The sequence below is a fragment of the Clarias gariepinus genome, chromosome 3 (genome assembly GCF_024256425.1).
Source record: "Clarias gariepinus isolate MV-2021 ecotype Netherlands chromosome 3, CGAR_prim_01v2, whole genome shotgun sequence".
Classification (NCBI taxonomy): Eukaryota; Metazoa; Chordata; class Actinopteri; order Siluriformes; family Clariidae; genus Clarias; species Clarias gariepinus.
Window position 1 is genome coordinate 24,699,527 of NC_071102.1, and position 130,474 is coordinate 24,830,000.

At 39.9% G+C, this 130,474-nt stretch overlaps 3 protein-coding genes across 3 annotated transcripts in view; 1 reads left to right on the top strand and 2 right to left on the bottom strand.

Annotated features, from left to right (window-relative positions):
- The window catches only part of tinagl1 (tubulointerstitial nephritis antigen-like 1), a 26,104-nt gene extending 1,873 nt beyond the window's left edge, over positions 1 to 24,231 (bottom strand). Inside the window, exons 1-12 of the mRNA XM_053492350.1 lie at positions 24,070 to 24,231; positions 20,096 to 20,422; positions 16,620 to 16,686; positions 11,600 to 11,692; positions 11,409 to 11,523; positions 8,114 to 8,237; positions 7,240 to 7,390; positions 6,943 to 7,129; positions 6,359 to 6,404; positions 5,322 to 5,439; positions 1,578 to 1,623; positions 1 to 1,470 (exon numbers count right to left, since the gene is read on the bottom strand). The exon at positions 1 to 1,470 is cut by the window's left edge and continues 1,873 nt beyond it. Of these exons, the coding sequence (XP_053348325.1) occupies positions 1,297 to 1,470; positions 1,578 to 1,623; positions 5,322 to 5,439; positions 6,359 to 6,404; positions 6,943 to 7,129; positions 7,240 to 7,390; positions 8,114 to 8,237; positions 11,409 to 11,523; positions 11,600 to 11,692; positions 16,620 to 16,686; positions 20,096 to 20,414 (1,440 nt within the window). The 5' untranslated portion in view covers positions 20,415 to 20,422; positions 24,070 to 24,231 and the 3' untranslated portion in view covers positions 1 to 1,296. The remainder of the gene's footprint in view (positions 1,471 to 1,577; positions 1,624 to 5,321; positions 5,440 to 6,358; positions 6,405 to 6,942; positions 7,130 to 7,239; positions 7,391 to 8,113; positions 8,238 to 11,408; positions 11,524 to 11,599; positions 11,693 to 16,619; positions 16,687 to 20,095; positions 20,423 to 24,069) is intronic.
- A 23,944-nt stretch (positions 24,232 to 48,175) lies between these two features.
- Positions 48,176 to 97,356, bottom strand: gatad2b (GATA zinc finger domain containing 2B). Its single transcript, XM_053492681.1, has 11 exons — positions 96,964 to 97,356; positions 65,576 to 65,926; positions 63,621 to 63,750; positions 62,052 to 62,183; positions 59,653 to 59,781; positions 59,165 to 59,335; positions 56,367 to 56,736; positions 55,942 to 56,144; positions 55,738 to 55,848; positions 53,566 to 53,728; positions 48,176 to 53,452 (listed from the first exon to the last, which is right to left on the bottom strand). Exons 2-11 carry the CDS (start codon positions 65,923 to 65,925, stop codon positions 53,325 to 53,327), a joined length of 1,887 nt encoding a protein of 628 aa, XP_053348656.1. The 5' UTR covers position 65,926; positions 96,964 to 97,356; the 3' UTR covers positions 48,176 to 53,324.
- A 7,296-nt stretch (positions 97,357 to 104,652) lies between these two features.
- Positions 104,653 to 121,059, top strand: gnrhr1 (gonadotropin releasing hormone receptor 1). The gene is made up of 4 exons (XM_053492492.1): positions 104,653 to 104,811; positions 108,851 to 109,382; positions 119,923 to 120,130; positions 120,213 to 121,059. The coding sequence occupies exons 2-4, from the start codon at positions 108,852 to 108,854 to the stop codon at positions 120,611 to 120,613; spliced, it is 1,140 nt and encodes a 379-aa protein (XP_053348467.1). The 5' UTR covers positions 104,653 to 104,811; position 108,851; the 3' UTR covers positions 120,614 to 121,059.
- Positions 121,060 to 130,474: the final 9,415 nt, after the last annotated feature.

The following is a 130,474-nucleotide window of genomic DNA, read 5'->3' on the forward strand; positions in this document are numbered from 1 at the left end:
ATTTTAAGATAAATACTGTATGATGTAACTTTCTGCATCACTACAAATGTGTTGAACAAAATGTATAAATGTTTGTCTTTTATAACTATGACTTTATAATCCATTAAGAAAACAAAATGTTGTGTGTATTGCTTAAGTTTCTATGTCCAAGGGCCCCAGGGGCCCGTATAGTCAGGGAGCCTGTAAGTTTAACAATTAAGTTTTAGAAGTTTAAGAAAATGTGATCAAAATTTGATTATAACAAGCTGTAACTTTTTTTTTATTAATATTATTATTTTCCCCTGATTTTCTCCCTAATTTAGTCGCGTCCAACTCCTCCTCGTCACTAGGGGGCTCCCACATTAAGCTACTTCGACCACGTCACTAAGTACCTGTCATCCCTCCCCTCTGAGAGAGCTCGGCCAATCAGCTCTCTCTAGACCTCCGGCTGCTACAGTAGCTAATTCTTCCAAGGTTGTATCCCAGATAGCAAAAAAAAAGCTAGTGCACTATGTAGGGTGTACAATCCCTTGTTCACCACCCGAAGTAATGCCTTCTGAGTTCAACGGTTATTAAAGCACCTGTGAAGTGGCAGAGTGATGTTATGCTCTTTATCAGCACTCATGGGATGCCTCTCGTCCAATAAAATTGCTTTGTTGGAATGTTAAAGAACTGATCCTGAATATGCAGTGCTAATACGCAACCCTAAATATTATTATTATTATTATTATTATTATTATAAAACTAGCTGTTATAGTTTTTTTTAAAGAAATAATTAAATCTTTTAATTAAACCTTATACTGACTCATATTGCGTTCTCTAGTGTGTTAATCGTGGTGCTACTGCAGGACGTACTGTTTGAAATAAGTTACGGAGTACGGAGTAAGTTTGAGTGTCACAGACTCTGTCACTTACACTTCTAAACTACTTACTTAGAGATAGCTAATAAAACAAATTAACAAGAGGATTAATGGTAATGTCAATAACAGACCACTTAGACCATGTGAGCTTATTATTTCTTTGAGATTGTAATTATGCTGTTTGGCCACCAGGGGGTTTATTGAGCTCACAATGATAGGCAAGTCTCCAGGAAGCATTTTTCTGAACTGACTTGCACAGAGAATGGGAAGCATTAAAACTACCACAAGGCTCATTCTGATTCGAAGCTGCCCACATTCAATAGAAGTTTGATGGCTTTAATAGAAACCATAATGCTGTCTCCTGATATAGGCCTGACTGAGTCTTTGTTTGTGTCTGTTTGATCTGGTGATCTCAGGAGGAGGCCTGAGGATCAGAGACACACGTGACCGGGCATCTCTATTTGCGTCTTCCATGCTGAAGATGATGATGGTGATTGCTGTGCATGTCCTCCATGGTTATCCGGCCCCACGCGCCGATCACAAAAGCCTCGATTTCGCATTCGTTTTCTCCGCGTGCAATGCGGAAGTAGCCATCTTCACCCCAGTTCTTGCCCCATGAGTTGGCAGCCAGCTGCAGAAGAAGATGTGCAGTATATCATTAACAATTTAACATTTAAACTGATGTCCCTTTTTTTGAACTGATAAGTCTTGAGTATTTATGAGTGAGTCATTTCTTACCCAGTACTTGCGTGTTCTCCCAGTGTAATCTCTTTCCTCACCCCATCTATACAAAAACAAAGCCACAAATACAGTATGGAGATTTTTTTGTTTAAAAGAAATGCGGCCATGTCACAATAGATTGGACATATAACTTGATCCTTTGTTAAAACTGTTATGTAAAGATATTACATTTGGCATGGAGAATTTATCACTGTGATGTTGGTGTGAAATTCTCTATTTAAAAAATACTATAAAGCAATAAACAGCAATTAGTGTAACAAAGTTAATAATTAGGCGGCACGATGGTGTAGTGGTTAGCACTGTCGCCCTGCACCTCCAGGGTGTGGATTCGATTCCCAGCCAGGCTCAATTCTCATCCCTGTGTGCATGGAGTTAGCATGTTCTCCCCATGCTTAGTGGGTTTCCTCTGGGTACTCCAGTTTCCTCCCACAGTCCAAAGATATGCAGATTAGGCTAATTGGCGTTCCCAAATTGCTCGTGGTGTGTAAATGAGTCTGTGAGTGTGTGTGTGTGTGTGTGCCCTGCGATGGATTGGCGCCCTGTCCATCCCCCTCCATAAACATCCCCCAGAACCAGGGTCAGGGGTAGCTCAGTGGTTAAGGCATTGGACTACAGCTCGGAAGGTTTCAGGTTCAAACCCCATAACCACCAGGTTGCCACTGTTGGGCCCTTGAGCAAGGCCCCTAACCCTAAACTGCTCAGATGTATAATGTCACTCTGGATAAGGGCGTAGGCCAAATGCCTAGATGTAAACCAGACAGCAGATTTTAATGGACCTGCTTCTTTTTTCATGCATGCAAAAAAAATCTTTAGAAGTTTTTTTCTTTTTTCTTCGATTAAATTTTTGCCTAAAAAGATGGAAAAAAAACAAAACAAATATTTTTGTACTGATTTAACTTAATAATGAAGCCATTCAATAAAGTTGCATAACACTTTTTTTTTTATAATAATAATAATAACAAAACCACACAGGGTGTTTAGACTTTTGCAAAGTACTGTATATTTGATCTGAACTCTCAGATCAAGTGTGAACCCTAGTGCCCTTGAAAGCAACAATGACGGGACTGTTCTCCCAAGAACTACGCACATCCAGAAAACAGCGCTACAAGGACGCCAACGTTCCAGACAGAGTGAGCAATTCTCACTTAATATGGAAGAATTCCCAAACTGTCAGGAAGGATGCGTGTATAAGGAAGCAGCACACGCCTGCTGTCTGCTCTCTAGGTGCATTAATATCAACATGTCTGAGAGGTACAGTATGGGAGTCAACACATCTTGTTCTCAGAGAGGAAAAGGGAGATGCTTTTCCTTAGATGTTCAAGCATTCCTTACAACGGGCTGCTGCGCGGACGTTCCCAAAGGTCAGGTCGGAATATTTTATTTCTAGCACAGATCAGTCTGTCTGTCATCTGTCTCTGTGGGGGTACTCGCATATTGACTTTTATATGAGAATAGCTCGGAACAACAAAAAAAAGATATATCTGGGAAGGAGTCAAATCTTTGGTTCAAACCAGAAATAGAACAAAAACAATCTGAACTAATAAAGAAAACAGAATAAGAAGACTTTCAAGGGAAAACTATGATGACTTACAACAGTATATTGGATAAAGTGTAAGGGTGTCTTTATCGCCCTTGTGCCAGATATACTGTAGCATGGTTCATCCCTATACTGGATCCTTATAGGTTTACACCCACTCTCTGGATTATAGAGTCAGGATCAGCGGGTCAGATTGGGTCAACACCATTTCATCACACTAGACATCAAAACAAGCTTTCTAAAAACTTTCCCAGACTTTCAGCTTAACAAAACACAGCATGGCAGGATTTACCCCATAAAAACATTCTCGCTCCACGCTCTTCTGCAAATCCAAACGACTCGAGTCCCTTTCATCAAAAGAATCGCAACGTCAGCGAATGTTACAGACAGGAGAGAAGCCCGGGTTCAGACATCCACTCATCCGCCATCAAGCTCACCACTACCGTAGATCACTGGAGTGAAATCAAACACAACCTGTTGGCCTGGCCGACAATCAGATATCTGATTACTCACACACAGTATAGCAGACAGTAGTATCACTGTGGCTACACTTAGTATTGTCCGTAAGATGGGAAATTAAAAATGAACAAGCTATTTCCTGGAGATACTCCTGGGTCATTCCTTAGTCGTGTCCTAGTGTCATGTTAAAGGAACGCCTCTCGCGTTTGTAATTAACACCAAGAACAATTCCAGGAGTTCCTCATAAGGTTAACTGAAAACGAACAAATCCTTTGGGTCTTATTGGGGAATAAATTTTGTCGCTTGATTTAAATTATTATTATTATTATTTTTTTTTATTTAAGATTCAAAGAACGTTAATAATCCCAAAGGGAAATTGCTTATACTTGGTTACAGTTGCTTACAGTCATTTACAGGAGGAAAAGAAGGAAAAAAGTAATAAATAAAAATAAATAAATTGCATTAATGAAAAAAAAATTAAGTTTAATTTATATAAATTGCTATTTGCTTGTTGCTTGTTTTTTTTTTTTTACCATATCAATACCTAAATTAACTAAAACCAAGTCATGATTTTTCTTTTTTTTTTTCAAAAACCAAAAATATAAGGGGTGTTCGAGTCAAGCCGGGACCTGCGATAAAATTTCTTGTGAATAAACACATAAAACCGACTTCTATAGCGTGCAGTACGATGACGAGACTCTTAGCCGCAGTAAAACATTTGAATGATGCAAAAGTTTTAAAAAGTGATGTACTGTTTGTTAGTAAATGGCATTCCTGGCCGAGGTGGAGTCGTTCCTGTGAACAGTGATTTAAACGCTTTATCCTTGAAAAATCACTTAACTTGTTGCCAACCTGCAGAAGAAAAGGATTTGTCTGTTGGAGCTGTACACACAATCATTCAGGAACTCCACTTGCACGTTACAAGAACTCGGTTGGGAGTTATTGTCACATCCTCCATACAGCCCTGACCTCGCTCCAAGCCATCTTTACACGTTTGGCCATTAAAGGAGTTCCTGGGAGGCCAGTGTTTCTGATATGAAATCTGAATATGAAAGTGTTCTGTTATTCTGCGCAAAAGTCCTGGTTTGACTTGAACACTCCTTGTAATTCAAACCACACACACACACACACATTAAGTTTGTGACCATATACAGTAGAAGCTGCATAAGAAGCTGTTCAAAGCTAAGAGCTACAAAAGTAAGCTTTCATAAAACAAATATGAAGTGTTTGTCTGAGCCAGTGCAGACGAGCGAAACCCTGATTAAACCCCGGCGTCTGATTTCACAAAGTCTATAATCAGGAGCCTGGTGTCTCAGGCAGTGGTTGGATGGGATGAGGGTGTGGGCGGCTCAGCCAGGGGGATTTGAGGCAGGGTGTTAAGTGAAGGTGGTGTAGATACATCATGAGGGTCGGGAAATAACTGAGGAGATAAAGTGTTGTGTCTACATTTTCGTAGTAATGCGGAACACAACGGGACGTCTGTCTCGGCTCTGTGGACTCGACTTTTGTTCTATATAAAACTAATACATGATCATCCGGGCTGCTGGACATTTTTAAACCAAAGTGAGACCTAACGGTCATCTCACCCTGGTGGAGGCCTGTTTTGACCTTATCTACAGTAGGTGTGATCACTTCCTCCTGCCTTAATAAGTATATTATTTACTCCCCTTCTTTCTGCCTTCTTCCACCACATGAAGGTAAAGGTCACTTTGTTCTCGAGTGCTGTGGGAAAGGGCAACTCTTACCCGGTGATCCTCACGGAGTGTGTGCCATGCTTGCGGTCCTGCGACGGCGCGTTTACGCCGGTGTGTCGGTAGATTCCACTCTTGTACACAAAGAAGTCCCCGTACACCTTCAGGATGGCTAAAGAAGACACACACACACACACACACATTACATAAAGCACTGCCACGTCCGGGTTCGTTCCTATAGAATAGGTTTCCATGGAGTCTCTATTTATAGCCCTGATGTCACAGATCCACCTACAGCTGACCTTTGAGACTACTGGCAAAGTTTTCAGAATTGATTTTTTTTTTTAATGATTGCAATACAGTTTCAATTACTACAACAGATAATGAAACAAATATTGATAGTAAAATTGGTGTAAGCTTCTAGAAGCATATGACCTGTAAAAATTGTTGCTTAAATAGTTTAGCTTAAGAAGCCAAAAAAACTGTACTGTAGTGTCCGTAACCATGTCAAATTTATGCTGCAATATTTTAACAGTTTTACATTTTAGAATAATACACTTTTCTCAGGTTTAAATGTTTTCATGTAGAATCTAACTTGTCTGAGTTTCATCTGAATGACAGTTAAGTACGTTGAAAGATTTGGAATCTAAAAAGTTCCGACACTACAGACATAAAAGGGCGTAAAATTGTATTTAGCAATGTGTTTCTTTTTATCTGATAAAAATATAAATGTGTATGTGTATTTACCTGGATTGTGAGATATGAAGCATTAAGTACTGTATTATAAAATATGGTGTTACAGTATATGATCCTATCTACTGTATAAAAAAATTCGGGCAAAACTGTGGCCTAAGGCCAAAATTTCCTGCTGTGTGAAACAATATAATAGAAGATTATTATTAGACTCAAGATACTGTAACTCTGCATGGTATAGGAACTCATGCAGTGCCTCTCATTACTATATAATACTCTGTATCTTTGGTATTAAATAAAGGAACTGAGGCATTTCTGGAATATTCAGCACACTTTACTGTCCATCTCCACCTTACAGTATCATCCTTACGATCTCACACCCCTACCCCATACTGTACCTTGCACCGGGCCATTCTCCATGATCTCCTTCATTATCTCATGCTCCTGTGGGTGAAAAAGAACATGGTTCAGTGTACTGATAAACTGGGGGACTAAACAATTCCAATCAGGCAGATGTAAAGAGGGGAGCAAAACATGATGGAGCATGCCAGAAAATAAATCAATAAAAAATCAACAGAGCAACATCAACAATAATGTCTGCTTACACATAGAGGGGAAACCAACCATTTATTTTAATGAACAAGCTCATTAATGATGATGTGATTATGTGAGCATATACAATATGGGATGTACAGCGATGGTCAAAAAAGTGTTGAGACAAATGTGGAAATGCAAAGTTTTTAAGACATTCTCACTCACTCACTCACTCACATGTTGTTTTAATACTTTCGACCACATTTTTATTAGCAAAATAAAAATGCTGATTTAACTTCTATTTCCATTAACATAAAAAAAAAACCCTGAACAGATTATGTTGTGTTATCAAGCATTTGTAAAGCAACTTGTTAGATAAGAGCAGGGAGTGTGTTTTCAGTATCCTGGGTGTGACTATGTTGCATGCTCCGGGAGTGTGTTTTCTTACATTGGAGGACAGTCTGTAAGGCGGGGTGGACTGGTAAATTTCGTTGTGGTAGCTGTAGACGTTGGGACAGCGGGTTGTGGCCTGTCTCTTCCCTCGGCCCACTGAGCGACTCTGCATCATACAGCGCGTCACTTCAGCAGGGGTCTGCTGGGGCGGATTATACGGATAACATTCCTCCGTTACCACCCTGAAAAAAACAGAGGATTAGAACAGAGGTGAAGCAATATGCTAGGTGCAGCAGTAATTATAGATGAAAGGTTTTCCCCTGTCCCGGATCATTTTGCAAAGGGAATTTACCCTCGTCTCCTCAAGAACCACCAGGCACCATCAATGCGTCCCCCAGCACAGCCGTCTTGGTTTCGTCTGTCACAGGAAATCAGATTCTGGGGCGACAATTGAGGGGTCTTGTGTCCCATGGACTGAATAGAGATTCGGTCTGATGCGACAGCTGTGGAGAGGAAAGGAAAAACATTATGTACAGGTCGTCCTCGACTTATGAACGCGTTACGTTTCGGGAGCATGTTCTTAAGTCTGATTTGTTCTTAAGTCTGATGAAATTAGTCTTATACGCCTTTGACACGGATATACAATGTAAGGCATATTGATCGACTTGACTAAATCTCTGTCCCTTTTTCCCACACCGCCATCATATGGCCAAAAACTGCTATTGTGCCCAAGGAAATGAATGTATCAGTGTTGTCTCTGCGCCTTTAAATCTTGAGGGGAATCCCAGACGCTATTTTGTCTCAGAGCTGTTTTCCACTGTATTGGACTTTAAACTCTGTTTTGTTGAGGATTTTCCGAAATTAGGATTATTCACCATCAAGGTAGCTGATTTTCTATGATCGTGCTCCTGGACTGATTCATTAAAACCAGTTAGGCCAACTCATTTCTCCTGCACACGATCACAAACGCATACAATATACCAGACTTTAGACATATTATACACTCACTTGCACACTGAAAATATGGTGTATTATTGTAAATATTGGTATCTGGTGCACTGCAGTGTCTATTATTTGTACAATACACGTGAGCTACTTCCGTGATTGAACCAGAGGTATTTTTGATTGAACCGTTTGTATCTGCGCAAATTCGTAACTCGAATGTTTGTAATGTGTGTAAGGTTGTGTTGCAGTACACTCCTGTACCATACAGTCCAGTGCCTTACCTGCTGTGGAGAATGCCCATGAGGCAGCACAGTTACCCTGGTCCAGTGGCTCGTGGATTTTTCCAGGCCACTTCTCAGCAGCATTGAAATAACTGGGCAGAGTGGGGTTGTTATCCATGTTCATCTAAGGGATGTATGTTAATCAGCTGTTAGCAAAGGTTGTAATAATGAAAAAACTAAATTCATTTTATAAACTTTATATATTTTTAAAGAATGAGTCTAATGATTTGTAGTAACTTATGTTGATTACTTTATGAGAAGAAAAGCTTTCCTGTTGTTTAATGACCTTCCTTTGTGGAATTGTCAAGCAGGTTATAACTGCCAGTCCGCCTGTGACTACATAACTTTAATATTAGTTGCACTGATTTTGAATATAATGAAGCTGATGTAAAAATATTCTTCAGAGTAATTACGAAGAGGAAATTATAATAAGAAATGTACAGTATGATGATACAGTAAGCATGGCCATAAGTAGCTGTGGGAGCAGCGTGGTTTTTAACTATGTAGTGCTGAACTTAAATACAGGATTTTGGAAGTACATTACAGTATATAAAAGATTTTATGGTAACCACAAACCAGGTGCTTGGTGTCACACATCTATTTTAGTTATAATGTACACACTAGAAACGTTTTTGTACAGTTTCTTATTAAGTAGTTCGTACAATAATTATTTTCCTATAATAGTAAGTTCATTTCCGTTACATTTGTGCAACAACAAAAAAAGTCAATATTTTTGTAAAGCATGCAAAAATATACAAAGGCACAAGTCAGGGTACACCCTGGATAGAGTGCCAATCCATCGGAGGGCACACACATTATGGGGCAGTTTGGAAACGCCAGTTCATTTAATTTACATGACTTTGGATTGTAGGAGGAAACCCACCAAATTACATGTACACAGACCTGATTCGGGAATCGAACCTGAACCCTGGAGGTGCAAGGCAACAGTGCTTCTCAGTTTTAAGGCTGATAAAAATTCAAAAAGCAGACAAAATAAATCAAATGTCCCTGCAAACGAGTCTTGTTTTAAACACTTGTTTAATCTACAGTTTTACTCATGTTCAAGAAATATTAAAGCAAAGATAAAAATCTCTAAGCTGTTGTGAAATGATGTTTTGTATATTAAAATAAAATCTGCTGTCAATCAAAGGGAATGTCTCAAACAGAGTCGGAGTTAATGGAAGGATGACATAAAGCGGTTCTTGCTGTCAGGGTTAGAGGGATGGCGTACTCTCTGCCCTGTCTATTACAGTGACATTGTCCAGTTGTGGACTACCCTCAGCTCATGATTGTAGAGGACGGAAGACAACACTTTCCTGAGAGATGTCTCAGAGGAAGCACGTGTTCACGCCTTCACTTTCCCTGGTGCTTCGCTGTTGTGTGATTGTGGCGAGCTGGCGAGTGGTGGATGATCGAATTGGTTAGAACCTGGGGAACGTGTTGATGAACAGTTGATAGCAATGAAACTATAATCCTGGTCATGTCCCTTTGAGAAGTGATCTTTTACTGTTGTGGTGTACTGTATGACTGAATGTGAACCTGTCACACTCTTAACTGCTTATCTCTCAGTTTTTTTAGCATTCGAAAACTTTCAATCAATCTGTTCGCTGACCCAACGTTCTCACCTGTGCCTGTAGCGTTAATCATTAACGTCTTGTTATGTAAAACTATTCCGCTGTCTCGAGTCATGTCACTGAGTAACTGAATCAAAGACACGTCGATACGAAGCGGCAGCGACGTTAGCTTTCGAAACTGCTGGACTTTGCTTCCACTACTGTGGCAATCTCACAGCCGTGCATTCCTGCATTCCTTTTGTTAATATCTTAATGAGTCACGCTGACGTTTATTAGCTATAAACCTCTGGAATGCATCAGAGTTCAAAGGTTAAAGGTGCCGGAAAATAAGTTTTGGTCCTCGTGTGTGTGTATAGTAAGAATGCTGATCCTTCCTGAGTGTGTGCAGAGAGAGAGACATGCTGCAGGTGGAGACATGTTGGACAAGACGGGTGCGAAGAGGTTTTGTAGTGTCTGGGCAGGCTATTGCGTTTTCCCTCTCATCTTGTTCCAATTCATTTCCCCTCTCGTCTGGAGCGCTCTCTCTCTCTCTCTCTCTCTCTCATGTTGGATTTACAGAGAACGCTCAGGCTGCTCTATAGCGGGAGACTGAAGGCCTCACTGAGTACGATCAAAAACAGTGGGAGACAGGATATGGAGTCGCCCAACCACCCGTACCGATAAAGCTCTCATACAGTCTCTAGCAGACGGGATAAAGTCAGTAAAGGAGACATCTTACAGAGATCTGACAAATAGAGAAACTTTGGATGTTTTTACATGAATGATTTCCACTGAACATGCTACATTACTCGAATCACTCAGGGTAAGGACTTGAGGTATTCGGGGGGTTAGACAGACATTTCAAAGGTGCCATGAATTTAAAATTAATTTGATTTGACATTATTTTTCTTTTCACTTTCCACTAGCTGATATTTTCCTCCCAGACTTGAAAGATACCGATGCTGAAATGCTATTCATGCAATTTCATAGCGCTAACTAGCGGCTAACACGTGTCAGTATTTGGAGAGACAAGAAAAGCAGAAATACCATCCTGATGATTAATGAATAAAAAATATACATATAAAATCACAAAAAACTAAGCACTTTTAGTATTTTCAGAGGAAAAAAAACAACACATTTAAACGAGTGTTCTGCAATGCAAAGTGTAATATGAATTATATCAGCTGGAAAATTGTATTTTGTAAAAATAACAGTTAGCTACTGTGGATGCAACCATTCCTACAGGTTTATCTTGAAAGTTGTAATATGTTTCAGTTTTGGTTTTCTTTTTTACTGATCCTGTTAATTGTGCTGGATGCGGAGCGTTTCCTTTCTCCTTTTCTGTGTTTAAATAAGTCGCTTATCTGTGTCGCTTCAGTGACATCACATAAAATATTGATGCTCACTTTCTAGAATATGGAAATAAAATTAATTTAATTCTAATAATAATAATAATAATAATAATAATACATTATATCATATCCACTATTAAATCCGTTTTATTATATAGTGTTATACACACTGAATAACTTGTGGAAATATACACACACACACGCACATATATACATTACAAGGGGGTTTAAGTCAAACATAACACAGTTATGACAATAAAAACTCCCTTTATTTTTCTATATAAACCCTGTGCTACACTAAAGCACTCATCCCTGCATTTCACTAGTGCTTGGATACCATCAGGATAGAAAGATTGGCCATGGCAATAACTTACTGTCTACACCACTCACCTGTATCTCATTCATGCTCATGATGGAATGGGAGGGCCACTGAGTGCCCAGACGGTACCGCAAACCCTCATCCAGGCTCATACCCCAAAATTGACTGTAATTAGCAGCCGTCCAGCTGAAACAGACAAGACACAACCCATCTGTTAAGCAGGAAAGGACAGTTTTTGGGTTAGTAAAGGCACGGCACTTACCCATAGTTTCCCCTGTTCACGGTGTCGATCATGGACTTTTCTATCAGACAGACATACTGCTCACAGGCCCACTGGCCATTTTCACTGCAGGTACTAAAAAGAGAGACATCGGGACATGGTTAGTGTATAATCTCTGTCATTGCTTTGCAAATTTAGATGACCTGTAGATACACACAAAGATAAAGGCTCATAGAAATAGAAACAGGAGAAAAAGTCAATACTGTATTTGGACAACCACCATTGTCCAACCCCATCTCCTCCTCTCTTTAAGGCAGCTAGGATTGAAATGGTCAACCTTTTATGGCTGTAGTGCTCAAATAAAGCCTATTTTTAGACAGTCTGTGTGTGTGTGTGTATGAGAGAGAGAGAGAGCGATGAGAAAGATGGGGGCAACACAATTAAGTGTGGTACTTGTGAATGTAACGAGAAATACTTCACATCATCCAGAGGCGTACAGTAATAAGTCACCAGGGAATTTCTCCTTCAACTAAAACGTATTCTGATAAAATCGAATAATTACGAACCCTGAAAATAAATCTCAATAAATGTTGCTCGAACATGTACAGTTACTGACATGGGACTGGAGAAATATTTGCTCAGTTAAAAGTTATTCCCCTGTCAAGGCCTGTACGCAATCAAGAACTGACCCCTTCCAGGAATTTTGGCTAAATTTGATTTAGGGGAAGCACACAGTTTCCTGCCCCCTTTATTTGTTGGTGGGTGCCAATGTCTGCCCAAAACATTTACACAGGAACATGCAAAGGCAGCTGGTCTTTAGAATGTGAGGCGTCAGCTGGCCTTAAGTCAATAAAAAAAAAAAACAGGTTTGACATTCCTCATCAGGTCAAGACAAAAAAAAAAAAAATAATACAATGTTTAGTGTCTTGACCCATGTGCGGAGCCCAGGGTAATTGTTTGTTGTATAACAGAATGGGTAAAAAGTAACTAGCCATTAAAAACGTCCATATTTCTAATATAAATTTATTGAAACCAATGGAATTTATTGTCCAAAGGGACGACTGTTTTTGGACATGGATTAAACTTATGAATGCATGGGGAATTATAAGTTGATGAAAGGAGTATTGATAAAGGGTCCAACCAGGGACTGTACTGTAGGTGCCAATAGTAACCACTGGAAGCCAATCAGGACCATTGTGTTTATTCCCATTTGTAGGGTCTCCAGTCAATATTCACACACTACGGGCAATTTAAGAACGTCAGTTAGCGTACTCTGCATGTTTTTGGACTGTGGGAGGAAACTGGTGAACCCAAAAAACCCACCAAGTACAGGGAAAACATGCAATCTGTTAAACATGCACACAGACTTAATATGGGAATCAAACCCATGACCTGTAAGTGCAAGGCGACAGTGCAAACCACTACACCACTGTGCCACCACATGTACTTTAGGAAAATTAAAGCAAATCTTTGATAGTGGTGTCAATCAAGTTCCTCAAACAGTCAAGGATGGGATGCACAGTCTTCTGAAGGATGTCGATTGGGATATTCCTAAAAACCTCCTGAATCTGTGCCTCAAACTCCTCCAGTGTGCGAGGCTTTGTCCTGTACACCTGCTCCTCTGCGTAGCACACATGGAGTGAGACCTGGACTTTTTGGAGGTCATTCCTGAGGTCCGCGTTGTCTCAGCCAAAATCCTGGAACATGCTGGTCTAACCATGCGGCATTTTCCAATGGCAAAACATATAAAAACATGTCCACATACAGTACAGACCTGATTACAGTGTATATAGTACACAGAGCTTGGCGTGATCTTGTAATTCGAGTGTGTGGGAATGAGCGAGAGGAGCTTTAATCATGATACAGGGAACCCACCAAACATGGAGGGACCATGCAAACGCCATGTACATGCTAACCACTAAGCCACCGTACCGTGTCACCCCACATGTAGCATGTGGGATTTATTTTACATAAAGTTCATTCATATAAACATGCTTGTTTATTGTTTGATTGTACAGTACATGATGGACTTGCACTTCATTTCCACTTTTGTCTTTTTTAACCAACTGATAATTTCCATCCACCAGCCGCTGGACTCAAACACCTGCAGTCAAGTTCCTCCAGGATGTGACATACAGTATAAATACTTAAACCAGCCGATAGGACGCATTCATTTAACTGTTAATCATTTTGTATGACAAATTACATCAAAACAGCATAATGGGTGTTTTAGAAATCATGGACTGTATGACAAACAAGACTCTAATGAGAAGGAGAGAGGGACGTAGACCGAGAGGGACGGTGTTGAGTGTGTGTATGAGATAAGAACAGAGGAGGAGAGATTCGGGCCAGCTGGAGGAGCGAGCGGAGGAGAGCCAGCAGAATAAGAACAGCCGGACGTCCTGCTCTCCACCCTGAGCTTCAGCCTGTGTACGGGACTTTAGGCCAGAGAGGGGGGTGGGTGAGGGGTGTGTGTGTGTGTGTGCGTGCATGAACAATGCAGGGGAGAGTTTAGATCAGGTTGGTTTTAACTATGACTTGATATTGTTAAGCTTGTAAGTACTGTTAGATTATTTTTATTGAGCCAAAAGGTGAATTATGAATTGTGCCCTACTATGGGACTCAACCCTGGAAAAGTTGGTTAGCTGACGTTATTCTATGAGATTTATGAGATATAGAGAACGGTCCAGGCCTACAGAGTGGAAGGTCCCAGGAGCAAGGCCATTAACCCTTTTGGTTACAGAGTATCGGTCAAAATTTAAAACTACTTTCACCCTGATTATTACCCATTAGAAATTAATGATTTTCTTATAATATTTTGTCTTGTTGGACTTTATGATTGATAATAAATAGATAACAGCTTGACTTATAATATGTAGTTCAATTTCCTTTTATATGACCACACCACAGGCTTAAGCACAACTTTTAGTTTTACGTTATTTATTTATTTATTTATTTATTAATTTTTTAAAGTTTGTGTTATGACATAAGAGCTGTGTTACCCAGCAGGGTTCTATGAAGTTTATATAAGGTGAATTTCTGTAGGGAAATCTTTTATAATCAATTAGTAAGTTGTGTGTGTTATGGGTAGGTGTAAGGTTATGTGTGTTAATGGTTGTTGGCTGGTACTGTATGTGTGTATACAGTTTACACACACACACACACACACACACACACACACACACACACACACACACACACACAAAAGTGTTATGTGATAGACCGACACAAAGTGGTACTAAGTGGAAGGAAAATGATTTTCTTCCAAATAAAAATCTGAAAAGTTTTAAACATCTCCACAGCTTTATCCCTGACCTGTCTGGTGTGTTCCTTGGACTTCATGGACCTGAAGCTGTTTTTTTTACTAACATTCTTTAACAAACCTCAGAGAGCTTCACAGAACAGCTGTGTTTATACTGAGATTAGATTACACACAGGTAAACTCTATTTACTAATTAGGTGACCTCTAAAGGAAAATTAGTTCCACTGGATTTCAGTTAGGGGTACCAGAGTAAAGGGGTGCATGCCAAATATACAGTACACTTCTCATATATTTATTTGTAAAGAATTTTGGCGACCATTTACAATATAGGGTGCCAAAAGTTTTGTATAATTTTCATTCCACTTCACAATTATATGCCACTTTTTTGTTGGTCTATTACATAAAATCCTGATAAAATACCTTTACGTTTGTGGTTTTAGCGAGACAAAACATGGAAAAGTTCAAGGGGTATAAATACTTTTGCAAGCACTATACTGTACTTTGTTCCCCTTTCTTAACCGGTTGGATATCTGGATAAAAAATTGTCTTCAGTTTCAACATTTTTTACTATTTTCTCATATTTAACTATAATAATTCCAATTTGTCACTCGTTTGAGAAAGTTGATCGTTAAGTAAAGAAATTCTTGTTAAATGATATTTTCCTTACTGATTTGTGCTAGCAACACATTTCAACTATAAATCCTTATGAATCATACAAAAAACCCATCTATTTAATATAGGGTGCCAAAACTTTTGACTCATAGTGTACTTAATCTTGTCCCCCCCCCCCCCCCCCACTTGGGATTTAATAGTATTTTGGATGTGCATTTTCTAGATATTTTGATACCACTCACTCTTCTGTCTCTGGACCCCCTGCCAGATGTGCCGGGATCTCCAGCATCTGAAGCGTAGTAATGAAAAGCTCTATCTGACATGACAGACGTGCACGGACACTCAGATTCCAGACAGATGCTGAAATCAGCCACAAGCGCACACTTGTTCAAGGAAACATGATTCATAGCACTGAGGAGCCAGAGAGACTTCTTAGCACATAAGTAAGGAATTCCTACAGCTCATTGTTTGCCCAGTAACCCTTTCTCTTATGCTTTAGCACACCTTAGATCCTACAGTACACCCATACAAAACATCAGCAGGCCGATAAACAGATACGTCCCTATTCACAATACACAAATTCAAAATACAGGACTGAATTAAAAGCCTAGATCTCTACCGTAAATACTCCCGTTATGAGAATGCTACTCTTTCACCTCTACATAACACCTTTTCGACCACGTGGGGTCACTTTACCATGAGAATAAAGAGACTGTTGTAAAAGAACAAAGAGGTGCAGTCATGGAAATATTATGTAATCGTCTTCAAAAGATTGTTTACAGGGCCCATTTGTAGTCCAGTAAAGGAAGGACTGACATTAAAGACGAATACTATAAATAAATCTGTTCTCATTAGCAAAGGCATGTTAGAGATAAAAGCTGAAAAGTAAACACGCTGTACAGTGCAGGAACATGTCGTGCAGCTCCTGTTAATGGAATATGGGCTCTGCTTTTTAAAGAAAGAAATCACAGTAGGATAGACAAGGAGAAGACGAAGAAGAAGGAATGTACGTCTCACTAAGGTTGTGGTCTGGGAATAAATCCTACCAAAAATACCCAGCAATGGACAGAACAATGTGCACGGCTTCACGGCTCCTGATATTAGAGCTCGGGCCATGCACTAGAGTATGTTACCTGGGGAACAAAAAAAGAAGGTGTGTGTGTGTGTACGTGTGTAGTTTAGTCTTACCATAAATTGCAGTTCTCTTTGTAGGTCGCACCCGAGTGGAACCAGTGGCCATCTCTTTTACAAGACCCTGTAACACATACAGTACATTTACTGTACCGCAAATCACTATCATATTTTTCGGCAAACAAGAACGGAAGGCAAACAGCTTTAAGCTTTCTGTAGAAATGCCTCTGACATTCCTGGAGAGCAGAAGATGTTATGAGCGACACGATATGAGTCTCCTGGTTTGCTTTAAAGGTTAAAACAGACTTGGCACTGAAATGTTGGCACTGGCTTTGCTCTAGTTTCCCGCAGCGTCAGCTCCCTTCATGGCATTATGCGCTAAATGAGAGCTACAGTACATTTCTTGCCTCGGTGCAAGTAAACAGTCCTCTTGACTTGCTGTAATGAAGTCTCTGAAGCACTCTGTAGCACATACATTGATAGCCATGACATTACAACACAAAGTATTATGACCAGTATTGTGTAGGTTCCCCATGTGCCACCCTGACAGCTGTGGGCATCCCATGGTTTAGCGGCCTTGAGCTCTGCCTGCTGAGCATCGTACATGATAGGCTGTGGTGTACTGGGTGATATCTTTCTATCATGGCCAGTATTGACTTTTTACAAAAAATTTTTTTTTTAACAAAAATCCTTTTAGTAGGATTGGATCAGGCCGGCTGATCCTTGGTTCTTGTGGGCAAGGGTGAGCCTTGGGTGCCCATGATCATGTCACCAGTCTACTGGTATATATAGTGGTAACTCGGCATATAACCACCCGCGTCACAAACTTCCGCCCTAAAGATTTTGCAAGAAATTTGCCTTGGAATACGAAGCATTTCTGACATACGAGCAAACAAACCGTTCAAAACTTGTTTGTGTCAGTAGAAAGCCAAGCAAACCAAGGTTACAATTTTTTTTTGTGTGTTTTTTTTTATTTTTTTAGATTTAGTAAATACATAGCACCATTAGTTTAAAAAATGTTAGCAAGGACGATGGCAAGAAGAAAACAAAGCCGCTTTTAGTTCGTTTTTTAAAGCAGACGAATCCAAGAGGAACCATATTAGGGTTAAGTGAGGGTTACTGTCTATTTATTTCATATTTTATTTTATTAACATGTCTTTTATAAATGTTTTGATTGTTTTTATATGCCAAAATATGATTATAGTGTTGGAAATTGGTAATATCAGTAATATTTTTGGGTGTCTGGAACGAATTATCAAAATTTAGATCTCCAAAGGGGAAAATGCGCTGAAATTTCGCCATAAGAACTCGCCTCCCGAACGGATTAAAACCATATGTAAAGGTGCTGCTGTATTAGGGATATTGATGCTCAAACTTGTTAACGTGTTAATGTTATATAGTGTTAATACAGTATTATAGCTGACCGGTATCCAATAACAACATTAAAGGTGCATTCAGTGATTTTTAGATCATGACATTATGTGTTTAATATTTTAATTTAAAAATTCTTATTGAAATGTTGGTTTTCCTTGTGTTTCAGGCACCCAAATGGAATTAAAAAACCATACAGACAGGCCATCTTTACTCACTGGCCCTCTTGCACCTTTGTAATTGTGAGTGTATTTTGGAGACTTGGCTTGGCAGGGAATGCTAAAAGATTGGTCTCTACAGTATATCTTACAAAGTTTTAGTTTCAAAACAGCAAGTTTCATTTGTTATCTGTCACAAAACAACTTTACAGAATTCTGGAAATAGATTTAGATTGATCTCTGTTGCTTTACCCATCACTGCCCACACACTGTTAAAACATATGACATCATATCGTCAAATCCGAAAACAAATAAAGGTAGATTGGGGATAAATAAATGTCTCTACCAAAACAATTTGGTGGTTTTTACTGTACATTATTAAAGTTCTTGCCTTTATATAATATTAGATTTATGTACAGTATTGTCAGAAGGTATACATGTATAGCAAGAACATGATGTAACGGTGACTGGATTGTGTTCAGGGATCATTAGGACAGATCAGATTGTGTGTCTGCTACTGTAGTCGTTAATCTTAATGTAGCTGAGTCACACTCCTTAGAAGACATGTTCAGTCTGTGTGTGTTTGTGTCGGGTGCATGAGTAATCAGGGAAACCAGAGGTCGTGTAGTATCACGCATGTGGATGTGACCGTCCCGCCTTCGACAAACACACGTCTAACATTCCTCACTGCTCAGATCTCATTTGGCCGTTTCCTGCTGCTTGTCCGCCTCTCAAATCACTCCCTCTGCATTACAGGCATTCCTTTCTGACCCCCATACACCGCTCCCTTGTGTGTGTCCCGCACTGTTAATAAGAAGGCCAGTGTTCTCCTGATTCTCAGGTGACACCCAGTGAGTTTTTACACCTCGCACCCAGAACTTCAACGACAAAAATGGGTCATGTGGGAAAGCACTAACAGGTTAAATTATATATATAAATAATATATATATATATATATATGAAGATATTAACTTGCGTAGTGTTTTTTTTTTTTTTTTTAAAGAAAGTGACTAAGGTACAGAGCCTTTAAATGAACACTTCTATAGGGATATATATTTTTTAAACACGTGTTCCTTTAGGGACTCTGAGGACTACTAAGGTACTGGTTGGCATCACACTGTAGCTGATGCCAATGTCATATGAGCATAGCGAGCATTTGGGCCCGCCCCTGATTGGTGTGTCAATTGTGTCTCACTGATATTACAATTTCAAATATATATATACTGTATACTCAAAGAAAAGGCATGCATCCTTCATGACAACCTACAGTATGTGCATGCTTCTGATAACTAAAGTTATCCTCAAGATTTGAAAAAGTGCATTTTGCCTTTCCCAGTCATCTTCATATATATATATATATATATATATATATATATATATATATATATAATTTTTTTTTTTTTTTTTATTACTGGGTGAACCCACGTACATCTTATGCTTGAAAGTTTTTTTTTTTGCTTGTTTTTTACAACGACAAATGTGAGTTTTTTCTGATCCAACAAAAGTGCACTCATCCGTGATGTACAGCATATTCACCCCTATGAAATATTAAAAGGAATAAGTAATATTCCACAGTCACATGTTCAACATAAGCTGCATCATTTACATGGACTAACGAGGTAACTAATTATAAATTGTCCTCATTCCACTTACATCGAGGCTAGTTCACCACGTTTTTGATAAAAAAACAAAACAAAAAAAACAACAACAACATGCAGATATGGTTAACTGGCGTTTTCTAAAATTGTCTGTAGTGTGCGAATGTGCGTGTGAATGTTGCCTCCGGTCCTACCACGGTCGTAAAATTTAATAAATACAATGATGATCACCACTGGCCTCCACGGTCCATAGTTGGACTACAGAGGTTCCTAGTTGCATGTTTTCTTAGATTTAATAATGTTTATCATTTTTTTTAAGAGTTACAAGGGTTCAATAGCACTGCAAACATATAATCACCCATTGAAGAATGTGTCTCTACTAGGGTGCCATTACTGCTTCACTGACCTTTAATTGGAGCTGGGATTCCCAAGCAATGGTTCCAGAAATCCGGGCAACAATCGCTCACTGTGCGGTTGCAAAACTGGTCACAGTAGCAGATGGTATCCAGGTACGCCACGGTGCACCCATCATTCCTGCCATGACAGCACTTCAATCTCTCTTGACTTTTTTGACAATATGAGCCGGATGCGTCCCGGATACCCCGTGTGTGCAGCGGGCTGGCCAGCTCTCTTCTACTGCGAGACAGAATTCTCTCCATCATGCTGCTGTCCACCATCAGGAGAAGAACCGCACTAACCACCACAACCAGCCTCATCATTTTCATTTTTTCACCTATAAAGGATATTTATACATCAGTCTTATTAGATAAAAAAATAAGAATCATCATCCTTCCTCTTACTGCACCAGTAAACAAGTTTTTTTAATACATTTTATTTTGATAAACAAGCAAGGTCTTGATATACGAGTATTATGCATGCGCTTTGTCTGCTGAGCATCACGTGATCACAACTGAGCCAATAGTTCTTCTCTTTTGCTCATACCGTGGGATTGTGGGTAATCGCCTTCCATGCTCGGGCTCAGTGCGTGTGCGTCACTCGTATAGTCAACATCCATGTGCATGTGTACTGTTACCTATAACATTGTGACCACGTGTGTGTGTGTGTGTGTGTGTTCGTGTAAAGCATTTTTTTGTTTGTGTCCCTGTGTAGGGACTGTTCTTTAGTAACTGTCCTGCAGCAACAGCTGAGCCAGGTTGATTACACTGTAAATTAGCTGTTATGAAAAAGAAATTGTTTCAGCAAAGATGGAAATTCATCACTAGTCTAAATAGCAGTTAAGCGTTGGGGCGTATTGCCGCTGTCAACATAATGCAGTCGTTTTTTTTAGTGCAGCAGAAACAGCTATTTCCTTTTGTTAAACTCTGTCAAACACAGAACTTTGTGGATTATCAGAACCAGAATCAGAACAGTTCTCAGCACTATGAAAGTTATAAATATATACAGGTGCTGCTTACTCTCCTGCGTGCTCTTTCTATAGAAGCAGTAAAATCATCTCGGGTTTCACGTTTAATATGTGTTCAATTGATGGCTTTTATGGCCCCTCCGGGCCTCTCTGGATGGAGCATTGTGCCGTCACCGCTCAAGCTTTGGTTGTTTGTAGCCCAACCTGTTGGCCCTCATGTTCTCTCGCAGCCCTGCGACTGGGAACAATAGCTTAAGACCACACATGACTGCTTTTGAAGTGCTTGCTCTGGAGTCAGGTTGCAAGCACAGAGTCCTGACAAAGACACACTGAGGTACAAACCAAGTAAATAGCATAAATAATTAAATCTAAGTCTAATCGAATAAACAGTACGCACAGTTTCTGCACTGAGAGGAGCTCTGGAATTAAGCCATCGCTTTACAGTTTTCTGCATGACTGTGCCTTTAGTCAGCCAACACACAGTTTTTCTCATATACACTCATACACACAGCAGGATCATAGTGGTTTTCTGACCAAAGCTCCTTTCATTGACTTTCATGAAGCAGCGAGGCATAAAAAACCTCCAGAGGGACTAAGAGAGGATAAAGTCGGTTTGTCAATTCACTGCCGTCAGCAGTAGAGCGGCAGAACAGGGTGGCATTTTGACCCCGCTGATAAAACCTAGTGTAGGAGTGACTAACCGAGGTCTGACCTCTAATCAGAGACAATACACGGGCTACTGGACGTGTCAACAAGCAGAAAGACAAGCTATTCACCAGAGCTCGGTGACATGATATTAATACTGTGATGAACTCAGTAATTATTTTATATAATACCATATTTTATAAAAATAATCTATACCATATTAATGTGGGGTATTTTAGACCTTAGGTTTGGCATTTTTTTTGGCAGTAACCTAAGGGGTTGAGTTGCCAGCTCGACACCCGATGTCATTCACACACACACATTCACACAATTTGGGAATGCCAAGTAGCCAAACCTGCATGTCTTTGGATTATGGGAGGAAACTGGAGTACCTGGAGGAAACCCACCAAGCACATGGGGGAACATTAACACAGATCCTGAGGTGGGAATCGAACCCCAACCCTGGAGGTGCAATGTGAGAGTGCTAACCACTAAGCCACCATGAGTGCCACCATACACCATATTACTTGGCACTAAACTTCGATGTGCATCAAAAACAGCAGTTAGATAAAATTATTCATTTTAATTATTTGGAAATTTGCAATAATAAAAAAAAATACTGCAGAACCTTATAGCATTCTTTAGTTTGTGTGTGTTTTCTTTGTAATTCTGTAAAAAAAAAGGTCAAAAAGGAATCAGAAAGGAATCTTTTTTTTTTTTAACTAAATATGCACATCCATCTCATCTACAGTAGGAACCTCAGTAGTTCAATTAGGGAGGGCTGTGGGGGCCAATGGTGACCATTGTATTTATTCCCATCTTCCCCTCCTTGGTAGGACCTCCGGTCAACATTCACGCATTAGCGGCAATTTGTAGACACCAATTAGCCTAATCTGCATGTTTTTGGACTGTGGGAGGAAAGCCACCAAGCATGGGCAGAACATGCAAACTCCATGCACACAGACCCTGAGGTGGGAATCGAACCCACACCATGGCGACACTAACTGCTAACCACTAAGCCACCGTGCCACTATATATGCACATAAAACTATAAAAGTGACATAAAACTGTCAAAGTGTACAAAGCAGTCTACAACCGTGCTTCTTTTTCAAAGCTTCCATAAAGTGCCTGAAAGCACTCAAGGATCACAGAGCAGCTGCTCCAAGCCCAAACTGAGCTACTGAACCATAAGCAAATCCTCTTTACATCGGAGAAGATGGACAGATGGGCTACAAGATGCTGCTGCCGATGAGATGAGGGTCTGCTCATCAACTCATCACCCCAAGTTCTGATCACCTCTGATTAAATTCCTATGAACTCTTCTCATTAAAATCGTATTAGTGATAATGTTACAAGAATCAGAGCATAGAAAAACATAAATGTCTAATACTGGATGCATTTGAAGATTACATAATCATGCGAAGTAGCCTAAGGGATTAGAGATTTAAGGAGAAGGGTCGACTTTCCAGGGTCTCTCGGTGATTCTAGAGTGTTCCGTGCATGTAAACAATGACGCCACAGCGAGCAGAAATCCCTGGCTTATTGGTTCTTATAATACCAAGTAAATTAAACGAGCCTTCTCTGGGATGCAGGCAGTATTTAATAATAATAATGAATAATAATAATAATAGTAATAATAATAATACTAGGCATGTCAAGGGGTTTATACAGGTTTAACTCAACTGAGTGCCCTTTTGTAATCCTGATTAATTAATTTATTTAATTGTTCTTCTTGCCATTTTTCATGTTTATACACAAAACATTTGAGCTTTTGAGAAATTGTAAATATTTGTATTACAGTATAAATAAACTAATAAAAAGTTCGTAAAGATGTAATGATATGTTTAAAAAATAATGCAATACTTTTATTTATACTTGCATATATATTAAATTATAACAAGACAATACACTTTGCTTTTTTATAACATGAAAGTGAAATATAGATTTTTTTTTCTTTTGTGTGTGTGTGTGTGTGTGTGTGTGTGTGATTTTACCACTGAATAAGAAACATCCCACTAAGACGAGTTTGCTTCTATAATGATGTGCTGACATTAAATTGCATAAGGAGCAATACTGGAAGAACAGCTGATCAAGGCGTGTTATTAAAGAGCGGCCACGCCCTCAGGTGAGTCGAGGGTCTGGGGTAAAGACACTCTGCATGTGTTTGATTTCAGAACAAGCCAAGTGTCTTTACACACTTATCCTTATTCAACACTGAGCTTGTTAAACCGCCTACACTTGGTCTGAGAGGGTTAGATAGTCATTATGAGTATCTGCACACCTGTCTGCGGTCTGGAGAAGAGGAACAACACACACACACACACACACACACACACACACATGAAAGAATCAAGAAGAAAGGCTGCTCCTACCTTGTCACTGTATGAAATAAATCCTCTTTGGAGGTTTTATTCCGGATGGCGAACAGACAGAACAGGATAAAGTTCAGACAGACGAGTGTTTGTAGTCTTGCAGATCTTTTCTTCTCTCTCTCTCTCTCTCTCTCTCTGAAACTCAGTGCTGGTCTTATATTGAGACAAGGTGGGAGGACCTCCTCCTTTCACTTACTTACTCTGTCTCACTCACTCCTACTGTCTCATTAGCCAATCTCTCTCTCTCTCTCTCTCTCTCTCTCTCTCACACACACACACACACACACACACACATACATACACACACATGACTTGATTCACCTCCTGGTGGTTAGTGAGACAACTGCACCTAAAGCTCTGAACCTGGATTATGTACCAGATTTTAAAGAATGTACACATTTCTTATTCCCTTTATCCAACAGCCATCACATTATGACATATACAAAGATATAAAGTATAATGATCTATAGAATAACTTTTTAATATAAGCCTGTATTTTAACTTTTTTTTTTTTAACAACCCTTACTTAATTCTGATATCTGCATAATAAAAATTATTCTCAGGGCAAAATAAGTGATTCCAGCCGCACGATGGTACTGATACAGTTTTCTGTGCTTCAACATATTTGATGAAATCTTCTTGAGATGAAACTTTTAGTGACGCATGATTAAAGAGGTTATGATCATTACATAACGATAAGGTCAACTTCATGCTGATGCGATGGAAAAAGCATTTTTTTTTTTCTTTTCCCCTGATTTTCTTCCTAATTTAGTCGTATCCAATTCCCACCCGTCACTAGGGGGCTCCCACATTGCGGCTACTACTACCAGTCACGTAGGCCAAAGACTATCACGTGATCCCTGCCAACCACACCACACCAAAACAGTAATGACCTGAGTGTTCTGACTTCTTTCTATTGGAACCAGCATTAACCCTTTTCTTAATATTCAGCTTTAGTAGCCCTTCTATGGTTCAGTCTACACAGACCAGCCTCACTCCCCATGTGCATCAGTGACCCCGTCCTCTAGCCATCACAATCTGGCCCTTCTCACAGTAGATACGTTTTCTATATCTCATTACAATGGCGGATGGAAATGGGTGGGATAAACTCTATTACGCAGCAAGTGAACCTCTTTTCCTGAAGTTGATATGTTGAAAGCAGAAAAAAATGGACAAGCATAAAAATCTGAGTGACTTTGACAAGGATGATGTGATGACTGGAAGACAAGGTCAGAGCAACTCCAAAACTGCAGATCTTCTTGGATGTCTCTGGTCTGCATTGGTCAGGACATATAAAAAGTGGTCCAAGGAGGGACCAAGGCACACTGATGCACATGGGGAGTGAAGGCTGGCCTGTGTGGTCCGATCTAATAGAAGTGCTACTGTAGATCAGATTGCTGAAAAGGTTGTGATAGAAAGGTGTCAGAACACACATTGCATCACTGTTATAATTATAATAATAATAATAAGCATGTCAAGGGGTTTATACAGGTTTATATATTATAATATAATATATAAATATATAATAATATAATACACACATATATATATATATATATATATATATATATATATATATATATATATATATATATATATATATTATTCATAATATTTACAAAAGAAGGTTTTGGATCAGATGTGTTTGGATATGTTTATGCCAAAGGTTGCTAGTAGCTCCAAAAATGGTCAAACTGTTCCAAATTTGGAAGCAATGAAAGAGAAGAAAACTAAAGCATCAGGTTCAGGCACCAGTGTTGTCTCTGGCAGGTTGGAGGAGGAGGATAAACCGCAGTTGGAGAAGTGTATTAGAAGCATGCATTTCTTGAACTTTAAATCTCTAAAGGCATCATAAGGAACCCTGGCTGTAGTGATATAGCGAAGTCTCTAGAACTGTTTGTTCAAAAAACAAGAAAGAAAAATCCCAGGGCATGTAGTGACAGATTTTTCCTTAGAGGAGTGCCATGGTCAACAAATCAACGGGGCAACAATTTGTGCACAGGCAAGCAATGAGACAAGATGGATAAAAATATTTCGAGCAAAATATAGAATTAAATTCATATTAAATACATCATACAGTACGTATCAGTGGATTATGTGTTACCGTAAATATCAGCACATTATTTACTGTAAACTCCTAGAAAGCACTCTAGACTTACTCGTACCCACACATCATTCCTGCTTTATTTTTTTTTTGTCCTATTTGTCCTTACCGATTAATGTATTGAAGCTACTGAATGCTGAGTATTAAGATGAATAACTGACTAATTAGGGATTCAGTGAGTTAAACCTTTTTTCTGAAGGCAGGTAAGTAAACACATTACAACACTCCTCTTTTTCCATGTTGCAATGATTATTTCAACACGAAGTAACTTGCACTGATCTAGCCTTTTCACATACGTGCTTACAGGCATTGCAAACTCTTTTTTTTTTTTTTAGTGCACCATCCACATACTATATTGACTAAGATAACTGAAGAAAGTGCAGACCATCGACTTTTAAGGAATTTCAGGAATTAAACGTTAGTATAAGGTTTTCCTCCTATTTTATTTATTTTAATTATTTTATATTCCTCCTATTTTAACAGTAATTATACAGTATGTTTGCTTATATGCTTGTATGTCAGTTTGTTTCAGCTAGGGTGCATTTCTAAAACAAACATACAAACAAACAAAAAAAAAACACTTGCTTAACCTAGTTACTTAGATTATATTATAGCACATAAGCTTGAAAGAGTTTTTTTTTTAAATATATAATAAATAATGAAATAATGCATGGTTAATCATCAACTCGTTATAGGACAATCACTTTCTTCAGTCTTCAGCAGCCAGACTGCAGATGGAATATCTGTGTGTGTGTGTGTGTGTGTGTGTGTGTGTGTGTGTGTGTGTGTGTGTGTGTGTGTGTGTGTGTGTGTGTCAACTTTAAGTCATGCATATGAAAGCAATGTCTAGAGTTCATGCAGGCACATGCTCAAAAAAGTACAGGCTCCCAGCTTTATGTATGGTTCAAATCATCCATCAGAAGAGGGAAAATCCTCCCTGATCTTCTGATCTTTGTGGTTTTGACCACGGCCTGATTATTGGGCTAGTTTTTACCCCATTTTTGAGAAATTTCATCACAAGTCCCAGTTTGACTTGAACGCCCCTCATACTTACTGGTATGTTTTTAGAGGAACCAGAGGAACTCACAAAGACACATAAAGAACAAGCCAAACTCTACCCCAAGCTCATAGGTGAACAGGCAAATCTGGAACTTTACTTATTTTCCTGAAAAAAAAAAAATGCTGACTATGATCGTCTTAACCAAGCGTCTTTCTTATCGAAAAGTTTAACGTATTTTCTAAAAATGAATACTCTGGGTGTTGTATGCTGTTGAAACTGACAATTCATCAAGATTACGCACCAAATCTCAGTGTTGTGACATCGCAAATCCTCCGGGAAGCACAAGATCCCACACTCGGGGCTTTATTCTAACACCTACACTGAGAGATTTATGGTAAATGTGTATCATGTTACTGTAAAGCCACGAGAGAGAGAGAGAGAGTTGTCAGAATGTGTAGGCTGAGATCAATTGTCAAGCACTCTCCAATCCCTTCCTTTATCACAATCCCACAGTCACAATGCGGTGATTCAGTTATTAAGCAACTACGTATTGTATGTGTCAAGGATGATGAGTCAGGGAAACGAGAAAATATGATCATGTTTTATACTATACTGATTTCACAAGCGGATTTTCAGGAACTCAGGTCAGGAATGAATCAACGGGTTGACCTTCCATCTTTAAAAAAAAAGAAGAAGAAGGAGAATAAAGGAACCATGTGACATGTAGCAGATAGAGTGAAAAAAAGGGAGAGTGGGAGAAAGAGGTGCATGGAATAAAGCAAAGCTGGGAGATTAGAGATTAGAAGTAATGCACCGGACATTATCAACACATTCTTGAACAATCGAGCTCTTTCTCTTCCATCAGACCACAGCAGCCTGTGACACACAGCAGTGCACATCAGCACATCAGTCCAGCACAGCACATGGAGTGTATCAGCATGGAAAAAACACGCTCTCTTCTTCCATAGTGGATCCGCTTGTGTCAGATTGAACTCTTCACATTAAACATTTTCTCTCTAGAGTTGTAACAACATGGATTTAAAATGATACGTTTCATATCGACCAGCTATGCCTCTTCTGTATCACCCATACTATCAAGAGGAATAAAACCCTGCTTTATTACTGTGATTACTCCTCTGAGCTTCAAGTCAAACCGGGACGTTTAAAAAAAAAAAAAAAACTCCCTTTATTTCTCTATGTAATCCCCTGCTACACTAATGCACTTATCCAAGCATTTCACTCGTGCCTGGATACCATCAAGATTTCCCAGTATTCCGGAGCCATGACTAGACTGCCTGGTTCATGTCTGAAACCCTGGCCTCCCAGGAACTCCTTTAATGGCCCAAATATGTGGAAATCGCTTGGAGTGATCTCAGGACTGTACAGGGATGTAACAATATCTCCCAGCCGAGTTCCTGTGATGTGCTTGTGAATGAGTGTGTGTACAGTTTCTACAGACAGAGGCATCTCTTCTGCAAGTTGGTAACAAGTTCAGGTGTTTCAATTGCTAAATGTTCGCTGCAGTGGGCCCGGTCGAGATCATCATTCGCGGCCTTTTTTAAAACATTTGCACCAATCTGTGGCTAAAAGTCTCATCACTGTATTTTGCTCTGTAAATTTCGATCAGGTTTTATTTGAAAGCAATTTATTCTTAAGTCCCAGTTTGACCTGAATAACCCTCGCAGAAGGTTTAGAACAAAAGATAATTTACTGAAAAGATTTTAGCTTCTATACTTTAAGTGCTCCAAATCTATGTTAATCTGCTATTAATGTTTTTAATTTATCACGTGTCCTGGTTGTTTCAGCAGCATAACTGAATATTCAAGATGATGAATGATGATAAATCAAAAAGATGATCCTCATGGATGCTGGAATAAAAAAATAAAAAAATAAGGTTAACAAACGAACAATTGACCAGTGAAAAATGTGCCATTAACTACACTAAATAAGCAAATTTACCCCGTACATTTACATGAGGTTTATAGTTTACATTTAAGGTAACAGACTCTACAAATTAAGTGTTGAAGTGAATTGCATCCCTAAACAGGTCACATGTGAGCCTTTATTATTGTACACTAGTATAGTATAGAATTTGGCAATAAATACATTGGAAAATAAAAGTACTGTACAAATCTGACAAAAGAGTTTTTAAACTTTTTATATGGAGGAGTCAAAGATGTGGACTCTCAACACAAGTGTAGATTAATGTTATTAGACATTACAGGAAGAAGCTCAGCACTATTTTCCCTTACTACGGAGAGCTTTATGACCTGTCTGTACAGTGATCTGGGAAAACCCAGTGGATACAGAGGCTGATTTCTGTGAGACATTGCTTGTTTGTTTGTTTATTTTTTCTTTACCAGCTCACCTTTAAGAAATTATAAATAGATTTTAGAAAAAAATATTTTAAAATTCATTTTTTTATGTTTATTTTTAAATGCCTTGCTACAAAGATGCTAAAATGTAATGGAAAAAAAGCATTTACTTTGCCAATAGATGTCCAAAATCTTGCTTCAGTTCGTTTGAAGTTTGTTTTAGAGCAAATTGTTTGATCAATGTTTACTGTAGAAAAACAAACATAAGATCAAACAGTTTATAATCAGATACTGAATCTCAAATTATTTGATGTCCAGCACTGCACTCATGGGTTTAAATTATTATTATTATTATTATTATTTATAAATAAAATAACCGTATAAAGAAGATTATGTCTATATGGTATCTTTATACTGTATGTAAAATCTCAAAATTATTATTTTGTGCTCATGATTCCTTTTAAATATTCAGATTGTCTCATTTTGCATGCCATGAAAAGTGTCGGTTCTAGATTGAACTGTTGATGGAAATACTGATTCATAATCCAAGCTGTCACGGCTTAAAAGTGAAAGGTTTCATCAGAGAATTCTTCCCTAAATTCCTAAAATAACCTTTCTTAGCTCATACTGAGTCACTTGTCACGCTTGTCAAAATGATGTTGCCGTAAGACAACGTCAGAGAGGACAAAAGACGATGACTCGCCATGTTCAGTGCTGCTCAGGCAAAATGAGACATGGAAAGCGTGACATGGATCACATGCACCGTGCTGAGTTATACTGTACATTTCCATGACCCTAACACAAAGTAGCTTAATTACTCATTCTCTCTATAATTAACGCTTCCTGGACACACACCTGGCCAGTGGGTTTGAGTCTGTGGTATGCACTTGTTGTACTCTTCTTCTTAACACTTACTGCAAGTCTATTCATGTCATTTCTCCCACTTTTATCTTGTTTTTAACAGAAGTGCATGTCTGGCATTCTCAGCTGCACTGTTGTACCAGGGACTCAATGAATTTCATCTACAGTGACTGGCATTGTATACAGCCTTAAATGCTTGTTCACTGAAAGACTTTTCTGTTATTTATTATCTGCTTGTTTTCTTTATCTCTACAAGATGCGAATATGCTATTAAAAAGCCACTGCAGTGAGTGTGGTTAAAGCGACACATGCAAGGGCTTGCTTAGGTTTCCTCACTCATGCACCATTATTTTGCATTAAAACACATCTAATATTTGACACTCGCATTAATTATAATTATACAACACGTTGTTGTACAAGTTCTGACCGAATAATCTGATTGGATGAGAGGCATTCCACAAGTGGTGATAATAAACAATAACAGCACTGGGGCATGTAAGTGTATATATATATATATATATATATATATATATATATATATATATATATATATATCACAGATGTTCTCGCAATTGTTAATTACACAAACAATCAGTTACAGTATGGGTGAAAGTAGGTCTGTATTGAGGAGAGAGCAGCTGCCTGTCAAAACTCACATTCAAAACCAGTCAGAGAAGCACTTTCACTAAGACGTAATGTCTACTAAAACAACACTTTATATCCTTAATAACTGCTTCTAAGTCGTTCCGCATCGCCTCTGAACCGCCCGTGTTGTTTTATTTACATCAAAGGCAAACTACAAAGCCGACTAGCTTCTATAACAAGGTTGCCTTCCAAATCCTTCCCCAACCTCTAATCAAGGGCACTCCTTGATGTATGGAACAAGTAATACGCACTACTGTAGCTTTCCATTTAGCACTCTTTGGTCTTTAATCCTGGAACCCAGAAGATAAAGTAGCTGATAATCTAGCGGAATCAGAATCAGAATCGGGTTTTAATCGGTTTTAAAATGTGTTGACACATACACACAAGAAATTCTTAATAAATAATTGTGGCTCTCAAAGTACAGACCAACACAAAACACAACAAAAACATTTGTTATAGACGAGACACTATACACAGCAAGTGCTAAACATTTAATAAGTATACAGACTAAATAACAATAATAATTAAAAAAATTAATTACCAGGAAAAAAAACTTGGGTATGTAGCAGATATGCATACAGTGAGTGGTGCCAGTAACCATAGTGTGCATCACATATAATAAGCAGTGCAAATATGTAGTAGGGTTTAAGAAGTTTGTTAGAAGCATGTTAATGCTTTTATACAGTACATTCTGATTGCATATAGTCAATTTCACCTGCTTATGAGAGTGATAAGAAAGAGAAACATACAGTATGAGCTTTACAGGACCGTCCACCACCTCCATGCTTTATTCTCGTCACCTTTTGGCTAAAACAATATACAGTACTGGGGTGAAAACTACTTTCATGCCTATTAATTATACTGTAGCCTTGCGCCATGGGCCGCATCACAGCCATGCTAGTACCCAGCAAACAACACTCCCTCTCGTGTAATATTACTTAATTATATCAAAGTAGTGCACAAGGCTACATAATGATGCATGAAGGAACTTAAATCAGGCACAAGGGTCCTCTCTGATTAAGATATGCATTAAATTTCAGGCTCAACTGAAAAAAAAAAGCAAGCTTGCTTTGTGGTTCATAGAGAACACGCCTCAGGAGGGGGAGCAACTCACACACTCAATACCTGTCGGACAATGACCCTTCACTCACACACACACACACACACACACACACACACACACACACACACACACACACACACACACACAAATCATGATTTATATATGTTTATTAAGGCATTAAAGTGTTGATGCATCAAATGTATGTTTTTATATTTATTTAAAATTCTAATTGTGCAGCAACTGCAAAGCTTTTTTTTTTTCTTTTTCTTGAAACAGTTCAGTATTGAACTGTAATCTGTATTGAACCTTACATTTGTAAAAACTGCTGATGTGCTAAAAGTTTGCAAAACTACCGGATATACATTATGTAAATATGAAATAATATTGTATTTTGAGTAGAGTTAGCCACACTGTTGGGTTTCTGTTCTCATAAATACCATTTTATCACCAAGACACATCAGCTATTATGTTAAAACTATTTGGCTCATTTGATTTTTACATTAAATTTAAATACTACAGTCTTCTTCTTTGTCTTTCGGCTGTTCATCATCTGCCACCATCTAACCCTATGCAGAGGAATCCTCTTATCTCACACCAACTAACTTCATGTCCTCTCTCACTGCATCCATAAATCTCCTCTTTGGTCTTCCTCTTAACCTCCTGCCTGGGAGTTCCAACCTCAGCATCCTTCTACCGATATGCTCACAATCTCTCCTCTGAACATGCCCAAACCACCTTAATCTGGCCTCTCTGACTTTATCTCCAAAACATCTCACATGGGTTGTCCCTCTGATGAACTGATTCTCCAATCCATACTTCTCAACATCTTCAGAATAAGAAGTCTATAAGAGAATAAAAGTGACCACACAACTGTGTGGTTTAGTTTTTTTAAATTGGATTCTTCTCCACTGGTAAGGTAGGTTTTTAACTTTTGTCCTATTTTTGAAACGCGATTGGTTCTTACTGTATACTGTACCTAGTTTTTGCTGTTTGGTAGTGTTGATTGCAGTTGATCTCAGGTAATTAATCAAGAGTAGTTTCAGACTTCCTTAAGGTGTGAATTGTGGGCAGGGCTTAGCTACATATATTGAAGGTGTCTCCGCTACACAAGTGTCTGTAGCAGTTAATAAGCATATCCTGCAACAAAGTTAGTTAAGAATCTATATAGCAAGTGCACAGAGAATTGACTCAAACCCTGTTAACCAAGAAATTACAAGTTTTATAGCCAACTACCTCAGTCTAGCATGTGTCTTCAACCTATCTCTGTCAGTTTTCACAGACCAAGATGCTCTTACTCACACAGCAGAGGCAGATCTCCCAGAAACCTCATCTACCCTCCAGTACTGTCTCATTGCCCTGCACTGGTGGTAGGTGGGCTCTAAAACTGCCAATCTGCTGTAAAGAAAGCAGACTTTATCTCTGCCCTAGCTACCCATTACTCTTTTGACTTTCTGGCACTAACTGAGACCTGGATATATCCTCAGACCTCAGCTACACCGGCTGCCCTATCCTTTGCCTATGTATTCTCTCACACTCCACGAGAAACTGGCAGAGGTGGTGGTACGGGTCTCCTGTTGTCCGAAAGATGGTCCTTCTCGCTTATTCCCCTGTCTCATCTCAGTTTTTCATCATTTGAATTTCATGAAGGTAAGGTAACCTCTCCAGTTAACTTCCACATCTTGGTTATTTACCGTCCTCCTGACTCTCTAGGAAACTTTCTAGATGGACATGCTTCTTAGTCTTTTTCCTTCTGCTAACACTCCTCTCACTGTTCTAGGAGATTTCAACCTTCCATCTGACGAACTCAAATCCTCTTTTCTTCTCCATCTTCTTAACTCCTTCTCTTTACTCTTTACTTCTTCCTTTCTCTAAACAGTTGCCCTCCCACACACAAGGCAGAAAATTCTCTCGACCTTGTTTTTTTGCCGCCCTTCCCCAGTCACAGATATTACTATTATTCCTCTTCATAAATCTGATCATTATCTAGTATCCTTTACCATAACCCTTCCTATTCTATGAAAACCTAACCACCAAAATGTCTCTTTTACCCGCAGAAACCTTCACTCTGTCTCCCTGAAACTTTCCTCTCCTCTCTCTCCTCATCCATAGACCTCCTTGCCCGCTGTCATCTAAACCAAGGAAGACGTCTTGTCCTGCTCCTTGGCTATCTGATGTACTGCGCAACAACAGGAGAGAATTAAGAACTGCAGAGAGAAGATGGAAGAAATCGCAACTTGATGCAGATCTCATCTCTTACCAGACTCTTCTCTCCAAATTCTCATGTGACGTGACTTGTGCCAAAACTACCTTCTTCAGAGAAAAGCTGGAAGTCTCTGCATATGATCCTGGCAAACCCCACAACATCTTCTCCTCACTACTCAACCCACCGACTTCTCCTGCCCCTTCCTCTCTGACTGCTGACGATTTTGCCAATCCTTTGCTCGCAACCAAACTTCTACGGCAGAACCTCAGGACCTTCGCTTTCCTCCCTTAGCAGAATTCTTCAACCTGTCATCTGATGAGATTCAGCAGATCATCTCGTCATCTAACCCCACCACCTGTTTATTAGACCAATCCCTTCCACAATGCTCCAGGCTATCTCACGAGACCTCCTTTCTTTTTACCACAACCATCATCAACCATTCCATATCATCTGGTCATGCCTGCTTTTAAGAAGGCAAGGGTTGTTCCCATCCTCAAGAAACCCTGCCTTGACCCATAAGAAGTTAACAACTATCGCCCGGTATCACTGCTCTCTTTTATTTCCAAAATTCTTGAAAGAACTGTTTATAACCACATGTCTCGTTATCTCTCAAAGAACAACCTTAATGAGGTCCATAATGATCTGGATTCAAAGTGGCACATTCTACAGAGACTGCCAGTCAGTCACTGAGAACCTCCATGCTGCTAGATCTGCTAAACTGTTATCTGTCCTTATCCTCCTGGACCTGTCAGCTGCATTTGATACGGTGAACCACAAGATTCTATTATCTATTCTTACAAGCCTTGGAATTTGTGCAACAGCGTGGCAATGGTTTGCTTCTTACCTAAAAAATAGGTCATATGAGGTAACATGGAGGGGATCTACATCTGCCCCACGCAGACTCTCTACTGGTGTCCCACAGGGCTGAGTACTTGGTCCTCTTCTGTTCTCCCTCTTTACCCGGTCTCTTGGTAAGGTCATATCATCGCATGGATTTTCATACCATTGTTATGCAGATGACACCCAACTTACTTTCTCCCTTCTTCCCTCTGACACTTCTCGTCTTGTTTTTAATCTTCCCAAGTTCTTCCACACCACCCCACTCCTCCGCTCCCTGCACTGGCTTCCTGTAGCTGCCCGCATCAAATTCAAAACACTGATGCTTGCCTACAAAGCTAAAAATGGCCCAGCACCCACTTACCTCTCTGCTCCAATCACATCACGCACTGCACCACGTTCCCTCCGATCCTACATCACTGCTCGCCTCATCCCACCATCTCTCAGAGATCGAGGGCGGCATTCATCCAGGATCTTTTCTGTTCTGGTACCTAGGTGGTGGAATGAACTTTCTCTAGATGTCTGTACAGCTGAGACTTTGGCTATCTTTAAACGACGACTCAAGACGCATCTGTTTCTCGAGTACTTGGACTTCTCCCCCCTCCCCCAACTCTTCCCAGTTGTGTTAGACTAATGGTACTTAGTTATTAACCTAGTTAACCCAGTGTAAGTATGTATCCAATGATGTAAACTTTAAAGCACTTTTTGTAAGTTGCTCTGGATAAGAGCGTCTGCCAAATGCCTAATGGTAAATGTAAATGTAACAAAATATAAAATTTTCAATTTTAAAGTCAAGACCAGCTCCCTGACACTTAAGCCTGTAAGTGTACAGTACTGTGTATGACTATACGCTTGTGTACAGTACTACGGTCTACTGTATTATTGTTCCTTTGTGGTTGACAGTCACATGAGTAGCTCGTGTTTAACCACATACAGTAGCATAACCACATACTTCACTTTTAAACCACTTGTGTTCTTTATGTGAAATAAGTACAGTATAATGTATTCATTGTACAGTAGAAGTGTCCCTTGCCTTTTAAACTGCGCAACATGGAGAAGCTCAAGTCACACCGAGTCAAGTCAAGCGGCTATTGCCATTTTAACCAAATACAGCTGTCACAGTATGCATTTAAACGAAACAACGTTCTCCCAGGACCATAAAGCTACATAAAACAACACAGAGACTAGACATGAGAAAACTAGACTACATCACAGGATGACACAAAGTGTAAGTTCTCCTATGCGGAGACACAGCTCATGTACTATATATTTAAGTCCCCTTTTTATGACAAAAATCTTTAATGTCTGCATTTTCATTGGGTGCAATGTTTAAAGTTCAAGCCGTCATGGATGGTTGAAAGAGATTCAGTAAAATTTAGACAATATATAAAATAAGTAAGCCCAAAATAACTCCTTCTACTTCACAAGTCCTGCTATACGATGTGAAACAGTCAGGTCTGAGAATAAAGATTGGAATTAATTAAAGCACTGTGATATTTATTTTTGAAGAGTTTCTCCAATAACAGTGTGGTTCTGTCTTAATGGCTTTTACATTCCATTTATTTTGTATTTTTTGTATTTAAGAAGATGCTCTTCTTAGTATCAAACTGATTCTTCGTCTGGTTGTCCTGTATAGATTTGTAATATTACTTCTCTGATACAGTACTGTGCAAAAGTCCTAGCTGCAGAGCAAGTATATTTCTACAATCAATATGAATTTAGATCAAATCCAATAATTCATGTGATGACCCTTTGCTTAGAATATAGTCTCAGGTACAATTTGTGAAATTTTATAAGAAAATCAGCTGCTTAGTTTTACTGAACATCCTGCAAAACCATTCTCCTTCCTTCTGTCGCACCTGCTTTTTTTTTTCATGGCACTGAACCTGGTCGTCTTGCGCCTCCAGGTTTTGGGTTCAATTCTTGCCATGGGTCTGTGTGCATGGAGTTTGCATGTTCTTCCCATGCTTGGTGGGTTTCCTTTGGGTACTCCGGTTTCCTTCCACAGTCCAAAGGCATGGAGATTAGGCTAATCGGTGTTCCTAATGATGGATTGGCACCCTATTCAGTGTAAACCCCAAATTTTTTTTCCAACATAGTTTGTATAAAAAAAAAAGAAAAAATACATAGAGTGCCTAAGACGCAGATTGCGCTGTACTGTACATCTACATATGATGCAGAAAAAGCACTCTGCTTATTCTAAACTAAAAGCATGTTTGAGGCAAATATGGGAAAAATTGTTAGTGATAAGCTGTTTATTCAGCTGTACGCATTGTTACTTATGTTTACTGGAAGTGTGTCTTTACTGACCTCCAATTTGTGTTACCCTTTGATACTCTACAGATTGACAGGAAGTGATGCGTTGGCCCATGTGTGGGACTGTGCTATGGTCGTTTCTGTGTAAAGCCATTGTTCAGCGTTACGGCTGCAGATCATTAGGGTTGGGTCATCCTGGGACTTGTGGAGGAAAATACTGCGCATCTTTGTTTTCAGTCACCATAGTGATGGACAGAAAATCCAATTCAGGAACTTGCCATTGGGTCAAAACTGTAATGTATTGGAGAGTCTGATATAATTATCGGCCGGGTCGTGGTAATGGTTGCTATTTACACCCAACACGATGCCTAAATGTTTCTCAGAAACCCTTCAAACAACTATATACACTATATCATAAAAAGTATTCGCTCGCCTGCTTTCACATGCATTTGAACTTGAGTAACTTCCCATTCTTAATCCATAGAGTTTAATATGATGTTGGCCCTGCCCCCTTTGCAACTATAACAGCCTCCACTCTTTCTACAAGGCTTTCCACAGGGTTTAGGAGTGTGTTTATGGGAATTTTTGTCCATTCTTTCAGAAGCACATTTGTGAGGTCAGACACTATTGTTGCTGCTAAGTGTGGCCCAACCAATTATTAGGTTTAGGGGGCAAACACTTTTTCACACAGGGCTATGTACAGTAGTTTTGAATTTAGTTTTCTCTTAATAACACTGTAAAAACCTTCATCTAATATATATATGTATATACATACATACATACATACAGTATATACATATATACATCCATATACATACATATATATATAGTATATTTTTATATATAGTATATTTTTATGTATGAGTTTTTTTTCTTTAACGCGATTTAAATTTAAAGTGCTCAGTGACCTCCTTTACAGTGATCAGCCTTAACATCGTTTACATCATTTGTCAGTGATCATAATGCTATAGCAGAAAGGTGTACTTACGTACATTTTGATATGCCACCCCAGCTGGCATGATGATTATTGCTTTCAGGTATTTTATTATACTATGGCTAAGCTACTGCACTGGATCTACTCAAGCCACAGGAATGGACATGTACTGTACTGTATCAGTAGTGTTCTCAGTCAGTGCCAAAGTATGTGATACCCAAAATATTTTATTAATGCAGCTATGTCCAGCATCTGCAGTGACTGCAAAATGGAAGAAGGCTTTATGATAGATAGCCATGGTAAGGCTAAACAAGCACAGAAAGCACCTGTGATGCAGCAAGATAAGTGCTCCTGATATTAGCTCCAGATCCACAATGACACTTATGGTTATTGAAGATGTGTAAAAGAAAAGCATACTAAGAGTAACAAGCACCAAATGTATTTAAAGGCAATTTGTATACCACCTGATGAAAACAGAGTGAATCCCCTACTCCTTCATATCATCGTACCTTTGGTCAACAACTATTTGTCCGCTTTTTCCCATGCTCAGGTCATATTGACATCCAGAATGTTCCTGCATAACTTAGATATGCTTATCTGTGGGAGCAATGGAAACATGAAAGAACTAAAGAAAACAATGGAGAGACGAGAGCCAAGAAGAAGAAAGAGAAACACAGTCTTAGTATTCCCAGGTTTGATTGTACTGGAGCCTGAAAAGGGCCTGATATTCACTTGTAAAACAAAGCAAAAACAAAATAAATGAAAATTTGTATGATAAAAATGAGAAAAATTTGCAATATTGCGTACAAGGTAAATCCTAATACGCCTGCAAGTGACGAGTTTGACGTTAAAAGGAAAAGTTGTATAGGATTTTTATATGGAGTGACCCGAGTGAACTCCAGTGAAAGGCGTCTTGGTTTGGGGACTTCGCCAAGTAGCCATGCTCAACCTAATTGTGCCGGAGGCAGCGCCGTATGAATAAACGAAACAGTACTACCAGCCAGACCAATGTATTGGGAATAATCACGAGCATCTTGGTACTTATCTATTATAACACATGCACTAATTTGATAAGCAAGGTGCATGTTTCCTTTGTTCCCTAGCACATTGGAAACTGTTTCACAATGTTGATTATACAATAATAGAAAGACTTAATGAATGACCTGTATGAACTCTACTAAAAGTTTATGAGTCTGTGCATGAGTCTTCACCAAATAGGAGACAAAATTGTCTTATAGAGAAGCTTATACATCAACAACTCACTGATTGTATTAAATGGCAATTCAATAAAATAATTATGTTTAAATTCTTGATGTTAATCTTGTCATCTATGAAATGATCCTGGCAGAAGAGCAGTCTAATGGACATGTCACAGAGCTAAATGATAGCACTCAACACTAAGTACAACACAATAAAAAGCATTTTGTTTCTTCAAATGGAAGGAAATCAATAAAAGCCTCTGCGAGGTCTCCTCGACAAATGACCAAGTGGAGTTTCCAAATGTCCCCATAGCCTTATGATCATCCTGACCCCTGAGACTGCTATGTGATACGATCTAAAGGCAAATTTTCAATACTGTAATCGTATTCGGGTGAGTCAATTTTAATGCAATCCAATGAAATAAAGGTTGTGTAAATATTTAAAAAAAAGAACCCGGCACTGGTTTACTAGAGTGACAGCTCAAACAACTTATTGCCTCTTTAGAAACGTAACTGAAGAATCTTTAATACGCCAATGAGTCCATCATCTGAGCTTCTACTGTACTGCAAACAACATGGATTTTTTTCTCCATAAAATAAAATTTCATCTTACATGGACAATTGTAACAATCTTACATGGAAATTCTGACTTCCCAACCACTTTTTGTACCACCCAGTCTATCCTGAACACCTTTATGGTTCTCTATGACTTCTATGCTAGTGTTCCCTTACCTTGAACACAAGACCCAGATGTTCAGGTAAATAAAACATTGCTTCTCTCAACAGGTTCTCAGCAAAGAATTTGTAAAATGATTCCATGAAGGAGAGAGGAGGACATTTATGACTAGACACTCAAACTAGGAACAGCTTGTTGACACCCCGGAATGAGACAACCTAAAGAATGTGAAATATGAATAGTCTTTGCATGCTCTGGCACCTTTGCAGCTTCTAATGCCATGCAACCTTCCACAAAATAGACTTCTACTCCAGTGATGGATAGAATGATATACTGTTCCGTTGGCTTAGAATTAGAAATGCATGTGAGGATATCTGTAAGTGCCTGTCAATAACCATAGCTAATGCACTGCTGCATTACATTATGACATCAGAAGCATTTAAAAAGATCTGGATATTTAGAATCGAATACTTGTATTATGGAATGCTTTGTAAAGTCAGATGAATATGAGTGAGTATTATAAAAAACGACCATAATCAACCCAGAAACTTTTAGATAAGAAAAATGACAAGTAAAAGTAAATCATAAGAGAAATGTCAGACTATGTAGTGTCTCAGAATTGCCAAGGCCAGTTTTTATTTTTGGCAGCACGGTGGATTAATGGTTGGCACCGTCGCCTTGCACCTCCAGGGTCCGGGTTCAATTTCCGCCTCTGTGTGCATGGAGTTTGCATGTTCTCCCTGTGCTTCGTGGGTTTCCTTCCACAGTCCAGAGACATGCAGATTAGACTAATTGGCGTTCTCAAGTAGGCCATAGTGTGTGAATGTGTGTGTGTGCCCTAAGATGAATTGGCACCCTATCCAGAGTGTACCCCACCTTGTGCCCCAAGTCTCCTAGGATAGGTTTCAGGTCCCCTGCAACCCTGTACACAGGGTAAAGCAGTAAAGAAAATGAGTGAGTGATTGAGTGAGTTTTAATTTTACACTATTGATCACCATCATTTAATAATCTCTGATTTGTTAGGAAGCAATATGGGTTTCTGCAATGGAATAAGCCGAATTATAGCACACTATCAGAAAACAAGGAATTTAAACTGGGATATTTAAAAATTTGTAAAGCCCTAGTTACATAAGATTGTACAGTTGTCTGGATAAGCAACCAACATGACTGGATGATGACGAAAGATAACCGCCTGATCTGTGAAAAATCGACAAATAACTTGTCACCAATTTGTGGAAGAGATGCATCAATGGGTCTGTGGGAACCATTCACAAACACCACTTGCGCATCACAAGAACTCCACTGGGAGTTTTTGCCACGTCCCCCGTACAGCTCTGACCTCCACATGTTGGAGCGATTAGAAGAGTTCCTAGGAGTTCAGCATTGCAGATATTAAACAGGCAGTCTGATCATGGCTCCGGGATGTTAAGAAAACTTTCCATCTTGATGGTATCCAAGTATTAGTGTAACGCTGCGATAAGTGCATTGGTGTAGCAAGGGATTATATTGAGAAATAAAGGCAGTTTTTCATATTCACGTGAAGGCAGACGAGCAAATACGTTTGGCAATATAGTGTATCTTTAGGATATACTTGGACTTCTAAAAGTATCTTAAGAGACAAAAAATGTGCTAGTGGGTTGTACTGTGCAAAAACACCCAAGACTTGACAACCATGAAAGTTGTTATGCAAATAAGACTTCAAAGATCCGTGAACATTGGGGAACCTCAGTAGTGCATGACCAGAGAAAATAGTGTCAGGTCTTGAATTATTGGAGGTCTGAAGTAGAGCAGCTGGCCTCTTATCAGTATGTGGTAACCACTGGAGGCTGCATTCTCAAACTGTGACAGCCTTGACCTTCATGATGACCAAAAGCAGACAGTCAGAGGAAGATTACTGTGCAGGACAGGGATGACATGAAAGGACAAGTTCAACAGGTGACTAATAAACTAAGAATGGTCTTAGAGACCCAATGTGTTTATTAACCAATTTCTGTGGAGCTTAAGCAGTAACAACCCAGTAAGATGGATTTAATGGAAGACACTATAGATAGAAGGTTTTGCCCACATCACTATTTAAAATATGTTTTGAATAAATCACATATATAATGTCTTTTCCCAATTAGTAGAAATACAAATGCCAAAACCCAAGAGTAAAAGGCTTATTTCACTAATTTATTGACTTGAAAATGGGTTTTAGCTCCATGAACTTGGCCTAAAAAGGTTGTTTGCTGTTCACTTACAAGTCAGTGTGTATCATGTGACATATTGTACATGCCAGTTACATGCATAAACCATGCATCATAAACCACACTCACTAAAGTGGAAACATATAAAGTCTTTGTGTTTAAAATAAATAATAAAATCCCTTAATGGTTCCCATTTTTTAAACCAAAAATTTCAAGTAATCAAAAAATCCTACCTCATCATTTTCCTTGATCACTATTCCACTGGCTATTAGAAAGAAATTTCTCCAATCACTTTTGAATTAATAACTGTTGAATTTTTTGTTAGATTTTGACACTGTTCCTGACTTAGTCCAAATTGAGAGCACACATAACTAGCGAAGGAAAGTTTGAAACATTTTAGTGACTCGGTTTTTTGAATCTCATTCATCACAATAAACAAATCTTTTTTTGTGTTATTTTTGGCTATAATTCCAGTAATAAAAAATATTACAATGCAGCTAAAGACATATTATGATAAACAGAATGAGCAGCTCACCTCTTATATCTTCTGGTCAGAATCATTTGTTCTTTTGTCACGCTTTTATGACTCCCATCGATGCTATACAATGCATTACACAGGAAACAGAATTGAACGGTTCTTCTCATGAGTCTTCTAGTCCGGGAGGTTCGTGCTTTTGAATCCATTGCACTGCATAGTGTCTTCGGCAGTCACGTGACAAAAGAACGAATGACTTGGACTAAAAGACTTATAAGAAGAACTGCACAATTATGTTTCCCGTGTAATGCGCTGCATAGCATCTATGGGAGTCATGTGACAAAAGAATGAACAATTCAGACCAAAAGACTCTGGAGGTAACTACTAATTTCTCTTACCTGTACATAACCTACTGAGGTTTTGCGATGCTTTTTTTCATGCACACCCAGTAAAAAAAATGAACACTCATTCTCCTGAGTCACGTTTAAGACTCATTCAAAAAGAGCAAATCATTCATAAATGACCCATCACTACACAGAACCAGCATCACGGCATTTTGCACCATTCCATCTGGTTTGCACTTGGGTTGAACCATCATGTTTTTCAACTGAACAATGACCTTAAACACCCCTCTAGGTTATGTAAAATTTTTTGTTCCAAAACAGAGGGTCATGGAGTGCTACAGCCGATGGCTTGACCTCCACAATCACCCAATCCAAATCCAATTAAGATAGTTTGGCAAGATTTGGACCAGAGAGTAAAGGAAAAGAAGCCAAAAAATACTCAACACCTCTGGGATAGTTGGAAAACCATTCCACACCCATGAGGCTGACTGGGACAATGCGAAGAGCATGCAAAGCAGTCATTAAGTGGAAAGAAGGGGGCTTTTAAATCCACCTTTTTTTTGAAGAATTTATAACTATAAAACATATTCTGGGTTGTTTAATGCATTTATGTTGGCTACATAATTCCATATTTTTTCTGGTATAATATTAATACATTCAATATTAATATACAATGCTGAAAACAATAAAAATAAAGAAAATCCACTCAATAAGAAAGTATGTCCAAACGTTTGACTGGTACTGTACATACATACCACATTCACCAATCAGCTATAACATTATGACCACCTGTCTAACATCGGGTATGTCCCCTTTTGGCACCGTAACCATGATGCACTGTGTGTTCTGACACCTTTCTATTGGAACCTTTTCATCAATTTGAAGCTACAGTAGATCTTCTATTGGATCGGACTACACAGGCCAGCCTTCACTCCACATGTGCATCTGTGAGCCTTGGCCACCCATGATCCTGTTGCCAGTTCCCTAGAGCCATCACAATCTAGGCCTAGTCAAAGTCACTCAAATCCTTATGCTTGCCCATCACATCAACTTCAGGAAAAAAAAATAAATATAAAGAGAAACTTTCAAGATTTACTGGACTGTCCACCAGCTCCATGGTTTCTGATCCTCAAATTTGGCTCCATAGTACTGGGAAAACTCTATATTTATCACTCCTTCCTATGATTTTGCTTATATAAACTACTTTTTTGATTATGGAAGAAAGAAAAGCTTTGTAGAAAATAACAAAAATCCCACTTATAGTGTTAAAATGTATAAACTTTGTTAGTAAAACTGCAATTTAATTACCATTGATCTTACACAAGCTTTGATTACATAAAAGTTGTTTGTTTCATTCAAATACCTATGGGGATGAGGGTGGAGTCATTGCCCTGGAGGTCAGAGAGCACCACACTGAACTCCTCTCAATGAGACAAAAACACCTCCATGCTGGAAAGACATCGCTCCAACAGGCTTTCAGGAATATTTTTGTTTAGGAATGTAGTCAGTTATGCAACGTGGAACAGATAGGATGGTTTAAATATTGAAAGATACTCTACCTTGCAATACATCATTCCTAAGGGGAATAACTGTAGTGAACGGGATTCATGGAAAGAATTGCGGTACATGTATAATGCAAATAATAATAATAATAATAATAATAATAATAATAATAATAAACAAATAATAATAAACAAATAATAATAAAAAACAAGAACAATCTTGGACTAGTTTTATTTTACATTGTTTTGGTATCAGGCCTTTTCTGTGTTATAATTAGATAAAAAAATATATATGTAGATATCTGGGGTGCTAAAGATATACAGATAATCTCAAAGCATTACACCCATGTAATTATACAGACTTACAAAAGTTTTGAGAATGACACTTTTTTTTTTACAAAGTCTACTCCTTTATATATATATATATATATACAGTATATATTTTTTTTTACAGTATATCCTTTTTGTCAGATGTTATTATAGTATAATTACAAGCATTTCATCAATGATAAAGACTTTTATTGTCAATTACATTGTTTCTGCAATAAGTCAGTATTTGCCGTGTTGACCCTTCTTTTTCGAAACCCCTTCAATTTACCCTGGCATGCTGTCAATCAACATCTGTGCCACATCCTGACTGATGGAAGTTTGTGGGGTTTTGTTTGTCCACCAGACCAGAAGTTCTCAGATGGATTAAGATCTGGGGAGTTTCCTTGCTATGGACCCAAAAGTTTGATGTTTTCTTTCCCGAGTCACTTACTGTACTAATCACTTTTGCCTTATGATAAGGTGCTTCATCATGCTGGCAAACATAATCGTCACCAAACTGTTCTTGGATAGTTGTTCTCTGGAGTGTTTTCTGCACCATTATGTGTGATGGCTATTTGAAAATCCTCTCTTCTGACATGAATTTGATATGAAGATTAACTGCAGGATGTGACTTGTATCTGTGCTCCAGTATATGATAAGCTGGTTGGATAATTACACGAATGAGCACGTCAATAGATTAGTTTCTATAAATGACCAGTGAGTGCCTGAATTCATGAATATAGGATGTATAGTATGATAAAAATATATCAGGGCATTAGTGACTCAGTGGTAGGGGTTTTCGCCTGCCATGCAAAAGTTCCGGGTTCGATTCCCAGACAGTGCCGGTCTCAAGACTGGAGAAAAAAAATGGAAGGGTTGCATCAGGAAGGGCATTTGGCATAAAACCTGTGCCAAGCTTGTATGTGTGAGTTGTGGCGACCACTTGCCAGGAGCAGCCGAAAGACCAACAACAACATCTCATGTACACACACAAATCACCATGGGACAAAACCCCAGGAGAACCTCAGAGGAGTTAGATAACCTCACTTAGTTATTAGATAATCAGTGTCCTGCAAAATGACTTAGGGTAACTAGCAGTCAAGGCTTTCCAGGGACACAAGCCAAAAAAGAATAAATCAGGCATTCTCATCTATTTCATCACACACCTCCAACTGCACATGTAAACAATGCTAAATAACCCCGAGTGGATGTGATTGCTTAAGAACCCTTATCCTCTGCCTTCTTCTAAGCTTGGAAGCTTTCCACTAAGGGTGTCTTGAGGACAAGTACATAATCTAGAGTCTTCTACAGTACCAAGCCCAAAAACTAAAAGCTATCATTTGTATTTAAATAAGTAAGCACTTAAATATCCTATAATTATATACTTAAAGGTATATACTTAAGCTTTTTTTTATTTTAACTTTTAATATATTTCAACTGATGCAATGAACACCTCCTTTATATATATATATATATATATATATATATATATATATATACACACACTACCGTTCAAAAGTTTGGGGTTACTTTCTAACTCCATGATGGTTCCTGATTTTTATTTCTTTCTACATTGTAAAGGAATGCTGAAGGCGTCCAAAAAATGCATTAATCTCCTTTGAACAGTTGATATTGAGATGTGTCTGCTACTTATGCTCTGTAAAGACTTCATAACGCCTCTAATCTGAGGTGCTGTTAATTGGTCATTTTTCAGGCTGATAACTCTAAATGAACTTCTCGTCTGTGGCAGAGGTAGGTTTTGGTCTCGCCCTCCTGGGATGGTCTTTATGAGAGCCAGTTTCATTATGGTGCTTGACGGATTTTGCAAATGCTCTTGACAATACTGTTCTTGCAAGAACTATTACAGAAAGGCTGACCTCTGTGTCTTAAAATAAAAACTAACTGTTGTTTTTGTTGTTGTTACGTAATTACCTAAATCCATATGTGTTATTTAATAGTTTTCAAATCCCTAGTATTGTTGTAGAATGTAGAAAATAAATCACTAAAAAAAAACAAAGAAATTTGCAAGTGACACCAAACCTTTGAACGGTAGTGTATGTATATGTACAGTATATATTTTTTTATATGTACAGTATATAAAATATATACATATACATACAGTATCTATCTATCTATCTACTGTATGTATAAGAGGAAGAGGTCAATCGTTTAGATAAGTCACATTACTGGCTTGCATCAAGCACAGAAATCAACTAATGCAACAGATTGCTAAAATTCTAGAAACTCCTGGATTAAGAACTGTCCAATGCATTATCAAAAGTTGGAAGAATAGTGCTGAACTCTCCTGTTAGCAGAATAAAAGTGATAAAAAAAATTATTAATAACTGATGAAAGGTTTAGATTGAAAAAAAAGATTGAACTTTGGAGCAATGGAAAAAGGTCATGTGGTCTAATGAATTCAGACTGATGGATGCATCACAGTAAGCAGGGAAGTGCATGAAGCGATGCACCCATTAAGCATAGTGACCACCGTACAAGCCTCTGGACGCATTGTTATGATCTGGGGTTACTTCAGTTGGTCAAGTCTAGACTCTGCAACATTATGTGGAAAAAAAAAAAATGAAGTCAGCTGATGACCTGAATGTACCAAATGACCAGGTTATCAATGCATCAGTGTTTTTCTTCCCTGACAGCAGGGGGGTATTCCAGGGCAACAATGCCAAGGTCCTGGAATACACATGATTTGGCCACCACAAACCTTGAGTCCTGACCTTGACCTCATTTGATCATATTCTGAAGAAGACTTCACTGAACAGTTTGACTCTCACGTCAACAAAATGTCAGCCAAAAAAATTATTTACTATTATTATGAAAATACACGTGATGATGTTGCATAAGGTTGTAGAAATGTTGCCATGGCGAATAAGCAGTGGAATCAAAGATAAATGCAAGCCAAACTATTTTAGAGGATGTATACCCAAACTACACATTAGGGGCTCAGTGGTAGGTTTCTCGCCTGCCAGGTGGAAGGCGCAAATTCGATTTCCAGCCAGTACCCAAACACCAAACCTGGATAAAACAGGAGGGTTCAGTCTGAATCGGATGTTCTGCTGTGGCGACCCCTCAACGGGAGCAGCCGAAAGACTTACAACAACATACTCAAACAACGCTTAACCTGATTGAAGTTAAAAATTGAAGATAAAAATACCACATAAATGACACAGGGGGGTAAACTGTTCCATCCTTTATTAAACATAGCTTGCAAGAGATAAATATTACAAAGTTATTTCCTCCAAAATTAGCTTATATATTTTTTTTTCAGTCAACGCATAATTGTTAATCAATCGGCAGTAATCAAACAGCATTTTTTTTTCAGCTTCATTTTTTTTAGACAGTTAAATATCAAGGATGTGCAAAAGGTCTGGATTAAATGTTCCAAATAAAAAGTAAAAACTTGACAAAAAGCACATTTTTAGCCTTGATCTGAAATTCATTACTGTTAAAGCTAATCCCCAGTTGTTCATACACTAGTTTTTCAAACTTAAGATTTTTTTTTTAATTGTTTTATTTTTTAAAACAAAACAGATATACATATTGCCAAGTGTTCTGAGTATTTAAACTGGTGGAACTGCAGCAGAATCTGTAAAAAAAGAAATTATATAAAAAAAAAATCTAATCAAATAAAAATAAAAAGCCGCTTTTCTCCCACACGTCATCAAATGTGACTTGCACTTTGCAACAAAAACAAAATAAAGAAGGGAAAAAAAACAGGGACAAAGAAAGAAATAAAACAATGATCTGAGTACTTGAGAGACAATACGCGGTGAAAAGACGGAAACCCGAGCACTAAAATGCTCGTCTCCAGAAAAGCTGATTGTCCAATCAAGGAATCACGGACAGTTAGTCTATGAACTGAAAGGAGGTCACACTCTTAATAATACTTGAAAGTGTGCAAAATTGTCGTCTTAACTCTTTTCGTCTTAAAAATTTACCGAACTGAAAACAATAAGCGATAGAACAGTCAAAGGCAAGCATTTTCCTTAACCTGCAGACGTATACAACGTATACAATTCTTCCATGGAAAATTAAGAGCATTGCAAAAAATCCCCTACTCGGGGAAAGACATGAATAAAAGGCATAATGAAATAAGATGGTAGAGCATGAGAAGTAGAAAATGAGGATTTACATTGTCTCCCAAATGTGTAAAGGACACCCTGTATCTGAACGCAGGGGAAATGAAGTGTGCATTGTCTTGTGTCGTATCTACAGCTGAGTGCTTTGGGTTTTGGTCAGGTTTGGGGTAATACTGTCAAGTGTCCGATCCACTGCGCAGACGTGAGGCCGACACTTTGCACGGAATAGCAGGAGAAACCGATGCATTCACCAAACGTTGGTTTAACTTCAATGTTATTGACCAAAAAAAAAAAAAAAAAAAAAAAAAGCAACACACACACACACACACACACACACACACACACACACAAAAGTAACATATACAAGATTATCCCATTATGTCCTTGTCCAAAGGCTGGAGAATGGATCAAATGCTCCACCGGGAAATATATAATTTTTTTTTTCTTTTGCAAATACTACATACTACAAAAACATACAGGCTGGGAGAAAAATGCATCAAAGAGAGCTAAAAAACAAACAAACAAAAAAACAAAACATAAAACAAAACAAGAGAAGTATAATCCCATACATTTTGCACATTTGTTACACAATAATACACAGTGATCACTAAACGAAATGACAAGCTTCACAATATTCATGGCTTTTTGCTTGCGTTTCTACACAATATACAACCATTTTAATTTCATTTTTTTAATTCAAAAGGAGAAAAAAAAAGCGTATGTACAATAAGTCATTATTACTTATGACCTAGTAAATATTGTGTTGCCATCTCATAGTTTTTTTTTTGTTTGTGTTTTTTTTGATTACATGTAGGTTTTTGTATGAAAGTTCACAAATTAAATAAAGAAATCGAATTAAAACAAAACAAACAAACAAACAAAAAAAACCCCAAAGGAATCGAAAGAAATCTTCTTGTTAAAACCTTAGAAAACGACGTTTCAAATTCCGACTGGTAGATCTCTAGAAACAAATACGGATGCATCCATTACAGTCTGGCAGAAAGATTAGCAGAGAGAAAGGAGACGGACTCTACACAGCTCAGCCTACAGGACACTTAAATCAGAGGGGCAGAAGATCATACGCCTTCGAAGACGTCAGATGAAACCGAAAAACTAAGAAAATCTCTTAAGCGTAAACTTTTTATCATTTAATATTGCACCTGTGAATCAAAGTCAAGGTAGTTTTAAATAGCTGTGTAAATAGCTCACGTCACAATCTTTGACCGTTCGGACATGAAAGACTCAATAGATTCAAATAATTAAGGGAAATTGACATTAATAATAACACACAGTTATATTAAACAATAGTGCCAGATCGGGATTCAGTGCTACCTGATGTTAGCTAGCTAACATTTACTGTGCTACGTTCGGTATTTTTGATTTTTTTGTTTATTTTCAATAAATGTAAAAGTTTGGGAATGTTTAAAACGGCACTGCGGACGCAGATATCTGCTGCGAGCCCCTCCCCTTTGTTCTGTGGAGCATGATGGGACAAGGTTAGTGCAAAAAAATTGTCCGTGCTTCATTTGTTCGGCGACACAAAATCAGGTCATGTTGGAGTTTCTCAGTAGGAGGAAAAGAAAAAGAAAAAAGTGGCGCACGAGTATGCAATCTGAGACACAGCTAATGACTTTTTGTTTTGTTTTAAAGTTGCATCTTTCTTTCCCGAGCAAGAATATTTCACATAGGCTTTTAAAACAATGGTTTTACAAAACATAAAAAACACACATTGGTGCACTTGATTGATTTCTCTTACAAAACAAACAAACAAACAAAAAAAAACGTAAAAAGCAGCACTTTTTGACAAACTGCTCGTATGTAACACATGATTTCAGTGCTTGTTAATGGAACTACACAAATTCTTGCAGTGTGCCAACAATTTATTTCCATTTGAAATGATCAAGAGAACCGGTGACAAATTAAAAAAATTATAATAATAAATTTAAAATGGCATCCTATTCAGGGTGTACTCAAATCTCACGCACCCAGCTCCAGATCCACTGCCGCCCAGACAAAGACCTTTAGAAAGTTGCTGAGACCAGACAATTCGATGCACCAGGCTATGGAACTGTACTGTACTGACCTATTGATATTGAAAGATATTCCCGTAATTGGCTTCCTAATGATGATGATGGTGGTGGTGTGGTGGTGCGAGTCCAGAGGTGTTGATTTGGGTTGAGATCTGGTGAAACTGAAAGGCATATCATGGTCTACATTTCATCAATGAGCCCTTGTGAAGAGAGCACTCTTCCAACATCAGGGTAGAAATATTTCTAAGCTGTGTGTTGATTTGCAGAGACCCTTCTACGCCAGACCAAACTGCTGAAGCGCAACACAAACGCTTTTTTTTTGTCTTTGTGACCCATTTCTATTGCGCTGAACAATTTACACGAATTGCTTGGATAAAGCAGTGATGGGAGTTGATCAAGGGGTAATTCGTTAGCAGAATAAGAAAAGGACTTGCAGCTTGTAGCACCAAAAAACTGAAGGAGAAAAAAAAAAAAAAAAAAAAGTGTTGTTCGTCTCATTGTGAAACTTACAGGAGAGTCTAATACTGCATACTGACCAAACACTGCGAGTGCTGCCACCTTGTGCAACATCTGCCATACTGCCCTGTTTGTATCCTGGCCTGAAATGTGGACGTTTAGAAAACGTTACAGAAATGTACCGGTGGACCCGAGGCACCGACCGGATCAACAACGGAAATGAACCGATGCTGCGAGATTCACGACACGCTCTCTCTCACGCGCTCTCTCTCTCTCCGAGACGCTCTGGTGACATCTATACCTCCTCGAGAGCCTTGGAGCTGCAACACTCTTGTCCTCTTTCTAACCATTTTTTTTCATTTTCTTTTTTTCAGTTCTCAATTTAAAAAAATAAAAAGTGCTCCTGGAGGAAAAGGCATCTCGAGCATGAGCTGCCTCGTCACTGTGATTGATCCTTGCCTACGCTATTATAGATATACGACCTCCATCTTTCCCTCTTCCGACTCTTATCTCACGTTAGGAATCTGTACATAAATCAGATAGAGATTTGAATAGTTTATTAGTCCATTTAACATTTTGATGATTATCGTCTCCCGTGGCGTGTACCTCTCAGATACGTCACCGTTGCGGCGGGAGACGCCGCCGTAGAAGGGGAAAATAAAACATTAAGGATGCTGAAGAAGGATTAAGACCAAAGACGAAGGGAATTAAGGTTCATTAGGATGCTCGCTTGTGGATCTCCATACGTGTTTTTCATGGCACTTCGAAAAGAGACGTCCTCTCCATGCGGCATCGATGTCGCAGAAATAAAGGCGTTGATGGGATGCAGAAGATGCACTAATCCGGGACTTGAAATTTCTTGCACAACATAGCCTTTTTTCTTTTTTTTTTTTTAGCTTGATCATCATTGTTGCTCTTTTTTTTCTTTTTTCAGCCGTCCTTCTGCGGTGTAGTTTTTTTTTTTTTTTTTTTTACCAAAACTTCCTTCGATAATTCTGCACACGGCACCTAGTGTTCTTGTATCACGTTGCCTTCTCAAGGCAGAACAGCCGTCAGCGTCTCAGTGCATAAGGATTGGTTTTCTGGAAAAGTCAGTCGTTCCGCCAGACGCAGTCTCCCCCGGGGCTCTTTCCTTTTTGAAATGTGTGTGTTTGCTACAATTATTTATTTATTTTTTAAATCATCACATGGCATAGGAGAACTGTCCTCTTTCCCAAAGCTTCAATGTGGGATACATTATAATCATAATAATAATAATAATAATAATAATAACAACAATAAAAGGGCTTTTGTTATGCGAGAGCAACCTCTCATCATTGTACAGGGTGCAAAAGGGAGGAAGCTAAGGAGGAAAATAAGAGCAACACGTTTTCATTTTCAAGTAACCCTGAAATCTAGCCCCTTCCTTGAGAGAGAAATAAATAAAAATGTCAAACAGATAAACGAAACAAAAACAAAACAAAAAAAATCCACAAGTCACTAAAACTACGAATAAACATAAGAATACCTGTAACACAAGCAATAATGATATTAATAATAATATTAATAATAATAAAGGTGATAACTGACAGAGCAATAGCAAGAAATAAAGAGCCTTGTTATAATAAGGAAATGGAAGTCTAGACAGTCTGGTGTTCGTCTGGGCCGAGTTATTCTCATGGGTTAGTTGGGTAGGCACACGGACAGGCACTGCATGCGACAGGGGTGATGGTTGCAGTGTGGGTGTGTGTGTGTGTGTGTGTGTGTGAGTGAGTGTGTGTAAGAGCTCATTTCTGGCCAGTGATGGATTGAGATATGGAGCGTGGGGGGATCATGTCTAGCAGATACTCCCTCTGCCGGTCCGCCAGGCTCGATGCCTTGTGGCCTCCTGGGTTCAAATAGGCGATATTCAAGCCTGAAAACACAGAGCACACGGAATGAGGAGGCGCTGAACGGGAAAGGAGGAAATCACGGTCACACAGGACCAAACCGGTTAAAGATTGTTTTGTGTGTGTTCCACGTGCTCACCTGGGATGTTGTAAATCTGTCGGCGGCTCTCATGCTGCGACCGACTGCCGCCTCCTCCGCAGCGTTTGCTGGTCATACCCAACAGGCCGCTGGCCACCGAGAGCTGCGACGCCTGGGCGAAGCCGGATAGACCCCGCGCAAGGGCCGCCTGTGGTTGCGGAGCCTGAAGACAGAGAGCTGACGGTGAGTTATCGTGAACAAGGTACTGTATGTAGTTTTGGTATTCTTTTTTTTTTTTTTGGGTTTAGATTGCTGAGTCATCAGCGTTATTAGAGAATATTTGGGGCCTCTTTCCAGTGAATCACCCTGTATTTCAAATATACACAACTATAGTTGATTTTTTATTTTTTTGTGATTTAAAGTTCAGCCTTTATTAGTCACACAAAAATTAGATCAGAGTGAAGGGTCAGCTGTTATACGGCGCCCCTGGAGCAGACAGGGTTATGGGCTCAATAGTGGCAACCTGATGGAGCTGGGGATCGAACCGACGACCTTCCGATCAGTAACTCGGAGCCTAAAAATAAACTTTAAGTCTTATAGATCATATGCTTTACTCATTTCTAACCAGGTTTAATGTTGTCTCATGTCAGCCAGTCATTCTCTCACCAGGATATTTCTTGATGCTTACGGGACTAAAAATATATAAAGAAATACAAAAACGGATGTCCTGCAGACATCCTTGCGTCTCAAAAAAGTGGTGACAGATTTATTTAGCAGACTTTTGTGTCGGCGGTTTTGCAAAGGTTAAATGTAAAGCTGCTCTTTTTTTGATGACGTGTCACCAAATTACCACGGCTGGGCCATCAAGCACAGTCCCTAACGTACAACAGCTCAGATGGGTGTATATCATTGGGGAGATTTTTCAGCGTTATACTGTCTCGCTTTAATCAATAATCATTTAAAATGCAAATCATTCATATTACTTCATGAGTATTGATACCAAAATTGGTGTAGGCTTCTAAAAGCATATGACTTGTAAAAATTGTTGCTTAAATTGAAGCATTCTGTGCAAAATTAAGCATTTTTCCTGAAAAAAAAAACTGTAGTGTCTGTAACCATGTCAAATTCATGTTGCCATATCTTAACAATTTAGCATTTTAAAATAATAAATTTTTTCAGGTTAATGTCTTTTCATATGAAATTTAAAGTGACCAAGTTTCATCTAAATGACAGTTAAGATCGTTGACTGATTTGAATTCAAAGAAGTTACGGACACTACAGACATAAAAGGACAAGAAATGGTATTTAACAAATGTGTTTCTTTTTCTCTGATTAAAATATATACGCGTATGCATATTTACTTAAAAAAAACAAAACAAGCACAATAAGTATTATGAAAAACAGTGTTTCATGATCCTGTCTGAAAATGCACATTTTCAAGTAAGTAATAGGGTTGGGCGATGTCGACCAATTTGGCAATCCGGCAATACTATGGCTTTAGACCGAATGAAAGAGGACAGCCACGAGGTACGTCTGAAGTGGTGTGTAGGTTTTGCGGTAAAGTTGTCTGCGAAAAAGATGCGCAGACGACAAATTTACATGGCCATTTGCGTGTTCACCATACCGCGGAATACAGCTCATTGCCAGCGACATCACGCAGAACTCAACCTCGCGGGAACCAACCAACAGTATCTGAGGTTTTTGCTAAAATTACTAAGTACACGCGTGAAAGCGAAAGATGGAAGCAGTGTACTGAGCAGCTACAGCAGTGCTTACCGCTGATCAAAAGAGTAAGGCTATGATGTCAATGTACCTGCAGGATTATTGACGGAGAAGAAGACCCACTAACTTGGTGAAAATCTAAGCAAGGACTTTCCTCTCATGGCCAACATCGCTTGTAAATACTTGTGCACATGTGCTACCAGTTCTCCGTCTGGTGGAGGATCGCGATGCCGGCTCAGGATACTGATGTCTATCGGCCATCGGTGATGTACAATGGCATCGTGTATTGACCCAACCCTAGTAAGTAACATTGTTTTTAGCTTTGATACCATGTTTTGGCCGAGGTGTTACCATGTACACACTGAACCATATTCAAAGTTGCTGATGTTAAAACTTAAATATAATTAAAAGTATAAATACAGTTCTTATTTAGGGAAACTTTGTGGGATTTCACAGACATTTTTCCCTCCCTGGTTATATAGAGCTGGAGAGAGTTTGCAGCGGCGATACCTGTCGGAGGGCGTGGTGTCGGATCATGCTCTCAGCCTTGCTGACGCTGGGGACGGTCTGAGCTGCGCTCGGGGACAGAGCCGCCTGCTGCTGAAGCCTCTGCTCGATTTCCTATGGCACACAAAACCCCACAGGGGAAACATCAGAGATTCGGCTAATGCTCTGCATTACGTGTGGGAATTTGGATTTACACCGTAAGCGAACCTGCTCCTGTTGCAGGGCTTTGACGAAGGCGTTTTTCAGACGGTTGGTGTGTTCAGCCTTTAGGGCCTTCTTCTGGTTGGAGGTCATGCACTGCTCGCACAGGATGCGACCGCTTTTCTCCTGCTTCCAGTGGGGGGTGAAGTCGGTCCTGCACTGGGCGCAGAAGAACGGCTCCATGCGCGAAAGGGAACCCCTTATTTTACCTGCACAACACAGCACAGCGCACTGAGTCAGACTACATGTTATGTGTAAAACAACATAATACGAAAGTTTTCAAAACTTAAAGTGTGTATTAAGAGCACTAAAATAAAAGTGCAAACAGAGTTTTGGGTTTTTCTCCCCCACTATATGCAGACGTGTAAAATTTCTTGTCTGGATCTTTATACATGCAGTGACGTGGCTGTACACAAGTAGCGCGGTATTACCCTGGCTGTCGAGGACACTCTGAACCACCTCCTCCAGTCCCACCATGTAGATGAACTCGCTGTTGGCGGCAGAAGGTAGGAAGTGGAGCAGGGGTGCGGGAGGTTTGGGTGGAGGGATCTCCAGCAGTGTTTTCTCCAGCTGCTTGCGCAATGCCAGCTTGGCGGCTGCCTGGCTGCTGGCCTGATCGCTCAAACTGCCCACTGAGCCCACGCTGGAGCTGCCGGGAAGTGCGGAGGGGCTAACTGCACTCACGCCCACCCCGACGCCTGGCACACCTGCTGCCCCGGCTGCCTGCATGTGAGCCAGGTTCATGTAGATGGCCGCCGAGGAGCCGGAACGCTGTGAGGCCGCCACCTGTTGACTAGCAGCCTGCAGTGCACAAAGGAAAAAGTTATCCATCATGATTTCAGTAAAATAAAATAAAATAAAAAATAAATAAATAAATAAAAATAAAGTGTTGTGGCTGTGTGAGAGGTCAGTACATCAGTAAATCAAAACTGTAGGTGCACTCATTTAAAACCTCATTTGTTTCAGGTTTCCAAGAACATTACAGCTGGGTAGGTTACCATGTGCATGTCCTTTTATGATTTAAATGCAGATAAAAACAGGGATAAGGTTCTCTCTTAATCCTTAGGAAGTGGATTAAGTGGGGTAACCCATTCACACAAGCAAGTAACAGACTCACAGATGATCATTCGTATTGCGATTTTATGCAATTTGTGAAGCTTATGGTAAAACAGCAATGAGGGAAAATGAATGACTAACAATACAGTAAGTCCCCTACATGCGGTACAAAGATTCGAGTTACAAACTTTTGAAGATACGAACGATAAGATAAGAAGTGCCAAGCAATAACAATAGAGATGAAAAGTAAAAAATTATTAAGAGAACAGAGTGAGGTAAAAAGATTCAGACATTGCTCGTTCTTTTAACATGAATCATTAATACCCCTAATCTCACGTACGTTGTTTTGCGCGATGGCCGCAAGTACGGTTCATGATTCACTGCGTGTTCTGGCTCTGTGTTTAATGTTTCAATCTTTCCCAGTAAAAAATTTAACATGTTTCTCGCGGAAGCTCGCAGACGTTACAGAACTTTGCGGGACATCAGACGGTCACTCGCAGCCGCTTAAGGTGCTGCCGAACACCTCATAGGTGAGATAGGGGTATAAACCATCCGCACAATTCTAAACAACAGCGTACTGTAATATCCTGTGTGTAGCCAATTGTGCTAGTATCCTATTAACTGAACAATGTTTGTTAGACTTGCGAACAAACTGGACTTACAAATGTGCTCTTGGAATAGAACTCGTTCGTATGTAGGGGACTTAGGGGAACTTCAAACATTTCTCCATCCTTTACCCAACTATTCCTTGAGTGATTCCTCGAAATGATACTGTGGTCTGCTGTTTTATCAGTTCTTCCCTCACCTTCAATTACTTCCTAATTGCCATTTGATAGAGAACATAGAAAAAAAAAAAAAAAAAATTCTCTTTGATCTTTGAACAAAACAGTAGCACTCAGTAACACGACGCATGTGAAAGGAGGGTAAGGTGCACTTCCTCCAAAGAAACCAGGCCAGATGCGATTCCTGTGCTCTACTTTTATATAAAAAAAGAAAAAAACAGAGTGAAGTGCTTGTAGCCATAAACGTTGTGTTTCTTTAAACATTATAATGTAATCTCTTGCTGGCTGAAGGTTAAGGTTTCCTCTATACCCTGATTCAGACAATGTTTTAATTTGACTTATCAGTTAAATCAGTATTAGGGAAAACACCAAACATCACCTTCACCCCTTAAAATAGTGTTTAAAGTCCAGATCTTCACCTTAAATAAGATTTAAAACCAACTCTAACCACTTTGCTAAGAGACCTAATAGAGATGCATGAAGAGTACCACCAAAATGTTTAAGAAAGACTCACTCCACTTGTTATTCTTTCCTGATAATCAAATGCCAGTACCTGTTTTTATCATCTGCTCCAAAGCACATGACTTTTTTTTGGACGCAAAATTAGTAATGTTAAAGCTCGGTGTATAGATTTATCAAAGAAATCCACACGTGTGTAAGAAACGATTCCTGAATCTGGCTTTATATCTGGAGTGTGACACGACTGGCAAGGCGCAAGTGTTCAGAAATGCTTGAGTGTATAACACGCTTGTATTGACATACCACCTGCAGCGAGAGAAAAAAAAAATAATTAAAAAGTGAAACCACCTTTGTGTGCGCGGCTGGCTTGAAAGGTAATGTTAACATCTCATTTGCACAACAAAGCAAAAACAATGAGCGTTCCGTCTTAAGCTGGTCCCCGCGCTTTTGTCAGATATTTCATAATATCTGTGTCACTTTTACAGAAAGCTCACAGTCTCTGTAGAAATATCACAAACCATGTTTATTAAAATGATACCTTTTCTATTTGTAAATACTGTAGGTATTCTGCAATATTACAGTATTATAAAACAACCCTAAAGGCGGCTCAGTGACTGTTGTCTTACAACTCCAGGGTCTGGGTTTAGATTCCCGCCTCAGGGTCTGTGTGCATGGAGTTTGCATTGTTTCCCTGTGCTTTATAGGTTTCATCTAGGAACTCCGGTTTCGTCCTACAGTCCAAAAACCTGCGAATTAGGCTAATCCGCGTTCCCCAAAAATTGCCCAAAGTGTGCGAGTGTGCGTCTTTGCGACAAATTGGGGTGCAGGTTGTACCCCAAGTTCTCCATGCATCCGTGACCCTGTATACAGGATAAAGCGGTATAGATGATGAGTGAGCGAGAGTGCGCAAGAATAACCCTTGCTGCCCGTACCTGCTGGTAATTGATTGCATTGCTCATGCTTCCTGTAGAGGGTCGGCCCATGCCAGGCTTAGAGGGCAATCTCTGTCCCTGCAGCTGGGCTGGGTTAGGAGCGATCACTCGCTGAGACATCATCATGGGGGGCAGGGAGGCACTGGCTGCAGACCTGATCACCGTGTGGCCCTGAAACAAACACAAATAAATTCAAACATGCAGTACAGCGGATGACCACTAGAGATCAGCAGTTGCCTGATTTCTTATTAACGCTAGGCCACGTTTAATGACGGGACATTAACCAGCTGTGCAATATCTGGTAATCTATACAACCACTATACACAACAAATGAGCCTTTTGTATGCGTAAACAGCAGGCTACACAGTCATTTAGTTACGAAAAACCTTTGTTAGAAGACAAAGGCATCATTTTAAAAAGACAAGTGCAATGAAAAACTTAAACACTGGAATCCGAGATAAAACAGATGCATAAGTGCGCGCACACACCTGGGCTGTGCGGAGGTTCTGGGGCTCGGAGGTGTGCATGCCGGGCCGCACAGGCAGTTTGGTCAGCCCCTGTGAACTGTGGATGGTGGAAGGCTGCACGGTGGAGGGGGGATTCTGGACGACTGGAACCTGAAGAGTGATGAGCGAAAACACATTAACACCTCAAATATGTTTACATGTTTGTACAACTGTATTAACGTGGATCCTCAGAGTAATCAGATCTGTAATAATCTACGTGCACAGAGAAACACAGCTTAAAATACCTAAACACAACAGAGAAACATCTTACAGTGTTGCGACACAGATTTGCTCTAGAACAACCCCGGTTTAATCTCACTGTGCCATCCGAAACGGACGTCAAACCCAAGACATATTCAACAAGCAACACGATGCCGGGATACCTGACTGAGGTTTGTTCTTCTTCTTAAATCTGATTTACTGATTTACCAAATCAAATCCCGTGCCTTGGTCCTATTCTTTCACCAAGTTATCCATATTATTGTAGCAGCACATTGGTACATGGGGCAATTTGGGAACGCCAATCAGCCTAACCGCCATGTCTTTGGACTGTGGGAGCAAAATCGAAAAACCTGGAGGAAACCCACCAAGCACAGGGAAAACATGCAAACTCCATGCGCACGGATTGAAACCCGGACCCTGGAGAGGCTCACTGGCACGCCTAACAAAAAGAAGCATTATTGAGTAGAAAGTCTAAATTATTGAGTTGTTTTCTTAAAAGAACCTTTCCCTCGAACAAAAATAAATCACTCTCAGATGAATCATTTTCTTTAAGCACCAAGATTTCTTACTCCTCAAGAAGCAGATCTTGGCACACCTACACCTCAACATGTTAAACAGGTTCTGTCTCCAAGTTCTCTTCTTTCTTTTCTTTTTGTTCATCGTGGTCAGGGTTGTGATGAATCCAAAGACTCTCTCTTGGATTTAAAGTGGGAATACGTCCTGGATGCGATCCCAGTCCATGACACGGCACCATGCACACACGTTCACAACTACAGTAACTGCAGTTTCTACCTAACTCTAAATCTACCCAAGAGTGTTCTTTAACTTTATTAAACATTATAGTAAGAGGTCAAAGTACTGTTATTCTCTTTAGGCAGAATTTCCATGTAAAAGGGAGCGACCATGACGAGCAGTGTTGTTAGAGGAAAACAACTTAGGAGCATGTGTGCTGATATAAAATGGAGGGCACTGGCCAAAAACATTGAACAGTTTCAGATTAATCAGGTTCAACGATCAACTCTGTGGTCCTACAGGTTTTAATACTGTGCCCCTTTAAGTTCTGAATAAAATATCAGCAGGTTATGAAGGGTGCCAATAATTTTAAACTTGACTATTACTATTAGTGCTGTATAGTCATTCAATGCTTATACCAATTGGTAAAAGCGCTATACAAATAAAATTCAATTAAATGAAACCAATATAACCCCTGACGTAATGAAATGATCAAAGATTTGGATATATTAGGCAATAGTCAGGACTCAAAGTTGACATGTTGGAAGCAGGAAAAATGGCCAAATTTAAGGTTCTGAATGACTTTATCACCGTGCAAAATTGTCATCAACAGCTGACTGGGATAGATTATCCAAATATAAATCTTGTGGTTTGTTCCCAGGATGCAGTGGATAATAACTAACAAAAGTGGTCAAAAGAGGACAACGACAGGGTTTAAGTGGTTTGTGGAACGTGACAAAGAGCTCAAGATTCTAACTTGGCCGTCAAATTCACCAGATCTCACTCTAATCGGGCACCTGTAAGATGTCCTGGACAAAGAACTCTAGCAATGGATGATTTAAGTCATGTAAATTAAGCCTCCATGGATCAGTGTCCCGGTGGCAGATACAGCAGGACACCTTCAAAGGTCATGTGTAGTCTATGCTAGGTCAGGTCAGAGTTGTTTCGGTGGCTCTATATAATACTAGGCAGGTGATTTTAATGTCATGCCTAATTGGTGTACAGTAAGTCCCCAACATATGAACGGGTTCTGTTCCAAAAGTTTGTCCGTAAGTCCAACAAACATCGTCTAGGCACTAGGATACTAACACAATTAGCTATACGCAATACAAGTCCTTGTTCTTTAGAATCGTGCAGATGGTTGAACGATTCATGTTAAAAGGATGAACGATGTCGGTGATCTAACTCCCACATTCGCACATGTTCGTGTCTTTCAAAGTTCATAACTCGAATGTTCATATGTAGGGGAGTTACTGTATATAAAAACTCCTTAACACTAACATAAGAATTAACAAGCTGTCCTTTTCTTAGCATAATTCAGGTAAGACTGATCACTCGGGTAACGTCTAGTCTGCATGGGTCAATGTCCAACTGGTGCTAGACCACTGCTAAGTGGAGCTAATAAAAGACAGAGTGGAAGTGTTGACCTTCTGTACGACGTTCTCTTTCTGCATCTGGCTTTGTCTCAGCTTCTTCAGCAGCACGAGCCTGGCCTCCTCCAGCCTCAGCTCCTCACGTAGGGCTTTGATCATCTGTTGCCTCTCCTCACCCGTCTTCCCCTGTAGAGCATCACACACAAACACACACATACACACAGTTAGAGACATGCAGACAATGATTCTCACATGGACGACGATGATGCATCTGCACACCAGGACCACATATATACACAAACATAGCCAACAAGGTTCATTGCAGCAGCACTAAGACTGCATCCAAATATTTTCAATTTATGGCAGCTGGTGGCCAAGAGCACAAAGCAAAACTGAAGAGACAAAAACTAAGACGCCTAGAGCTAATCCGCACTGATTAGGTACATTTCCGTCCAAATGTGAGCGCAGATGGTGTAGTATTTGACATAATACTTAGCACGGTAGTTTGGTTGGAAACCGTGATAAGGAGCCTGTAGCACAGATATTCTGGACAGACTATTCGAATTTACTATTTAATGCAATACTGTGCAGCTCTGCATACTAAACAAGCGACTGGAGCACACACTTCTAACAAAACACCTTACAGCTAAAGAAATGCTTTATCTTGGTTAGGGATCATGTGAACACTGCCAGTGAGGAGGGAATACACACTTGATGAGACACCAGTTCATTGCACAGCAATGCAATCTTCTTGCGTTTCAATTTAACACTTTGTTCATCTGTGAACAAGCTTTCGTATTTCGTCATTAAAAACGTTTACGGGTAAGCTGTGAGTCACAAATGCAACGCTGTCTTCACTTCTTCATCAGTAGTGAATCTTCGTCCTCGCACGGCTGCTTTCAGCGAGATCAGGACTATAGGGAGGAGGCGTTAAACACCTATGATTGTTGATCCTTTTTCCTGATAATGTTCCAATACTTCTGGCCCTAGAGAATCCCAGAAAACTGTAAGCCTTGATGTATTTTCCAGCTGATGGTCGTCTTTTGAACTTTGTTTTGTATTGGTGATTGAGGATTTTTCTGCCATTTACTCTCACACTGAATCCGTGTCTCGTCACCAATAAAGATCCTCTTTAAGAAACTTTCACCTTCCTTAGAGTATCGCTCATGATTTTTTGGTTTGTTTCCAAATATCCCAACGCTTTGTTCATGCTCTTTCGACACCCACAAAACTAATCACTGCATGCTGCTCTTCTTCTGTGCGATCACAAGTGGCACATCCATATTTGCTCGCACCGCAGTTACAAATGAACTGATGTAACACGTTCACGTCTGCACTGCACTGACCGGGAAGAGACAGTAGCCTTGAAAGGAAAGCGCTGATAGGACAGAGCGAAACACAAGAGAAGTTCTGATAGAACCAATGAATCACATGCTTCGAGGCCTGACACAGGAGACTGCAGTGTGCGTGTTACAGTCGGTGACTACGATGCTGGGGCAAAAACATCAAAGGTGCTAAAAGGTGGGATTGAGATCCTGTGTGTGTGTGTGTGTGTGTGTGTGTGTGTGTGTGTGTGTGTGTGTGTGTGTGTGTGTGTGTGCGTGCACGAGACGGACTCTGTACCTTGAACATGTCTAGGTTAGGGTGATGGCGGCGCTCCTCTGGGTGCGGAGTGCTCCTCGGGCTTGACGCTTCATTATCTGACAAGATAATCACATCTGGAGATGGAGTACACCTCTCTCGCTCCACACCGCTGAAGGAGAAATGGAAAAAAAACAAAAAACAAACACTGAGTGCGTGTTTCGTACCTTCTTGTTTGTTTATACAGCAGAGGAAACCTGATTTATTTCTTAAATCTGACACTCTGGTGCCTTCACTGCAAATGATGTCATTTTCTTTTTGATGTGTTGTGCACTGAATATAAGGTAACATGGAGATTAAGGAGATTATATTAAATGCCAAAACACAATATTGGTGCTCCCTACATACATATACATATACACATATATATATATATATATATATATATCATCAATATTTTGCATCCCTACAAATTTCAAGTTGCCAACTTAAGAGATGATTTTATATGTGCCCAAAAATGGCCAAATTTTTACGTTATACTGTCAAACAATAATAAATTTAAAAGGAAATTTCCTAATGAGTATGAGATGAGTATTGATACCAAAATTGGTGTAAGCTTCTAAAAGCATATGACCTGTAAAAATTCTAAATTAAAGAATTCCGTGCAAAATTAAGAATTTTCCCCCCTAAAAAATCTGTAGTGTCTGTAACCATGTCAAAAATTCATGTTGCAATATCTTAACAATTTTGCTTTTTAAAATAATACACTTTTTAAATACACTTCTTTAAATATGAAGTCCAAATCGGCCAAGCTATCTTTTTCATTGAAAGAAAAAAAAAAAGAAAAAAAAGAAAGAAAAAAAAAGGTTACGGACACTACATAAAAGGGCATGAAAGTGTATTTAGCAAATATTTAATGTTTGTTTTTATCTGATAAAAAGATAAACATGTATGCGTATCTTCCACAAAAAAATAAATAAATAACTAAGCATGGACGGGGATTAAAAAAGCATCAAGTATTATGAAAAATGGTGTTATGTGATCCTGTCTAAAAAATTGTGAAGACACTTTTTAGCACCATTATCACGTTTCGGGGGTATGGATCATATTTTAAATGAACGCTATATGCCCAGGTTGTATAAATATTCCCTACAAACAAAGAATTGAAAAAGTTGGGCGAGGTCCTCTTGTGCTACATTCTGGTTTCTTTTCATTTCAGCAGGAAATCTCGAACGTCTAGACACGTCACACACTGAATGATGAAAAAACGTGAAATCAAATTGAGCTAGTCCAACTGCATCCAGGAACCATAAGCACATGTAGCAATCTGTAGTAAAAATAGATTTCGTGCATTTTTTTTCACACACACACACACACACACACACACACACACACACACACACACACACACACACACTCTTTCCTGCTGAAATCTGATCTGCCAGAATTTCAACCTGCCTTTCTGAAAATAATCTTACGAGACTTTATTTGCTTCATTGTTGGCAGGTAACCAACCTCAGACCTTTTCCAGTAAACCATCGGCAAACATCATCGAGTTTATCTCATTAACTTTCCACTAAATCTTTCCACCCAAATTCTTTAAGACAGGGTGAGTTTTTTAGTTTTAATATGAGTGGTCTCATTTGTTTTCAGATTGCAGCTTTAGAACTTATTTAAAAACAAACAAAGAAAAAAAGGAACTTAAAAAAAAAAAAATCAAACAAAAACAAAACAAACAAAAAACCCAAAACAAAAAAACCCAAGCACGTCTTTTATTTTTCACTGGAATGCTCTGTTGGGTGTTCCCTCAAATTTGGAGTTTCATTATTATTAAGTAAATATCATTTAATCTGCTAAAAGGTTCATTTTAAAAATACCTCGCTATTAAATCAGCACAGATGGCCAACCGGACAACCGTTGCTAAGCCGTGGCGATTAGGTGTGAATGAAGATGTAATGAAGATGTAATAAAGCTGTGATATGCGACTGTCCTCTCACCTTCTCTTGGCGCTCATGTCCACCGGTTCGTCCATCATGTTCTCTTTCCCGTTCTTGCTGGGTCCTCCATGACCCGTGCTCCTCAGACTCCCGTTCAGCTTCTCCTCGTATATCGCCGAAGCGCCCATCAGCCCCTGGCTGATCCCGGGTCCTTTTCCTTCTGCCATGGCGGCTCCTTCGAGAGCGGCGAGGTCCTTGCGCTTGAGCAACGCCAGCATCTTCAGTCGCTCCATAGCCTCGTGACCCTCCATTTTCAGGCGCTTGGCCAGCGCTTCCTCCCTCTCGTCGGCCGTTTCCAGACCCCGCTTCAGCAAGTTCAACCTCAACGCCTCCTCGGACATCCGCTCCATCCTGTGTGCACAGACAGAGATTTTGAGGATGACGTACAAATCTGTACGCTAAAGCATTACTCGGAAAACCAGGCCATATTCGAGCACATTCATTCAACCTGCGATTGTTTTTACAAGCCCGATTCAAATCGGTCAATTATTTCAAGGCTTTTCCTGACCAAGTGCCGTGACAGAGTGCTGTGAGAGGGAGACGGCGCGAGAGCGAGCATGTTGTCATGACTCCTTCTCACACACCCACACACAGCCTGCCACTCACTGGGCCGGGAGGCTGCGGCGCTCAAGAACCAGACTTAATTAATTAATTACAATCAAATCACTGTAGTTTTCATGGTCGGACAAGAGTGGGCCGAGTGAATGAAAGCACCGCAACCCGAGCCTCTCGGTCACGCAGACAGTTGAGGGAAAGTGAGATGTGTCTGCGTGTGTGTGTGTGTAAATGTGTGTGAGAAAGAGGGAGGAGAGAGAGTCGGTCCCCAGCCCAGCAGCATAGTGGGAGGAACCACCAGTCTTTCCCCAGCAGCTCCCTTCTTCTCCCAATTCATACAGTGTACTTGTATAAAAAGGGTGACCTTCAAGCTTCCAGCAAGGGATCATATTCCTGGCTTCTAATTACTGTGATTGAGAATTTAACTCTTATCTGAGGAATCTAATTACACGAGTCTGTGTTCTCTGGTGAACGAACTCTTTGCTGGTGAATGAACGCCTAGGGCCTTTGAATGAAGACTGAAAACTTGAAAAAAGGGGGATAGCTTTGTTTTACGGCGCAAAGGAAAGTCTTCTGGGGGTTAAAATGTGCTATTTTGATCGAAAACCGTCCTCAACATTTGAGTAGGAATGGACCTAGAAATTGAGATAGGATTGTTCCGTTACTTTTGCATCGCAGGAGCCGGATGCTCGCTATGCAGCTCCTGCACGCGGCTACTCGTCCTCCCCCTGGTGTCAAAGCGCTGAGAGCTTTAATGGGAGGATGAAGTGAAACTATTTTTCTGATTAAAAGAAAACAAACAAACAAAAAACTAACAACTAGCGGGGGATGGCGATCAGGTCAGCTCAAGTAAAAGTAAGGTTCACATTATGCACTAGCTTGCAGTGCATCTCTTTCATCTCTTGGTGTGTTTGTAACAACAGTGGAAGTAAAATAGAATTATTTATTACGCTTGATAAGGACAAACCGGTAACGTCTCGATGTGCAGCCCATGAGAGATAATCGTGTCACGTGTGAAAAAGTGTTCACCCTCTCTGCGTGACACCAAAGCTGCAGTTTTCTAAGATATTCATCCTTACTCTTTAAACACTGACAGTCGTGACAAATGGATGTCCTTCTTTGCAGATGTGTAGATTATTCAGGAACGGCATTCCTTTAAATCGAAATATTTCTGCGTAGCTCGCGTTGCGGCTTGAGCGATAACGTTGTGATGCTGTTGCTGTTTACGAGCAGTTGCCATGGTACTGAAGCATCGCCAAGTCTGCAACAAAGGGAACAGTGGTGAGATGTCCTGCCCGATAAAATGTATTTCCTGTTAATTAAAATGATCCGATATGTAAAAAGTAACTAACTTTAACCTTAAGAACTAAAACTTTGCAAGAAATTTGCCTGCGCATGCAAAGCATTTTCAAGATACGAGTGAAAAAGGGTGCGCATCAGTGGAAAGCCAAGTAAAGCAAGTTTTCAAATATCTTTTGTGGGTTTTTTTGCATTTTAATATGCAAAAATTTGTTTATAGTGTTGAAAATTGGTAATATTGGTAATATTTTTGGGAGGCTGGAACGGATTATCTGCTTTTACATCATTTTCTTTTAAAAAAAATGTATTTCACAATACAAAATTTCTCCGTAAAACGAAAGGATTCAATCGATATGCCGAGATACTGCTTTTCCACAAAAAAAAAAAAACATGGCATGCAATAAAACAAATAAAACAAACATTTTCCTTAACCAAAGAAAAAAAAAACTGCTTCCACAGCTGCATCTCAGCCGTCAGCTTCATCACTGATATTTAGACTAGTGGCGTCCCATCAGTGTAGCAGCACAGTGGATTAATGAGGGTTTACTCTATAAAGAGTCGCTCTACATACTGTACCCAGAAGTTTCAGGCATCACGCACTAGTAAAGCAATCGCAGGTGTATTTGAGGATGATGTGTCTCAGACATGGAGCGGTCAACAACCCAAAAACTTGTCCGGGGCTATGACAATTCAGTACCGCCGAGTAGCCGAATGGAGACACTTGTACTTGTACCAAAAGTGGTAATGATGCATGGTATCAGGACTGATATAAATCAATCACATTCACGTTCTTACAATAAAGGAAAAAAATTGCTTGTCTTTAAATCAAGTCCCTGACTTTAGCTGCCAACGTCCTGGTGCCAGACCAGGGTCTTATGTAGTCATGCCCGAGGAGGAGCCAGACCTGCTTCAGTCGGAAAAGGGACACCAAACTCTAGGCGGTCATTATGTTAATGTTTTTAACATTATGGCTGATTTGTTTATTTCTATTTAAAAAAACAACACCTTTTTCCCACCTTAAAAGCAGAAGAATCAAATCTTACTGTCAGAACAGAATCCAGTAGAACGTGGTACTGTTTCTGGCCCTGTCTAACACTTCATCTCAGCAACTAAAATAAGCGCTTCAACTTTTTTGTCCGAGCGAGATCCAAGAGCTTCCAAGCGAACCCTCGCATGGTTCGATCGTATCGAGAAAGCGGCGTTGACCCTGAACTGCCCCGACTGCAGGAACTGAATTCAATACGCTGTGTATTTTGGGTCCCAGGCAGCGTCATTTTTTATTTATTTATTTATTATTTTTTTATTATGCAAGCTGCTAAAGTGAGCTGTGAGGTGCAAACTGCCGAAGGACAGCTGTGTAGTGCTGCAGAAACATGATTCAGGACATCTGGACAAGGAAGAAAAAAAAATAAAAAATACTGGCTACGCTACACAAATGAGTTATTAGAGGTACATAAAAAAATATATATAAAACAAATAATAATTATTTTCTTAATGGAATTCAAGTCAAGATCAAGATCAGCACTTGGGCATGTACGGCACGAAACCGAGTGCCACTGTTCCCACTATTCACTGTGACCAAGGACCGTAACTGCATCACATGACCTCATGTGCACTCCTGGAGCACGATAACCCTACAGAGGAAATAGGGGGCTAGAAAAACCGTGAAAGAATTCTAAAATACATTTCTGCCTTGTTCTAAGGTTCTAAAGTGTGTGTTACAGTATACGCCACTGAAGCATTGCAACAAAATGATCGAAAGTGATTTCCAGAAAGAAAGAAAAAAAAAGTCGTTTTTGCTGATTATTTCAGCTACAGCTGGACCAAACGTGCCGTAACTTGAAATGCAGTTGAGATGAAGCATCAAGAGTGTATTACAGCATTATATTGATTAATGAAGTTTAATATTTAAATATTATAATCAACTTAATTACTTTAAATTAATTATTAAATCATTTAGTAAATATATTTTGTTTTTTTTAAAAACAAATAAATTGGCAGAAAAATCATGAATGAGAATCAAAAGCAATCATAAAAATAAATCACCATTTTTATTTCATCAAGAATTAAATAAAATTTGAAATCAGTTATTAATTTTCTACCACCCTCATCCTGTATACGGGGTCGCGGGGGTCTGGAGCCTATCCCAGGCGGGTTTGGGTACGAGGTGGGCTACACCCTGGGTGCCAATCCAACACAATTAGCCTAATCTGCATGTCCTTGCAGTGTAGGAAACCCACAAGCATCGAAAGAGAACATGCACACAGACCCCGAGGCGGGAATCGAACCCGGACCCTGGAGGTGCGAGACGACGGTGCTAACCACTACATCACCGTGCCGCCACTCATTGATTTTTTTTTCTTTCTTTAACCTGTGTTCAGGTTGTGTTCATCTCTTGCTTTATTTCTGTGACATTAATGCTTAAAAAGCATGAATAAATAAAAGAGTTCTGTAAGTTTTTGGTCGGGCCGCCTCGTGCATGTCCTTCGGCTAATGTTTACTGCTTCGTGGTTTGCTGAATTCTGAGCATAAAACCGACTCAAAACAAAGCGTGTAAGAATGACTTGAAACAAGTAGCAAACAAAAACCCAAAGAATCAGCCATGCTGACGCGTACGTGCCGCAAACAAGACTTGTTTTCTTTTTTCCTCCCTAAACACCACCTCTACCTACAGGTCAGCGATTGGACATTTGCACCGCCGGCGCCGAAAAGTTCCAGACGGTAGTACAAACAGGTCTCACGTCCGCTGCTCATCAGTGTTCGGCTCGTGTGAGCTCCCCGGTTGGGCTAATCAAGAATGCGTGGTCATGAAATGGAAAACAGAAGCAGGATGAAACTGCGCCGGTCTCCAGTGCTGCATTCTATCAGGCAGTCATTAGTCTAAAATTGGACAAAACCACACCACACCATCCACAGGGGAGGAGATGCTCACAGGCCTGGGCCTAATTGAGCCACTCTGTGTGTGTGTGTGTGTGTGTGTGCGCGCGAGAGAGAGAGCGAGTGTGTGTGGGGTGTTCCTGTGAAGCACATGAAAGAGAGATCATAAATAATCAAGTGTCTGTGAATCTGTGTATATACACAGGAGTCTGTTCAGGTTTGGCCGCGTGTCACGTACAAGCGATCTAAATGATTGTGTGTGTATGCTTGTCTCCGAGTTAGACACGCATGGGCGAACGCTACGTGGCTAGAGGAAAGACAGAAACACTCCCTCCTCCCTCGTTCTCTCATACACACACTCTCGTACATAAAAGTGTGTGTGTGGGGGGGATTTGGGGTGTTGAACAGTGGAGACTGAGCTGACACTACGTGGGCTTTTGGTGATGTTGGAACCTCTTTATGCATTTGTATTCCGCCCCAAACAGCTAGTATACGGTAGGCATCATATAAACATCATACAATACTCTATATCATTATTACATTATGAATATAGTGAATATATAATATAATGAGTATAAAAGAGAACAACACTATACACCGATGCAAAAGTCTTTACCAAGCTTCCATCTGTGCCCAAGATCCTGCATACTGACTAACATCCTCATGGTGGAAGAAAAAAAAAAAAAGGAGAACTAAATTTAGAAACTCAGGCTTCACTCATTCCTCACTTTAAAGATATCTGCAAAGAAAAAGGTGCTGCGCGTCCATGTTTTTGCTTCCTAAAGCAAGATACTAGATATGGGGGAAAGCGGTTCAATTACAAACTGCGATTCTTTCACGTGGCAATTCATGTATCGGCACACTGACTTCAAAATAGATTTTTATAAAATATTTTTTCAAATAAAAGGACAGGTACAAATTTCCACAGATACACTGCAGTGCACCAGATACCAATATGTACAATTCAATATTTTTAGGGTGTAAATGAATGTATAAAATGTCTAAAGTCTGATATATAGTACATATGTATGTGCGCGTGTGTGTGCGTGTGTGTGTGTGTGTGTGTAAGAGGGTGGGGGTATGCAAGAGAAATGAGTCTCCCTCAGCGGTCTCAATGAATCAGTCCAGGAGCACGATGATAGAAAATGTCCGTCCTGTAAACCTGTCACGGTGGTGAATAATCCTAATTTTTGAAAATCTTAAAAAAAAATTAAAAAAAAACACACAGTTCACAGTCCAATACAGTGGAAAACAGCTCTGAGACAAAAAGGCATCCAAGATTCCCCTTACGATTTAAAGGCACAGTGACAACATTTCACTGCGAGTAATTTCCTATGGCGCAGTTACAGTTATTGGCCACATGATGGCAGTGTGGGAAAAAGGGACGGATTGAGTCAAGTTGATTGGTATGCTTTACATTGTATATATGTATGAGAGTCACTTTGTCTTTGACTTAAGAACAGATCAGACTTACGAACGTGCTCCCGGAACGGAACTCGTTCATAAGCCGAGGACTACCTGTATTAATAAAATTGCAATATAAACTGAATCGGCACCTTGGTATCGTAATAATTTCGTATTAGGATGTCCTTGATGATCCCCGTCCCTAAGACATAAATACATTTGTCTTCTATACGACCTGGAGCCTGTCCCAAGAAACTCTGGGCACAAGGTGGGGTACAACCTCAACATAAGAATAGAAATAGAAATAAAAATTGTACAGCATATTTCTATTTTAATTTTTATCCTAGTTAAATTTTATTTCCTATCATATATATTTTTTTATTCATAATTATTTCTTATCTATAAGCTTTAATTCTCTTTTTCAAGGTCACTGGCGGTCGTATAAGCATTTCACTGCATATCGTACTGTGTACGTGACAAATAAAATTTGAATTTGATTTGTCAGGGTGCCAATCCAAAGCAGGGCACCCATTCACACACTACCGGCAATTTTGAATGACCAATCAAATGCATATATGCATATCTCTGGACAATGGGAAGAAAAATGGAATACCTGGAGGAACCCCACCAAGACCTCTATGCATGCAGGATCGAACCCTCGACCCTGGAGTAAATGCACAACAGTGGTTGAGTGAGGGGTCTCCAATAACTTCTGAAGCTCAGCCTACTTACTGTACTTGCACAAATACAGGAACTAAGGAAACAAGGCATATTCTTAAGCAATAGCACCTCTTCTATATTTCTATCAGGGTTGTTATGCTACGGTATCGCAACGTACAGTACCAGTGCTTTACCATGCATCTCTATCCACTACCTTTGACCTGTTCTGACTTCATCTAATAAATTTCCTAACTGTATCCTTATCCCTTTTACATCTGGCTGTGACTTCCCCAACATTCTGTAACTCTCCCAATCTGGACTCGGCATACCTTTAAGCATAACACTCCTAGTTTGTACCTTGCAAGGACTGTCTGGTGTTTAGACATCACTGTGGAATTCGAAAAAGATTTATAATGCAAGAATTGGGCCGCTATGGTCATGTGATTCTTATTGCTCTACTGAATGTCAGACTACAATGATGCTCCTTGATGCAATCGTTACATTAAATTCACAACAGAGGGAGCGAGAGAGAGAGAGAGAGAGAGAAAGAGAGAGAGAGATTGTATCTAATCTATGACAAATGATTGTGTATGTGAGGCTGCAATGGGTGCACTGCACCAACCCTACTGCAAGACCTCAGGGGAGAGCAGTAATCACGCACAAACCAAAACGCTTTTTTGAGGGATGGCCGTGGGAGGGGGGATGGGGGGGGCATTCCAGGGTAGCTAATATTAGTTCCAGCTCTAAAAAAGTGCACGAGCTGTATTCTTCCTTCCCCCTGTAAGACATGACTAATGAGCAAGCCTGGCATAGACTCGTGCAGCCGCTGTGACCTTGTATTAACAAAGCGAGCGGGTGGAGCGGACGCGTCCGTTAGACCTGAGACACCTTTATGTATGAAAAAAAAATAATAATAAAATAAAAAAATAAAAAAAATATATATATATATATATATATATATATATATATATATATATATATATATATATATATATATATATAAAACATCTGTGCCACATACAGAAGTAGCGGTCCAAACTTTTAGAAGCCTGTGCAATCTGATCTGCCTGGAGAAAAGAATAATAATAAAAAAATAAAAAAAAACGATCGAACCGCTTGCCTGCTCGCTTGTCGAACCCCTCTAAACGCCTGTGCTGTTGTGAGTGAGCCAATCAGCGTCCGTGTTAATGAGAGCCCCTCGCTGCACCCTGAAAGCAATTAAGCTCCGGGGAGCCACGTCTCGCTGGTCTTAAAATGCCACATTGTACAGCCATCCCCAATTATAAATTAAACACAGCTGCAATTGGCCCCTTGATCACTTAATCATAGCTCGATTATCTCATTATTGCTCGTTCTATCATTTTATCACTCGCAGCCTCGCGTATCTACCCGAACGCGCTCGGTCTCTCGCCTGTCACGCTGCCTGTCGGTGCTGCGGCTGAATATCTGCAAGATCTACGTTAGGTTCGTTAACACGGACGCACAAAGGAAAGCGTGATCGCTATCCAAGAACAACTCTTATTTTTTCTTTTAATGGGGGTGTTATCGGGGCAGTTCTACATGCAACGCTCACACGCTTTTAGCGAAATATTATTCTGGCATTTTAGAAATACTGACTTCATGGTTGAGAGGGAATAGAAGGAAAGGGAAAAAATTATAATATATGGGTATGTAATGCTTGGATATGTAATGCTATACCATCACTTAATACCACCCACCTCACAAATGTGTGTGTGAACGAACAAGAGAGAGAGAGAGAGAGAAAGAGACACACACACATGCGACCAACAATAGCAGCAGCCAGCCAATAAAAAAGGCGTTGCGCTGCACGTCAGCACGAGAACCCTTGGCGCACACCGCGGGCCCCCCCTCCTTTACATAATATAATGACTGTTTCAGTTCAGTCAGCTGGTACAAAAACCAGACTCTTTCTCCTCCCTTTCTACTCCTGTGCATCTCCCTGCGTCCGTCCCCCCCCGAACCCCACCCTCCCCAGAAACCTGCACACGCGCAATCCAGCACACACTCGTAGCATCGGGCCCTCGGCCAACTAACGCAACAGCGGCCCGGGGGTGGGAGGGGTGATGAAAAGAAAGAGACGGAGAGAAACTGAGCGGGAAAGAAGAAGGAGACCGAGAAGTCGAGATACAGGCCTGATTAAAGAAGAAAGAGCTTGAAGTTGTGCGATGCGATCAGCGCGACTGCGAGAGAGGATCGCCTAACCGCTCAGAGACGGCGTGGGGGAACTGGTAGAACGGTGATCAATCAGAAATAGAAATGTCTACCCTGCGATTGATACCAAAGCAGCGTTTGATGGTTAGCGTTAGTGTTGAGCGCGGATGCTCCTGACCTCAGGTTAAAGCCACGGACGTCTCCGTAGCCATTTATTTTTTTGGGACTGAGATCTTCATGCCATGCCAATATAAGCCTGCCTTTTGTGCCCTTACAACCCCCACCCTCACCATTCAGCGTGCCACAAGCCACAAAGCCAAAAGTGGCCCCTCCTTCGTTCTGCACCCCTCCTCCCCATGCCTCAAAAAGTGTTCCTTTTCCCCCCCTTATTTCTTCCCTCGCTGTGTTGTAAAAATAAACACACGCTTGCTTTCTGGGGGCCCCTTTAAGGTACTGTCGAGTCGACTGCAGAGTTTTTTTTGTGCATTTATGATATACAGAAATAAAAAAATTAAATAAAAGTATGCCTATGAGGAAGTGAGGAGAAAGTAATAAACGGAATGCCACAAATGGAAGAAAAAAAAAAAAAAAGACAGAAAAAGCTGCGCAGTGCGCTCTCCTGACATACTACCCCGTCATAATGCCAAACCTTAATTCCCCCGTCTGCCCATCCCCCCTCCAGTATTGCGCTTTCTTTATGCACGCGCCACGGCGCTTGTCGATCGGATCGCTGCGTGAACAAAGATGTCCTCCTACCTCTGCCCTCTCTGCGAACGCATCGCACCGTGAAGACCCTGTAAACCTGGATCCTTAACACACACATGCATACACACACACACACACACACATACGCGGCACCCAGTCTGACACTAAGACATAGATTTGGAGAGGTTGGTAAAGGCAGGCCAAACGCCAGTGTAATAATAATAAGGCCATTTGTGAGTGCATGGTGGAATCCACAGCTCATTTCACGCATGATCTGCATCATGACAATTCATTTGGCTGATGCAACTCCCCACCCCACCTTGCAAACCGGCACGCTAATGGCATCACATCCCTCTCACCGGGCAGCAGGAGTGCGCTCAGCACAACATTATTCAAAACAAAACAGGGAGGGAAAAAAAAAAAATCATCTTGATTCCTTCACGCGAGAGTGCCGGAGCATCTTAATTTTCCAAACGTTCGCCGCAATCCGTCCCAGGGCGCATTGCTTATCACGAACGTGCAGGGGTTGTCACCCCAGCCGTTTTGGCCTGTATCCCGACGTGCCCGCGCTGATCCAGCCCGTCTGATCAGCCACCCGCTCAGTTGGCTAGATTAAGCCTTTCCCATTTGCTCCATCTGATGCCGAGCTTCTCAGATCTCAAAATGGCTTCTGCGTCATTACCGAGGTTAGTGCTTGGAATAATGCGCAATAGTACATAAGCTACGGTGATATCGCGCAAACAACATTCACCGATACGCAACCCTGAAATGCTGCTCGAAGCTCCGAAATCCCAGCCGGGCGCAGACGTGCAATACTTCCCCGAACTAAAAAAAAAAAAAAAAAAAAAAAACATGAGTGTGATTTATTGCAAACAGAAGCCTTTGGCGCAGGAACCCAGTTTGAAAGTGCCACGAACAGGATTGGTACAGGGTCACGCTGGGTAAGCACGACCAAACGCTGGGAAAGAGAGAGATGACAACCGGCCTTTCTGCTAAGCCATACATGCTGATACTCTCTCTCCTGCTGATGTGTACAGGCTGGTGGGAAGTTAGGTGGGAAAGTTCAGAAGTAGAGCAAAAAATAACTCTCTTTTTATATACAGCGTGCACGAACAAAATCTTGAACCAATTTCCAAACATTTGTCCGTGGAAAGCTTGCTTAGTATCCGGTAAGAGGGACTACAGGCAGACGGAAATACAGTATAGATCAGATTAATCTACAGGCTTGAGGTGGTTATTAAATTACACCAATCACTTCGACACAGTTTGAAAACACGATGTGAACCCATGAAGGTGGAAAACCATACGCACGCATTTGAAACTTATCCTTTTATGGGGCAGTGGTGGCTCAGAGGGTTGAGGCACTGAGTTACTGATCAGAAGGTCGGCGGCTCGAGCTGCAGCTCCACCAGGTTGTCATTGTTGGGCCCTTAAGCATGGCCCTTAACCCTATCTTGTGCTCTGACCCCAGTTACGCCAGGATATGCAAATAAAGAATTTCACCATGCAGTAATGTATATGTGACAAAAACAGGCTTGACTATAGAGTGCACAGATGCAAACCAAGTTCATTTTAACTTGGGTCATAATTTCCATAAAGATATTCACACACCCTCTCTCTGACCTTACAAAAACAATATTAATACGAGTCACAGATGGCAACGTGGCGTAGTGATTAGCAGGTTGGCCTCGCCAGAAGCCTTCATGGTTGAGGGTTCGGATATTCGTGGGTGGAGTTTGCATGTTCTCCCTGTGCTTGGTGGGTTTCCACTGGGTACTCTGGTTTAGATTATTACCAACAGAACTGCTGTTTCCAAACTGATGAACTGGCACCCTATCCAGAGTGGACCTACCCGTCCAGGTTCTAGTGCCCCAATTCCCCTGGGATAGGCTCAGGTCCCCAATATACAGAGAAAGTGTGACCTTAGATATCATCGTCCACCATTCCTGAATTTAGTTCAGGTTTCCGACAAATAATACAAAAGGATCGTAGTAGTAAAATAAGTACTGGATGGATGGAATCATGCACTCGTGGAATTAGTCAACCACACTAAGCAAAGCGACAAAGGCTACTCTTGCCCTAAAAAGTAAGCAGAGTGCTAAAAATAGCAGGCAGCCAAGTCACAGCTGAAATGTTTTCTCCAATACGCAGCCATTTCGCATATAATAGATGACTGGCTATGGCTGCAGTCTACAAAAAGCGTTCACGCCACTGGCTCCCAAATCGTTCCGGCATAGGAGAGATCATCTAGCATTTCCTGAACAGATCTTATGATCGAACTTTTTGGTATTTTTGTAAACGTAAACTGAAGAGACATCTCGCGCTGTCTGCATCTCTTAGCAGCGCGTTGCTTCAGTACTGAAGAGGCATTAAGACAAAGTCTTGTGAAATTAGGAATTCCGGTTTATGACTTGTCTGGTTTATGATTCATATATTTATTGAAAACAGGCAGTCTTATTAACGGCTGGGAAAAATATAAAACACTAGTGTAAATGCTGTACCTGTCGAGTGGAAGAGAGCTTGTATTTGAAATCATTTAAAGTTACTGTATCAGCCTCAGAAATGACCAATTAAGAACCAGCACCTCAAATTAGAGCCGTTATAAAGGCTTTACAAGGCAGAAGACAGAGCAGACACATCTCAATATCAACTGGTCCAAGAGATTATTGCATATTTTGGACGCCTTCAGTATTGTTTTACACTATAGAGGGGAAAGAATAAAAGCAGGCAAGTGCATGGAATTAGGTTGTGTCTGGGTTGTGTAGGTTAGGATAAAACATTTTTAATTAAGCCAGACCTGCTGACATGTTTGTTTTACTGCTGGTGTTTCTCCTAAGCTTATCATCATTTCAATAGAATAACTGATGAACTTGTTAAATGATGCCATCTTGAATTATTTGGTCTAATTAAAGATCTTATCCCCCGGCTGGTCACTGCCTACTCACTACAGCAATGTGTCCAGTGCAAGGAAAACCAATGCTTTATGTCTTTTGTTGACTATCCTCTGTTAAGCAGCTCTTATGTTTTAATTAAACAACAGAGTCACGTTTTCAAAATGATGGATTGAAAGGTTGAAACAACCTCTGCTTGTTGCAGACAGGAAAATCTGCCCTACTTTTCCTAAGTTCTTTAATTAACATTCTGTTACTAACACAATTGAATGAGATCAGGGATGTAGGAGCGGGTAAACTCACATAAACGGTCTTTGGACTCTCCTTTCTAAAAAGGTGGCTTCGTGCAAGTTTCTTGCCCGCCATGCGAAGGCCCGGGTTCAATTCCCAACCAATGCCCAAACCCCAGGGACTGGCTGCAGTGCCCAGTGGCCAAGCCCAGATAAAATGGAAGGGGCGTCAGGAAGGGCATCCCCTGCCAAGTTGTGTGTGGATCGGATTGTCCGCTGTGGCAACTCCTACATGGGAGCAGTTTGCCCACCTCTGAATAGCGTTACCACAGCATAAAGGTTATTTCTCAACAACTCAATGTTCACATTGATTTGCCCCGCACATTCTACAAGCCCTGCCCCGATAACCCCCCCTGTTATTTTTGCTGTTATACTCTTATCTCACCTATGTGGTTTGACTATGCGAGGACTAACGCGCGGAAAGATGGAAACCTAATCACAGCGCCAAAACTCGCGGTGAATCATGAACCGTACTTACGGCCACCGCGTGAAACCTCGTAGGTGAGAGGTGTATTAGTAGTTAACTGATTATGGGCCAAACTTCGCTGAGTGATGATGGTAGAATAGTTATTAAGGTCTTGACTAAAACATCATGCATAAGGAATCACAAAGAAGTTTTCATTTTCTGCAATGGAAAAGTACTCTAACTAGTTACTTTTATCAGCAAGTAACGGTTTAATGTAACTGATTACTTTTTAACAGTAATTTTGTAATGTATTAAGTTACTTTAAAAAGTAACGTCTCCCCAACACTGGTGACCAATTAATAGTCTTTTGTGTTGGCCAGTTAACCAAATTTAATAACATGGATTATGGGATTTTTGAAAATGGCAAGGTTCCTCTTGCCAATGTTGACAAAAGACCTCGAACATGACTAGAGTCTTTGTGAGTCTAAATAGTTTTCCCTGTTTTGTATCGCATTAGTTTTTAGTGCGCTAACAACTTGACTCATGCCATTGACTTGACAAGGTAGCAAGTGTTGCTAATGTCAGTTAAGTAAGAAATAATGGACGACATGGCATTCGAGTACCAAAAACAAAAAGGCTAAGGCACTGCCAAAGTGGCAACATTCAACTTTTTCCCCCTCATTGAAATGCATGATGGATTGTTCAGTCGTTTGCATAGTGGCTGATGTTTAAACTAATCTCCCATACTGTCTTTTATTGTTCTATACTCTTAATGGTGATTAATAAACTCTTTTTAGCAACACTATATTGACAAACGTATTTGGACAAACCTGCAATCACACTGTATCCAAATACATACACTTCAATATGGAAATGGTCCCTCTTTTGCAGATATAGCAGCTTACACTCTACTTGGAAGGCTGTCCACAACATTTTGGAGCATTTCTATGGGAATTTGTGCTCATTCACCATGTTAGAGCATTTATAAGGTCAGGCAGTGATGTTGGACGCAAAGGCCTGGCTCGCAACCTCCAGTTCTAGTTCATCCCAAAGGTGCTTGATGGGGTTGAGGTCAGGGCTCTGTGCAGACCAGGACCAGTTCTTCCACACCTAACTTATCAAACCATGACTTTATAATCCTTGCTTTGTGCACTGGGGCATAGTCATGTTGGAATAGAAAAGAGCCTTCCCCAAAGTTGAAAGCATAGCATTGTCCAAGATGTTTTGGTATGCTGAAGCATTAAGCTTGCCCTTCACTGGAAATAAGGGGCTCAAATGATTGAAATCCCCAAATTTAATAATTAACAGGTTTGGCCAAACACTTTTGTTTATATAGTGTATGTTTCTTCCTTTCATGCTGTTGTTTAACAATGAATTTTAGGTTCAATTCACCTTTTGTCTTCAAAGAAATATCCCTAATAATGTTATACCTGTATGTTGTGGTCTGCCTTGCCTTGATCACATAATTAATATTTTATCCACTTCCTTTTTTATCACTACAGCCCTGATTGAGAGTCTTGTTTACATTGGTTTTGCCCAAATCAGCAGGAACATGTCACACCTGTATTGTGCTTAAGTTTAAACCCTGAATTTTTAAGCTCATATTGAGGAATAACTCACAGGTATGTTAGTCTGCCTTGGTTCAGTGTGTTCACCGCTGCCTGATAAACATTCTGTAAATCGATCTTGTACAGCTGAACCATATCTATGGCACACGATTTTTGATAACTAATTTGTCCACTAATTTGTGAGCGCTAACCCTCTCGGCACCGTCAGATATGATTTTTAGGGTCCAAAAAAATAATTGACTTTACAATCCTATAAGGTTGCTCAAAAGTCATGAAAATCTGCATACATCTTAGAATCTACTGCCATTACACGAGATTTTGCTGCATAGCTCATACACACTTGTACGTACACATGTAAAACCTGGTACACATTTAGATCTCATTGAGCTGAACAACTTTCAAATGCTTGTTATGAGCGCTTGTCAACAGGAAGACAGTTATTTAGAATTGTTTGCAAAACGCACCCAGTGGAATTTGATATACTCCTCCTAGGGGATATATATACGATCACCATCAAACCAGGCCAATATGATCAAGACATTTAAATTCTAAAGAATTTATTAGCAAATTATGGTGGAAAATAAGTATTTGGTCAATAACAAAATTTCATCTCAATACTTTGTTATATACTCTTTGTTGGCAATGACAGAGGTCAAATGTTTTCACCAGGTTTTTACACACTGTTGCTGGTACTTTGGCCCATTCTTGATGATGTTTTGGGGCTGTCGCTGGACTTTTAATTTCTTCCCAAGATTTTCTATGGGGTTGAGATCTGGAGAATGCCTAGGCCACTCCAGGACCTTGAAATGCTTCCTACGAAGCCATTCCTTCGTTGCCTGGGCGGTGTGTTTAGGATCATCGTCATGCTGAAAGACCCAGCCACGTTTCCACTTCAATGCCCTTGCTCATGGAAGGAGGTTTTTACTCAAAATCTCACGATACATGGCCCTATTCATTCGTTCCTTTACACAGATCAGTCGTCCTGGTCCCTTTGCAGAAAAACAGCCCCAAAGCATGATGTTTCCACCCCCATGCTTCACAGTAGGTATGGTGTTCTTTGGACGCAACTCGGCATTCTTTCTCCTCCAGACACGAAGTTCTACTTTGGTTTCATCTGACCATATGACATTCTCCCAATCCTCTTCTGCATCATCCAAATGCTCTCTAGCAAACGGGCCTGGACATGTACTGGCTTAAGCAGGGGGACACATTTGGCACTGCAGGATTTGAGAGATGCCATTAATACAGGTAACGAGTGGAGGACAGAGGAGCCTCTTAAAGTCTGTGAGAGCCAGAAATCTTGCTTGTTTGTAGGTGACCAAATACTTATTTTCCACCATAATTTGCTAATAAATACAATGTGATTTTCGGGAATTTTTTTTTTCTTATTTTGTCCCTCATAGTTGAGGTATATCTATGATAAAATCGCATCTTTTTAAGTGGGGGAACTTGCACAATACTTTTTTTGCACACTGTATACTGTCTAACATGATAAAAAAAAAAATGAATTGAAATAGAATTAAATGATAAAAAAAAGTGCTTAAATGCCCCTTCACCCCTTAAGCAGAGAAAGAAACAATCTGCTATATGATTATTATTTTTTTTTTGGTAAAGAAATAAATTTAATAAGTAATAAAGTAATAAGCTATAAAAGGTCAGAATCCGGTGATGTACATATGCTTCTAAATTCGTTTATCCAGTAATAAACCTGGTTTCTCATCAAGACATTTCTCACAGCCTTAAATGGGTCAACAGTGGAACTTTAGGGTGAGGTCTGATGTTTTTTGAGATATCATACTTTTTCCCGCTTACACATGAAGCCACATCATCTTGATTAATAAACACAGGTTATTTCATACTAATGACCTACACTGCATTCAAAATCATAGAGTCTGGTTTATTTAATTACTTGGAAAAAAAAAAAAAAAGTCTGAGGCAGAAACTGCTTTATGCTCACAGGTAACAGCCATAATTCACAAAAACTTTTACACTTTGCCAGATTGTATGGTCAGAAGAAACGTTTTGGTAACTATTGCAATACAAGTTTTTTCACCAGTTACCACCAGATACCATATTATAAGATACTTAGGCGCTGATTTGATGAACATGTACCTTTGATTTGATATTACTTTGTTACTATTTTAAGTAGGGATGCACCGAAATGAAAATTCTGGGCCAAAAACGAAACCGAAATTTTTGGATGCACTTGGCCGAAAACCGATACCGAAACCGAAAATGGCTTCATTAAAAAACATGTTTAAAATATTTTTTATATTTACTTTTTGTTTGTATTAAAAAAATGTTGCATATTGCAACTTTGCTGTCCTCATCTGAAACTTTGAAGTGCTTCCAAACCGCCGACATACTCCGTGTTTGATGCGTAATGACAGCGCGAACGAGACGGGAGGATGGGAGAGGCGTGGCGACAATTTCGGCTTTTATTTTCGGCGCTTTCTTACGTTTCGTTTACGAAACCGATAATGCTATTTCGGCCGAAAATTTTCGGCGGCCGAACTTTCGGTGCATCCCTAATTTTAAGCCCTTGAACTTTTAAAAGAATTATTATACCCAAACTTTAGTTAACAGCTTCTGAATTAAAAGTGAGTAGCCCATTCTTTTTAGCTTTAATTTTCTCACTTAAAAAATTGCAGCATTAAATCAATGAAAACTAATTTCAAATACAAGAGTTCAACTTCAAATTTAATTAAACAAAAACAAAAAAGCAAAATTTTTACCAGCAATTAAATTTTTAGAAGCATGGATATTTCTGACATCCACCATAATTATTATTTCTAAACAAACCACTCCTACCCCACGGGATGCCAGTGTGGGAATAGTTCAGAGAGCGCCACCTGTAGAATTATAAAGAAACTAACGCTTTTTCTTCTAAAATGCCTCCAAAGTCTCAAAACTCAACTTGACGGTGAGCGTATGGATTGAGTGGTTGTGAGTACGCAGTAGCTTGTAACGTGGGCACACAGTGCTTCTGACGCGAAAAAAAGGCTGATTGGAGGATTTCAAAGAACACGATTTTTGATAATGTTACACCATAAACCACTTGAAAACTTCTGCGCTTGTTACAGAATCATTTGTGCATCTGAAGCTGATCGGCTGTTCCCCATCATGGTCAATTAAACTGAAAACCAGCCAATTCTGGTCACTCTAATACAAGTTGTAATTTTTTTTTTTTAGCACACAAAGGTAGATGGTGCTTTCCTCTGTGACGCAGCACAAGCAGCGGTTTGAAAAAGACGCGGATAAGGCATGTGTTAGCCTTTACTCTCCCCAGCTGGTCGCCGTCATATGATAGTGAGAAACTGGCTCATTAGGGGAAGATTAAATTAGGGAGAAAATGAGGGGATGTGGGTGAAGGAACCCCCCCCCAAAAAAAAAATTACTATTTTAAACATTTAAACAAGGTCATTTTCCGTTTCCACAGCAGTGACAGACAGATAAATTTGGGGATTCAGATGTTAAAGCGACAGCGAGCCAGCGAGCCCCTCTTGCGCTGTAGTCACCTCTATGAGCTCACTTTCACAGACGGCAGCACTCCAGCGCGAGTGTGACCTCCCTGAGGGCGTGCAAAAGCAGAAATACGACTTCAGCAATGCACTTATGAGATCATGAGGCAGCCATTGCTACAGTTACAGCTCCAGAGGAAAGGGACAGCAGGTGATGAAAACCACCGCACTTGGACCTGACGCTTGGCCTGGCGAACCTCTTCTCTGTCTCTATCATCATATTTTCACACCAGGGATAAAAAAAAAAGAAAGAAAAGAAGTATGTGTAATTTATATATGATTCCAGTCAGAAACCCTGAAGTTTTTCAAGAAATATTGAGAAATCCTGGAAAGACTCGCTTTTTAAGCCTAAGGATGTACTGTATGCGCATAAAAAGCCGTGAATGGGACTTGTGTTCTATTAACGACTCCCTGCACTTCAATGGAATGCTAAAAATAAGCAAAGCAGAGAGTGCGAGGGTGAGAACAGCTCAGCCCCATTCTTCACGGGAACATAAAAGCGCCATAATCAGTCACTAAATCTGATAAAAAGGGATTACCAGCATTCGCAAATGTACTGGAACGCTGGAGCGGGGAGGAAAAAGGAAAAAGAAAAAAAAAAAATCATGTGCTTATTAGAAATAAGAAAAACCATCTTGCTGTATCATGTCTCGGAACAGCTGCTGACTCTCTGGCCTGCGAGCTGGAGAGCCATCGGTGAACAATTATCGATTAAAAGTGAGGTCATCTACAGCAGATTGCAGCATTCTTTTTTTCTTCTCCTTTTTTTCTTAATACATACCTGAAATCAAACTATTACACAGAACTGTTGAGAAGAAAACGAATGACACGCGCTAATCACTTAATGCTGCTGAAAGCCGAAAACAAAGCTCATTGGTTTTTCCTCTAATTGGACCATGGACCTGACCAGCCCGCATTTTCTTCTGCTGTTATTGTCCATTTATCGCTTCAGGGGAGGGGCTGGTAGAAATGCGACCAGAATTTGCACGAGGCCGGTTTTTCTGACAGTAATGAGGCCAATTAAGGAGACGGTACCCTCAGCAACAGAGTTCTAATTGGTCATATTCCGATTTATAAGAGCTGTGAGAAAAAAAAAAAAAAACACGTCGATAAATGTTTTTTACGACCGCATGATACGATGTCGCTATATTTGTCTCCCCCCCTCAAAATATCTCCCTCCACACACCCACACATCTGCCTACATGTAAACACAAGGAACAGAAATATGGTACGGATTGCTGCAGTCTAAAAGGAGTGAAATTTGCCTTGCTTGCACACATGCACGCACGCCGAGTTAGGTGCACCTAGACATGAGCAGCGTCTCCTGCACACGCTCGTTCAGCCATAACACTTAAGACCCTGATCTTCATTAAACAAGACAACAGCTCATTGTGTCCGTTGCCATGACAACAGGCCCTTCTATTTTTACGCCATGCCACTAATCAATTCTTCTTCTGCTGTCGCCCGAGGGAGGGAGTGGATGTTTGGGAGAAGGGTGGAGGAGACGGGCCAAAAGGGGAGGAAGGCTGCGTGGGGGTGAAGTTCAAGACAAAGAAACACGAGAACGAGAGAGTGAAAAAAAAAAAGAGAAAGAAAGGGAAAAGCATAAGAACGAGTTTCTGTAAGGGAATGTTTGCGAGATAACACACCCACTCCCCATACCCCCACTCAGTTCTAACCAGACTAGGGGAACCAGGGAAGCCCTTCTAGACACATCAGGGCAGCAGGTACCCTAGATGAGGATGAAAAACATGTCTGCAACGTTCCACCCGTCTTTGAACAGAATCAGCGGTCTTGCACAAGCTGATATTCAAATTAATTTCCATTTGCGAGGTTTCACTATGACACCGTGTTGCTGTGATTCGTCTGGGTGCAAAAAAAAAAAAATAAAAAAAAAAAAAAAGGACTCAGAGGCCACTGCTGTTCTTTATGACTTGCATAGCCAACTGTTTCTCATTTTCCATCACCAACATGAGTATCTGCTTCAGGTAAAATGTCGGGAAACAAAAAAACTACTCAGAACAAGAAATTACTAAGCACGTGCAGAGACAAAAGTGAACTCTCTCTAGCAAACGTTTCCTGGCAGTCAGTGACATAACCAAAACAGTTTTGAAACTGCTGCCGTGCATGTACATCATAAAAGGTGTGCACACAATGGCAGGACATAAAAAAAAAAAAAAAAAGACAGGATAATAAAAAAAAAAATTATAATAAAAATTGGGGACTGGGATACTTAAAAAAAAAAAAAAAAAAAAAGTTCATGCTTCAAGCGAAGAGTAGAGATTGGATTCAGATTTCTCGTGCTCCAATCCCTGGATTAAAGAAGAATGCACTGATGCTCGCAACGGAACCACAAAACTGCTAAAGCAAACATTATGCATGGAAATGAAGCATTGAATTTTGCACCACATTAAGACCGGTACTGTATTATAAAAAAACAAAATAATAATAATAATAATAAAAAAGGTTATGTTTTCAGATATATTTAACCCTTACGAGGTAATAAACCGGAATGTGTCTATACAAGTACCGCATCAATAAATGTGTCTGGCTTTGTACCTTGTTGTGCAGTTAAAAATTAGACTGCTGCTCCTTTAAAAAAAAAAAAAAGAAAAAAAAAAAAAGGCAGTGAGTCACAATATGTTTTTTTTTTTTTTTTTTAAATAAACGCAGGGTACCCAATGGAGTCAGAATGCGAGAGAGCCAGTCTAAGCCGGTTTGTAACTTCAGGGTATGGAATTATCTCTTAATATGTAGCAGTTAGTGGTCAGGACATCAGACGAAGACAGAGAAAAAGAGAGAGAGAGAAAAGAGAGAGAGAGAATGAGAGGGAGAGAAGGGGGGCATAAGACTAAGGGGAGGGGCACGGAGCTCCTGTGCTTTCAGGGCAGTAAGAGGAAAATGTACTTCTTACGAGACACTGAATCTAAAACCTGGCACCTTGACAAGAAGGCTCATTGCGGAACTTCAGACCACAGGGTGGGGCATACGTTGTTTAAAAAAAAAAAAAAACAGGGGAAAAAAAATGCTGGAACTTGAGCCATCTGGAGAGAGTGAGGTAGCACAGAGATTTTAAAATGGAGCTGATCTGGGTAAGAGGGAAGAAGACTACGCTGAAGGAAACAAAGAAATCGAGCAAGAACCGGCAAATGCAATTAAGCATACGGAATGACACACAAGCAATCTAATCTGAATGTGCATCCTATTAATCAAAAGCACAGACTGAGTGCAGACTGTCTGAAAACGCACACACACACGCTTGCATACTCTTAATGGAGCCGGTGCTTTAATAAGTTGAGCAGGGATCTAGTAAGAAATTTCTTTGTGAACGAGGGTTTACATAAACATGCTGGAAAAGCATCCACGCTCGATGAAGAGGAGAGGACCGCATTGAAGGATATGCAGAGTTTGGTTGAGTTACACCTTCCAAAAAGCGTAAAAATAGATCATCCATTCGGGCATTCGAATAATAAAAAAAAACAAAAAAAAACAGAGTGGTGGGATTTGTCTGTACAAATACGGACAGCTGTGGGGCGAGAAAAGAAGGCAGGCAGGAATAGGGATTCTATGGCAAGATGGCCTGGTCTTAAAATATCCTGGTATTTAAATATCAGGTTATTAATACTAAAAACCATTGATGAAATCTATTGTGAATATGACACGGAAAAATGCTTTACACAAATCGTCCATATGAGAAATACCAAAAAGCAAAAACTAAAAACAGTAAGACTGTGTTTTTAAGTTCTGATCATCATGATCATTTAATAGGCTGTGCGTATGACGAATACATAAAGTGTTTACGAGAGTAGTTGATTCCGCCGCCAAACGCCATCACGTCCCCTGGACTGTGTAACCCAGGACTCTCTGTAGTATGATTTAGAGGGAGGTCCAGAGGCCAGGGGTCACAGCCAGACCCAACAGGCATGAGGAATTTGAATTTGAGATAGGAATAAGACCCTGTACCAGTGCCAGTTTAGTTCATTTCATCCAAAACAAACTTGACTGGTATGGCGAGAACACTGGTACGACAGGTGTCCCCCGGACAGGATTATAGTTCGTTGGAAAGGTCAACTAGCCGCAGGGATGACAGGAAGAGGTCAGAGATGATGCGAAGGTACCGACTCGGAGAACCTGCTACAGGTAAAAGGGCGAAGTAATGACACGTCCCAGGGCTGCTATAAAACGCCGCCGAGGCGGGAAGAAAAAAATGAAGTAGCGGCGGTGTGTGTGATTAGTCCAAAAGGGTCGTGTTAGGAAAATTAATAATATAGTGTAACCTACATAATGGGCCCCAAATCACAAAATAGAGGTACCAGAAGAGCAACAGCTTTTAAATAGTCAGCAGTGGAGCCTTAAGACTAAATCATTTCGAGTCACTTAAAAAGCCGAGGGACTGATTTCACTATCAAAGCTGCAAAAGTTTCTTCTGGCTCTCAGTCCGAGCGGCTGTGGGATTCGATTTTCATACGAACGCGGTCAGTCAAGGAGGATGCAGGGTTCACACACCTGGATCACGAATCAGGGTCAGGGTGATGTAAATTTTCTGTAAAAGGTCAAGTGTGGAAAATCAAAATAGATACAAAGCAGGAACACTACTGACCTGGTCAATTAATGTGATAAACCAAAATTACCTAGCAAACCCTAGTCAAAAGGAGTTATGATTGTATAGATCAAGGATGTCATTAGATTAATCATACAGGTGTGTACGAGAATTGATGCATCTTAAGCGAGAAGCTCTAAAGTTAAAGTCCACAGTTTAACATACAACGGATTCCTTGTCTGCAGTTAGCATGTGCTCCTAGTAGTGCAAAAGAACGGCGTTTGAGAGTTCGAACCCTGCTGGAGCAACCCGTCCCCACGAGTCGAGGGAGCAGAACGTTCGTGGTTTCGGGGAGAAAGTGTGGCGTGCTCGTACTCGCGCAGCTAGCGACACTAGCCAATAATGCTTTCCTGCTGCCCCTTAACGATGCATGGGCAGTTCGCTGGTGCGTCTCGGACACAGCGCGTGATGGCCTTCACCTTTCCTGATCTGCTTTGAATTGGATTTGTAAATAAAATGAGGTGTCCACTTCTTATGTTGAGATTTGTTTAAGGGAGTAAAAGTCCTGTAACCATGTTTCAGCAAGGAAAATTTTCAAAAAGTTTTTTGCAAATCATGACGTATAGTTTTATAAAGTATATGAGGTTTTTGAAATCAGAAACCGGAATCAGTGCATAAAGGTGCAATCGGTGCATGTCTATATTTTTCTATTTTAATTAAACCACCATTAATTAAAGACCACCATCATCATCATCATCAAGTATAGATGCCCTTACTGTAACCCAACTAACCTTTGCCGGAACAAAAATCCCGAGCTCATTATCCTCTAAGATGCAGTAAGTCAGTGTGTATTGGCTTCCAAAAAATAAATCTAAACACTGTCTTGTGCTCCGAGACCCGTCTGCGACCTGTCCTCTTGTCTGTGATGGCTCTAAATATCACATAGTGGCTTGCATCATTGCACAGAGTGGCGGTTTGATTTCTAGGTCACCTGGTTGCATGTCTGCTTAACAGACTCTATATACTGCAAGATAACCTTATACAAGATTTATGCTAAGCTTGTGGTTTTGGAAGAACATACAATTGTATTTAAAAGGAATTTTATATGATAAGTTTTAGCATAGAGGCTTTAAAATACAGCCAAAAATACACTGATGTTATAAAGTCAAGTGATCTTAGAGCTCCTCTTGAAGGCCAAGACGAGGAATCCGAGACTACAGTGGCATCAACAGGGTCTGTGCTGCTGTAGCCCCAGAGGCTCGTCATTGGTGGACAGGAGTGAAGCTTAGTGCAGGTTTTTGGATGTGGTGCCTCATTCTCCTGTACCTGGATCATTTGGACACCGTTGGCTGATTAGATAACTGCATAAATAAGCAGGGATAACGGAATGCAGGGATGTCCCATAGAAGGTTGTATTGAGTGTATATTGTGTTTCAAGAGTCATATATCAGATATATCAGACTTCATTTGATATTATAAGACCCACCCTGAACAAAATTTTGGTGTCATAATTTAAAAGTTAACCAACAGTGTATACAGTATTTCAATCTTCAATCAAAGATGCACCGGATCAGAACTGGCCAGTTTTCAGCTTGGCCCCACGTGACCGGTGATCAGCCAACCAGCCTCGGATATATACGCTTTCGCTCCGTCATCTAGAGAGGTTGAATTCGACTCATGCTACAGCCAGCGGGTGGGGAATGGGGTTGGGGTATCCGCAGGTACTCTCTCACATTAATCCACCATGGCACTTGCCAATGGTGTACGTCTGCGCTTTATTCCCATTCCTACCAGCACTATAAACTTTCACATGCTCTCCAAAACCGCACGTTATTTAATAGTTCATGTTTTATTATACAGTATGCATGCAATTGACTTGTTCATTAAAGTTACAAAATAAAAATAAAAAATATTTCATAAACTGTAGTACTTTATTAAAACGGCTTGACTTGAATCAGGCTCAATCGGTATAGGCAAGCCAGACTTTATGAAATATACAAACAAACCCAATACAGAAATTTGTACCAGACAAGAAAGATCGATGCGTCTTTACTTCGTAACTCATTTAAACAAAGAATCTAAAACTCTTCAAACCTTCAAGTCATTTCAGAAACCTTCGTGCCACACGGCAAGGGTGTAAATTGATTCCGAAAACTATTACCCTACTTCCTGCAGGACGCAACGCGGGCATCTTCAGTTCGACTTCTCGCGTGTATGAATTCTTCTTCCATCATGGTTCGCAGCATGCTCCCTGCTAATGTTTATCTAGCTCAGCCGTCAGAAAGACCCTCTAATTAAACTTCACAGGGAGCCGTTCATCTGGCTTGATTGTTTCTGTGTGGGGTTTGAAAATGCTTGCGTGAGGCCTGCCTAACCCAGCCACTTCATTCAGGTGTTAACAAGAGCGGTACAACACCACCGAGTCACATGTGTAGTCGATCGCTCTTATCCTTCATCATCCTACAGCCACGAAACTTCAACAAGAAATAACCTGCAGTCCACATGCAGTCTTAGAATGCCTCACGGTTATAGTCGAGACGACTCGCCTCGAGAAATATTAAAATATCCAACATGGAGCCGCGACGCTTCGTAACGCTGCTTCGAAATGACAGAAGCGGGTTTCACATCCATCAAAGATGCCGCGTCGGGGTTTTTACCTCTTCTGGATTGGTAGAAGAGAGAGACTTCTAAAGAGATAGTAATTGGACGCCGCTAGATTTGCTGTAAACACACAAATGTGTATATACGGCTGAGATTACAGAGCCTGCAGCATCAGATGCTGATGCTTTTTCAATTGGGGGCACGGAGTAAACAAGCATGTACGCGAAAAAACGTGACTATCATAATCACAGTCACTGAGAAACAGGTACTATATTTTTCATATCCTGCCACATTATGGAAAATCAAACGCCACGAAGATGCTTCACGACCGAGTTTAGGTTTATTCCGCTATGAAAAAAAATGAAATCCCTGTTTATCGCTAGACTTCACAAGTGCTCATTAGCATCAATTAGCAGCACGTGCAGCGATCGAAAAAGCTTCACGCCCTCGAAAAACAGTTCCATTTCAGGGTTTGAGGGTGATAGAAACTTTAGATCTTTTTTCTTAATTATGAGCTGCTGATGTTCATTTCTTGATGCTAATAAACATTTTTTTCAATTCAGTTAAAAGATGCTTGGATTAGAGACATAGAAGCATATGGACCGTTTCCAGTCTCTGTAAGAAAGTAGTTATTGAAATGCAAAATGACTAGTGTGCCTAGAAACGTACAGAGAGTTCGTCATTAAGGAAGAAGGAGAAATAAAAACTTTTGATCTGAAACATTTATCCGTTATTTATAAAATAGTTAGTTCTAATCAAGCAATTTAATTGGATGAAAGGTATTCCATGAGTGCTGATATATACTTTAATGTCCCTGTGCTGTTAATGTTTATGTCATATTGCTTTACTGGCGTTATAATAATCGTTAACCTCCGAACAAGGGAACAAGGCCATTTACATTTGGAAGACGCCCTTATCAAATCATTTATTTTATGAATCTGAGCATTTAAGGGTGAGGGCCTTGCACAGGGGCCCAACAGGGAAAACTTGGTGGTGCTGGGCTTTTAAACTTGGACCTCGTGGACCGCAGTCCAACACCTTAACCACTAAGTGTGTAGAACAAGAATTGTACACCCTACATAGCGCATTAGCTTTGCATTTTGACTATTTGGGAAATCACTAAATTGAAATCAAATGAAACAGCAAAATGAATCTTAGAGATATGAAGAGAAACTTTACGATTTACATGACTATCCACCATCTCCATGGTTTCTTCTCATCACCTTTTGGCTACTGTCCATCACCAGCTTGACTCTTCTTCTACCAGTCATGGAAGGATGAGTGTTTTGGTTAAATAATAAACAAAAAAATCATAATCCATTGATAATAAACGCCGTTTGTCAAACCGTTATATAAAAGCAATACATCCGTCATGTTGTTGTACTGAATATCAGCACCGCTGTAATATCTGTATATATCTAATGTACATCTAAAGATATTCAGTATAACACTACTTCCCTCTCATCTGACATTGCTTAATTATATCGTACCATACATTATTTTTTGCTATTTTTATCCTTGTAATAATGAAAGATGTGAACGACAGATCTGGCACACGATACAATATGTCTTATTGGTTCAAATAGATTCGTCTTCATCAGTCTGTCCTAAGGGAATACAAACTTCTGCACTCAGTAAGTGCACTGAAACAGTTCGTGTGTGAGCATATACAGATCTTTTACACCCTTTTCTTAATTTGGGAGATGACTGTATGTGTGTATATATAGAACTTTAAAAAAAGGGAACAAAAAGAATGATGATGTATTAACTACAAGATTGAAACCCGAAAACTCGTATGAGTAACGCAGCACTTTGGGAATGTACCAATTACAGTTGAAGTTCCTGAACAAGTAACAAAATGTATTTATAAGTAAGCCCGCCCCTTTGTTTCAGTTGTTTGTTTTTCACTTTTTCATATACACAGTTTATATGTTATTACCCTGATGCCAAAACCTACAGGCGTCCTGTGAATGACAGAGGTTTAAAGCACTGTTGAGTCAAAGCCACCAATTCATCCATAATGTTAATTTAAAAAAAAAAAACACAACTTGAAAAGGTAAACAACTTTAAAAACAAATTAAATTGTTGAATGGTTTGAAATTTTTGCGATGCGCTTAGTGATCGGAGTGCTAATTTCTCAGGTACAGCTGTTGTTCTAAGTGAGTGGTCATGTGATGGGCCGACATCACTCACCCATCCATGGCTAACTCTGCTGCAATGATGTTCAACAGGACAAAAAAGCAATAATCTCAAAGAGAAGTTTTTCTTTTTGGGTTAAAAAATATAAACAAATAAAAAAAACCAGCAAGAAACTTTTATCATCTCACCATTAATGACTAATCCAGTGTATCCAACGGATCCAGAATGCAATGCATGACAATTGCGCTGATTAAAGGAATTAAAGGACTTAAGCCTTTCTGCATCTCTTTAAGCAGATATCATATAAGATTTAGCTCTCACCGGCACCACTATCCAAGCATGCCACAGAGAGGGGGTGGGGATACGCAAAGACAATTCCAAGGGCCCCTGAGTGACCAGGGCCCTTAAAAAATGCTATGACAATTGAAAAGGATTGGCTTTGTCGAGGTTGGGAGCCCAGTATATTAGGTTTTCAAGGGGCATTGAATCTTGAATAGCGGTACCCCTGCCACTATCAGCAGGTAGTCAGATGCTATTGTGGGTGACGTAACCCGTTAATCAAGGTGAAACTAAACTGAGTCAACTTGGATCTTATTATATGACTAAGTGGGACAGTCCTGTAGCAGACATGTTCATTATAAAAATATGCAGATTGTAGAAGAAAGATTTCTCCTTTGAGCACAGACCTGATGTACTTTAGAATGAAAGCTCGATATATAAAAAAAAAAAAGCCAAATATTGGATGACCAATATTCAGAAAAAAAAAAAAAAAATTACCTTCTTTTTCTTACCATTCAGAAGTGACTTGGGTAATTTGGAATAATTTTGGAGCGGTTGGTCATTTTCCACAATTATGAATCTGCATCTGCGGTACAAGACACATTGTTGTGTCTACTAGTAAGCTTTGCAGACGGCCAATTCCAAACTCCGTCTTTTCTGATGATTTAGCCAGGACAAGCGTCTGCGCTTTAGAGGCAAGGCCTCCAGAGGAGTTCTAAATGTAGTCGATTTCTAGTGTGTTACATCAGCAGGGAGCAGACTCGCGCGGACGCGTTAACTTGACAAATAACGTCGTATTTGGAAAACAAATCTTGTCCAATCCTGATGTTCTGATGTTACAGTCACATCGTGCCGGAGAGGCGGAATATTGTTCTAAAGTGCCGAACAAAAGCTGCGCCACCAAGACATCTGGTAGAAGGATCGCTCGTACAGTGGGGCGCGTCGGTCGTGAAATTTATGTTGATAAAAATGAGGCGGCCCGCGGAGTCGTACGCCGGCGCGGAGAATTCCATCTAATCACCTGGCGACACGTAACGCAGATCTCTTGGGTTTAGCTACAGCAGGCAGTCGCTCGAGATACGGCAACCGTGCACCGTGGAAATTAAAGAGAGCACACTGCATGAAATCCTTTCACAGCCTGTGACCACAAGCTGGGGTACGTAGACTGAAGTGATGAATAGCTTAAAAAAAAGTAGACAGAACAAAAAAAAAAAGAAACAAATACGACCCCGCTTTTCTATCTTGCATCTGTAAAGACGGGAGATGAAAGCAGACCAAGCTAAATGTCTCTGAACACGACAGTCAATAAGACTATTGTCTGGACCCCTCCTGAGGATGTAATACTAGTGGGGTGCCCTCACAGTGTGCAGTGGCTGCAATAAAAATGAACGGAGCAAGAAAACAACAACTGGCTCCTGTTCGATGAGTCTGATGTGGACGTGATAGGATAAGCATGTATTTAAGCTGCAGGTGATGGGATGGCCAGATGGATGACACACTCAACTTAAACTTTTTAAGTTATTAGTGGAATAAATTCATACCTTAGTGTGTTCCTTAGTTAAAGCAATAATAGGAGAAGAGAAAGACTACAGTAATTTAATGCAGACATTCATTCATGTCACCCTATTATTGAATTTTTTTATAAGGGTCATATGGGGGCCTGGAGCATATCCCAGGGAACTCGGTGAAGGACACCCCGGGTTGAGGTGCAAACCCACTGCAGAGCAGACACACACACACGTATACAAATATACAGTATATACATACACGGCAAGCAATCTGAAACACCACTCATCTTACAACACATCTCGAGGAAACCCACAAAGCACTGGGACGACATACATAAAAGCCGAAGCAGAGACTCGAACCATGGTGGTGTGATTGGAACTGGATTAGATTTGACAACTCCTGCGATGCATTTATTGTCAAGAATGTCTGCGATCGTGCCTCTGATGTTTAAAAAAAACTTAAAAAGAGGTAAAAAATAAAAATAAAACATAAAAAGTTAAGGCATCCCAGCATAGGTCTGGTTTCTGACTGGATGGAAAATGGAAAATGTGCCGTCATCTATGTTAAAAAGATCCAGTATTGTTGTGGCGACCTGTCAAACATTATACAGTAGCATGACAAAGTAGTTGTTCATTACTATTTTAAATGTCAGACGCACAGTGCAAATCTAAAAATATTCCTGGAGCTTGAAACGACTCGTCCAGTTCCAGGCCAACGGTAAAACATGTGGTGAAACTAACAATCCATAGCTGTTTTTTCATTCCCTCTTTCGCATGCATGCATAACCTGCTAAACACATGTAAAAAAAAAAAAAAAAAAAAAGTGGTAATATTGTTGCTGTAAAAATAAAAATCGTATTACATCCGCTCATGCTTATTTTGTGAATGACAGAAAAATGCAAGTTCAGCAAGCAGATGAGATCTTTAAAGCATCTCAAATCCTTAACAGGCCATGTTTGTTAGATTAGTGTAACAGAACTGGGTGGAGATGAAAAGATCCAAGAAAATCAGACGCCTCTCACTTTAGGGCGAAAAACCAAACTATAAATGTTTATACATTATTGATCTTTGGGGTTTTTTTTTTTTTTTTGGAAAGTCATCTCTTACAGTGTGTGAGTGCCAGTGTTTGGGTGCTGATCAGATCAATAGGTGCATTTGAGCCGGAATTCATTTTAAAGCGGCTGTCAAGAGTGCTGCTGCTGCTGCTGCTGCTCGTGGTGCTGCCGGGCAGCCATTTGCGTGCATATGGAGCAAGTTGAGAGTGAGACAGCGTCCTCACTTACGTAAATGGCTGATGCATTTTCGGATCTGCCCCCCCTCTTCCTCCAAATCATACACACACACACACACATCAGCTCTCAGCGTGCGCTTCCGTGTGCCCTCACTCAGCACACTTCACCCGAATGCCCAGCTCTCCAGGCAGAACACTATCTCGGAACTGTCTCTAATCCAATCCGCGGGTAACCGACAGCGCAGTGGCCGGTCAGGGCTTTCACACTGCGCGGCGCCGCGCTGCCCTCATCAGCTGGAGCGGTCCTCTCTCTCTCTCTCTCTCTCTTACAGAGCGCCAGGACGCTGGAGCTTTCTCTCTCTCTGCCGTTCTCCCTCTGAACCCCCAGAGACTCCAGATGAAACAATGAAACGGCTTTTCAGACGCAATGATAAAAAAAGAAATCTCACTAAAGTGTGTGCATGATCGAATCCTATGCTTTTCTTTCTTTCTTTCTTAACGCCAAACACAATCTCGTATCATTGTTTTATCCGTATCAAAAACTATTTGAGAAGCTATTGTGTAAATGGTTTTTAAACAAACACTTTATTTATATTAATAATCTATTGCAATGGATAGATTTAGGTTTTTTTTAGTTCGTGTACGCTGACGCTTTAAAAGCTCGTCGCTGTAGAATTTACAAAAAAAAAAAAAAAATCCTATCCCGAGCCCGGCTAGGCCGCGGATGAAGCCCCGGACTCACCTGACTCGCCTTCTCCGCCTCAGGTTGCTCTGGCTCCGGGCTCGCTCTCCGATCCTGAAGCGCTGCGTGCGGCACCTCTTTCCCGTGCAGTCCCCGGCGCCGGCAGTGAACACAAAAGCGCTGATTGGGCCTCGGCGTGCGCTCGGCCGCTCGCTCTCTGCCCAGACACGCGGCTTATTGGTCGGCGGCGGTGTCGGAGACGCGCCCCTATTATCGTGAATGTTGTTGTCTGTGTCTGGAGGGGAGGGGACAAGCGGCTCCGAAACGCTGCGAACTCCACGGGTTTGTTATGCGCGTCGTGTCAGCGGCGCAGGGCGAGCTTACTACTACACTGGCAGATGAACTGTGGACAGCCATATTAACTCCCTCCTCATTCCAGCAGGCCGGGCGGCCGGATCGCATTGCTGTTCCGCTGAAGAGATTAAGTCTTTATCGCGGACAATAAACGCGCTTTCACACGGGTCTAATCATCATCCTGATACAGTGCACCGTTCTGGAACTTTTCAAAAAAAAAAAAAGGTTAAAGGGAAATATAAAGTGTAGAAACGTCTCCGATCACACGTCCCGTCGTCACATCTAACAAATCATTACTGTCGCCATATTAAATTAAGACGCGCATAATAATCGGCGCGTCGACTAATTTACTAATTTATTAATTACTCTGGCTAATTTCAATATGTAGCTCTGATTAAGAAAGATCAAAGGTAGCTCGGATTTAATCGTGGTGTAAGCTTAATTCCAGTGTGTGTGATGCCCAAGCACAAAACAATTCGCCTATTATTATTATTATTATTACTGACCGACTTACATTAAATTGTAATAATTATTTTGTTTAAAGTGGTGTTTAAAGGTTTTTCATATTTATGTTAATATACATATATATATATAAAACAATTACAATATAATTATTTTTGCTTCGATGTATGTAAGCTATCAGCAATTAATTGATAAGTGAAATGTTTTACTGTAAATATGTTGTATTAAATATGCTCTATTTGTACCTTATATGTACACGTTTATTACCTTATCAGTTAATTGCTTATTGATGATAGCATATATATATATATATATATATATATATATATATATAATCTTTTATTTTTTTTAATGGACAATACAATAACAATAGCCACAACATTGGCAATCATTATATTAAATACATATATTTGTAGCAAATTTTGTAATTTGAAAGTCTGATTTGTCCTTATTTGAATTTTTATTAGGGATACTGAACAGTGCACTGCGCCCCCTATAGGCAACGGGGACCAGTGCAGCGTCTCGCACAAAAGATTTGGATTAATTTGCTTACTGCAGAAACACTTTTAATATGGCTGCTGCATTTCCGGTTCTCACACTACAGTGTACAACCTCGCAGTATTTGTGTTGTACAGTTGTTGGCTACATAAGTCACATTATATTGGTGAATTTAGGTATACTGGGACAGTTAAACTGGGCTGCATTTAGTTTGTTGTTTGATAACAGAAATGTGAGAAATTGTTGGGACTCTGCAGTGGAAGCGTCTAATAAATATAAGTCTTAGGTAGGTGAGATGATATAAAGGCTTTCAAAATTTGCCAAGCTTTTTGCCTTGCACAGAACCAGATACTATTGATTAGAAAGTAAAATAAAAGCAGAATACATATGAATACATTACCCATTAAGGAAAATCTCTCACTTCTTCATTGTTTATACCGCTTTATCCTGTATACAGGGACGTCTATCCCAGGAGACTTAGGGCACCCTAGGTGGGGTGCCAATCCACCACAGGCACACACATCCACACACTCACACGCTTGTTCACACACTACATGCAATTTGGGATTGACAGTTAGCTTAACTTGCATGTCTTTGGACTGTGGGAGGAAGCAAGATTACCCGGAAGAAACCCACCAAGCATGGGTAGAATGCGCAAACTCTACGCACACAGACCTGAGGCAGGAATCAAACCTGGACCATGAGTCTCTTAGTCACAGTAAAATATTTGAATGGTGCAAATGTTTTTAAAAAGGCTGTATGTCTGTGGCTAGTGCATTATTAACACCGGGATAAGTGCATAAGTGTAGCAGGGAATTATATAGAGACATAAAGTATTGTAATAACTGCTTTCTGGGTTTTTTTTTTTTTTTTTGCAATCAAAAGTCCTGGTTTGACTTGAACAACCCTTGTGGAATAAAATGAGACAGCGATGGTCCATTGATGGATTTTATGTTTGTTAAATCGTGTTTCTATGAAGCAAGATAAAATAATAAAATAAAATAAAAAGGTAGATTGAGACATATAGCACATCACTTAGGTCAGTGTGAAGATTGCGTGAGTGTGAGAATTTATATACTGCATGTACAGTGTTTGTACTGATTTTTATATGCACAAATTTATGCGTCTACTGCAAATAAAGAGTTACATTCAATAGTGTTTTTCTAATTTTATTTTTTCTAAAATTCATTGTTTAACAGTACTTTACTGAATATTGTCTAATCCCCATAAATGTTAAAAACTGCATTAGATTTTTATAAATATGTATGTAATTTGTATAACTGTATATTAATATGTAGAATTACTGTTTGGACCAATATAGTCACAAAGGATGGATGGATGGGTAGATACATAGAAACATAGATACATAGATACAAAGTTACATAGATACTGTAGATAGAAATACATCACCAAAAACACTTCTTCAAATTTCAAGCAATTGACGTTGTAGGAAAATCAAAGAAACATTGTGTTCACATACAACCTAGTTTTATGGCACTGAGTAAGAAAGTAGTTTTTATAAATACGACATATACTGTATACTGGAACAGAGTAACAGCATCAGAAAGAGTTACTTTACATAAATATCAATAAAAAAATATAAAGTCTCCTTCATGAATGAAAACCAACAATTGTACAAAAATAATGCTCATTAACACTGAAAAAAAAAAAAATTGTGTGTGACCTATAGCAAGTGACATATCAGAAGGTTACAACAATTGTAAACCCACTTCCACATCATTACTAAAACACTGATTGTCTCTTCTCAACGCAGTAATTCTGAAACCGATGCAGTGCAGTGCGGTTTTGGTAAAGTCTGTTTTAACATTAGATCAAGAATAAATCTTAGCCTCCTGCTGTTTGTTGGGTTTCCTCCATTTCCTCCACAGTCCAAAGACATGCACATTAGGCTAACTGGTCTGGATAGGGAGTATCCGTTGTCTGATGTGCCACATGGCATGTTGATGCACCAAAATGGCAAAAAAAAAAAAAAAAAAAAGTTGGAAGAGTCACAACAACACAACTCGGCCTGTGACCTTCACAACTATTAATGTTGATTATTAGAAATGTAAGAATATTTGCAAAGCCACTTTTAGCAAGCTAAAGGCCTTCAAACTGTATGTTTAGTCACACGCAAAATTACAAAGGCAAGAAAGTGCACTTAAAAAGAAATGAACCCCGAACAAATATTGCATTTTTTTAGTGTACACTGGTGAAATGGTGTGCCATGTTTGTTTTCTAACATCTCATTTTGTGCACAAAAGGGACACTGCAGTGCTGAGGATATTTCTTAGGTTCTGAAAATGTTTGGTCTTAAATAATTTATGGAATGGGGCATTAGAGAAACATGAAGGACAAATTGCTGCCTTAAATCCACTGACAAATGCTGGAAACGCACAATGTGAGGAGTCCACAAAAAAGTAAAACTCAGGATGGAGACCTGTGCATGGATCATCACATTATAATGTTTTCGAGTTTGTGAAAATTCACAAAAAAAATTTAAATATGTACACGGCTGGCTGAATTGCAATAGCACTCCTTTTATATGAACAAGCAAAACAAACATGTCTGTTTGCATGGATATGGAGGATATGTAATGAGATCCTCCTAAAGTGCAACATTTTGGCCTCCAAAGCCGAAATACTGTAGTTTGCACCCAGTCTAAAAAAAAGGTGAGATAGGCCAAACAAAAGAGATATCAAGATACTATTCTCAAAGGATTTTTTTTTTTTACCGAGACAAATAAAATAACATAGCAAAAAGCATTTCATTTCAAAAGTTTTCTTTTTTTTTTTTTTTTTTGGTAGATCATTTTCAACCTTTAGCTTAACAATTGCATTTTTTTTTATCTTTGACTTAAACTATTTTTTCATTCGTGGCTAGGGCTTAATTCTCCCTTGTCCCTTCTTTGCCATTCTGCTTTTAACTAACTACCTAACCAACTTCAATCAAACCCTGAGCCGTACGGGTCACCCCTTTTACAAAGGTGCCACGGAAGTCACATGCAGGAAAATCCAGGTTAATCAGCTCCGTAGCTACTTTGGCCCGAGTCCTCCCGAATAGCCTCTCTCACTGTGCGCCGCTTCTGCCCTCTGCTGGCTGCTGGCGGTGTAGCGCGGTTTACCCACTCTTACATTCTGTCAAAAGATAATTTTTCCTTTTAGATAATTGTCAAGGAACAGCACAATTTTTGTCACAAAGACTGTCATTTAAAAATAACAATGAAACAGCTATTTCCGACAAAAATTGTTTGTGTGTCTGCAATAAAAAATCCAAATGGGATGGGTGTGTGGTTAAGCTTATTCTTAATGGTGTAATTAAAGGCATGCAATGGATTTATATGTACTTCTCCTGGGGGATTTATATGATCGCCAAGAGCCAACTGCGAAGAGATTTTTGACATCTCAGTTCAGTCATGGCGATGCAGATTTTCAGTATTTTTCATTTTTCTTGTTATTTTAAACAGTTAGAGATCTGCTGTTTGAGCTTCCTACGTGAACATTGCTGATGCTGTTATAATTACTGTGTATTAATGCTAGGTAGTGTATTTTCTGACACAGTAAAACAGAATTTTCACTTATGTTTATATATAAACATTAAAGTTTTGCGGCTGTTTTTTTCCTTTCAGAAAGGTTTTTCTCAATAAAACCGTTTACCTACATATGACCAGCAGAGGGCAGCACTACATTATAGAATTATGTAGACAACGCTGGGGCAAAAACTTTGCATCAGGAAGGCGTAAAACCTGTGCCAAGCTATGTGTGAATCGAGCGGTGGTGACCCCTTAACGGGAGCAGCTGAAAGGCCATCAACAACTCAAAAGGCAAAAACATAGCCTGAGATTTTGCAATTCATCAGTTTCCACTGTTTTGTTTTAGTGTGCCTGTACTCACTGTTGCCTCAGATTTCTGGCTCCCAGAAGTGCAACCCAGAGAGGTCTTCCACCTTAAAATGTATTCAAATATACTATTAAATTAAAAAAGATTTTACCTAAATAAAGGCACACTTTTTAGTTTACTATGTTGTATACATTATGCTATATACAGTATATAGTAATAATGAATGTACTCCTAAATATATAAATATTTTATATAAATAATATAAAAAATTTTGATATATAGGATGTGTAAGCCATAATCATTAAAAAATTAAACAAAAAACATGTCTTGAAATATTTTACATATAAAGAATCTAGAATATATATATATATCACTTTTTTAAATTATGAAAACTATTTGTTTTTACAATATTCAAATTTTTTAAAGATGCACTGTTTGTGCACAGCTGCAGGATTTAAAGTGGCATCCACTAGATGGCTTGTCTGAGCCAAAACATTTCTGTCCAACCTGGTTATAAGCTGAACTGTAATGTTTAGCCATGTTACAATAACATGTAACAGTATTACACAACAATGTTCCAGTCACTTATTTTGGTTGGTGGAGTGCTGTTCCAAGGGTGTTTATATTTCCTATCCACATTGAAATGTTTCAGTTTGTGCATCACTTATTTTGTTTTGTTTAAACTTTCTAGCTTGAAACAGTTGCTACAGTAGTGTTACCAACATCATCAGCATATAGAAAGAAACTCGTCAGGAATATAACTTTTGGCTTGAACATGAAGGAAAAGGTAGTGCACTTACTGTAGTGAGCTAACCGATGTGTTATGAAGTGAGTGTCCAGCCTTCTTTATTAGTGTGAGAATCGTGCCCAGGGCCAGTCATTAATACCGCCTGTCACCTCTGAAATCTGTGTATACCTGCAGCATGCACTGATCTCATTCTCTGAACTGCATGGCCATAACTGATAAGGTAGTAATAGGGCAAGAGGGTTGTTGCTGACATTGTCTAAAATACATAAATAAAGAAATTAATTAATAATAGGTGGAAGTTGACTCCATTGTCAACTAGGTGCACATCACTACCTACAGCAGGGATCTTAAACTCCAATCCTGAAGGGCCGATGTCCGACGTCCAACTCCTGAACACACCCACTGAACCTAGTAATTAATAGATTAGTTGAATCAGGTGTGTTTGAGCAGATGAATCACCAATCAGTGTTGCACATAAGAACTACACTGCATGATCCCTGTCCAACAGTATCAGAGGGTGTAGATACCCAAGTGTGCACAGGTACAGAACAACATTACTGATATGAAAGTTGACCAGTAGGGGAGTGGAGGGGGACGCCAATTATACTCAGACATGATCTAAAGCAATTATATGTAATATAAAAATGGCCTTAATCAATGTTAATTTCATGGTTATTAAAGTGTGTATTAAAACTATATTCAGTTGTGTGGTATTACTGAATACAGCATTTCTGGATTCTGGCTTTTGTAATATCACTACCTCTGTATACATCTAGGAACATAGGAACTAGGGACCAGTAGTGACTATTGTATTAGTTTTTTTTTTCATTTTTACAACCGTGGTAGAACCTCTGGTCAACATTCACACATTCTCGTTTATACACTTTGGCCAATTAGCCTAATCTCCATGTCTTTAGACTGTGGGAGGAAACCGGGGTATCTGGAGGAAACTCACCAAGCACAGAGAGAACATGCAAACTCCATGAACCCAGACCCTGGAGGTGCCAGGCGACAGTGCTAACCACTTTGCCACCATGCCCCTCTAAACTGAGTATATTTGTTTGTTATCCAGAATCTTATTTGAGGATCAGGATATTTTGATGTTTTTGATTTTATTGTAAAAGGTTAAAGCTAAAAATAATCCGATCAACTTTAATGTAATCAGTGATTATTATTATTACAGGTTGAAGTCCACGTCCATGTCTGCAAAATCTGTCTGGATGTCAATTTTTTCCAATGTGTGGAACATAAAGATATATCACTAAAAGAGTGAGTTCTGACCAATGTACACACAAAACCTTTTTATTTATTAATATATTTATTTATTTTAGACCACCACTGTCACATGCCACAGTGCAGCACATCCGTGATAAATAATTCAGCATGTTCATACAGTTACATCACATGAACCAGATCAATGATGGGGAAAATCCTTTGTACAAAATGTTACCCCTGACCCCAGTCTCCCCTGAAGTGTCCGAGAAGCTGATGAACAGCAGCACACTATCTTCTCGAGTAGTATCTCTAGTACTCTAGTATTCACACAGCTGGAACTGTACAGCTGACACAAGCCAGTATCTACATTACGGTAGTATGCGGTATTAGACGCAGCGGGGACGCGGTTATTTTTCCCGCGCTTTTTTAGAGCAACAGTATGACCAGGGAAACCAGTTTCATATACACTGGTCATGATGGGGTATACATAGTGCTTTCCGTGTGGATATTGACGGCAGACTGAGAAGCTGATAACTGCGGCTGAGCACACACACACACACACACACCCGACTCGTGCTGTGCACACTCTCAGAGCGGATGCTGATGAAGCTGATAACACACACAGCAGCGTCCAGAACATGGAAAGAGATCTTCAGGACTTTTTCAAAACATGTGACTCACTTCCTTTTGATCTATTAACCGCACTTTCATCTGGATACTTTGCATCGAATAACAGCACCTTGATGAAAGTGGGCTTCCTGCGGATTAATCTCTAGCATCAGCGAAGCTCAGGTATGTCTCAGGATCTTTACAAAACACTTTTGTGCATTAGACTGTATCACCATAGTATACATTTAAATAATACAGTATTAATATGATGAGTATGGTGTGACTCTAATTTTTATATTCTATTGGAATATTCTATAGATTTCATTAATCAGACTAAGTTGTTAATAAAATTGAATTAGTATATATATATATATATATATATATATATATATATATATATATATATATATATATATATATATATACACACACACACACACACACACTTTCTCTCTCTCTCCCTCTCTCTCTCTCTCTCTCTCTCTATATATATATATATATATATATATATATGTGTGTGTGTGTGTGTGTGTATAGTATTAATAAGATGAGTGACTCAGGCATGGTGTGGTGTGACTCTAATTTTGATATTAAAATATCCAAAATCTATAGATTTCCTTTAATCAGACTGTAGATGTGTTTATCATATTGAATTAGTCTAAGAGTTAATCCCCTGCTCTTTACTTTCAAGTACAAGTGTAAATTGAAATGCAGTTGGAAATACAGCATTCATTCCTCATAATATACTGCACGTAATGCTGTTGATCAGACATTCATAAATACAAACATCTGTGCCCAGAAAACTCTCATTGTAATGTCTTTTTGTGTGTGTAAAATCAAATAATATAACATCCATCACTAGATGGATTTTTGCATCACATGTTATTGTGTTACATAATTTGGTAGAAGATAATTATAAAAAAGTGTACCTACTGTAAAACACTGATGAAATCAGAAGTGTACTGTGCATTGATTTGTTGGGCTTTTCTTCTTAAGGTGGACAATTGGATTTTGCAGATACTAAAACACAAATTCGATTTTATTCTCAAAACTTGAGAGATAAACAGGGTACCAAACTCTCCCACTGCTGAGGTGGTATTATCTTTTGCACCTTTAATGTGTTTATATATTTGTTTATTTAAAATCAAATTAAAGTACATTTGATGTAAACATTTTGGTGTATACACAAATGGTGTATGTTTAGGGAAACCATTGAAAGACAAAGAAGGTTATGATTATTTTGCTTGTGCTATATTCTTATGAGATGTGAATGCATAATAAACTAACAACTAACGATTAGATGTTTTCATTACTGATCTACTTTCTAGATCCACTGTTACCAAGAATATTTGTTAAAAAATACTTGTTACATATTTATATAGGTAACAATAGAAGTTATAGTTAGTGATTAGGAGTTTCCTCTTTATGTAATACACAATTCTTTGTTTTTTAAAAAAAAGTAAAAGTAATTTTAAAAGGTTTTAGAAAAGCAAGACAGATGTTCATAATGTGTGGCATCCTACATCACACCTGCTGCTTTGGACCAAAGTGCTCCATAAAGATATGTACCAGCTGCTGCAGTATTCCCTAAACGTCAAAAGGAATCTGCACAGATGTCTTGTATATTCCAACGCTTTGCAGAACTATTATAAGGTGACATATGATTTAAATCGCTCTCTCACAGGAAAAGAATCGCGATAAAGACATTATCTTTGTGATGGATGGCTGATGGCAAAGTGAAGGACACACCAGTGTGGTACAGTACGAGCTGAAATGCCATCATTTCCATGATCTTGTGCAGTTTTAGTCTGTTTCCTGCATATTTCAAAAAAATAAATGTTTTGGCTGTTGGACTTGTCGTAAATAAATGACAAAAAATCAATTATACAAGCCTTTTTCCAGGATAATAGCGCAAGTCCAAATGGCTTGTTCAAGTTTTATCGGAAATCAGATTTATCATATATCACAAATGTGCCTTGTGCTCATTAATGATGTTGGTCTAACCACCAGACATTTACAGGAAAGCTGGCAAACACATACACACACACACATGTAATGAGAGAACATCTTTTCAGCGCCTCTCGAGGTTCATACAGTTATTCAGATAATGTGGCTAGGCAATGAGACGGCAACTGCTCAAATTGAATGTTGTGACTGGAGCTGTTGAATCCCTGCCTTGTCAAATCAACCTGGGAAAACATGCCTGTATACAGTATATGCCTCTTTTCCAGGCATATATATACAGTATTCTACTGCCGGCCTGTCTGTGTTTTAAATCTCATAGCATACACCTGCACCAGTACATCAGATAGACAGCAACAGGCTTTAAAAAGAAAAAGAAAAAATCAGTTGAAGCTACCATCTGGTGTGCTCTGTATGCTATATAGATTTTGTCTAGGCAGGTGTTTGTGATTGCTAAACTGGCTGAAAATCCTCACTAAGGTTTCACAATGATCATCAACCCAAAATGATTGATAAGAAAGAAAATAGTAACGGTTGTAAAAAGGTGCCGGAACACCATCCAAACAAAATCATCATGCTGTTCGCATTCGTAGTTATACTTTTAACATTTACAGCTTTTTTATCTGACAAGACATACATTTAATCTATTATACATTAGAGCAGTTGAGGGTTAGGGGCCTTTCACAAGGGCCAAACAGTGGCAACTTGGTGGTGCTGGGATATGAACCTGGGACCCCATGCCCCATATAGAGTGATGTTGTTGGTGTGTACCACGGCTCACAGCCCAAGTGAAAGGCCATAGGCATACAAAGTATAGATGTAGATAGAATAACACCCACTGTTTATCATGCTGCCAGATAATGGCCACTCCGGAGCTATTAAATCATCTATTTCTAGTTTGGAGAAATGAGATGTGAAGAGTCAGGGCTTTATTCATGTCAAGAATAGGATATATGACCCCAGAGTTATTTACTCTTGCACAGTGACTAGGGGGTACAAAGCGAGATGTCAAAATAAAAATACACTACTAGTAGCAACTAAAATCATACATCACTGCAGCAGGCTCTTTTATACAACTAAATCTTATATGGGGATATGTCAGGGAAGATCATTTTCCGTTGCCTTCTCGGAAATATATGTTTATTTAGTATATTATGGCATATGTATACAGTGATTCCCTGTGCTGCAGGGGCAGCTCTCGCTCCTCCAGGCATGACTCTCACCTCTGGGGATGTGCTCTGGTGTCTGGCACTAGGATCTTTAAGGTGGGCCCCTGGGGTGCTGTGGGTTGCGGGGTAGGCCCTAAATAAATCAGATTTGCTTGTCCACCATGTTCCATGGCTGCATACTCAGATTGAGATCTGGGGAATTTGGAGGCGGATCAACAGCCTTGAACTCTTTGCCTGCTGGGTCTGTGATGCGCTGGATGTTCTGATACCTTTCTATCGTAGCCAGCATTGGCTTTTTGTTCTACATTAGGTTTTCTGTTGGATCGGACCAGATGGTCACCACATGCATAGATGAGGGTTTTACCTGACGCCAGTTTATTGGTATATAAATGATAAAAAAATGTGTTCTTCAATTCTGCGGTGGTGTTAGTGTTGTTAATCAGTGTATATGTCATTTCCAAGCATAGCTCAATGGCAAACACAAATGGGTGACATATTAAAGAATAAACCAGTGGCTTTGTTATGCTTTGGGCCATTTTCTGACATGGTTTAGTTCAAATTGTCTACCTAAAGGAGAAAATCCCAACAAATCAATACGGAATACACTTCTGATTGATCACCTTTATTGCCCGATGAAACATTTCTATTCTAACACAGCTAGTCTCTTCAAGGATGACAATTTCACCATCCATAGGATATGAGGGCTCACTGAATGGCTTTCCGAATATAAAAATCATCCATCTCAAATGTTATGACTATTACACCGCATCACCAAGTCCCAACCCGTTATTAATAAAACATTATTTGATGAAATATATTTCGAAAGAAGGGTGTTCAATGCTCCAGTACAATGTACCAGAGAGGTTTAAAATCTAAGCTGAAGCTTTTCTAGTGATTTACCATCTTACCTGTTGCCTGCATTTAATCACAGAGCAGGGCAAATTCCCAGACAATACGTCATAGACACACGGCAATGGAGCAGAACAGAATAAAGAACCCTGGTACAAATATACTGTATGAAATACGATTCTTATAAAAGGTCACATTCCAAAGACTATTTTAACCTACAAATTCTGTTTTGTTATTTCCAGCATGTCAGGAAACACAACACTTCTACTTTCCAACCCGACAAACGTCTTGGACAATTCTTCCGTGCTGAATGTCTCTGTCTCACCACCCGTGCTCAAATGGGAGACCCCGACCTTCACCACGGCTGCTCGATTCCGTGTTGCGGCCACCCTGGTGCTCTTCGTATTTGCTGCCGCGAGTAACCTGTCCGTGCTGCTCAGTGTAACACGGGGTCGAGGCAGGCGCTTGGCCTCACACCTGCGCCCGCTCATTGCCAGCCTGGCCTCGGCTGACCTGGTCATGACTTTTGTGGTGATGCCACTGGATGCGGTGTGGAATGTGACAGTGCAGTGGTATGCTGGAGACGCCATGTGCAAGCTGATGTGCTTTCTGAAGCTGTTTGCCATGCACTCGGCCGCATTCATTCTAGTGGTTGTGAGCCTGGACAGACACCACGCCATCCTGCACCCGTTAGACACCCTGGACGCAGGACGCAGGAACAGGAGGATGCTGCTGACTGCATGGATACTCAGCCTACTCCTTGCTTCCCCACAGGTCGGTGCAGCGCTGCTTTACACACCTTTGAGTTGCAATCTTAAATAAAAACCTTCCAAAAGGATTTTCTCTTGGTATAAATTTATTTTATGAACACAATCCAACAATTGTATTATTAAGTGCCATCAGCTGACATTCAAATGTTTACAATAACACAGTACTTTTGAAATGTCTTGTACAGTACTGTGCAAATAAATTCTATAGACTAAGGATGACTTAAACAAACGAACAAACAAACAAAGAGTAAAAATCTACAGTATAACAAAGATTTTTGCTAAAAAACAAACATATTATTATTATTATTAGGTCATAGAAACAACTAAAAACAACAATTAAAGCATGTGACCATGTGGGTCTGTGCCATTTCTTTGCCTATTTGCTCTATAGAAATAAATTCTTTAGAGCAAGAATGACTTAAACAAACAAGCAAATAAACAAACACATGTATAAAGCCTAATAGAAAAATTATAACAAAAATTGTACTTTAAAATACATATTATTATTATTATTATTATTACTTTTATTATTATTATTATTTGGCCATAACAACAACAATTAAATCATGTGACCATGTGTATCTGTGCCATGTGTATCTGTGATTTTACACAGTATTATATTTCACCCATTTGAGCATTTTAAAGCTTTAGCGCTTCAGAGTACATTATTCCTGAATGTTTCACTGATGAAGTACATAAGGTCAAAGCTGGCATTATTTATAGGCTGACTCATTTTTGAGTTACTGAGCTTTGATAATAAATACCTACTAGTGACTAATTAATACATGAATGCTTATAATAATAGTCTGTAATTTTCACTGCTGTAACAAGAAAAGAAAATGGCTTCGCGTCGCATTTTACAGACCCCTGCATGTCACCAGACCGTACTTAAAGAAACATTGCCTTAAAGGGAAACTTGATGGGTGTCTAGTGTCCATGCACGAACAAAAACATGGCAATCATTATCTGACTCATGCCCTTTTTTTATTTTTGTACTGACCAGGGCTTAAGCAACAAAGTGATTTTCCACTAATGTGACATCATATAAGAAGATACCTTGTTGCTCAGTTCCGCCTAGTTCTACTGCTCTCTGGTGGGGCGGGGCTCAGTGGTAGCTCGTTTACATAGACACTGAAACAGCATGATTTAAAAAGGAGCAAAACAGACAGTTTGAGTTTTAAAATAACGCACCATGTGAGACGTATTTTAGGTGGAGCTGAAGTTATGTCATTACTGGACAAGAGTGCCAGTTGGTAAGAGGAATTTAAGGGAGTCAATTATGACAGAGACTGAAAAAGAGAGAGAGAGAGAGAGAGAGAAGGTACTGACTAATATGGATAAGAATGTGTGTATTGATATACATTATAGTCATTATTCACAAGTGTGTCCCTATGTTTATTTCTGCAGCCCTTAAAGCTCACAGCATTTTAGCCATTATTTATTTTTCTGTTTCCTAACAAACATGTATAGGGTTCAGGATTGTGCGATCAATATAACGAACTGAATTTTAGTGAATTTAAACCGACTACCTAAACAACAACAAAAATGGGTCACATAGGCAAAAAGAAAACACAGATACACATGATCACGTGCTTAAATTGTTTTCTGTTGGTTCTATGACCAAAAAAAAAAAAAAAAAAAATTGGGATTTTTTGTGAAGTAATTAAAATTTTTGTGAAGTCATTCCCATATTACCAGTGGTAATGGTAAAATGTACCCTTTATTAAAGTAATGATGTCTTTTGTTCCACCTGACATATCCGAAACACCCAAATACACAGTGTAAAGTCTGAAGCCTCCCCATTAACACAATGGCAAGGCTTCCATATAAGCATATATACACTCACCTAAAGGATTATTAAGAACACCTGTTCAATTTCTCATTAATGCAATTATCTAATCAACCAATCACATGGCAGTTGCTTCAATGCATTTATGGGTGTGGTCCTGGTCAAGACAATCTCCTGACCTCCAAACTGAATGTCAGAATGGGAAAGAAAGGTGATTTAGGCAGTTTTGAGCGTGGCATGGTTGATGGTGCCAGACGGGCCGGTCTGAGTATTTCGCAATCTGCTCAGTTACTGCAATTTTCACGCACAACCATTTCTAGGGTTTACAAAAAATGATGTGAGAAGGGAAAAACATCCAGTATGCGGCAGTCCTGTGGGTGAAAATGCCTTGTTGATGCTAGAGATCAGAGGAGAATGGGCCGACTGGTTTAAGCTGATAGAAGAGCAACTTTGACCAAATAACCACTCGTTACAACCGAGGTATGCAGCAAAGCATTTGTGAAGCCACAACACGCACAACCTTGAGGCGGATGGGCTACAACAGCAGGAGACCCCACCGGTACCACTCATCTCCACTACAAATAGGAAAAAGAGGCTACAATTTGCACGAGCTCACCAAAATTGGACAGTTGAAGACTGGAAAAATGTTGCCTGGTCTGATGAGTCTCGATTTCTGTTGAGACATTCAAATGGAAGAGTCAGAATTTGGCGTAAACAGAATAAGAACATGGATCCATCATGCCTTGTTACCACTGTGCAGGCTGCTGGTGGTGGTGTAATGGTGTGGGGGATGTTTTCTTGGCACACTTTAGGCCCCTTAGTGCCAATTGGGCATTGTTTAAATGCCACGGGCTACCTGAGGATCGTTTCTGACCATGTCCATCCCTTTATGACCACCATGTACCCATCCTCTGATGGCTACTTCCAGCAGAATAATGCACCATGTCACAAAGCTTAAATCATTTTAAATTGGTTTCTTGAACATGACAATGAGTTCACTGTACTAAAATGGCCCCCACAGTCACCAGATCTCAACCCAATAGAGCATCTTTGGGATGTGGTGGAACGGGAGCTTCATGCCCTGGATGTGCATCCCACGAATCTCCATCAACTGCAAGATGCTATCCTATCAATATGGGCCAACATTTCTGAAGAATGCTTTCAGCACCTTGTTGAATCAATGCCACGTAGAATTAAGGCAGTTCTGAAGGTAAAAGGGGGTCAAACACCGTATTAGTATGGTCTTCCTAATAATCCTTTAGGTGTATATATATATTCCCTATTTTTTTATTGTCACTGATCAATGCTGTGTTGCCGCTTGAGTTTTAATGGTAAATTAAATTTTCTAATTGTGGTGGAGAAGACTGTAACTACTGTCAAATTTGGTATAGTTCTTATTCCATCATTATAAACCTACATAACTTAAATAACCACTTAAATTTAATGGAACCAATAACTAAACAACACACTAACTGCAAAACAACTGACATTGAAATAAATCAGTAAAACTATGGATAATAAATCTCAGCATTAATTATAAATATAATACTCAACATTATTCAGCATTAAGTTATTAAAGTTTGCTTTATAGGATGTCAAAGTGTCTTGCTTTTGTTGAAAATATATAAAAGTAATTTTAGCTGAACAAATGTGTGAACGAATAGAATAGACTGGCATCCCATTCAGGACGGATTCCCATTTTCTGTTCAGTGTTCCGCATCTCCCGTGACCCTGACCAGGATAAAGTGCTTACTGAAAGTGAATAAAGGAAAGAATGTATAAAGTAATTTTCTGCACGTTGTCCTGGGTGTGCAGAGGCGGAGGTCCATGACATACTGCATGTCAGGTTTTTTCAGCTAATTGGCAATAACATCATGAGTGCAAGGACGAAAGCATCGACTTCAGTTCTAGCACACACACTCTTAGCCTATGATTGAGGGGGTCATGTATACAGTAGATACTCCTTACAATGATCTCTAACTGTACATGTGTGCACCAGATGTTATGGAAAAATTCAGACTGGTATATGTTCTAGATGCAAACCAATTTTGATTACCATCCCAGAGCTTGGTTTTCTATGTTATGTCCAAAGACAGCTCGAATGTAAGATTTTTTTTCTGTATCTCTATTATTCATGTCCTGTGTTACTGCTTTACTGCATGAATATAAATAATTCAATTCAATTCAGTACGGTCTGGGGTTAGACTAAGGTTAAAGTTTAGCTTTTTAAAGATCAACTGTAGCTTCAGAATTAGAATCAGAATCTGATTTATTGGCCAAGTATTTTAATATTCACATGAAATACTTGACATTCTGTACAACGCTCAACACTGTACAAATAAATCACAGACAAGAATGTGCATGGTAGTGCAAATAACAGTATGTGCAAATACGATAACATATAATAAGAAGTACTGTATGTGGCGGTTCGTAAAATATACAGTGTACGTACAGTACATGATGTGTGTGAGGAGCCAACAACAATGTGTGTCACGTATGGAAATGAGGTGATGTGTGACTGTTCATGCGAGGTATTATTCATGAGTGTCATGTAGGCTGTAAACAGTGTGTAAAAAGCATGTCGATGTCCAGGATGCCTGTTTCCTGGAATCGCAGGAAAAGGAGAGGGGAAAGGGAGACCCAATGATTTTTTTAATTAAATATTATGTTCAAAATCCTTTACAGGCAATGAAGTTTAAAGTCAGTGATCCGTAACGATTACCACATTGCTGATTAGCATCCCTGGTAATGAACTGTCAACACTGTTTACTAAAAACAACATATTATCAGGCAGGAGTGCATGTTTTTCACTTGTTTCTGTTGTAACTTGTGTTTTTTCAGTCTGGATTTAGTTATACTGTATGTCATTAACTCTAGATATATTTAAGAGAGACGAAACACAAGCTTCCAAACAGGGAATATGTCACACACACCCGCTTTGCGACCGGCACTAGGACCAGGAAATAATACGGTTGCAAAACAGGAAGCATAAAAGGAGACAAGATGGTGCTTCACATCTCACTCAGTCATTGAGGGCCTGTCCACACGGAGATGCGTTTCGCTGTATACGTATAAATTTTTATTGTATTGGCGTTTCGTCCACACGAATCCGGCGTTTTAGGAGACTGAAACCGCTGTTTTTTTAAACCGGGTCCCAAAGTGGATAAATCTAAAAACGACACCCTTGCGTCTTCGTGTTTACGGCCAATCCGTATATTTTGTGAAACGATGATGTCATCACATCACATGTCGGCTACGTCACACGTAACAGCAACAACAATAATGGCGGACTACATGATTGTGTTCATGTTGCTTCAAAGCCTACTAGCTTTATTACAGCAAAATCTATTGCTTCTATGCAACTGTTATGAGCAACAAGTGATAATGGACAACACCATCTTGGTTCGTATACAGCGCACAAGGTTATGCGCATGCTCAAAGTCTTCTTCTCCGTGTATAGTGTATCTCTATGGCAGAATTACAGCGCCCCATACTGGTCTGGCATATATACTACACCGTTTTTAGTGGTTTCGTGTGTACGCAATTATTTTTTAGAACGAGGGAAAAAAATGATCGGATAGGGAACGCACCGGCTTCGTGTGGACAGGCCCTGAGTTCGTCCCATGTCGGTTAAGATCGTCCGTTTGCCATTTGTAAGTACTCACATTCTTGGGTCTACTTTCTGATTCAAGTGTGTGTTCACACGCGGGTTAAATTTGTGTTTTTCCCTTGCTCCCCTTTCGTGAGAGTCCTTAGACTAAATCGCGTGGTTATCCTGCCTACTCGCTTGCTTCTGCGTTTGGGTTTACCATCCACGCTACAAAGGGCTAACCACCCAAGTGCTAAGTCTTATGATCATCCCGGTTAGTTTCGTGACAGAATGACTGAGCCATCCGCGGTAAACACAGCGTATTATGCGCACCTTTGCAATGTGGTTGATCGTCACGCCGAGCTAATCAACCAGCTAAACGAAGAGCTCGCTACTCTTCGCCGGAGCGTCCAAGACGTGAGCTGCTATATGGTTGATTTCCGCTTTCTCGCCGTACAGATCACCTGGGAAGACGCCACGCTCTGGACAGCTTACTACGAGGGGCTGGCTTCTAGGATAAAAGACGAGCTAGCCGGGCGAGAGCTTCCTGCCACCCTGGAGGGATTAATTCAGCTTGCTCTCTGGATTGACCAACGCCTCCTATCTTGCCCAAAGCCAGCCCCGAGAACCCTGCCGCCAGCACCCACCTGTGCCTTTACCACTCCACGAACGCCAACCACCGTCTCTTCCACCACTCATGGACCTGTCGGTTCTCCCACTCCTGCCGTGGTTGACACCGGAGCTGGGGAACCCATGCAATTAGGATGCGCCCCCTTGACTGCTGCAGAACGGGAACAGCGATTCAGGGAGGACTTTGTGCCTATTGCGGGTCAGCGGCACACCACAGAGCCATCTGCCCTCTCCGGCCAGGAAACGTGCAGACCCAGTGAGCAAGGGGCAAAGCTCACCAGGTTGCCTCCTACTCTTCGCCACCACGACCAACGTCTCCCGTCTCACGGTCAAAGTAAGTCTCCAGTTTGGACAAACGCGTCAGGAGTACTGCGTTCATCGATTCCGGTGCCGTAGGTAACTTCATTGACTCTTCTTACGCCAAAGAACTGGGGGTAAAGACTGAGGCGTTATCCCAGCCCGTTCGTATCACTTCCGTAGATGGTTGGCCCCTATCATCTAGCCCTATCACCACCCAGACACAACCCATCACCCTGATCATCCAGCAACATCAAGAACAGATTCAGTTTTATCTGACCACCGTTTCATCACCACTCATCATCCTTGGACATCCCTGGCTTTTACAACATGACCATCTCATATCCTGGACCCAAAACCGGATCCTACAATGGGGGCCGGCCTGCAACGAACTTTGCCTACCGGCATCGGCTGGGACGTGCACTAGGGAGTCCGAGGCCACCGACGTTGACACCAACGCCATCCCTCCTGCCGACTGAGACCTGGCTGAGGTGTTTTGCAAGAAGCGCAACACCCATCTTCGGCCTCATCGCCCCTACGACCTGGAGATCGACCTTCAGCCAGGCTCAACTCCCCCCTGCACCCACCGAGACATGAGCGATGGAGGAGTACGTGTCAAACGCCCTTCGCCAAGGTACCATCAGGCCCTCCTCCTTGCCCGCCGCCGCGGGGTTCTTCTTTGTAAACAAAAAAGGGGGTGAACTTCACCCATGTGTCGACTACCGGGGGCTAAACAACATTACCATCAAAAACTGACACCCTCTGCCTCTTACCAACTCTGCCCTGGACGCCCTCTCTGGTGCCACCATTTTCACGAAGTTGGACCTTCGGAGCGCCTACAACTTAGTGTGTATTAGAGAGGGCGATGAGTGGAAGACGGCCTTCACCACTCCCACTGGACATTATGAAAGTCTTGTCATTCCCTTCGGACTCTGCAATGCCCCCGCCGCCTTTCAAAGTTTCATAAACCTTTTATCGTCTGGACTGACCACCAGAATCTGATCACCATCCAGAACATCAAGCAGCTCAACCTGAGGCAGGCGCGGTGGGCTCTGTTTTTTGAACATTATAACTTCCATCTGTCCTATCGTCCGGGGTCCAAAAACACCAAGGCCGACGCCCTTTCCAGACAACATGAGGGGGACGCCACACAGAACCCGCGCCTGTCCTACCCCCATCAAAAATCATTGCACCTCTCCATTGGGATCTAGAAACGAGAGTTTGCCAGGCACAGGCGGCGGAGACCGAACCGGCAGCTGTGCCGCCTGGACGACTGTACATGCCTCAAGCGGTCAGGAGCGACGTCATGGAGTGGGGCCACTCTTCACCTCTCTCTGGCTATCCCGGCACCAGGCGCACCCTCCAGTTCGTCCAACGAGCCTTCTGGTGGCCCTCCATGATCCAGGACATCGTTGGTCTTCGTTCAGGCATGCTCAGTGTGTGGACGCACATTGCCGTCGACTTCATCACGGGCCTGCCGGCTTCAGAGGAAAAAATTACCATTATGACCATCGTGGATCGGTTTTCCAAAGCTGTGCATCTAGTGGCTCTCTCCAGACTCCCATCAGCTAAAGACACAGCCGAGGTGATTCTAGAGCATGTAGTCCGCCTGCATGGGTTCCCAGGGGGCCCCAGTTCACTGCCCGGTTCTGGAAGGCTTTCTGCCGTCTGATCAATTCCACCCGCAGTCTGTCATCAGAGTACCACCCTCAGACTATCGGTCAGACGGAGCGGACCAACAACAACTGGAGCGCTATCTAAGATGTTTTGTCGCCGATCGCCAGAGCTCCTGGGCCCGCTATCTCCTATGGGCTGAGTTATCTCATAACCTTCATGTGTCTTCTGCCACAAATCTCAGCCCATTTGAGGTATGCAACGGTTTCCAGCCTTCGATGTTCGAACATCAAGAACCGGAGGTTGATGTACTGTCGGCGGCCCAACAGTTGGTTTGCAGGTGTCGGCGGCTGTGGAGACAAGCCAATCAAGCCATCCAAAGGGCCAACCACCGCTACGCTACACACAGAGCTGCCTGCGGCGCTCCGAATCCATCCGGTTTTCCACACGTCTCAACTGAAGCCCTTCACCACTTCTCCCGTGATTCCATCCTCCCCACCTGCTCCTTCCCGAATCATTGACGGTGGCCCTGCTTACACCGTACGTCGGATCCTCGATAAGCGCCCTAGGGGCAGAGGAACCCAATACCTGGTGGACTGGGAAGGCTACGGTCCCGAGGAGCGATCTTGGATTCCGTTGTCCGGTATCCTCCACCCCAGGACCGTCAGGAGTCGGTCCTGGACAGGGGGGTACTGTCACACACACCAGCTTTGCGACCGGCACTAGGACCAGGAAAAGTACGGTCGCAAAACAGGAAGCATAAAAGGAGACAAGATAGCGCTTTACATCGCTCAGTCATTGAACCATGTCGGTTCAGATCGTCCGTCTGCCATTTTGTGAGTACTTACTTTCTTGAGTCTACTTTCTGATTCGAGTGTGTGTTCATAGAACGCGGGTTAAATTAGTGTTTTTCCCTTGCTCCCCTTTCGTGAGAGTCCTTAGACTAAATCGCGTGGTTATTTTGCCTACTCGCTTGCTTCTGCGTTTGGGTTTACCATCCACGCTACAAAGGGCTAACCGCTAAGTGCTAAGTCTTCTGATCATCTCGGTTAGTTTCATGACAGGATAATCCTGAATTATTTACAGCAAAGCACCAAAATTACTGTATACTGTATATCTCAGCCAGTGAATTCTGCCATATGATCTTATGACCACAGATCTTATCTTATCTTTCTTCTCATGCACCTTTTTAAATTTTGATGTGCACCCCTCCTAGTTCTATCAATATCTATGCCTGTTTTAACACATTGAAGTACAAAGAATGAATTGATTTATTGTGCCATGTTTACTATGGTGGTACGGTGGCGTTGTGATTAGCACTGTCGCCTTGCAATTCTAGGGTTGATGTTCGATTCCCCCCTTGGGGTCCCCCTTTTTGGCCACATGATGGCAGTGTTGGGAAACGGGACAGAGATTTAGCCATGTGGATTGGTATGCTTTGCATTGTATACTCAGCAAAAAAAGAAAGTCCTCTGACTTTCAACTGTTTTTACTTTTAGTAAACTTAATGTGTAAATATTTGTATAAACACTAATAGAGTCAACACCTTAAGACATAAACTAAAAATGTTTCACAATGTGTCCCTAAACGAAGGGAGGCTCAAAATCAAAAGTACCAGTCAGTATCTGGTGTGGCCACCAGCTGCTTAAAGTACTGCAGTGCATCTCCTCCTCATGGACTGCCTATTGCGGACAGTCTGAGCACTGATGGAGGGGTTGTGTGTTCCTGGTGTGACTCTGCGGTTGTGCTGTACTTGTCACGCAGGTGTGATATTCGGATGTACCGATCCTGTGCAGGTGTTGTTACACGTGGTCCTTCACTGCGAGGATGATTAGCTGTCCTTCCTGTCTCCCTGTAGCGCTGTCTTAGGCGTCTCACAGTGTGGACATGGCAATTTATTGCCCTAGCCACATCAGCAGTCCTCATGCCTCCCTGCAGCATGCCTGATGCACGTTCACGCAGATGAGCAAGGACCCTAGGCATCTTTCTTTGGGTGTTTTTCATAGTCGGTAGACAAGTCTCTTTAGTGTCCTGCATTTTTAGAACTGTGACCTTAAATGCCTACTTTCTGTAAGCTGTAGGTGCATGTTAATTAATTGATTATGGTTAATTGAACATGCATGGAAAATTGTTTAAACCCTTTACAATGAAGTTCCGTAAAGTTATTTGGATTTTTACAACATTATTGTTTAAATACACAGGCCTGAAAAAGGGACGTTTCTTTAAACTATATATATGTATATAAGTATATATGTATGTCAACGGCGTGTAAGACTCACTTTGTCTGACTTAAGAACAAATCAGACTTACGAACGTGCTACCCGAACAGAAATCGTTCATAAGTTGAGGACTACCTGTTTGTTACTACTTTGTTGTAATTATTGTGACAGTAGACCTGCCTTGTGATTCTTCAAGTGCATTAAAAGATGCTTCAGGTTTGTCTGCTTGGTGACCTTTTTTGCTTAATGTACACAATAATAAGTGGAAATTCACAGAAATTCATATAGAATAGTATATTCTAATACAATGCTATAATAATCTCTAAAATCTGATAAACTGATGTGAAAATCTTTCCTTTATTACTCATCTCTACTTTATTACTCTATTTCTGTCTCCATGTGACAGTTGTTCATTTTCCGGGCAATTAAGGCCAAAGGTGTCGACTTTGTCCAGTGCGCTACACACGGCAGCTTTCAACAGCACTGGCAGGAAACGGCATACAACATGTTTCACTTTGTCACGCTTTATGTGTTCCCTCTGCTCGTCATGAGTTTGTGCTATACACGTATCCTGGTTGAAATCAACCGCCAAATGCACAGGAGTAAGGACAAAGGTAAGCGTCTCTCCTGATATGGTCATGTAATTGACATATCCTAAGTATAACCTAAGTGTACTAACTGTATATGTCTTTTCAGCAGGAGAGCCTTGCCTGAGACGCAGTGGAACGGATATGATCCCCAAAGCCCGTATGAAGACCCTGAAAATGACCATAATTATTGTCGCCTCATTTGTCATTTGCTGGACGCCGTATTACCTCCTCGGAATCTGGTATTGGTTCCAACCACAGATGCTGCATGTGATCCCTGATTATGTCCATCATGTCTTCTTTGTTTTCGGGAACCTCAACACATGTTGCGACCCAGTAATATACGGCTTCTTTACGCCATCGTTCCGTGCCGACTTGTCCAGATGTTTCTGTTGGAGGAACCAAAATGCTTCAGCCAAATCTCTGCCACACTTCTCTGGTCATAGGAGGGAGGTTAGTGGGGAAGCAGAGTCAGACTTGGGCAGTGGTGACCAACCCAGTGGACAGTAAGCTCAAATGATTTGAACTTGATAATGTTCTTTGTTTCAAGGGAAATGTGATGATTAACTGTAGTATTAATCATGTACTGCCTTATCTTTTTCACGTGGTCTGGTATTCTAAATGAGAAAAATTAAAAATGGAATCTAAGAATTGTTAAATGCCTGTTAGGGATGGGAATCACCAGGGACCACCTATTACAATATTATCACGATACCTACTGTAGGTGCCGGATCGATTTGTATTGCGATTCTTGAAATAATTGAAGTAAACAAACCTAGCAAATAATTTGCTCACAGCACACAGGATACTGTGCTACTTGCCAGTGTTGGAATAGTTTAGAGTGCACCACCTGCAACATTTTACCACTAAAACAAATAAAAAAAAAAAAAAAAAAATAATAATAATAATAATAATAATAATAATAATATGAATAATAATAATTTTTAATGGGAGCACAAAAGAATTGTGATATATAACTTAAAAAATTCTTTTCCACCATCTCTAATCACTATACAGGTTTTTGCTCATATGTAACCAGACACTAATGTAAATTAGGTCTCCTTGAATCCATAATCTATAACACAGGGTTTTACATGAACAGTGACATGTCAATTTGCAAACTGTCCCTATTAATTATATGTACATGCATATTGGTTGTGCATTAAAAGAATTAAAGCTTATACACAGAGAATATTATTAAAAAGACAGCTGAGTATGAAGACCAGCCTTAGGTTAGTGCTACCTTCACTTATGTACAGTATGGTTGGACTAAACAGGAATGTAATGATCCCGCTAAATTATGAAAGAGCACAGTAGGGGATGTACACTCAAGGATATACAGTAGCAATATATCTTTCACACATTAGTCTTAAAGGATAAATACTTAAACGTGACCTTAACGGGTTTAACATTTATCCGGAGAGTACCATTTCGAGGAGGTTTGCATGTTCTCTCCATGTTCACATGGGTTTCCTCTGGGTATGTTACAGAGCTGGGAATGTATACAATGTGTATGCATGATTGTCACACTAAAGGGTCCGCATTATATATACTGGATTTTAATGCAAACTGATTGTTGGTTATATAAGTGCTTGTTGTAAGGTTTGTGGCCATGCAAGCTGTGTTTGATCAGGTTTAAGAAGCCTTTGGGATATGAAGATTGCTATTAGGTTAAAAAAAGAGTTACAGGTTAGCTTGTACCAGAGTAAAGAAAAGAGAATAGCGTGGAGAGAGAGAGATCACATTCCTTATCGTTCCGGACCTTAAAGGTGAACAGGGTGTTTTGCTGTGACCAAACCTGGCTCATTTATCTTTATTGATGGTGTGGCAGCAACAGATCCCCTGACTCTTCATGATAACCCTAATGACCATGTGTTACGTTCACTGATGACCAAAAGCAAACAATCTCTGGAAAATAAACCCCAAACAACATTTAAAGATTCTTCTTAACCAAAAATCAATATATTAAATCTTTTGTGTATTTCATGGCTATTCGAGCATGTTAAATTCAATAGACAAAGTCAGAGTAATTTAATAAGTAGTCAAATCAATTGGAGTAAATTGAATAATAGATGTAAGTGTGGATAATTAGACATCCAAGGACTAAAAGGGAATGTGTTGCTTGGTAACATGCTGCTTTAATCGTTAAAAAAAATCTTTGAAAAAAATCATTGTCTTTACATTCTAGGACCTAAGAATGTAAAGACGATTTAACCAGATTTTTTTTTTTTTTTGTTGTTCCTGCTCTGTTATTTAAAATTCTTTTATTTATATTACCCGAACAGGAAATGTTTTTGCATGGGCTCCCTGCTCATCAATTATATAGCATATGCATGAGCACTTTATAGACAAGCAGGCTTTGAATGAACATGAAACACAGCCGTAGATTGATGAAGAAGATAATGAAACCTGGTAAAATTAGGTATTTTAAAAGAAAGCATTCAGTAATTAAGGGATTAAGCAAGTGTGAAGACAGGCTTGAACATTTGTGTTGCAGGGCTGAACTTTCACATACATTTCGCTTGGAAGTTTGTATTTTATTTTTTTTAATGTACGGTTATTAAGCCTGTTTCTGCTTTTTATTAATGTTTAATTTTGTTCTGTTGATAGATTTATTTTTTGGTTCTTTTGAGCATATACATAGTTCTGGAAAGAGGCTAAATTAGAAAGACTATTTAAAACTTGAAATTAAAAGATATTTCTGGAAATAGGCTTCATGGTCTTATAATTTTTTATACGAAGGGTGTTCAAGCCAAACCAGGACGTTTGATAAAATATTATTTTATTAAAAAACGTTTTATTTTTTATTTTTAAGATTTTGTTACAGTTCTAAATAAACCTAGCAAATAATTTTCTCACAGCACACATGATACTGTGTGGGAATAGTTTAGAGTGCACCACCTGCAGGATTATAGTGGAACTGCAACATTTTACCACCACAAATGAACAAAAAAGTTCAAATTTCAAAAGTCCTGACCTGAATGCTCCTAGTTAAGTTAAGATTGACTTAACATGCCTCCTTGTATGATTATTTCTGAAATACTACTGTAAATTTGAATTTAAATTTGAATTTTACTGTATGTTATATAACTTCTTCTTAATATAAGATATTCTGCCTGGCCACAAAAAAAGAAAGTCACATACTCTAATATATCATTGGAACACCTTTCGTATTAAGGATAGTTGTGGCATTGTTTCAATGAGATTCTGCAATGTCCAAACATTTATTTCTGTCCAGAATCACATTAACTTCTCTCCAAGATCTTGTACTGATGATAGAAGAGTCAGATCCCTGCGTAAAGTGTCTTATTAAGCACATCCCAAAGATTCTTGACGGTGTTAAGGTCTGGACCCCGTGGTGGCCAATCCATGTGTGAAAATGATGTCTCGTGCTCCCTGAACCACTCTTTCACAATTTGAGCCCAGTGAATCCTGACATCATCATTTTAGAATATGCTCACGCCATCATTGAACAAAAAAAAATAATTAATGAAAAAATCATTCAGTATATTTAGGTCAGCTAACCGCATTATTTTGGGTGCATAATGTAGCTGAATATAGCCCTGGTCAACAAAAGCAACCCCAGATCATAACACGGACCCCATAGGCTTGTACAGGAGGCACTAAGCATAATGGATGCATTACTTAATCGGAAAATCTGTATATATATATATATATATATATATATATATATATATATATATATATATATATATATAAACACAATTTAATAACAAAAAATTTTTTTAATTGTGAATGCAGACACCATTTTATCTTTAAGAAATTCAGCACATAGAGAGAGAGAGAGAGAGAGAGCACAAATCTTCTGGGACTGATTCGAGCTGGATGGTGGAGCTCAATGGTACAGCAGCTTACATACATATATAAAATTTTATGTCCCTGCCTCGCAACATGTATTTATGTAATCCATGATTATTTTGCAAATCAATGTATTAAGATTAGAATTGTCATTAAACATTATGTGTAAGGTTTGTTTCTGTGAAATTTTGCATGAAATGTGGTCATGGTGTCCACTGCCGGTCCTCTCATGATGTAAATTTACAACTAAATATCGATGAGGTTGCCCATAAGAGCTTGACAGCTCTTTTAGCAAATAAGTAGGTAAATGAAACTATTGACGAATAGATTAAAAGACCTGTTCTTCTTGACTTTATTGGAAGCATCACAAAAGGCTGTTGTGTGTAAGAAATGCTCTTGATCGCTACAGCGATGGGTCTTTAGATGAAAGCCGCTTGTGTGCACCCATTACTCTCGACATAACCAAAATAAATCAATTCCTTTTCAAGAATGAAATGGCTGTGCTTTTTCCGGTGTGTTAACATGTATGACTTTTTACTTGTGACTGTGAACACGCATGCAGTGACTGCATTGTGCTGTGTGTGTGTACTCAGTGCTGACAATCCTGACAGCATAAACCGTCGCCCCTGCAATCTAACTGCGCCAGGACACCAGCAGGGCTGTGCTTATCTCTGAGCAGTCTCAACATCACGCTCACTGACAAAGACAAAAACGCTACCAAATACACACATGCGTTATTGTTCATCACGAGTGGAACCGGATGTGACGATAATGCTTAATCGCTAATTGCTGTCTCGTCGCTCTAAATAATTATCAGTGACTAATCCATTCATCTAAGCGATTCTAATGTGGTAATGTTAAACTGGATCTTAATAAAATGACGCTCGCAGACACTCTGTTCCAGCCACACTGACATGGATTTAACCAGACTGTACAGGTTGGCAAGGCAGAGAGATAGAGATGGGAAGGATGTGCAGCAGGTTAGAGTGATTAAAGATAGAGATGGAAATGTACTGACAGATGCCAGGAGGGTGATGGGAAGATTGAAGGAGTACTTTAAAGAGTTGATGAATGAGGAAAACAAATGAGAACAAAGAGTAGAAGAGGTGACTGTTGTGGAACAGGAAGTAGCAAATATTAGTAAAAGTAAGGTGAAAAGGCCGTTGAAGAGGATGAAGAGTGAAAAGGCTGTCGGTCCTGATGACATACACTACCGTTCAAAAGTTTGGGGTCACATAGAAATTTCTTTGTTCTTGTTTAGTGATTTATTGTCTATATTCTACAACAATACTGGGAATTTTTTAACGATAAAATAACACATATGGAATTAGGTAATTACGTAACAACAACAAAAACAACAGTTAGTTGTTATTTTAAGACACAGAGGTCAGCCTTTCTGTAATAGTTCTTGCACGTACAGTATTGTCATGTGCATTTGCAAAATCCGTCAAGCACCATAATGAAACTGGCTCTCATAAAGACCATCCCAGGAGGGCGAGACCAAAACCTACCTCCGCCACAGACGAGAAGTTTATTTAGAGTTATCAGCCTGAAAAATGACCAATTAACAGCACCTCAGATTAGAGGCATAAAGTCTTTACAGAGCATACAGTAAGTAGCAGACACATCTCAATATCAACTTTTCAAAGGAGATTAATGCATTTTTTTTTTTACGCCTTTAGCATTCCTTCACAATGTAAAAAGAAATAAAAATCAGGAACCATCATGGAGTTAGAAAGTGACCCCAAACTTTTAAATGGTAGTGTACCTGTGGAGGTATGGAAGTGCTCAGAATAGGTGGCAGTAGAGTTTCTGACTAGTTTGTTTAACAAGGTGTTGGAGAGTGAGAGGATTCCAGAGGAATGGAGAAGAAGTGTATTGGTGCCGATTTTTAGGAACAAAAGAGATGTGCAGAGCTTTGGCAATTACAGAGGCATGAAGCTAATGAGCCATACAATGAAGCTGTGAGAAAAAGTAGTGGAAGCTAGGTTAAGGGCAGAGGTGAGAATTTGTTAGCAGCAATATGGTTTCATGCCTAGAAAGAGTTTTGTACATCAGATGCAGTATTTGCTTTGAGGATGCTGGTGGAGAAGTACAGAGAAGGTAATAAAGAGTTGCACTGTGTCCTTGTAGATTTACAGAAAGCGTACGACAGGGTGCCGAGAGAGGAGCTGTGGTGTTGTATGAGGAAGTCTGGACTGAAAAAGAAGTATGTTAGAGTGGTGCAGGACATGTATGAGAGCTGTAAGACAGTGGTGTAACGTGCTGTAGGTGTGACAGAAGCATTCAAGGTGGAGGTGGGTCTGCATCAAGGATCGGCTCTCAGCCCCTTCTTGTTTGCTCTGGTGATGGACAGGATGGTTAGACAGGAGTCTCCATGGACAATGATGTTTGCAGATGACATTGTGTTTTGTAGCGAGAGCAGGGGACAGGTGGAGGAAAATTTGGAGAGTTGGAGGTATACTCTGGAAAGCAGAGGAATGAAGGTTAGCCGCAGCAAGACGGAATACATGTGTGTAAATGAGAGGGACCCAAGTGGAATGTTGAGGCTACAGACATCAGAGGTAAAGAGGGTGCAGGACTTTAAGTACTTACGGTCAACGGTCCAGAGCAATGGAGATTCAGGTGTGTTGTGCGATAAAACATTATCAACGGGAATGAAAGGAAAGGTGTACAGGACACTGGTGAGACCAGCGATGCTCTACAGTACATCTTGGAGACAGTGGCACTGAAGAGGCAGAGTTGGAGGTAGCAGAGCTGAAGATGTTGAGGTTCTTTTTGGAAGTGACAAGGATGGATGGAATCAAGAATAAGTTCATCAGAGGAAGAATGAGTTCAACATTTACAACCCATGTTAGATGTTTTGGAGATAAAGTCAGAGAGGCCAGATTGAGGTGGTTTGGACATAATCAGAGGAGATTGTAAATATATCGGTAGAAGGATACTGCCAGGCAGGAGGTCTAGAGGAAGACCAAAGAGGAGATTTATGGATGCAGTGAGAGAGGACATGAAGTTAGTTGGTGTGAGAGAAGAGGATGCAGAGGATAGGGTTAGATGGAGGCAGATGATTCGCTGTGGCGACCCCTGAAAGGGAACAGCCGAAAGACAAAGAAGAAGCACATAAAAATAACAAATTACTATACAGTATATGATCAATCAGAGTGTTAGTAAGCTTCTCCGTAAGTATGCTTCTACACGTTTCTGAAACTCACAAAGACATTCCTTCGACCGGTGTATTAAAGATGGTAGACAGTCCTGGCTAACACATCTGTCCAGATCTGGTGATTGCAACAGCCAAAGCATATGAGTCCTATTATTCTCATATGATTACATTATTCTCACATTTATTGACCCAGAGTGTTCTGAGGATCCTGAAAGAGAGCCGTCCCAGAATCCGTGAGAGAGCTTCATCATATGATAAATTTCAGTTAGATAAAACTCTGTATTGATTTGCAGTGACCTTTTCCTCTATGGTGATACAGTATGCTTACTTTTACAGTTATCTTAACTATTCTTGATAACACCATGTAGGCACCACTCTTTTCAGTAATTCAGTTTCCTTCTGTTTTTTATGATGCATTTATTTTGATCTGATGAAAACAAGATAGGAATGAACTTTGTATTTTGACAGCTATAAAGCTGTGTTGTGTATCAAACATTAAATAAAAAAAATCACAAAAGAGTAAAAAAGCAAATATTTTTCATTCTTTTTCCTGGTTCTGTGGCCATATAATGATTTTTGCATAGACTATTATAAAATAGTGTCAAATGCACAATGAGCCACCTGTGAACAGGTTTAAAAAAAAAATCATATTATTATTTCACAAATTTCATCAGTGTCGAGTGGGAGATGAATCATCAGTGTGGATTTTCCCTCTGAGGGAGAACAGAAGCGCGGCACAGTTGCCATTTTTAACACTGTAGCATCACTTGGCAAAGCATGACGTACATAACATCTTTTAAACAGTGCTCCAGAGACTTAATCTCCAAACCTAATCTCTATTCTCTGCATTTGTATGGATGAATAGTAATAACCTTCTAATTACTAATAATTTCAGTTCCTTTTGCATTCCTAACTTTAAAAGTATACAAATAATACAAAAATCATAAAACTGCTATTATGTACATTAAGATTTTTTTGTGAAGTGAAATGATAAAGAAACAAATTCATATATTCATTCGCAGTCAAACCTACACTGGTCTTTGAGAAAAGTATAGCCACAATTCAAAAGCCACATTTCTACTTATAGCAGTCCTACAATAATTTCTATAAACATTTGTGGACAGCTCCAGCTACTATTTTTATAGTTCCAAGGATTGCTTGTGGTAATCATCCAGCTTTCAACATGTTAGATACAGTAGCTGGTTGGATAGAGCAATCCTTTAGAATCTTAGTTAAAATCCTTTTAAAAAGCTTGTTAATATGGAGTTGAGATACAATTTAACATACATTATGACTGTAAAATGACTGTATTTTATACTATTCAATTATTTTTCTTATGTGACTGTCTTTTACATTTACATTTAGGCATTTGGAAGACACCCTTTTTCAGGGCGATTTACTTTTTTAAAAATCTCATTATACATCTGAACAATTGTAAGGTTAAGGGGCCTTGCTCAAGGGCCCAACAGGGACAACTTGGTGGTTGTGAGATTTGAACCTGGGACCTTCCGAACTGCAGTGTTTTTAATACATTGGTCATATTTTGCTCTGCAAATCTTATTTTCATGGTGGTGTTTAACAAAATGATTTTTCCCTGGAACCAGATACCTACAGTAAGCACGTACTGTACATAGTAAGGGAAATTACAAAAATATGAAAATTAGATGCACCATGAGTCATGGGAAGAACCGTATAAGGGTAGGTTTATATTTGCTAAGAGAATGTGCATTTTACTGTATAATTTCAGCATTACTGTTTAATAATTTATGTTTTTACTGAATTCATCACTGTTTTTTACCTCACCTCTCTCACCATCTATACCGCTTTATCCTGTATACAGGGTCGGCGGGAGCCTGGAACCTATCCCAGGAGACTATGTAGTGCCAATCCATACACACACATACATACAAACTGACACACTCATTGCAGGCAATGTGGGAACGCCATTTAGCCTAATCTGCATGTTTTTCGGACTATGGGAGAAAACCGGAGGAAACCCACCAACATATAAAACACCATGCACACAGACCCAAGGAGAGTATCGAACCTGGACCCAGGAGGTGCAAGGCGACAGTGCTAAGCACTAAGCCACCATGCCGCCTGTTCTTTACCTGTTCAAATTAAAACTAAATGCAAATGTAAGTAAAAAAAATCTAACAATATCTCCAGCATCTCCAAAGGCTTTATTCTAGTTGGCACAGAAGAAGTGTGTAGAAAACGTGTAAAATGACTGAACATTGTTTTATACACACTTAGCCTCATTTTTCAGTCTTATAATAAGTTTTTTATTCAATTAAAATAATGTAATTAATTAATAAAAAAATACAAAAATAAATGAATGTACAGTAATTGTTACATTAATACACCAACAAATCCACCAGAAGTCTGCACTGATATTTATACAACAGTTCCAAATGAGCAATCTGGCATTCCATAAGTGGTGATAATAGACAGAACTGTCAATCTAAAGTGAAATAAATGAAAATCTGAACTTCCTAGAAACTTTTCAAGATGGTCCACCACCTTCATGTTTTATTCTCCCCACCTTTTGGCCATATACAGTAGTACTGGTAGACAAACAGCAACACCAGTTAGTTCATTCTGCCAGTTGCGGGAGGATATGTGTTGGAGGAGAAAAATAAATGGTTAAACAAACAAGTAAATTATAATCTGTTAATAAAAATTGTGTAATTATTTAAGCATTGAATGTCAAATCAGATTTTCTATAGTATTCTGTCATCTTTTAGAAGAAAACATTTTAGACAGAATCTTTGAGATAATTTGCACGATGGCTTAATTACCATTTTGTACTGTAGTTTTAACCCTTGAAATAAAACCATTTGGCTCTATGGACTGTTTGTTGAGTTATTACTGAGAAAATGAGCTATAAAAATGAGCAATAGGCAACTACTGTTTCCTCCAAGACCCATTACTGTGCTGTTTTTTTTAAAGAGTCTCTGCTGCTTAAGGAGAACTAAATCCAGCCTCAGCAATTGTTTAAAAATGTAAAAATCCAGACTTGGAGTATATCAGACAACATGATTTACTTGCATAATACCCGAAACACTCCCAAGGTGGCCATTTTGGAAAAACGATTCACAATTACAGCAGAATTAAAAAAAGACTACTGTAAGACCAAGCTGCAAGAATCCCAAGTGAAGGATATGCAGAGGAAACTTAAATAGATCATATTCATACAGTATATGGTTTCCCTTTATTTAGTTTAATAATTTGGTACAAAATGTTTGTTAGGCATATGTGGTGTCTAAAAGCTTGGTGTATGCCCAACACATTAATTATTCTTTTGGAAACTCATTACTTTACACATAAAGTGCAACAACATGCACTGTCCTCGCTGTGCACTTTCCAAAGTTAAACTATCTGAGACA

Coding starts and splice junctions, on each gene's coding strand:
- gatad2b (XM_053492681.1), bottom strand. CDS start 65,925: ATGGAGCGGATGTCCGAGGAGGCGTTGAGGTTGAACTTGCTGAAGCGG. Junction 59,782..62,051: donor AAGAGAACGTCGTACAGAAG/GTCAACACTTCC, acceptor ATCACTCTTCAG/GTTCCAGTCGTCCAGAATCC. Junction 55,849..55,941: donor AAGCCCTGCAACAGGAGCAG/GTTCGCTTACGG, acceptor TGTGTGCCATAG/GAAATCGAGCAGAGGCTTCA.
- gnrhr1 (XM_053492492.1), top strand. CDS start 108,852: ATGTCAGGAAACACAACACTTCTACTTTCCAACCCGACAAACGTCTTG. Junction 109,383..119,922: donor TACTCCTTGCTTCCCCACAG/GTCGGTGCAGCG, acceptor TCCATGTGACAG/TTGTTCATTTTCCGGGCAAT. Junction 120,131..120,212: donor GCACAGGAGTAAGGACAAAG/GTAAGCGTCTCT, acceptor ATGTCTTTTCAG/CAGGAGAGCCTTGCCTGAGA.